At 43.3% G+C, this 144,179-nt stretch overlaps 2 protein-coding genes and 1 pseudogene across 14 annotated transcripts; 1 reads left to right on the forward strand and 2 right to left on the reverse strand.

The window, feature by feature from the left end:
* Positions 1–258: 258 nt before the first annotated feature.
* EZH2 (enhancer of zeste 2 polycomb repressive complex 2 subunit) lies at positions 259–74,971 on the reverse strand. Of its 13 annotated transcripts, none has more exons than XM_062191430.1 (21): positions 74,593–74,611; positions 46,838–46,917; positions 44,975–45,098; positions 44,334–44,435; positions 29,246–29,362; positions 23,602–23,722; positions 22,293–22,433; positions 20,514–20,616; positions 19,819–19,997; positions 15,490–15,581; positions 13,797–14,037; positions 11,048–11,217; positions 10,439–10,533; positions 8,753–8,793; positions 8,184–8,309; positions 7,208–7,386; positions 3,817–3,912; positions 3,169–3,250; positions 2,181–2,261; positions 1,922–2,006; positions 259–592 (listed from the first exon to the last, which is right to left on the reverse strand). In XM_062191430.1, the coding sequence occupies exons 3-21, from the start codon at positions 45,089–45,091 to the stop codon at positions 532–534; spliced, it is 2,229 nt and encodes a 742-aa protein (XP_062047414.1). In that variant the 5' UTR covers positions 45,092–45,098; positions 46,838–46,917; positions 74,593–74,611; the 3' UTR covers positions 259–531. The 13 variants fall into 13 exon arrangements, with proteins under 13 accessions (XP_062047414.1, XP_062047043.1, XP_062047230.1 ...); XM_062191059.1 differs by having other exon boundaries at positions 44,307–44,435; XM_062191522.1 differs by having other exon boundaries at positions 260–592; positions 19,834–19,997.
* Positions 74,972–87,692: 12,721 nt separating this feature from the next.
* LOC133764351 (large ribosomal subunit protein eL33-like) lies at positions 87,693–88,034 on the forward strand (annotated as a pseudogene).
* Positions 88,035–100,034: 12,000 nt separating this feature from the next.
* Positions 100,035–100,649, reverse strand: LOC133760171 (high mobility group protein B3-like). The gene has a single exon (XM_062192263.1). It carries the CDS (start codon positions 100,629–100,631, stop codon positions 100,035–100,037), a length of 597 nt encoding a protein of 198 aa, XP_062048247.1. The 5' UTR covers positions 100,632–100,649.
* Positions 100,650–144,179: the final 43,530 nt, after the last annotated feature.

Below are 144,179 nucleotides of genomic sequence, written 5' to 3' on the forward strand. Positions count from 1 at the left end.
CCAACCTTGTTGTATTTAGAGGACAGATTAGAATGTACCCGCCCTGGTCTCCTGTCTACAAGACCAAGCTCCTTTCTCAGCAACCCCAGAACGCACGCCAGTGTCATTCTCTTACGTACATGTGTCTTCTACATACTGACAGGCACTACAACCATTCATTGTATTATAATTTGGCAAATTCTATCAGTTTAACAGGAACACATTTTCTGTCCTTTTCTAAAATCAGTTAATGAAGCTTGATGATAGTTGACTCAACAAACAAGGAGAAGTTCAAGTATTCTTTATTCAAAGTTGAAAAATGTACCATACTGCATTATTGCAAAAATTCACTGGTACAAAACACTTTTGCAGCTGGTGAGAAGGCAATAAAAAGTTGATTTTAAAACTCATCACTATAAATTATTCTTACAGTACTCTGCAAATTCAGAATTTCAAACTGCATTTTCTTTTTCTAAATCGCCCACAGTACTCGAGGTTCCTGAAGCTAAGGCAGCTGTTTCCGAGAGGAAGGGGAGGAGGAGGTAGCAGATGTCAAGGGATTTCCATTTCTCTTTCGATGCCCACGTACTTCAGGGCATCAGCCTGGCTGTATCTGGAACAGCATGAAAAAACAATCATCACCTTTCCAACATGTGGTGAGACTGAACACAACCAACCCTGCTTCTTACAGTATCTTAAAAAGATAAGTACATACATCCACTTACACAGTTACAAGCATTAAGGTACATTCATGGAAGGCAACACATTTCTGTGTCACTGGTAATCTAGTTAAGAAGTTGCCAGGTTCTGAACTGGAGAAACCTGTTTCATTATAAGCATTCCCCTACGCCACTACAGCAGCCTGCCCCAGGAAAGCACATCTGCATCATGATGTACAGGCCTAACACTGGAAAAATAAAACAAAAAGATAATCGTGATTTGGAAACAGTGATTTTAGCCACCAGCAAAAAAGAGCCAAAGAGCAGCTCTACACGGGTGAAAAGGTGAGGGGACAGCACATGTCAAGAGAAAAGTGTGAGACCCTCACCACTGGGTGTAGCCTCCAGGCATCCTCAAACCCCAGGTGCACCTGCCTCTCAGTGTCTAGAGCACGCTGGACTGAAGCAGAGATGACCATTCCCCCAAAAGGACCCTCACTCAGATCCCGACAATCTGTCAGTTCTCTCCTTCAACTGTGTGGTGGTGGTCTATTAAGCCCTGGTTTGCAACAACTCTTAAAAAACAGCTTCTGCGTGGGATTTATATTCAGCAACAGGATTTCTTTATTAGACAATCACCTGAATGCATTTAACTGAACACTATATAAGCTCATTAAATTTAGTCCACAGAACTTGATAAGCTGTATAAACTGCCAGCCTAAAGCCTCCCACAGGAACTGTCGGTGGTCCCAGTGTCCCAATGGTTTTACTCCCAAGAAAGAGCCCAGAGGCAGGTAGTTCAACAGTGCTTGACTTTTTAAATAATAATGTGGTGTGTGGTATTTCTAGCAACTAAAAAGATGAAGTAGATGTAAGTGTACTAACTAAAGTTCTATGCAGTATACTGGCAAGTCAAAGCAGGTGGCAGGGTAATCTATGGAAATATGATGCGATCACACTGTCTTCAGAAATGTGCCACAAGCAGGCTTGATGTGTGCACCAGGACAGAAGGACTCGCACACAGCTCTCAGCAGGCTGAGAAGCGGGGCCTTCTGCCTAGGTTCTAACCTAATTGTGTAGGTGATGCTTATTAAAATGATGAGTGGAAAACGACATCACTGTGACGGCAGGCTACAATGCCACACCGACACCGATGGCAGACAATGCCCAGTCATGCCCAATGACAGCAGATCTCGCAAAGAACTGAAAAACAGCCCTTGTCTACAGTCCACATGTAGGCAGGCAGAGCCCCCAGATCACATTAGAAATGTACTTTTACCAACCTGTAATCAAAAAACAGCTCTTCACCAGTCTGGATGGCTCTTTTAGCAAAAATACCTATCCTGTGATCTCCATTAACCATCATAACTGGAAAGAAAGATACGATGGCGTCAGAGCAGGTAGCGTTAGGACAGGCCACAAGGTGGTTACCTGACTCGGGAACTTCATACAGCTGTCCCAGAATTACTCAAGCCCCCTGTCACTGTCTAAGAAAGGGAGTCCATGTTGTCAAGCTACAATTCTGACTTCTTAAGTACCCACCTTTTGCATAGCAGTTTGGATTCACTGAATGATTTGCAAAACGAATTTTGTTACCCTTGCGGGTTGCATCAACTACAAAATCTAAAAAAAAAAAAAAAAAACAAAAAACAAATACACTGAATAATTTGTTATCAATCAATAAACAGTTATTCTGGAAATACAACTGGGTATAGTTCTTCAGGGTTTGAATTCAAAAGCAAAAAGATCATGCAGCCAACTTCAGTTCTAAATGATACTTGGGAGAAAATGCTGTTCTAAGTTAAAATTAATCATTGGTAACTCAAGATGGTTGTCTGTCTCATGCTATTACTTATCAACTATGCACTGCTGAGCAAAATGTTTCTAAAAAAGGAATCTAAATTCCTAACACAAAAAAATCCATTTTCACATGTAAAGTTATATTAATGTTTTTTCACTATACTGTCTGTGTAACATTCATAGAAAGAAAAAAATCTTGTTCTGACTGCGTTTCTCTGAGAACACCGGCACGTGAGTCTCGAACAGCAGCTGTACAAGCAGCAGCTTCAAGTTCACAGTCCTTTGGTAACAAACACCCAGATCAAGTTTTGGACGATGCTTTCAAATACAGCACTCCATGTCCTTCCCAGGTCAGACAGACCGAAGAAGGGTGCCAAGCTTACACAGCACCCAGGTTCTTGGGAAACAAGAAGGTAACCACAGTGGAGGACAAAGACTATGTCCTCGTAGCTGGAGTCTGGGCCAGCCCCCTTTGCAGAGGGCTGGGCTTGGAGAGAGCATCTCTTCCTGCACACAGTCATCTGCTCCCAGAGGAATTCTCCTGCCCCAGTGTCTTTCAAGCAAGCAGCCCATCCCTCCATCTATGCCAGCTGCCAAAAAATATCAGTTGTTCTTTGGAGGTCCTCCTTTTAGTCACCTCATGGAATTCTAACTCCATCTCCAAACACTCAGCAGAAGGCTTCTAAGTGCAACTCAGAGGAACTAAACAGGTTCTAGCTCAGAAACATACCATTGTTCAAGTTGAACAAAAAGCTGCACATGTATTTATCATATACTTTTCCTCTTCTGTCTGCTTCATCTTGAGAAATTATCTAAAAGGAAAGACATAAGAATAAAGTGTTTTGGGGTAGGTGATATAGCCTGGTAGAGCACACAAAAAGCTCATCAAGAGGATTTTTAGTCTTCCTAAGACTACTAAGCAAAGGAACACTACAGCCTCTCTTTCCCATTTGGTCTGTTCACTGATCAAGAGCAGTGACGTTTTAAGGACTCCAGCTCAAAGATGTGTCAAGTAATTATGCTTGGAGAAAATGGCTAACAAAAGTGTTTCTGCCGAGTAGAAACCACAGTCCGCAGCTTCAATACAAACTGAAGCTAGGCCTGTGATTTCTTCTCTTAACTACACCTAACCCTCAGAGCATTTCTAGGTCCTTTCCCACTAGGCTGTGAATTTAAGCAGGACAGACATACAAGCTCCCATTGTCCTCTTTCCCCAAATCATAAAAGCTACATGTGGCTGAAACTGAAGCATTCCAGTTACTAAGCCAAACCAAAATCCACAAGCCCAAGTCAAGCTGGAAAGACATTTTCTATTCATCTAATCAAACCCAATGGACTTGCCCAATGAATATGAGAATATGCGATTAGTGTGCCTTACCTCTCCACAGTATTCAGAGATGAATTCATTTTTCTGTACAGGGTCTTTGATAAAAATTCCCCAGCCTGCCACATCAGATGGTGCCAGCAACAAATGCTAGAGAACAAAAAGCAACTATATAATCATAAAGGAAAGCAAAGATAGACCTGTTTCAATGTAATTCAATACACTGTAGATTGGGTCATATGAAAGCTGCTGAGGATAGCTGGCAAACTGAAAACACCGTTGTTTTTGTTTTTTAACCAAACATGGGGTGGACACTGTGGCACAGCAGGTTAAGCCACCACTCACTCGCATTCCCTATTAGAGTGCCTAGGATTGAGTCCAACTTCCACCACAGATCCAGCTCCCTGCTAATGCACCTGGAAGGCAGCAGATAATGGCCCCAAATACTTGGGTCCTTGCCACCTCCTGGAAAACTCCGATGAATCCTGACTCCTGGCTTCAGCCTGGCCCAGCCCCAGATGTTTATAGCCATTTGGATCTTTCATAAAACAGACAGGAGGCTGGCGCTGTGGCAGAGTGGGTAAAGCTGCCGCCTGCAGTGCCAGCATCCCATATGGGCACCGGTTCAAGCCCCAGCTGCTCCACTTCCAATCTAGCTCTCTGCTATGGCCTGGGAAAGCAGCAGAAAATGGCCCAAGTCTTTGGGCCCCTGCATCCACGGGGAAGACCCAGAAGAAGCTCCTGGCTCCTGGTCGGTGCAGCTCCAGCCATTGGGGCCATCTGTGGAGTGAACCAGCAGATGGAAGATCTCTCTATCTGCTTCTGCCTCTCCCCATCTCTCTAACTCTTTCAAATAAATAAATCTTTAAAAAATATATACAGGATAATTAACTCTTACAGAAAACACAATTTTTGGTGTTGCTAGTCCCCTCCAGTTATCATTTAGTGAGGTTTTCTAGGACTGTGCACTTTTACTTCCCTATCCCACTAGTCCTTGAATTCCTTGAGTAATTAATTTACTTTCAATTTGACTTTAATGAGGACACACCCAATCATTGCCCCTTCTCCACACCTTTTCCCTCCACTCCCAGCTACTCCATTTTCAGTTCAAGCCCTCCCCAGCCCTGCCCCAACATCCTCCTGGCACTTCCCCCCTGGCTTTCCGTCCTCTTGAAGTCCTGACACTTATCCCCTCAGTCTAGCATTCTGGTGGTAGCAGACGCCAAGATCACCACCAGTGTCAATTACAGTTAGGGATTCATCCCCAAACATACTCTTACTTTTCATCAGGGCTTATTATTATGCTTTCATTCAAAACCCATGACATGTCAAAAGACTCCCTGATCACCCAGGCTTCCAATCTTGCCCTATTCTAGTCCATCCTGCCTTCATCTGACAAGTGTCCCAAATCCCCTCCTCATCAGAAATAACATAAGCTAAATATTATGAAGAAATTAAATCCACATAGGGGCCAGCGCTGTGACGCAGCGGGTTAACAGCCTGGCCTGAAGCACCGGTTCCAGTCCCGGCTGCTCCACTTCCGATCCAGCTCTCTGCTATGGCCTGGGAAAGCAATGGAAGATGGCCCAAGTCCTTGGGCCCCTGCACCCATGTGGGAGACCCAGAAGAGGCTCCTGACTTCTGATGGGTGCAGCTCCGGCCGTTGCAGCCAATTGGGGAGTGGAAGACCTTTCTCTCTGTCTCTCTCCTCTCTATGTAACTCTGACTTCCAAAGACCTAAATGCATATATAGCCAGATAGAGTTAAACTATCCAAATGACTTACAGAAACAAAAACTAAAAACAACCACCCTGCATAGCTGACCCAGACTATCAAATCTGCCATACAGACTTTGGTTCAAAGAAACAAGGAGACAAAACACAAGAGTTCTGTGTGATGCCTGAACAGAATTCCTGGTACAAGGGCACTACTAACAATAGTGGGATCTCATATAACAGTTCAGCAACCTAAGATGTTTGCCTACCAAACACACATGAACAAAAGAACAGGTAGACAATACTGGAGTAAAACATCAGGGAGCTTAGGGCCAAAACGCCCAGATTCAATTTTCTGCTATTTAAAAATCTTGTAACTTGGGTTTCCTTATCTGTAAAGTGAAACTAATGACTATTCCTATCCCACTGAGTTATGAGGATTAATGAATACACAAAGCACTTAGAACAGTGCCTGCAATGTATTACATACTTTAAAAAAAGAAAAGCTATTATTACTATAAAAACAACTAAAGATGGTGAATTTCTCCAGCACTCTGTTGTTAAAATTTCTTTTGTTCAATATTTACTTGCTGACTGCTATGATTAAAATCACCTACATGCAATTCTTAGGCTTCCAAGTATTAAAAATACTATTTTTTAATAAAGATTATTTGAAAGAGCTACAATAAGAGAGGGATCTTCCACTCACTGGTTCACTCCTCAGATGGCTACAATGGCTACAGCTGAGCCAGGCTGGAGCCAGGAGCTTCTTCCAGGTTTCCCCCATGGGTGGCAGGGGCCCAAACACCTAGGCCATCTTCCACTGCTTCCCCCAGATGCATTAGCAGGGAGCTGGACTGGAAGTGGAGAAGCTAGGACCTGAAACAGCACCCATATGGGATGCCAGTGGTACTGGCGGGGGCTTAACCCTCTGCACCACAATGCCAGCCCCCAAAATACTATTTGATAAGAATGAGTCTCTATATTCTGAAAGGAATCATCAACCACTTATTTCCATTAAGGAGACTAAAGAATGAACTACTAGTTCTATTACCTAACATTAAAAAGGAACTCAAGTCATGTATTAAGCCATTAGTAAAATGCCTGAAACCACCAACGGTCATTTCTAAGAATTTACTGGCTTGGGGCCAGTGCTATGGCACAGCGGGTAAAGCCACTGCCTGTAATGTCAGCATCCCATATGGGCGCTGGTTCGAATCTTGACTGCTCCACTTCTGATTCATTCAAGTACTGGCTGCTCCACTTCTGATTCAGCTCTCTGCTATGGCCTGGGAAAGCAGAAGATGGCCCAAGTCCTTGGCCCCCGGCACCCACGTGGGAGACCCGAGAGGAGCTCCTGGCTCTCGGCTTCAGATCAGCGTAGTTCCAGCCGTTGCGGCCATCTGGGGAGTAAACCAGCAGATGGAAGACCTCTCTTTCTCTGCCTCTCCTCTCTCTTTCTCTCTCTGACTTTCAAATAAATAAATCTTCAAAAACAAATTTACTGGCTTATCATAACACTTAAGTAAGGTATTCTATGGAAAACTTAAGAAGGAGATTGCATTACTTGGAAAAATCCAAGTGTATTATTCAGAGAAAAAACATTTTTGGTTTCTCGTCAGCTGTGCCATTCAATGATCATGTTTACTTTTTTGCTCCCAGCTGAATGATCTAGGACTATCCTGACCTTACATAGTTACCAAAAAGACCTTCTTGAAGTTGACAGTTACCTTTTTGGAACCCCGCTGAATACTACAGTTTTTGCAGGACACATTTTTACTGTCCCAATGGTCAGCAGCTCCACAAGTAAGACAGAGGTCAGGGTCACACTCTCGGACAGCCAGATAGCACGGGCACTGCTTGGTATTGCACTGCGCTTTGCAACGGCATCCAGGAAAGCGGTTTTGACCTTAGAGAGATGTTCATCATCATCATCATAATCATCATCATCATCACATGCAAAAAAGGGCACAAAGGGAAGTATCACAGTTGGGTTGGGTACCCAACTGATACATGTAGCCCTCACAACCAACCACCTAATTATCCATCCCACTGTATAGATGAAGCAACTGAAGTAACAGCAAAGTATAAGCAGTCCGTACCAAAAAAGACCATCACTGAGTTCTTGTTTCTCCATTTTGTATTGGTAAATGGTATATAAGGTTCTATGATTATAAAACAGGTGTGAAAGAAGGGTTGAGACTACGAAATATCCATGGTCCACGACCATTCTAAAAGCTCATAGTTCTAATCACTTCCTTAATATCCCAGCTTTGTGTGCAGCTTCATTAAACAATTATAAAACTGTATTAGCCTTATGCTATATTTCTTTTCTGAAAACTGAAATCCTCCTAACAATCTCTGGTGCCTCAAAATTATTTGGTAACTACTAGATTCCCGTTTCATTCTGTGCCAACTTTATTATGATTTAATATAAATGATCAGAGACAAAAGAAAGATTAAGTTCCTTTAATGCAATTTGGTCTGTCCTGCACACACACATACACGTTACCCAGGAGAATGAATGGACACCAGCACAGTGCCAGGTATGACACTCAATAAATGACTGTAAGATAAGATTTCCTAAGTAAACAACAAGGGAGCCACTCCCGTGTCCTTTCGTTCTGATTTAAATCACTATTTTAAATTGCTGGCCAAAGGTCTCCTTAGTTCTCATGCAATTGCATCAAAGCAACAAATACTTACACTCTGAACTACACTGACAAAACTTTTCACAAAAATTTTGTGCTATCACACAAGGGCACGAACTGTCACAAGGCTGCCGTGGATGATCACATGGTTGATAGTTGTAAACATGGTTAGAGGAGCCATCTGAATAAAGATAACAGCAGGCAGGCCCATTAATCCAGGGAGAGGGAAAAGGATCACACACAATGAACAAGAGTACACTCTTCCCTACCACCTTTGGAGCTGTACTGTATTTACAATGTTACACATAGTCCTGTTTAAAAATGATGGCAAAAGTAACCTCCCACCCCTAAGTGCTCAGGAGCTTTGCCACTAAGTCTCAAAGTGCATCTTTTCCAAACTGATTCTCCTTTTACCAATTAAGTGACTCACTCCATCCAATCAGCTGTCTCTTTACAAAGAGCACTGCTTGGCCATTCCTCAAGAGACACCCTCCATTTATACAGGTTTGATGTACAAAAATCAATTCTATCACAGCAACCCAAACTCTAATGCAGGCACTATTCTAAGTCAAATGAGAACAGACATTGTACAGCTAATAATGAAGGTGAATGAAAGATGCTAACCCTTTTTCAGTTGTATCTTTCTGCAGTGTGCTGCCCACAACCTGCAAAAAAAAACAAAAACAAAAACAAAAACAACACACACACACAAAGAAAAAAAAATACAAACTTCACATAAAGCTAGGGTACAGGGTCACAGCTACAAATCCAACAGACAGCTGCTTTGATGGCTCAGTCTGTGCCATTAACACAGCAGTGCTTTAAAGCCAAGTTACCACCGAAGAGTCACACGCTATCCAGCTTCTATTTGCCATTAGTTAAGAGCAACTCCCAAACAGCCTGATCACTCAGGCTGCCTAAGGTGTGCTGAGAAGCCAGGCTGGTGGCATCACTTTCTATGCTCATCCACATCACCTGCTCAGGACTGATAAGCAGATACACTTGGTGTAGCAGCAAGTGTCTATACCTACAGATTTATCTGATGTGAATTATGCTGATACTATCTCTTGTTTCAAGCATCATTAATAATCTAGCTGAGCTACCAGGTCAGAAATTCAATCGAAACTTCAGAAAAATCTACTAAAACCTAAATACCTGTGAGAAAATCTTAACAATTTAAGTTCTCAATTAGGATGACTTTACCTTTATTAAAGAAACGTACTAAGAGCCTATCTAATTTTTAAGCATATGTATGTGTTTCCTTACCCACTCAACTATGCTTCTCTTTTAAAGGAGGCAAGCATTTGGCCTAGTGGTTAAGATGTTTTTGTACCGTATCTGTGAGCCGGGCTGATTCTAGTTTCCTGCCAACAGAGCAGCAGTGATGGCTCAAGTAGTTGGGTTTCTGCCAGTCATGTGGGAGACCAGGATTGAGTTCCCAGCTTCTTGCTTTGGCCTGGCATATTCCCTGCTGTTGTAAGTCATTTGGGGAATGAACCAGAAGATGGGAGCCATCTGTCTCTTTCTCTGCCTCTCAAATAAAATGAATTAAAAAAAAAAAAAAAAAAAAAAGATACACTCCCTATAACTAACCTGGAGCTCACAGTAGGAACACCTATCAAAACATTTCCTAAAAAATGCTAAAAAGGGCCAGCGCCGCGGCTCACTAGGCTAATCCTCCGCCTGCGGTGACGGCACCCCGGGTTCTAGTCCCAGTCGGGGCACCGGATTCTGTCCCAGCTGCTCCTCTTCCAGTCCAGCTCTCTGCTGTGGCCTGGGAGTGCAGTGGAGGATGGCCCAAGTGCTTGGGCCCTGCACCCCATGGGAGACCAGGAGAAGCACCTGGCTCCTGCCTTCGGATCAGCGCGGTGCGCGAGCCACAGCATGCCAGCCGCAGCGGCCATTGGAGGGTGAACCAATGGACAAAGAAGATCTTTCAGAGTCTCTGTCTCTCTCACTGTCCACTCTGCCTGTCCAAAAAAAAAATGCTAAAAAGGGACTATTTATGTAGCCTTTACTGGGGGAAAAAAAAAAAAAACTACTAAATCATTTATGTTTTTGATAACCAATATACATTATGGTAACCAGAACTTTTATGATCTATATCATTCCACATGTACTGATGGCTGTTGTATTCTTACAGAAAAACAGCAACTGCCAGTGGAAACACGATTTCACAAGTATGTTTTTGAAGACAGTCTGAAGCTGTTGTATAACAGCCCAAGTAGAAACTGACCACTGCGCCTTTACTAAGCGCCTTGCCTGCAGCACCTATTCTGACTTCTCTCAACAGCCTTCCAGCAGACTTACCGGTGTTTCCTCTTCTTCTTTCTTGGAGGGGTATCGACATCCTCAGCGGGAGCTGGAGCTATGATACTAGATTCTTTGACTCTAAACTCATACACCTGACAAGAGGCAGTCACAGTCATGAGTTTTTGAAGCAAATCATTTTTATACTCATTCAAACCAAAAAGACTTGTCTCTTCTTGACACTGCTAAATGCTGGGGATACAGGAGAAATAATTGTCCCTACCTTCAGGTAGCAGAGAGTAGCTGCAATTATTTTCTGGTCAAGTGTAGTGATGCTGGGGTGAACACTGTGGCGCAGCAATTTAAGCCACCACTTGGGATGTCCACATCCCATATCAGAGTGCCTGGTTTGAGACCCGGCTGTTCCACTTCCAATCCAGCTTCTGCTAATATGCCTGGGAAGGCAGGGGATAACAGCCCAAGAACTTGGGTCCTTGTCACCCACTCCTGCGTTCAGCCTGGCTCAACCCGTGTTGTCAACATTTGGGGAGTGAACCAGTGGACTGAAGAGCTCTCTGTTTCTCCCTCTCTGTCACTATGCCTTTCGGATTAGTATATACTTATATCTATATTTGGAGCTCTTATAATAATATGAACAGTTATTCTTACCTGTCTACATGTTTTGGTCCCAATTAACCTAGCAATGGCACAGAAATTATCATAGTAAGTGCCAATGAGGACTCTAAACATCGAGGCTTCAGCACCACTCCACTCCACATTCTCTGGAGGTTCAATATTTGGCTTCATCTTTATTGGTGTCTGACATCGAGAATTTGCTTCTACAAAATCAAATGTAAACAATGGTCAAAAAATAGTGATTCAAAGAGGTTTCACCTCACCCTGGGTAGAATGATCACATACAGAAATCAACTAACAACAGATGCTGGCGAGGATGTGGGGAAAAAGGGACACTAATCCACTGTTGGTGGTAATGCAAACTGGTAAAGCCACTATGGAAGTCAGTTTGGAGATTCCTCAGAAACCTGAATATAGCACTACCACATGACCCAATCATCCCACTCCTTGGAATTTACCCAAAGGAAATTAAATTGGCAAATAAAAGAGCTGTCTGCACCTCAATGTTTATTGCTGCTTAATTCATAATAGCGAAAGACATGGAATCAACCTAAATGCCCTCAACAGTAGACTGGATAAAGAAATTATGGGATATGTACTCTATATAATACTATACAGCAGTTAAAAAAAATGAAATCCGGCCATTCGCAACAAAATGGAGGAATCTGGAAAACATCATGCTGAGTGAAATAAAGACAGTCCCAAAGGGACAAATATCTTTTCTCCCTGATCGGTGACAACTAACTGAGCACCTAAAAGGAAACCTATAGAAGTGAACTAGACACTATGAGAAACAGTGACTTGATCAGCCCTTGTCCTGACTGTTGAGGAACAACTTACTATTTTATTCCTTTTAGTATTTTTTGTTCTACTTAATACCATTGGTTGAACTCTTTAATTAACACACAATTATTCTTAGGTGTTTAAATTTAACTGAAAAGTGATCCCTGTTAAATATAAGAGTGGAAATAAGAGAAGGAGATGTACAGTTCAGCACATGCTCACTCAGACTTACCCCTATTGGTAGAGCTAGAAATGTACCAGGGGATTCCAAATCAATCCCATCAAGGTGGCATGTACCAATGCCATCTCATTAGTCAAAGTGATCAGTTCAAGTTCATAATTGATCATAATGATAGGACTAAGTGTCAAAGGGATCACATAAATAAGACTAGTGTTTGCTAATAATAAATGATAGAATTAAAAAGGAGAAAATGATCCAACATGGGAAGTGGGATACACAGCAGACTCATAGAATGGCAGATGCCCTAAACAGCACTCTGGCCTTGGAATCAGCCCTTAAGGCATTCAGATCCAGCTAAAAAGTCCATGAGTGTTTCTCAGGCATGGAAAGCCAAGACATTGTGGCAAAAAAAAAAAAAAAAAAAAAATTAATTAAATGAAAGGTTTCTGTGAGTGAGATCCCAGTGGAAAGAACAGGCCATCAAAGAAGGAGGTACCTTTCTCTGAAGGGAGGAGAGAACTCCCACTTTGATTATGACCCTAAGGTCGGAGTTTGTGAACTTGAGAGGTTTCCATAGCCTTGGAAGCTCATGACAAGAGCCTCGGGTGATTACTGACGTCATAAATAAGAGTGTCAATTGTTAAATCAACAACAGGAGTCACTGTGCACCTACTCCCCATGTAGGATCTCTGTCCTTATTGTGTTGTACTATGCAAATCAACTACTACTAGTAGTTACTAGTTTACTACTAGTAGTAAAATTACTACTCAAACAGTACTTTATACTTTGTGTATCTGTGTGGGTGCAAACTGTTGAAATCTTAGTATATACCAAGTTGATCTTCTGTATATAAAGAGAATTGAAAATGAATCTTGATGAAAGAATGGGATGGGAGAGGGCGTGGAAGTTGGGATGGTTGCGGGTGGGAGGAAGGTTATGGGGGGAAAAAACCACTATAATCCAAAAGTTGTACTTTGGAAATTTATATTTATTAAATAAAAGTTGAAAAAAAATAGTAATTAGAAATAGTATCAAGTAAAACTCAGGATGCGCTCAAGAAAAAAAAAGCAGGAAATAGGGGCCAGCGTGTAGCACAGCGGGTAAAGCTACTACCTGCAGTGCTGGCATCCCTTATGGGCACTGGTTCATGTCCCAGCTGCTCTACTTCTGATCCAGCTCCCTGTTATGGCTTGGGAAAGCAGCAGCAGATGGCCCAATCCTTGGGTGCTGTGGAGACCCAGAAGAAGCTCCTGGCTTTGGATCAACCCAGCTCTGGCCATTGCAGCTATTTGGGGAATAAACCAGCAAATGGAAGACTTTCCCTCTCTCTCTGCCTGTTAACTCTCTGCCTTTCAAATAAATAAATCTTTAAAAAAAAAAAAAAAGCAGGAAATAATCATATTTTCAATGAACTAAGTCTAGAAATAATAGTATCAGTAACTAAAATCCAATCAGTAAAATACTAACTCATCAGTACTAATTTTCTCTCTAACCAAAACAAATCAAAGAACTTCAAGAACACTAAACCACATGCATGATCTAAATTTCATGATGCCCTGTCTGAGAAAGTACATAGCACAAAGAGACAGAATAAGCTGCATTATCAACCTTTCAACAACCCATAGGCCAGAGTAGGAGTTGGGGGCAGAAAACAGCAAGAACAGTTCAGCTTCACATCCCTGAATGATGTTCTGTGGTCTTGGACTTCTGGTTATATTGAAAACTAACCAACTAAGAAAAGTATCCAATACATCCTTAATCTTCCCAATATGAGGCTTTGAAAGCAATGGTAAAACCCAGTTATTAGATGTGCCTTACCAGAAGAACTAGAAGTTTCATCTTTTTTCTCCTCTTCTTCTTTATCATTGTTTTCTCCCCCAGTTTCAGTTCCCGCCTCCCTATCACTGTCCGTGTCCTTCGACTCCAGCACATTGATGGTGGGGGTGCTGGGTCTGCTACTGTTATTAGGGAGCCGTCCTCGTCTGCGACCCCCTGGGCGTTTTGGGGGGGTCTTTATCCGCTCAGCAGTGAGGGCAGCAGCAAACTCCTTTGCTCCCTCCTACAAAATGAAAAAGGTAGACATCAGGGTAAAGTTCAAAAATCATTTTGGTGGAAGAGCAAAAAATAAAGACTGCATAAGACAAATTAGTCAAGACATCCATCATAATATCCATTTGTCACAAATAAACATTTGTATATGCTTTGTTTTGATCTGCTTTTGATAATTTGAAAACTTTAGATAAATATGGGTTTAATATATTGTCAGGCAAGACAGTTATGTGTAGTGAATTTGTGAAATATAAACTGATTATAATTAAGTTAGACCATAAAATAAATTATGTATATACAAAGATAGTTATTTCTATATTTATATTTATACCTATTTAAAGGAACATCTTTACAAAAACAGTAACATGTCTAATGTACATTAAGTCAGATTCCTACTTCAGGAGTTAAGGTAATACATAGCCCTTTATGGTGGTGTTTACTTAAAGAATACAACACACGTACACAAGCTTGACTTTGTCACTTCCTGCCATACTCTAAAAACATCAGATTCCTTTTTTTTCCTGTGAGGGATAAGCTGCCACAGGAAGACATGAAAGGAACTTCAGGAACAAGTGTCTGAGGGTTACAGTTCGCAGTATGAGGTACAACAATCCAGTCTCAGAAAGTATAAAACAATGGTAAGAGAGCATGGTTTAGAGAGACCACAGAAACATTTTAGATGAGCCAAATACAATTCTGCCTTGTACAGAATATTACAAAATATGCTCAAGAATTCTGTTTTTTAGTGGAAATAGAAGGGAGAAGTTTGAGAGTAGCCAACAGTTTTATACTTCATTCTACACAAACCAAATTGCTTAAAAATAGGATACCTTCTGCAGGTGCCATTCAATGAATCTTCTGTCCAAAATCCAACAGGCAATTTATACCCATTTAGTTCCTAGGTAGGAGTGGCTTGGTTCAAAGAGGGGAAATGGTAAAAATAAGATAGTACCCGTAAAAAACAACTTTCCTACCTCATATTTTCCTAACCCCTTACCTTGTCTCCATCACTTAAAAAAATAACAACAACAAAAAAAAATTGGGATCTATAATACAGCTCAAACTACAGTGCTTCTAAAGAAACTCAAAGAAAGAATATGGCTATGAGAAAGACTTAGGAACTACAGCATAAGATTACTGCGTTTCTGGTTTCTAAGTGGGCTACCTGTACTCCACATTCTCACAAACTTTGTAGAAGGTATGAGTCCTTGAGCCTAACGACCTTGAAATGTTGCTGAAGAGATAACACAGATAAACAAAAGATAATAAAAAATTAATGAAGGACTAAAATGTGTGGTACGTGGGCTATGAAAGAAATAACATGGGTAAGAAAATCTACCTATTATATGGCCAATAAAAGTATGGGTACAGACAATGTTAACACTGACTTTATCACCTCCACCAAAGTTCAAAGTTAAGGCTTCTCAAATACCCTCTGGAATAATAAAGCACTAAGTCTTACCAAATGCTGGTAACACTGTGGTCCACAAGGTTTATTGTCTAGAGCTGTTTCTGTGTTCTTCCGCTTGTAAGTGTTGGGTGTTGCATGAAAAGCTGCAAAATAAATTAAACATCAATATCAAGTACCCATATACAACTGTGAAATACTTTGTCACTTTTTTTTAACTTCCCTGGGAAAACTAATGATAATAGACTGTAACCTTCCTAATATGTGGTTTACATTACTTTATACAACTTTCCTTCAAGTTCTCATTGAGCTATTACAATGTATTCTCTGCTGTTGCTCCTTCTCCTCCTCCAACCCTAAGCAGGAAGGCAACACAGTAAGTTCCAGAATGATTAGTAATTTCTTTTTTCCTTGCAAACAGAATTGATGCACGTAAACTATAAATTATAAACATATTTCAAGTAAGTCTTTACTACTCTCCATATGAGCAGCTGATATTCACAAAATAAAATCAGATTACTATTTTATCAACAAAATTCTGACACCTACAATTTCTTGATTTCAGCAATAAATTATCAAATGGAGAGTAAAACAATACCACTTATTAAAACTCATTTTTTTAAAGATTTATTTATTTATTTGAAAGGCAGAGTTACAGAGAGGCAGAAGCAGATAGAGAGGTATTCATCTACTGGTTCACTCCACAGATGGCCCCAACGGCCAGAGCTGCGCCGATCCGAAGGCAGGAGCCAGGAGCTTCTTCCAGGTCTCTCATGTGCATGCAGGGGCCCAAGCACTTGGGCCATCTTCTACTGCTTTCCCAGGCCATAGTGAAGAGTTGGATTGGAAGTAGAGCAGCCGGGTCTCGAATTGGCACACATATGGAATGCTGGCACTATAGGCAGTGGCTTCACCCGCTACGCCACAGCGCCAGCCCCAAAACTCATTTTTAAAGGTAAAGAGGACAGGTACTAGCACTGTGCTTTAGCAGGTAAAGCTGCCACTTGGGACACCAGCATCCCATATGGGTGCTGGCTCAAGTCCCAACTGTTCCACTTCCTATCCAGCTCTCTGCTATGGCCTGAAGTAGTAGATGATGACCCAGGTCCTTGGGCCCCTGTACCCACATGGGAGACCTGGAATAAGCTCCTGGCTCCTGGCTTTGGATCAGCTCAGCTTTGGCCATGGCAGCCATTTGGGAAGTGAACAGAGGATAGAAGACCTCTCTCTCTCTCTCTCTCTCTCTGGCTGTACCTCTTCATCTGTCTTTCAAATAAATAAATAATTCTTCGGGGAAAAAGAAAGAAAGAAAGAAATAACCTAGGGAGAGCCTGTGCCTTTAGAGGAAAATACAAAGGTCAGATAAAAGACTTTAAAAAGATTTAAGTGTGTGAAACTTAAAATTATCAGCCCTTATCTCTACTATTGACCAAATATTTTTTCTACTATTTGTTGAATTCTTTACTTAGCAGAGAGTTAAGCTTATGATTATAAATGATTATAAAATAAACTGAAAGTATGTCATAAAAATTAAGAGTAAGAAAGGAGGAAGGAGGGTAAGAGACAGGGTAGGGTGGGGAAGTATCACTATGCTCCTAAATCTGTATATATGAAACACATGAAATTTGTTCACCTTATAGATGGCCTAACAGAAGCCAGGTATTTCAACTATTTCGCACACATTAATTCAGAGATAAAAAAATACCTCTAGCACAAAATGCTATGTTTAACATTTATTTTAATAACTTATTTTATATAAAAAAATGCATGGTGTGCAAAGTTCATGTAAGGCAATGAAATACCTTAAGAATTTGTTTAGGTTCAATTATGAAGAAACTGGCTCTAGTACAAGAAAGGAAGGTGCGAGGGCCGGCCAATGCTGCGGCATAGGTTAAGCCTCTGCCTGCATTGCAGGCATTGGGACTGCTCTACTTCCGATCCAGCTCCCCTGAGAAAGCAGCAGAAGATGGCCCAAGTGCTTGGGTCCCTGCACCCACGTGGGAGACCTGGAAGAAGCTCCTGACTCCTGGCTTCAGCCCTGGCCATTGCAGCCATTTGAGGAGTGAACCAGCAGATGGAAGACCTCTCTCTCTCTCTCTCTCTCTGTCTCTCTCCTTCACTCTCTGTATCAAATAAATGAATAAATACATTTAAAAAAAATGAAGAAGATGAAGGGAAGCTGCGCCTGGTAACTGCTGCAGGTGGCAGTCTATTGTCCTACGAAGGCCACCTGTATTAAAGTGCAGTATTTCTCTTCTCTCCAGCTTAAACATGTTCAAGGTTCACCAAAATTACTCATCTCTGAAGAGCACAATGAAATAACTCTTATAATAAGGTGTAAAAATAGTACCTTATTTTGCTGGTTCATGTGTACAAAAGATACATTAAATGCTATAGCTATAAACAAATTGGAAAGAACTTTTCAATGACTCAAAAACAGAGCTCCCTCCAATTCTTTTCTTATGACATCTAAATGCAATTTACAATATTATTAACAAAATGGTGGTGTATAAAGAGGAATTAAAATGCAACTCAAGACAATCATTTCAAGGGCTGTGTGAAAATAACACAGTTTAAGACCAAACATTTGATAATCGTCCAATGCCTAAAGCAAAAAAATGGAAGACTTACTATAGATTATACTACCATATCATAAATTTAAACTAGATTAAGAGTACAGAGCATAAATGTTTTAAAAAAAGGGGGCGGGGGGGCTGGTGCTGTGGCGTATTGTGTAAAACCACCGCCTGCAGGGCCGGTGCTGTGGCTCACTTGGTTAATCCTCTGCCTGCGGCACCAGCATCCCATATGGGTGCCAGATTCTAGTCCCAGTTGCTCCTCTTCCAGTCCAGCTCTCTGCTGTGGCCCGGGAGGGCAGTGGAGGATGGCCCAGGTGCTTGGGCCCCTGAACCCGCATGGGAGACCAGGAAGAAGCACCTGGCTCCCGGCTTTGGTTCGGCGCAGAACTGGCCATAGCAGCCATCTGGGGAGTGAACCAATGGAAGGAAGACCTCTCTCTCTCTGTATAACACTACCTGCCAAACACACACACACACACACACACAAAACACCGCAAGTGGTGCCAGCATCCCATATGGATGCTGGTTCAAGTCCTGGCTGCTCCCTTTCCAATCCCAATCTCCGCTGTGGCCTGGGAAAGCAGTATAAGGTGGCCCAAGTCCTTGGGCCCCTGCACCCACGTGGGAGACCCGGAAGAAGCTCCTGGCTCCTGGCTTCAGATGAGCCCAGCTCTGGCCATTGGAGCCATTTGGGAAGTAAACCAGTGGATGGAAGACATCTCTCTCTCTCTCCCTGAATCTGCCTCTCTGTAACTCTGCCTTTCAAATAAATAAATAAATCTTCTTTAAAAAAAAAAAAAAAAAAAAGTAGGGACACAAAACCCAAAAGGCAAAGCAATGTGAGGCCATTTAGTGCAGGGTCAAAAGCATCTAGAAGTATTACTATGCCATAAACAGGCACCCTAAAATATAATACGGAAAAAGTTGAACTATATTATGTAAACTCTGAAAATTAGGAAGTATGAAATATATTTTCAAAATATATACCTCAAAAGTAGTTGATACTTTTAAAAATGTACTTAAAAATAAGGTCCAGTTAACTGGAAAATTACTAAGAAACTTCATTTCCTAAAAATGTCAGGGGAAAAAAGTATTATTGGATGTATCATAATTCATTAAGAACATTTCATGCTTTGCTAGTATACAAACACGGGTATTTAAAAAGCAACTTACTGGGCCGGCACTGTGGCGCAGCAGGTTAACGTTCTGGCCTGAAGCGCCGGCATCCTATATGGGCACCGGTTTGATACCTGACTACTCCACTTCTGATCCAGCTCTCTGCTATGGCCTGGGAAAGCAGTACAAGATGGCCCAAGTCCTTGGGCCCGTTTACCCACATGGGAGACCCGGAGGATGCTCCTGGCTCCAGAACGGCGCAGCTCTGGCTGTTGCGGCCAGTTGGGGAGTGAACCATTGGATGGAAGACCTCTCTCTCTGCCTCTCCTCTCCTCTCTCTGTGTAACTCTGACTTTGAAATAACTAAATATATCTTTAAAAAAAAAAAAAAAAAAGAAAAGAAAAGCAACTTACCCAGAGGATCAAAAAAAAAAAAAAAATTCAACACTAAGTAGACAAGAACTAATATAGCATCTTTTTAGCCAATTTCTTTAAAACAGAAGTCTGAATTAAATGTGTGTAAAAACAATCCTCAAGCAACAACATAAAAATAACAATACAGAGTTCATAATGTATTTTTCAATCTTAACTGTAAGATTCAATAGAAAATTCTAGTTGTAGTAAATAACATTATTTGAGTTGCTTTAAAACATAATTCCACAACAAGAGATGGAAAATGAAAACGTACAATAATTGCACTTACGATGTAGGAAGCAGTCATATTTAAAACATCGCCTACAGAAAAGCGTATGAAATGAATGTAAGCTTTGCTCCCTCTGAACAGATTTAGCATTTGGTCCATCTATATTGGGAGTACATTCAGGAGGAAGTGCACCTGGGAGCTGCTGCTCGGTGAGTTCTTTGTATCTGACAGTAACCAAGAAAAACGTAAGTAAATATAAAAGAAAAATCACTTTTTCAAAATAAAGTTTCCAAAAGGTTTCCATGTATTATTTTAATGTTTACCTTGCCTAAAACAAAAAGGAATATATCTAACACAAATCAATCTTTATATAGACAAAGAAGCAATTAGATATCAAGAATCAAATTCAATGAAATGATTCAGGTATATCATGAAAAAGGATATTAGTTTTAATTAATCATCAATGTTACTAAACATTCTGCTAGTATCCGGAGAAATTTTCCTCTAAATAGACTGCTATAAATTTTACACATGTATATAGTGTATGCACATAAATATAAAAGCATTTATTCAACTATAATGTTTTATAGTGTAGAATACCACAGATAAATATATTGCTTCAAACATCTTGCCCACACTATAAACAAGTAAGTGGCTATATTTGTTGCATTTGTAAATAAACGTAAAGGAGAGTTTCCACAGCACACAAAGTGAGACTATCTCGGAAAAGCAAATCTTACTTTTCCTTTAGTTCTTCTGCTGTGCCCTTATCTGGAAACATTGAGGAAATGGCTTCAAAAATTTTATCAGAAGGAAATTTCCGAGGTGGGTGGATTTCTTTATCTAAATAGGGAAATATGAAAGGGGGAAAACATGAAGAAAACAAGTTTTCAATCTTTCATTTTCTATACATAACTATCTCTATAACATAGTTGATTTTCTAAGAAATCATCAACTTTTTGTTTCACTAACATATTTTATGTGTATTTATGGAATGTGCATATGTCAAACACAAAATTCAAATACAAATATGAAAAGTTTTCAGAGTTCTAGAAGGGGCCAGAGCTATGGCGTAGCACGTAAAGCCGCCGCCTGCAGTGCCAGCACCCCATATGGGCGCAGTTACAGTCCCAGCTGCTCCACTTCCGATCCAGCTCTCTGCTATGGCCTGGGAAAGCAGTAGAAGACGGCCCTAGTCCTTGGGCCCCTGCACCCACGTGGGAGACCCGGAAGGAGCTCCTGGCTCCTGGCTCCAGATCGGCACAGCTCCAGCCGTTGCGGCCATCTGGGGAGTGAACCAGCGAATGGAAGACCTCTCTCTCTGCCTCTCCTCTCTCTGTGTAACTTTGATTTTCAAGCAAAATAAATAAATCTGAAAAAAGAAAAGGGTTCTGGAAGACAGGTTCTTTTTTTTTTTTTTTTTTTAAAGATTTATTTGTTTATTTGAAAGCCAGAGTTACAGAGAGAGAGAGAGAGAGAGGAGAGGTCTTCCATCCGATGGTTCACTCCCCAATTGACCACAATGGCCAGAGGTGCACCGATCCAAAGCCAGGAGCCAGGAGCCAGGAGCTTCCTCTGGGTCTCCCATGTGGGTAAAGGGGCCCAAGGACTTAGGCCATCTTCCATTGCTTTTCCAGGCCATAAGAGAGAGCTGGATTGGAAAAGGAGCAGCTGGGACTAGAATCAGTGCCCATATGGGATGCCGGCGCTTTAGGCCAGAGCATTAACCTGCTGAGCCACAGCACCAGCCCCTACGTTTTAATCCCAATCATGCTACTAATTTTGTCACTGGGCCTGACTGCTTACTTAACTACTTCAGTCTGTCTCCTCACCTGTAAAACAAAGAGTTTAAACTAGATCACCACTAAGGTATCACTTTATTATTTAAAAAAAAAAAACAAAAACAAAACAAAAAAAAAACTATGCATCTTTGAAATTGCAATTTTTCCCCAAAGAATTCTATGCTGCTTTAATATGATCTATGCCAAGCAGAAAATATCAAACACAGACTGTGTTGGGACAGACTACTTTTTGGAGAGTCATAACTGACTCAGGGGAAGAAAGGCATAAGTCTAAAGTCACTTATATTTTGGTTATCATCATGGAGTTCAAGGTTCCATTTCTCCCCAGTAGTGTGATCTTACGGATCTAATAATATCCACCTTATGGAGTCTTTATTAGGATTAAGATGATGCATATGAGGTGATTAGCATACAACTGATACGTATATAGTATATGCATACACACACAAAGCAATATAGACATACAGAATGTTATATTACAATGATGGTTAAGATAATTGCTCAGATGCTCACAGAAAAGATTAGTTTCCTTTGCTAACAACAACGAAAACACAAAGATGCTCAAATGCAGGATGAAATGTTGCAAATAATATTCAAATTTTGATACTACTATCAATGTGATAAAGAGAAGAAAAAGAAGAAACTAATTTCTACATTTATTTCACTATTTGAAAGAAGAGTGTAATGGCTACACAAAAACCTAATAATCAAGCGTACCATCTCGGTTGTCCTCTAGATCCTTCTGTTTCTCTTCTCTGTCATCAGGATCATCTCCATCATCGTCGTCATCATCATCATTGTATTGACCAAGAGCATTCACCAATTCCACAAAAATTTCATCATTTATGAACCCACATTCTGAAATTTGTTAAGGGATATCAGAAATAAACAGAGGAAAGTGGCAATGACAAAAGTTTATGTATTCCTTTTCTAGTTTGGAAAAGGCCATAGCCTATCAGTATTATAAAAATTAGTATTAAACTGGGAGGTTTGGGGAACAGATAAGATCATTTTCAAGACTGTTCTTAATCAAAGTTAGGAAAGAGAATTTATCTTTAATACTTGTCACTTTTTCTTGAAATCAAGGCCTAGCACTAACCCAATCCTCTACAATTAATTATAGCTTTAGCCCCCTCCCAAACAATGTATCTGTCCTTAAATTGATTATAGCAGGTATTGGTTTACACTAAGAATGAAAATGAATGAAAATGACATTGCAAATATCACCCTCCTTTCAGACACTTTAGCATAACCTCCTAAACACACACATACACACACATAGATTCTAACAACTGAATTTCAGGTGTTTCTATAGTCCATTGCAGAAGATAATTTTGAGCAGTAGGGCCATGTGCCACAGAAGCAGAGCCCCAACCCTAATTAATTTTACTAGTAAAAAGTCTTAAAATCTAGATACCCACGCAATTTCTATTTGATTTGCCTGTTACTGCATTATAATTTATGCTAACCAACTACAGATAAGTAAGTGGCAAACATGAGCCTCCAATTAAAAACAAGGAAGGGGCAGATACTGGGTCTAGTGGGTGGTTAAGATATCCACATACTGTATCAGAGCACCTAGTTACAGTCCTGACTCTGCTCCCAATTCCAGCTTCCTGCTGATGTAGATCCTGGAAGGTAGCAGGTGATATCAAATACTTGGATTGTTGCCACCCACATGGGAATCCTGGATTTAGTTCCTGGCACCTGGCTTCCACCTGGCCCAATCCCAGCTGTTATGGGCATTTGGGGAGTGAGCCAGCAGATAGACACACTCACTCTCACATATTCCCCACCCCACCCCCACCCCCCGCCTCAAATAAAGCTTTAAAACTTTGTTTTATAAAAACAGGAAAAAGATTGAAAATATTGGGTTTCTGAGCCTATGTCAGTCCTTTGAGTTTGGTGTAAATTTTAATTTTATTATTAAAAATGATTCTTCATACCCTATGTTAAAAAAAAAAAAAAAAACAAGGTTATCTCTCAATTCTTTAGCCATTTTTGCAAGAGAATAAACATGGCTCACCTCTATCTCCGTGTACTTTTCCATCATAATTTTTTATTAGTTCTTCAATGAAAGTGCCGTCCTGGTCTAGAACTTCATCCCCCATATAAGGAATGTTATGTAAAACAGTTTCATCTTCCACCTAAAAGTTAAAAAAAAATTAAAAACCAGACTTAATCTTAGTATTAAAACATTTTTAAAATGGCAATGTACTATAACTAAAACACAACTTTTTTTCTTAAGTAGATGTCTTTACCCATTGTACAGAATTAAAATATCAGTCATGAGCAGGTGTTTGGCACGGCAATTAAGATGCTACTTGGGGGGCCAGTGGTGTGATATAGTAGGCTAAGCCTCCACCTGCAGAGCCAGTATCCCATATGGGTGCCAGGTCAAATTTCCCAATCCAGCTCTCTGCTATGTCCTGGAAAAGCAGTGAAAGATGGATCAAGTGCTTGGGCTCCTGCACCCACACGAGAGATCCAGAAGAAGCTCATATTGGCCCAGCCAGGAGTTGGCTTCTGTTTGGGGAGTAAACAGGCAGATGGAAGATCTTTGCCTCCATCTCTCCTTAACTCTGTCACATAAGTAAAGATCTTTAAAAAAATAAATAAATAAACAGAGATGCTACTTGGGCAGTATCAGAGTACCTTCATTAAGGTACCAGTTCTGCATCCAAATCCAGCTTCCTGCTTATGTGCACTCTGAGATAATAGGTGTTGGCTCAAGTACTTGGGTCCCTGCCACCCATGTGGGAGATCCAAATGAAGTTTCCAGCTCTTGGCTTCAACCTAGCCCAGCATGACTGTTGCAGGCATTTGGAGAGTGAACCAGCAGATGGACAGCCCCTGTCTACCTCTGTCTCTCTGCCTTTCAAGTAAATAGAGTAAATAAACCTTTCCACTTTCTTAAAAAAAGATTTATTTATCAGGTTGGAAGGTAAAGTTATAGAGAGAAGGAGAGATAGAAATCTTCCAGCTGCTGGTTCACTCCCAAATGGCCACAATGGCCAAGGCTGAGCCAGGTCGAACTCAAGAGCTTCTTCCAGGTTTTCCAAGTGGGTGGCAAGAGGCCAAGCACTTGGATCATCTTCCACTGCTGTCCCAGGTACATTAGCAGGGAGCTGGATCAAAAGTGCAGCCGGAAGAACAGCCAGGACACAAATCAGCACCTACACAGGATGCCGGTGCAGCAGGAAGCAGCTTAACTGGCTATGCCACAAAGCTGGCCCCTAAATAAACCTTTTCAAATAAAATACGACTCAGACAGCAAACTCTGAAAAGCTATAAAGGAATAAAAGAGCTCTCACCAGTAACTGTACCTGAGAAAACAAAACTGTTGACAGAGAAAAAAATTAAGAAAAAATACTTCACATAGCCTAACATATCATCAATATTACTATCATATGCCTCTAAGAAGGAAAAAATGCTGCAGACTACAACAAGACATCATCAATTTTTAAAAATTCCTATTTCAGATACTGAAATGGGAGAGAGTATCTTAGAACTGATGAAATATAGTTTATCAGAATCAACTATGCATAGCTACCCAACCCAAAAAAAAAAAAAAAAACTACCATAAGTAAACATTTCTAAACTTCACTTAATGCTCTAGTTAAGACAGTCAATATAATAAAATTCTAGGGATGTAAAATAAAATATCAATAGTCTATTATAAAGTTTATTCCAAATGATTCACACTTATATGCAAAAGAACACTGTACAGTAACAAAGTATTTTAATACCGAGATGAATGCTGACTGTGCTACTAAGGTAACAATAGATTAGCTTATATCAAGTTTCAGAAGACCACAGTGAAGAAAAAGTTGCTAGCTTTGCAAGAAAGAGCCAATCAAAGAAAAGTTCAGGAAAAATGGAGTATTCAAGAATATAAGAGACTGAAAGTTGACATCCATGGAAGAGAATTTTCAATAAATAAAAAAGACAATAATTTTAAATGAAGACTGGACAGTTCTGAAGTGCATGTTTAAAGAAAACAGAGTAATTCAAAGTAAATTTAAATCTAAATCTTAAGAGGCCTCTGAACAGAGTACTGATAAAAAAAAGAATTTTAGAAAAATTATTCTGATACACAGAATAGACTGGCTAAGACTGTAGGAAGACAAGTCAGCTATTTAAAGTGAGATGGGGTGGCTGGCGCCATGGCACAGTGGGTTAATTTAATCCTGTGCCTGCAGCGCCAGCATCCCATATGGGCACCGGTTCTAGTCCCGGCTGCTCCTCTTCCAATCCAGCTCTCTGCTGTGGCCTGGTAAAGCAGTGGAGGATGGCCCAAGTGCTTGGGCCCCTGTGCCCACACGGGAGATCAGGAAGAAGCATCTGGCTTCTGGCTTCAGATCGGCACAGCTCCAGCCATTGCGGCCATTTGGGGAGTGAACCAACAGAAGGCAGACCTTTCTCTCTGTCTCTCCCTCTCATTGTCTGTAATTCTACCTTTCAAATAAATAAATAAAATCTTTAAAAAAATAAAAATAAAGTGAGATGGTGCAGGCTGGAATCAGAAATATGACCATGACTGATACAGAAGATGACACAGTTAAGACAAATGTTACATTCAGGAATCAGCAGACAGGAAATAGAAGGAAAAAGAAAACCTTCAAACAATCCTTAGATAAACTGAGGTCAACAGGAACATTCATAAAGATAACAGTTCTTGAGACAAATGAGGGAAATTGGCAGAAAGGGGAAATTTAAGGTATAAAATGAAAACCTAGAATTTTAATGTATTCATCAGCCAAAGGTGGCAACGTTTTTCTGCCGAGGGCCATTTGTATATTTATATCATTCAAAAAATTACCAACTCAAAAATCAGCCTGCTGTTGGAGCCAGCGTTGTGGCACAGCAGGTTAAGCTACTGCAGGCAATGCCTGCATCCCATGAGCACAGATTCCATTCCTGGCTGCTCCAATTACAATCAGGCTCCCTATTAACTCACCTGGAAAAGTAGCAGAAGATGGCCCAAGTGCTTGGACCCCTGCCACCCATATGGCAGACTGGGATGAAGCTCTTGGCTTGGACCAGTCCAGCCCAGCCCAGTCCAGTCCCTGGGTATTGGGGCCATTTTGGAAGTATACTAGCAGATGAAATCTCTGTGTTTGCGTGTGTGCATATATGTATGTGTGTGTGTGTGTGTCTGCCCCCTCTCTCTGTAACTCTGCTTTTCAAATAAATAAAATGATCCTTAAAAAAAATTATTAAGCCTTCTATACAGACTTATTGAATTTTGATTCCCATCTGCTGTAGCCTCAGCAGGGCCAGACCAGATGATTTCATAGACCTTATGTGACCTGCAGGCTGGACTTTCCCTCCCATCTATATAAAGATGCAAACTTACATACACACTATGGTCCTGTTTTCATCTCATCTCACTTTACTACTACCATTTAAACTAGCAGAATTCATTTCTTTGGATGTAAGAAAAAATTAAATGATATTTGGCTCTTTTATCTTCCTAACTGTACCCGTATAACCTTTGCCCCCCAAAACATATTCTAGCCATAATATAGCCTGTCTGAGTTGCTTTGCTCAGTGACCAGAACCCATCGACAATTCCTAATAATATTTACTGACAACTTTTAACACAATATTCTGGGGCCGGCACTGTGGCGTAACGGGTAAAGCCACCGCCTGCAATGCCGACATTCCATATGGATGCTGGTTCAAGTCCCGGCTGCTCTCTGCCATAGCCAAGGAAAACAGTAGAAGATGGCCCAAGTGTCCTGCACCCGCATGGGAGATCCAGAAGAAGCTCCTGGCTCCCAACTTCAGTTCGGTGCAGCTATGGCCACTGCAGCCATCTGGGGAGTGAACCAGTGGATGGAAGACCTCTCTCTCTCTCTGCCTTTCTTTCTCTATGTAACTCTTTCAAATAAAAATAAATCTTTAAAAAAATTCTTTCAGAATTTTAGTCGATTAATAATAAGAACCCCCTCTAAAGGTCTAGCAATATGATTCTCAAACTAAATGTTTTGAGTAGTAAAGCTTTAAACATACAATTTATGCAACTGCAGAAGAGTAGCTCAAGTCTACCTTTAATCTCCTGTTATATAAGTCACTAAGAATATCAATATCAAAACTATCATTTTTTAAACCAGTAAACAATTCTTCAAAGTAGGCTCACCAAGGATACAACATTTTAGTGGTCTTCCCACCTTATAAGTCAAGTACTATGAATTTATTATTTAACAACAGAAGTCAAAAATATACACTTTAATTGCTCTTTCATTCCACCCTCCTTCACTCTACTTCTATAAAGAATTAAACTCTTGGGGCCAGTGCCATGGTGTAGCGGGTAAAGTTGCCACCTGCAGTGCTAGTATCCCATATGGGAACCAGTTTGAGTCCTGGATGCTCCACTTCCAATGCAGCACTCTGCTATGGCCTGGGAAAGCAGCAGAAAATGGCCCAAGTCATTGGGTCCTTACACCCACATGGGAGACCCGGGAGAAGCGCCTGGCTCCTGGCTTCACCAGCCATTGTGGCCATCTGAGGAGTGAGCCAGCAGAAGACTTCTCTCTCTGTGCCTATGCCTCTAAGTAGCTCTGCCTTTCAAATAAATAAACACTAGCTTTTTATTACAAAAGCTACTGGAAACGTGTAACCTGTGGAAATTTGCTAATTTGTGTTTTAGAAGCCCCAATATTGCTTCCTAGTATACATTATCACTTAATAACATGCTGCCTAAAATTGTTTTAAGCTCTTAAATAAGAAAAATGCCAAATCAGACTGAGATTATAGGATACTGATAAGGGGTAAGAACTGTAAACTTCAGTCTTTATCTTATTTATTTTTTCCACTTAGACTAAAAATCAAGCTGCTTTTAATGTGTTTTAATGTGTTTAAACCTGGGTATGGTTTTTGCTTAACAATTTTCATTTGCAGAATATAGGGAAAAGGCAACACTACAAATTTTCTTTAAAGTGCATTGCTTGATCGATTATCTGAGAAGCAGAGAGAAGAGAGAGAGCTCCACCCACTGGTTCACTCCCCAAATGCACACAACGGCCAAGACAGCCAGGCAAGAGCTGGAGCCAGAATTCAAACCAGTTCTCCCAGCTGCATTACAAGGGCCCAATTCCTTGACCCATTACTGTTGTCTCCCTGAGTCTGTGTTAGCAGAAAGCTGGAATCAGAAACCAGAGTTGGGTACTGAACCCAGGTACTGGAATATGGGACATGGTTTTCTATTAGTGTCTTAATTGCTAAGCCTGAGACCTACCCCTACAGATGCATTTTTAAAAACTGTATTGAGGGTCCAGTATTGTGGCACAGCAAGTAAAGCCACCTAAAAAATGGTGCCTATAGGTTCATGGCCTGGGAAAAGCATCAGAAGATGGCCCTGCCATACACATGGGAGAGGTGGATGACGCTCCTGGCTCTTGGCTTTGGCCTGGCACAGCCCTGGCCATTGCAGCCATCTGGGGAATGAACAAGCAGATGAAGATCTCTCCTCTCTCTCTCTGCTTCTCTGAAACTCTGCCTATCAAATATACACTGTGTTAGTCAAATTTTTTCAATTTCTCTAACAGTCATCATTTTGATAGCATTATTTATACTATCTTGATTCACCTTGACAAGAAAATTATGGGTTTTTTAATTCAAAATAAGTTACTATCAAATAAGCAGAAGATATACTATTTACATACCATAAAATTCTGCTGTAGGGGAGACCAAGAATACATTATGGGTACTGAAGCAACTGCATTCAGAGTCTTTAACGGGATGACTTGTGTTGGAAAATCCAAGTCACTGGTCACTGAACACTAAAACAGAAAAAATAAAATTTGCTCTTGAGAACAAAAGGACAACCTTAAGTTGTAGCCATCATATTGTAAAGAGACACTGTCTACTTACAGAAAGAAAATTTCTTTACCTAGAACAGTAAAGTTCATAAAAATTCTCTCTAACTTTGGGTGAAAAAAATTCCTCAGACATTGCAAATTTTCAAAGCCCTCCAACCTTTTCCCATACTTACCAAGATCAAGAGGAATCAAAGATTATATTTACGTTAGTCTCAACAACCTGCTTAACTGGTCCGTATTCTCACTATACATTTCCTAGCTCCAACTTAATTTCTTATACCTCAATCACAAAGAATAGTAATATATTTAACAAATATGTCACCTAAATCTTTATTAGAATAAGGACACTTCTTAGATTCACCTTTATCTTCTTTCAAAAACCAGTGTCATTTGCTGATGTTATTGATGATACATAAATATTAAGGGTAACAAATTTGAGTTTCAATCACAACAAAGTGGATTCAAATCAATTCTGAAAATCTCTTAAATTAGTAGCCAATATTATTTTCCTGTGTACTAGACACTACTTTAAACACATTATATGTCTTACAGTTAGTCCTCATTATAACATTCTTAACATTATTCTTAGCTCCCATGTAAGAGTTGAGAAAACTACAATAAAGAAAGGGTAATTATTTTGGCCAAAGTTGCACATTAGGTAAGGCTAGAATCTAAACCCTGAAAGTCTAACTCTGGAGCCTCTGCTCATACTCACTACACATCCTGCCATGACACATTATTTCTATGTTTAATGGTATATAATCCCTTGAAATAACATACTTCATGCAATCTACAATGTTACCAATTTCAAGGCAAACCATTATCTTCCATATCACCAAAGGAAAATGTTGCCAATCAAACTATGACATAATACAATTCTAATTATGCATGTTTCATGTTAAAAATGTTGCACTTTTGATTCTATGAAATATGGTAAAAATTTGTACCTGAATAATCACAGCAATTTCCATTCTACCTAGGATCCCACCTTTTCTTAAAAGAGTAACACTATTCCTTTCTGTCTCTTTCTGCCTGTTTAAGAAAAAAAAAAAAAAAAAAGAGTACTACTATCTAATCATCAGGCCTCCAGAACCTTCTCAAAAAATATCCTGGATACCCTACTCATGATTTACAATCAGTGAAAACAGGGCAAAAAAACTGAGTAAGATGAAACATAGAATTATATGTATGTATGTATATATATATACATATATATACACATACACACACAAACATATTAAATGTTTAATTTCTATTTAGATGAAAAAAAATAGCAGGACTAAATCTAATGAAATTAGAGTAGAAATTTTTGGCATAGAGGTCATACCTGGCCCCCAAGCACTGCACCAGGCCAGTGACATAATCTCACAGTCATCAAGGTCACTGCAGCATAAAAATAATTCCTTCCTGGGCCGGCGCCATGGCTCACTTGGCTAATCCTCCGCCTGCAGCACCGGCACACAAGGTTCTAGTCCTGGTTGGGGCGCCGGTACTAGTCCCGGTTGCTCCTCTTCCAGTCTAGCTCTCTGCTGTGGCCTGGGAAGGCAGTGGAGGATGGCCCAAGTGCTTGGGCCCCTGCACCCCCATGGGAGACCGGGAGGAAGCAGCCGGTTCCTGGCTTCAGATCAGCGCAGCACCGGCCATGGTAGCCATTGTGAACCAATGGAAAAGGAAGACCTTTCTCTCTGTCTCTCTCTCACTGTCTATAACTCTGCCTGTCAAAAAATTTTAAAAAATAATAATAATTCCTTCCTTAGTGGAAGTAAAGGTTAAAGGACAGAGTACTTAGGAACTCCAACAAAGATTAATCTATTAATTTACTTTCCAAATACGCAAAGATAGAGATAACAATACTAGAAAGCTTATAGCTCATGTAAATAAGGTATGAGTGTTTACTTATAATCTACAACCTATAATCTTTCCCTTTTATGCTCTTTGGCCTCAGATAATATCTTTCATACATCTATCTAATAATCCAATAACAGCAGTTAACATTTGTTGAGCACATACTATGTTGTAGGCACTGTGCTAAGTCCTTATATACATTATCTTTATTTTTCATTACAACTTTATGACATTAAATAGTTTTAACATCACAACTTCAAATGAGGAGACTGAGGTACAGAAAAATTAAATAATTTGCCTAGTCACAAAGGTAGTAAACTACAAAATCAGAATTAAAACCTAAATCTGACTGCATCACCCAAGAGCTTATTACTGTGCTGTAGTTCTTGCCTTTGTGATGCTCATAAGGTAAAATAATGAAGATAACCATACAATATCTGCTGTATCAAAGAGACATGTTGGCAACAATACAGGAGTAACTCCTCCACCAACTTCCTCTTCTTATTCTTATTAATACCAAGGCTTCTTTCATTCTTTATTCTTAACTGGGTAAATTTGGGGGTGAGGGTTGGTTATAATTAGTGAATGAAGTGTTACATACTGTACAGTGATTTCAAACCACAACCATTTCATTCATTTTGGCTTTACAAGCAAAGCAGGAGAGGGGATAAATTAATTCTGTGGTTTTAATTCTGCAGAAGAGCTGCCTTTGAAATTTAGAGGGGGGCTGCCCCTCCAATTCTGATTTGCTTGTTTTAACATCCAAACCAAGGTCACACATAAGGTTCAACAGTTGTATAAAAGGACATAATAGTTTTTGCTTCATCTAATTCTGGTAATGCAGGAAAGGCTGAGTATATTGAATGAAGTCAGCTGGTTTCCCATGAACAGAAAGAACTTAAAGAAGCACAGAAATCAAGAAGGCATAGGCTAACGCAGTAAGTACTACTTCCAAGCTCATATCTGTATGCTGCTCCCAAACCCCATTATCTCAATTTTGAGTAGCCCAGGAATAGGAAATAAGCTCTCTGAGGGCAAAAGTAGCTGAGGCAAAGTAACAGTGTGAAACAATACTCAGCACAGTGTCTCGAAAAAAAAAAAAAAAAAAAGTAGGCACTCAAAAAATGTTTCTGGACTAACAGACTGCATTTGCTGATTTTCCCTAATAGAGACTTCAACTTCAATATCCGTTTAAAGGTAAGAGCACCTTTTCAGAAAACAGTCTACCCCACCTTCTATCTCTGCAGTATCTCTAGAAATGTATCCCATGCTTTAACTGTTAACCTTAACTAATAACCATATTCCTTTCATTCATGAAATCATATTCAAATGCAAAAGCATTTGTTGGTAAAACAAGTTTGGGAATTCTTATTTGACTTAAAGGAAAATTACTCAAAATTCCCAGTTACTTATCAGCAACTTCTTTTTCTTTGAAAATGTATCACCCTTGACAGTTTACATAATTTAGTCTCATATCACTCAGAGTAGTGAAAACAATTTTGACCTCATGGGTCTTCAGAACATTTTACCTGATCAGAGTCATGTGTCCTGGAATCAGGAACTATGAGACCTATATATCAACAAATTAACTTCTCTAATTCTAATTCCAACTTGAGGAGCACATAGGGAAATCATTAAAAATGATTTATCATCAACAGTAAAGAAAATGACTAGAATGGTTATCAAGGATGCCACATTTTCAGAGAAATGGAGCTTACTGGTAAGTAACCAGGTTCCTCTGAGGATGGATAGACTTACATCAACCAGCTGGTACAATAGGCGACTGTGTGGCTGGACCACTGGGAGCTGGAGAGGGAAGTCAAGCCAAAAATAGCAGTTGTAGGAGTACACAACCAAACTGAGATTCTTGGCAGGCTGGTTCCAAGTAAAAACTGTGTTATGGAAAATCGTAGAGGGAAGAGCAGGTGAATGGCCTGCAGGGAAGGGAAAGAAATTAACACACCCTACTATGTGCCAGCACCGTGCTAGAGATTTACCAGAGTTAACACACCCTACTACGTGCCAGCACTGTGCTAGAGATTTTACCAAAGTTAACTTCTTTAAAATTGACAACTACCCTACGAGGTAGGTATGACTCCCCATTTTCACAGCAGGCTATCCTAGAGGACAAAAGCTAGGGCCATCCTGCCCCTCAACAATCTTTACCATGAGGAGGGTTAAGCCCAACTTCCACGTAGTATGAGGAAATACACAATTATTCAAGTAAAAAATATTCTTGGATAATAGTTGGCTTGCTTATTAATTTATGTCAGAGACATAATTGTTCACATTGTCTATTATCTGTTAGCCTTTCCACCTAAGAACAATGAGGAAGGAACAGGAAAGCTGTCACTCCAGGAGAAAAAGGATGAGGAGAAAGCATCAGTTGACACCAGCTCTTGAGAAAAGCTAGAGATGACTTCTGAAACTATCTTAAATTCCTCAGGATTTGAGGAAAGAAAAGATAATACACACAAGTTTTTAAATTGGCTAGCCTGTCTGATGAAAATGACATCATATAATTTAAATTCAAAATTTGAATAAACTTAATAACAGAAGAAAGTTCATATATATGAAAAACATGAAACTTTTTTTAAAAGATTTATTTATTTGAAAGAGTTACACAAAGGAGAGATAGAGGTCTTCCATCCACTGGTTCACTCCCCAATTGGCCGCAACAGCCGGAACTGCGCTAATCAGAAGCCAGGAGCCAGGAGCCAGGAGCTTCTTCCAAGTCTCCCACGTGGGTGCAGAGGTCCAAGGACTTGGGCCATCTACTGCTTTCCCAGGCCATAGCAGAGAGCTGGATAGGAAGTGGAGTGCCAGGACTCGAATCAGCACCCACACGGGATGCTGGCATTGCAGGCAGTGGCTTTACCCCCCACGCCACAGCGCTGGCCCCAAAAACTTGTATAACATAAATAAAATTTTTAAAAAATGGAAGTGAGTTCATAACCATGTTTGGAAGACAAAAGAGGGGGCCTGCATTGTGGCATAGTTGGTTAAGCCACCACCTGTGACACCAACATCCCAGCTGCTCCACTTCTGATCCAGCTCCCTGCTAATGTGCCTGGGAAAGCAAAGACCGATCAAGTACTTGAGCCTCTGCATCCATGTGGGAGACTTGGATTAAACTCCTGGCTCCTGGCTTTGGCCTAGCCCAGCCTCAGCTGCTTTGGCCATTTGGGGAGTGTATCAGTGGTGAAAGATCTCACTCTCTTTCTCTGTAACTCTGCTTTTCAAATAAAATAAATAAATCTAAGGGGAAAAAAAGACAAAAGAGGAGGAAAAAAGTGATTGAAGGAGACAACTTCTCAAGTATGAGAGAGGCAGAAATAAAAATGCAGACAAAAACAGTTAATATCTTGACCCAGACGTATCTGATGAAAGCAACTAATGAAGTATATTGGAGGTGTTAAGGAACCAAAGAGTGACTGGTCTCAGGTTGTAAATTATTTCCATTTTTGTTGGTAAATATTTATGTTACAGAGCCATTCCAAAACGGGTGAAGAACCTCCACTTGACAACATAAGGCTACTAACTTCTGAACTCACTTTTATCCTATGCCAGTTGTTATAGTTCTTTCCAACGGCTTGGGAGATGGGAAGGTAGACATATATAACATTTAACATAAACGTACAATAATTTCAGTTAAGTTTAGAGACCCTTAAAGCTCTTCTCAGTATCCCAGCTTCAGGAGCCTGGCCCTGAATGAAAGAGATCATAAACAGAAAAGACCTAAATAATCCCAGGCTAAAATCCAATGCTATTTGGTCTGAAAGGGGGCTATTAGCATAACTCATTCCCTCATTAACTGTAACTTTGCTAAAAACTCCAGTTTTGCTAAAATCCAGTTTTGCTAAAATACTAGAGATCAGATACAGCACAGGACATGAAGCTAATAAATCTATAGAATTCTCAAAAAAGAACATGAAACAACTAACCAGTCATGTTGATCCATCACATTCAAACTCAAGTATCTAACTAAAAAACAGGCCTGTGAGTAAAAAATAAGGGAAGAAAGAAGGAAAGGGACAGAAAACAGGGAGGGAAGAAGCAGATAAAAGACAAAAACTAAGAAATGAGACACTGTATTACATAAGTCCATGGATTCCATAGTTAGAGCAACAGAATATTTAGAAGTCTTGCTTAAATAAGCAGATTTGAGTTTTAATACTATGTAGTAGTACAGGTGCCAGTGAAAAACAAACAGGCAAGACAATCGCAAGCATGGTCTTTAAGGGGCAATGCTCCAATTCTGGCTCAGATGGTAGATTTGGGCAGGAGATCACCAATCAGGCAGGCTGTTCTGTTATCTTCATAGATTCATAACTACTACTGAACTGGTCACTGACAACTCAATAGTGTTGAAAAAAAAAAAACATAAAGCTAAACAGAAAAAAATTCAAAACTAGCCCCTTCCTCACTCTTCATAAAAAAGGAAATCCCTGGCCGGCGCCGTGGCTCAACAGGCTAATCCTCCGCCTTGCGGCGCCGGCACACCGGGTTCTAGTCCCGGTCGGGGCACCGATCCTGTCCCGGTTGCCCCTCTTCCAGGCCAGCTCTCTGCTGTGGCCAGGGAGTGCAGTGGAGGATAGCCCAAGTGTTTGGGCTCTGCACCCCATGGGAGACCAGGATAAGTACCTGGTTCCTGCCATCGGAACAGCGCGGTGCGCCGGCCGCAGCGCGCTACCGCGGCGGCCATTGGAGGGTGAACCAACGGCAAAAGGAAGACCTTTCTCTCTGTCTCTCTCTCTCTGTCCACTCTGCCTGTCAAAAAGAAAAAAAAAAAAAAAAAAAAAAGGAAATCCCTGATGGGTTAAAGGACATTACAATATAAGACTAAACAGGGCTCGCACTGTGGTGTAATGAGTTAAGCCACTACCTGCAACGCTAGCATCCCATACAGGCTCTGGTTTGAGTCCCCAACTGCTTCACTTCTAATCCAGCTCCCTGCTAATGCACCTGGGAAAGCAGTGGAAGACGGCCAAAGTCCTTGGGCCCCTGACACCCACCTGGGAAACCCAGATGAAGCTCCTGGCTTTGGCCTGGCCAGTCCTAGCCTTTGCACCCATTTGAGGAGTGAATCAGAAGATGAAATTTTCTCTCTATATGTATTTTTCCCTCTCTCTTTGTAATGCTGCCTTTCAAATAAAATAAATCTTAAAAAAAAAAAAGAAAATAGAACAAAAAGGAAAATGGATGAATAAATCATAATAATGAACTAAGAATGACTTTCTGATACTTTAAAAAACAAATCAGAGTGGTTTTGTACCACAGTGCCTGGATTCAATACCCAGACTCCTGACTCCAGCTTTCTGCTACTGCAGACCCTGGGAGGCTGCAGTGATGACCCAAGAGATTGGGTTCCTGCCACCCAACTACTGGACTGTATGGGAGACCGGGACTGCAGTCTAGCCAGAAGCCAGGAGCTTCTTCCTGGTCTCCCATACGTGGGTGCAGGGGCCCAAGTCGCTGGGCCATCCTCTCCTGCCTTCCCAGCCACACTAGCAGGGAGGAAGCTGGATCTTAAGTGGAGCAGCCAGGCCTCGAACTGGCACCCACACAGCATGTGGATGCTGCAGGCAGCAATTTTACCCACTACACCATAGTGCTGGTCCCCATCCAATAATTTCTAAAAGCACATTATTATCCACTTCTAATGTATTCTACGGGGGGGGGGGGGGGGGGACTGGGGAAAAAAAAAAACAGAAGGGTTGTACTACAGGGAGCTTTGCCTTTTGTTTTACATGTTTCTGATTTATTTGACTGTTACAATGACCTGTTAATTGAAGTGAAAAGATAAAACTCTTGAACAAGCTTCACTAACCCAATATTCACATCAGCCATTACAAAACTTCCTCGGGGCTGGCACTGTGGCTTATGGCTTAGGCCAAGCCTCTGCACAGTGGCACCAGCATCCCATATGGGCGTCAGTTTGTGTCTTGGCTGCCTCGCTTCAGATCAAGCTCTCCGTTTATGGCCTGGAAAAGCAGTAGAAGATGACCCCAGAGCTTGGGTTCCTACACGCACACAGAAGACCCGAAGAAGCTCCTGGCTCCTGGCTTTGGAGCAGCCCAGCTCTAGCTGTTGTGGCCATTTGGAAAAGTGCACCAGCAGATGGAAGACCTATCCTCTCTGTCTCTCCTCTCTCTGTCTATAACCCTACCTCTCAAATAAATAAATAAAACCTTTTATTAAAGATTAATTTATTTATTTGAAAGTCAGAAGTTACACAGAGAGAAAGAGAGGCAGAGAGAGAGAGGGGTCTTCCATCGCTGGTTTACTCCCCAATTGGCTGCAATGGCTGGAGATGTGCTGATCCAAAGCCAGGAGCCAGGAGCCTCTTCTGGGTTTCCCACAAGGGTGCAGGGGCCCAAGGATTTGGGCCATATTCTACTGCCTTCCCAGGCCATAGCAGAGAGCTAGATTGGAAGTAGAGCAGCTGGGACAGAACCAGCGCCCATATGGGATGCCAGCACCTCAAGTGGCAGCCTCATCCGCTATGCCATAGCAACGGCCCCAAAATAAAATCTTAAAAACAAACAAACAAACAAAAAACTTCCTCAACAGTTGTCAAGGGTAGATAGTGCAATCTGCCAATCCTCCAAAAATGTTATTTAGACATTTTTGAAAAAATTTTTAGACTTAAGATACCTTAATCTTAAATTTACAATACTGATCCTAAATGTATGATTTACATTTAATACATAATATGTAAAAATCAAGCATCATAAATAATCTTTTCTTAATATGACCTTTCATAAAAGCATAAAACACTTCTATTAGTTTCCTGTCAAAAGAAAACTTTCTTTATGATCATGTTACACTGGGGCCGGCACTGTGGCACAGCTGTGGGTAAAGCCACTGCCTGCAGTGCCAACATCCCACATGGGTGTCAGTTCAAGTCCTGGCTGCTCCACTTCTGACCCAACTCCCTGCTAAGATGCCTGGGAAAGCAGTGGAAGATGGCCCAAGTCTTTGGGCCCCTGCACCCATGTGGGAGACCCACAAGAAGCTCCTGGCTCTTAGCTTCAGATCAGCCCAGCTATGGCTGCTGTAGCCATTTGGAGCATGAACCAGAGAATGGAAAATATCTCTCTCTCTCTCTCTCTCTCTCTCTCTGCCTTTCAAATAAATGAATAAATCTTAAAAAAAAAAAAAAAGATATTCATCTACTCAACCTAAACAAAGACAGAAAGAAAATAAAGGCTAAAGCAACCTAAAGATCATACATGTGGGAAGGACTAACAGAGTTAATATCAGACACAATTCTCCAAGTACATATCAACAAATGGTTAAGAAAGGCAAGGTGGGATTGGCATGTCGCATAGCAGTTAAGCCACTACTTGGAATTACTACATCCTTTCAGTGTTAGGTTCCAGTCCCAATTCTAGTTTCCTGTTAATGTGCATCCCAGGAGGAAGCAGGTAAGGATGACTCAAGTAGTTGGTCCCTGCCACGCATGTGGGAAGCCTGGATTGAGTTCCAGGTTCCTAGCATCAGCCTGGACTAGCCCTGGCTGACACAGGCATTTGGGGAATGAACCAGCACATGGAAGATGTCTCTCTCCGTGTGTATCAAATAAATAAATAAATGTTAAAAGGGGAAGGGGAAGAATCACAGAAAGCTAGGGACTAGATCCTTGAGGCACCAAGATATGATGGACCTATTCAGACCGAGATTAAAATCAACACTTGCAGAACCATCCATTTATTTTCAAAAACATGGAAACAATGACGTAGGTTCTATGCCATTTGTTCACAGGCTCATGAAAATCTAAACCTAGAGATCTTTTAATTCTTAAATTTACAAAGTAAAGAAAGTATGTGGCCGGCGCCATGGCTCACTAGGCTAATCCTCCGCCTGTGGCGCCGGCACACCAGGTTCTAGTCCCAGTCGGGGTGCCGGATTCTGTCCCGGTTGCCCCTCTTCCAGGCCAGCTCTCTGCTATGGCCAGGGAGTGCAGTGGAGGATGGCCCAAGTCCTTGGGCCCTGCACCCGCATGGGAGACCAGGAGAAGCACCTGGCTCCTGGCTTAGGATCAGCGCGATGCGCTGGCCACAGCGCGCTAGCCACAGCGGCCATTGGAGGGTGAACCAACGGCAAAAAGGAAGACCTTTCTGTCTCTCTCTCACTGTCCACTCTGCCTGTCAAAACAAAACAAAACAAAACAAAAGTAAGTATGTTACTTTATTGAAAATTAAGAATATATTTGAATAAAGACCACTAAATTTTCATTGGATACACTACAATATTTTCTTTATAACCAGTAACTAAATCTATAATTATAATTAGCTGAGGAAGGTGTGTTACCAGGTCAATAAATAATGCGATCAAGTGATTGCATGCAAACCAGCCACTTTTTCTTCTCCTTCAACAATATTAAGTTGCCAGCATACAAAAGAACTTAACATTTTGCTAAAACCCTCTCCAAATCATTTGCAAACACCAAATGATACACAATGAACTTAAGAATCATTTCAAACATTATTAGAAAGAGGAAGTCTAAGCACGCTTCTCTTTCACAGTCCTAATATGCATAAAGAGGAAAAATTCTGATACAATGAATGAATGGAAAAAGTATCTTACAGTTTTTAGCAAGAAATGGACAAATGCAAAAAGATTCCATCATTAAAACTGGAAAATGGCTACAAATTGAAGAATTACAGAAGGCAACATAATGACAGTCACCTAGGACAAAATTTTTGTTAAACAGCCACGCTTTATGGCAAAAAGGTTTACATCTCGTCTTATAATAACATATTTGTTTAATGGCAGTTTGAAGCTGGTGCTCTAACTTAAAATGATTAACTGGAAAGCAAAGGTAAAACATATAGTCATTGTCTTCAAGAAATTAGAAGTATTTTTTAAAAGAAAAACTAGGAACATATGCTATATTAAAATTTTGGTTAGGTTCTATAATCTCAATAACAAAAAAATAGTTACTAAGTATCTTAAAGACACACTAAGAAAACAATACACTAAAGATGCAGTTCAACTGTAGAGCTCTTTGATCTAAAGTATGCATCTACCAGTAGTCACCTCATTCGATTGGAAAGTAAATTTTTTTCAGTCCTTACCAAAATAATCTATAGAAAATCATTTTAAACTGAGTATATCAGGGTCAGTGCTGTGGTATAGTGGGTAAAGCTGCCACCTGCAGTGTTTGCATCATATATGGGTACCGGTTTGAGTCCCAGCTGCTTCACTTCCCATTCAGTTCCCTGCTAACGCACCTGGAAAAGCAGTGGAGTATGGCCCAACTGCTTGGGCCCCTGCACCCACATGGGAGACCCAGAAGCAGCTCCTGGCTTTGGCATGGCCCAGCCCTGGCAGTCGTGGCCATTTGGAGAGTGAACCATTTGATAATAGATCTCTCTCTGTAACTCAACCTTTCAAATAAAATAAATCTTAAATATATATATATATATATAATATATATATATACTGAGTATATCTACAACCACAGAAGGCAGTGAAGCATTAAGACTTGATTGAAGAATTGAGATTTGTCATTGATGCATCATGCTGCCAGAGAACTTAAGCTGAATGTCAGCACTTATATACAATTAGCTTATAAAAACAAATGGTTAATGAAAACAATGCTATAGCACTTCAATTAAAAATGCTACTGACTTTATGCGTTTCGATCAACACTACAGTCTAAAATTCTGCCAAAGCTACTACCAGGAAAGCCTCTGTAAATGATGGTCACTTCTATTTTCTCCACCTGCTTGACCTACTTCAGACTCCAACTTTTAAAACAAATAAAGGAAATTACAGATGGAAAAGTGCAAAGCAAGAAAAAATACGCAGAGACATATTCTCATCTGAAAAGTCAGGAGGTTAGACTATGAGAGCACTAAAGTTCCTTCCAGCCTTAAAACTTGGATTTATTGATATAATACCGAGAAGCTTATCATAAACTGTATAAACCTCAGTTTCTAAAAGTCGGTGATGATAGTTTCTAAAAAGGGAGAGGGAAAATAAAAGATGAATCATTCGAAGTAAAACCACCTATCAACAGTGGTGTAAAAAACTAATGACCTTTATCAGGTCAGAGCTCTATTTCAAAAAAATTAAATTCCTAAGGCTAGGGATTTTTCTTCCCTCCATCCCCACCCAGTATCTCGTGAAAATGTTTCTTCTAAATCTGTATGAGGTACTGGAAATACTAGGTTTAGAAAATAATTTTATTAAAATGTTGATTTGTTCTCAATTTCTCACATAAATTCAACAAAAATTAGGTATCTTTATGTTCAACAACTTATCTCTTGACAAAATTAAAAGTAAACTCAATGAGTAAATAGTTAAAAACTATAGTCTTAAATTTAATGAAAAATTGTATTATGGGGGACCGGTGCCATGGCACGGTCAGTTAATCCTCTGCCTGCGGCATCGGCATCCCATATGGGCGCCTGTTCTAGTCCCGGCTGCTCTACTTCCAGTCCAGCTCTCTGCTACAGCCTGGGAAAGTAGTAGAAGATGGCCCAAGTCCTTGGGCCCCTGCACCCACTTGGGAGACCAGGAAGAAGTACTTGGCTCCTGGCTTCGAATCGACACAGCTCCGGCCATTGCAGCCATTTGGGAAGTAAACCAATGGAAGGAAGACCTTTCTCTCTGTCTCTAGAGCTTTGTCACTATCCCTCTCACTGTCTATAACTCTAACTCTCAAATAAAATAAATAAAATCTGTAAAAAACAAAAAAAAGAAAAATTATGTTATGTGCAAGTCCCGTTGTTCACCAGTAACATGCTCTACTCTTCAGTTTGTCTTAGCAAAGTACTCTTCCTGGCCCACATCAGATCATTTGAGCAAGCAAACTGACTGACTTCTTCTAAGGCTCAGGTTCCTCACGTGGGGGAAAAGGTGTAATACAACTACCTTGAAGATTAAATGAGGTAATGTGTACAATACCTAGCACAGTGCCAGAAGCCATTATTGCTGTTAATTCTATTATAAATCTAAGTTGGGCTTTTTTTTTTTTTGTAGCATTTTGAGATTCCCAAAGGCAAAGTATTTCTCCAAATTGCTACAATTGAGTCCTCCAGAGAAAAAATTAAAAATGAAGTTGTCTTATTGTGTAAGCTTAAAGTTCCAAAAGGTCACCAGATAAAATGTTCAAAATAACTAGCTATAAGCTTTGTCACTATCCCTTTTAAGGGTGTTCTGATTGGCAGAAAAAAGAATTTCTTATACACAGTATATTAATAAAAAGTCGTTTGCCTCTAATATCTAGGCTCTGATCTGCAACAGACAAGGAGGAAGATTTAAGCATTTAATACACTGTAAGTCAGAGCCTTAACGAGTTGTCACCTGAAAAATGCATAAATGACTAAGAATCATTCAAAGTCATGTGTCACCATCAAGACGATTGAAATCATAGGAACATGCTGGAGCCACTAAGACATCAAAAAGTCTTTGAAGCCTACATGCTACACAATCTTGACAGATAGCACATTATTGTTTGATTATTATAGTAACACTTTATGAAAATGACTACTAATGAAAAAAATTTTAGAAAAAATTCCATTGTTTAGCTTATCCTGGTCTCCCATGGGGTACAGGGCCCAAACACTTGGGCCATCCTCCACTGCACTCCCTGGCCACAGCAGAGAGCTGGCCTGGAAGAGGGGCAACCAGGACAGAATCCGGAGCCCCGACCGGGACTAGAACCCGGTGTGCCAGCGCCACAAGGCAGAGGATTAGCCTATTGAGCCGCAGCGCCAGCCACAGCATAATCTTAATTCCAAACCACTTTTTCCCCTTTTTGCTTCAGCTCCTATTTAGAGATCCTACACCATATCTTTCTATGTAACACAGGCATTTAGACAGAAATGCCTAAACTAGAACCCTACTGATTACTTCTAAACTGCTCTGGTTTCTGCCATTTTTATCTCAGCTTGTTCCAAGTGTTTTAATTGGATATTCAATTATAGATTCTACTATATATGTATTGCCTTTCTTTGAGAATAGAAACTCCTGGAGTGTTTAAGATCTACCTCATCAAGATGCTATATGAAAGGAAATTCCGATCTCTCAAATTGGAATTTAAAAATTCTTACAGAGAGCCTTAGCCTTCGAACAAAATACATAATAAGAAGATTTCTTGGTCTATGAATATGTGGCACAGGAGGTTAGGCAGGCCTTTGCGACACCAGGATTCCATACTGGAGTGTCAATTCGAGCCCTGGCTGCTCTGCTTCTGATCCAGCCTCCTGTTAATGTGCCTGGGAAAACAGTCCCAGTACTTGGGCCCCTGCCATCCATGTGAGAGACCCAGATGGGAGTTCCTGGCTCTTGCCCAGACCTGTCTGTGGCCATTTGCAGAGTGAACCAGTGGATGGAAGATCTCTTTGCTCTCCCTCTCTGTTTGCCTGCCTTTCAAATTAATTAATTAAAAGTTCATAAAAAAGGTAATCAAAAGATGTTTATTAAAAAAAGAAAAGTCGGGGCCGGCGCTGTGGTGTAGTGGGTTAAAGCCCTGGCCTGAAGCACTGGCATCCCATATGGGCGCCGGTTCTAGTCTCGGCTGTTCCTCTTCCAATCCAGCTCTCTGCTATGGCCTGGGAAAGCAGTAGAGGATAGCCCAAGTCCTTGGGCCCCTGCACCCACGTAGGGGACCTGGAAGAAGCTCCTGGCTCCTGGCTTCGGGATCAGCGTAGCTCCAGCCGTTGTGGCCATCTGGGGAGTGAACCAGCAGATGGAAAACCTTTTCTCTGTCTCTACCTCTCTCTGTAACTCTGTCTTTCAAATAAATTACAAAAAAAAAGTCTTGCTTTAAGTAGTGATCTGATGAGAACATTAAAGATTATTATATTTAAAAGCTGTTCACTAAGATAACAGTCTTATAGAATCTAGGAATTCATCTAGGGATTCTAAACACAGTTAGAAAAATAGCTAGGAGTGTAATCTAAGGCAATCATTAACATTAAGAGGAAACAGCAATAACAACATGGTCATCCTACGGTCATTGATTTCCTCCCAATAACCAACCAACATTCCAACAGCAAAGATCATTATGTGCTGATAATTACAACATGTTATGTTAACCAACCTCCCTAGTCCCGCGCAATGAGCTCACAGAAGTCATGATGTGCACAGGCTGTATCCTTCGCTGTTTCCACTCTTGGTTTAAGATTTCCGTTCTTTCCAAAATTTTCTGACGATTGGAACTAAACATACTCTTTAAAAAAATGAACAAGAGGAAAACAGAATTGTTCATTATTAGAAAACTTATAACATCTCTAAAGCAGGTTAAAATCCAGTGATTTCTCAAAAATACCAAGAGCATCTCCACAAATGCAGATTTTACACTAGTTTCCCACATTCACATAACACAAAAACACCATATCTATTATTTTATTGTGAGTGGGAGGAAAATTATTTCCATTATTAATTTTGTATTTTAAAAAACTTTAGAAACATAAAATCAAACCATTCCTTTGCATTTACACCCTCTTTTATATATACGATATAAAGGTACCCTAAAGAGACTAATTTCCAAATAGGTTGATAGCCTAGATTAAAATCTTTCTACTATCATTAATGTGCATGCTACATGTTAATTAAGACAGATCAATTACCTTGGCTTCCAAGTCCTCATTGATCATATTATAATCTAACCTTGGGTGAAAATGTACTATTTCAAAATAAAATATATTTAACTTTACAGGAAAAAAAATCTTTAATTGTATATGCATTTGCACAAAAGACAAACTATACCTTTACTTCATCAGCTCGTCTGAACCTCTTGAGCTGCCTCAGTCGCATGTACTCTGATTTTACACGCTTCCGCCAACAAACTGGTCCCTTGTCAGATTTCTTCCCAGTCTGGCCCATGTTTATTCTAAAAGCAATGGATCCACATTAAAATCACTAATCTAATCAGTCCAGATATGATCGCCTATGTTTTAATCCCCAGCAAACTAACAATCAACAAAAAAATTGCACATTATACTGTTGGATATTTGCAAAAAGGTGTTCCATATGTGGTTAAATCCTCAAAGCATTTAGTTGAAAATATGTTTTTATATAACACAACCTTTGAAAGATTTTTATTTACAGAGGTCAGCACTGTGGTATAGTGGGTAAAGTCAGCACCTATGGTGTTAGCATCCCATAAGGGCACTAGTCTGTGTCCCAGCTGCTCCACTTCCCTGCTAATGCACCTGGGAAAGCAGCAGAAGATGGCCCAAACACTTGGGCCCGTGCACCCACAGGCAAGACTGGGAAGCTCCTGGCTCCTGCCTTCAGATCAGCTCAGCTCCAGCTACTGTGGCTATTTGCAGAGTGAACCAGATTTAAGATCTCTCTCTCTCTTTTACTCTGCCTTTCAAATAAACAGTTCTTTAAAAAAAAAATTATTTACAAAAACTCTATATTCCTAAATAACATCTATCTTACAGAAACGTGATCTCATTGCAGGTATTAAATTATTCCTCACCACTAGCTAGTTTTTACACCACGGGATAAACATTTGTAGGGAAACAAATGTAGAGGCATTCTGGTTTTGTTTTTTTTTTTTTTTTTTTTAAATATTTATTTGAAAGTCAGAATTACACAGAGAGGAGAGGCAGACAGAGAGAAAGAAAGGTCTTCCCTCCACTGGCTCACTCCCCAGTTGGCCAAAACAGCTAGAGCTGTGCCGATCCGGAGCCAGGAGCCAGGAGCTTCTTCCAGGTCTTCCATGCAGGAGCAGGGGCCCAAGGACTTGGGCCATCTTCTACTGCTTTCCCAGGCCATAGCAGAGAGCTGGATTGGAAATGGAACAGCCGGGACTCGAACCAGCACCCATATGGATGCTGGCACTGCAGGCGGTGGCTTTACCCATTACGACACAGCGCCAGCCCCTCTCTATTTTTCATCATTAAATTAGCTGTTATGAAACCAAGACGTATCTGACATACAGCATTGGTACTCCACATCTCCAGGTTGTGGCCCAATCACAGATCGAAAATATTCAGAAAAATCATCAAAAAAGCAAGACTAGAATTTGCTGCATGTCAAACACTTCAATAATTGCACTCAAATGAAGTAATGTATAGGCACAACTTGCTGTAGCCTCCTGCATTTACTGCCTTTCTCCAGCACCTACTGTTTGAGAATTGTTTGCCTTGCACCTACATCATGTACTATACAGTCTTATAACGGTTGCCTCTGTACTGAAGATGTAGACTTTTTTTTCTTGTCATATTCCCTAAACAACTATTTACATAGCATTTATATTATGTTAGGTATTATATGTAATCTAAAGATGATTTAAAGAATACAGGAGGATGTGTGTAGGTTATATGCAAATACACACCATTTGATATCAGGAACTAGAGCATCCATTTGAGGGGGAGAACATATAAAGGGACAACTATAATTTAAAAAGGTAAATCCATAAAAGTAAAATTTGCATTCAGTCCCAAATGAGACAACATAATAAATTTACAAATTACTCTCCCCCATATATGCTCCTCACTGAACGCTGTGACAAATGTATTTCTGCCTTTTGTGCCACCTTTCCTTATATTACAGGTATCTACTAGCAAAAAACAAATGCTGGGACCGGCATTGTGACATAGCTGGTAAAGCTTCTACCTGCAGCACTGGCATCCTCTTTGGGTGCCAGCTGAAGTCCTGGCTGCTCCACTTCCAATCCAGCTCCCTGCTAATGTACCCTGGAAAACAGAGGGAAAAGGCCCAAATTATTTAGGCCCCTGCACCCAAATGAGATCAGGAAGAAGCTCCTGGCTCACACTAACCCTTCTGGCCATTGCATCCAGTTGGGTAAGTGAGCCAGTGGATGGAAGATCTCTGTAAACTCTGCTTTTCAAATAAATAAATCTTTTTTAAAATGCCACAAATGCGAAGTAAATTCTTTTGCCTCATCTTTAGCTGTAGGCTCTAAGAACCAGTTATTTTTTAATGTGGGAACAGCTTACAGTTTACCAGGTATCTAGCTCATACTACTGATTCTCTACCTTAAGTCTATCTAAACAAGTTCTTTTCTAGAATACTTTCTTCTTAAATAATTTTTTTTAAGATTTATTTTATTTATTTGAAAGGCAGAGTTGCAGAGAGGCAGAGAGGCAGAGGCGGGGGTGGGGAGGAGAGAAAGAGAGGTCTGCCATCCACTGGTTCAGTCTCCACATAGCCACAGTGACTGGAGCTCCTTCAGGGTCTCCCACGTCGGTGCAGGGGCCCAAGGACTTGGGCCATCCTCTACTGCTTTCCCAGGCCATGACAGAGAGCTGGATTGGAAGTGGAGCAGCCAGGACTCAAACCGGCATCCACTAGGGAAGCCAGCACTGCAGGCAGCGGCTTTACCCACCATGCCACAGCAAGCCCCTCTTCTTAAAGAATACTTTAAAAAAAAAAAAAAAAGATTATTTTTATTTGAAAGAGCTATAAAGAGAGAAGGAGAAACATATATACACAGAGACAGACAGAGACAGAGCTCTTCCAGGGGCTGGTTTGCTCCCCAGATGGCCATCAACAGGGACAAAGCCAGGCCGAAGCTAGGAGCCAAGGGCTTCATATGGGTCTCCCACGGGAGTGGTAGGGGCCTAACACTTGGGACATCTTCCTCTGCTTTTCCCAGGCCATTAGCAGGGAGCTGGATCAAAAGTGGGACAGCCAGGACATGAACTGGCACCCACATGGGATGCCAGCGTCACAGACAGCAGCTTTACCCGCTATATCACAATGTTAGCCCCGAAAATACTCTTCAAAAGGCCACTTCTCTGTTAGGTCATGCAATGCTATATAGCCCACACTAAGGAATTTGCTTCCATTTCTTTAGGAGTAATGGTAAGCCACTAAGTGTTTCAAGTAAAGGAGACAGTCCACAATTTTAAAAAACCAAGCTCAGAGCAATAAACAACAAGAGCTGAGGTGGGGAGAGTAAAATAACAACTGTGCCACCAGGTTAGATGCCACAGCAATGTATTCGCTAAAGAGATGACTGCAGCTTTTTAAACTGCTCTGGTGAAGAAAAAGAAAATGAATTCAGGAGTTACTGAGGAAATCCTTTAACCAAATGATGCTCTAAATATGGCAAATGGAGATTGATGTTTGGTACAGCAGTTTACAGATCTCCTGGGACACCTGCATCCACGATGGGGTGCCTGGGTTCTAGTCCCAGCTCTGCTTCTGACTCAAGCTTCCTGCTAATGCATTCCGGAAGGAAGCCGGTGATGACAGTTCAAAAACTTGAGTCCATGTCAAACGGGAGACCTGGACTGAGTTGCAGGTTCATGGCTTCAGACTGGCCCAGCCCCAGCAGTTGTGGGCATCTAGGGAGTGAAGCAATGGATGAAAGATCTCTGTTTGACTCCGTCTCTACCTTTCAAATAAATACAAACTTTTTTTTTTTTTTTTTTGACAGGCAGAGTGGACAGTGAGAGAGAGATAGAAAGGTCTTCCTTCTGCCGTTGTTCACCCTCCAATGGCCGCCGCGGTTGGCGTGCTGCGGCCGGCGCACCGTGCTGATCTGATGGCAGGAGCCAGGTGCCTATCCTGGTCTCCCATGGGGTGCAGGGCCCAAGCACTTGAGCCATAAATACAAACTTTTAAAAAATATGTATAGGAAGTGGAAGGAGAAGGCAACTTTCTGGCTTGAATAACTAAATCTCTTAAGTAGCATTTACCTATTTACATAAAGCTCTCAGGCATAGAGAAAACTACCGAGGAAAAGATTCAGAGGAAGAATAAGAGTCCTGAAGTCAGTGGGTACCTTTCTACAGGACACTCAACTACCACGCACAGCACAGAAAACAGGTCCTGACTGATTCGGAGCTGAAAGAAAGGGGCAAAGCAATTCATTTTCTCAAGAACAATAAATATTATAGACCAGGCAGTGAGTGGACAAAGTTAAATAAAACGAACATACAAAGATGAGTAAAACTGCTCTGATGGAGCTTTATGTCCTACTAAAAAACGAAGAAAAAACAGATTAAAAGATACATACATGCATACAAAAAAGGACAGGTGACTGGAGAAAGAAAAAGACAGCAGGACTACAGAAAGAAGGCAGCAGAGATGACAAACAGCCTTAAAGGTTACACTGGTGGGGCTGGTGCTGTGGCATAGTGGGTAAAGCCACCACCTGCACTGCCAGCATCCCACATGGGCACCAGTTCGAGTCCCAGCTGTTCCACTTCCTATCCAGCTCTCTGCTATGGCCTGGGAAACCAGTACATGATGGCCTGAGTACTTGGGCCCCTGCACCCAAGTGGAAGACCTGGAAGAAGCTCCTGGCTCCTGGTTTCGGATCAGCACAGCCCCGGCCGTTGCAGCCAATTGGGGAGTGAACCACCAGATGGAAGACTCTCTCCTCTGCCTTTCCTCCTCTCTCTGTGTAACTCTTTCTAATAAATAAATAAATCTTAAAAAAAAAAAAAAAAGGTTAAGCTGGATTTCAAAAGGCAAAAGAGGCCGGTGCCGCGGCTCACTAGGCTAATCCTCTGCCTGCAGCGCCAGCATCCCGGGTTCTAGTCCTGGTCGGGGCGCCGGATTCTGTCCCGGTTGCTCCTCTTCTAGTCCAGCTCTCTGCTGTGGCCCGGGATGGCAGTGGAGGACGGCCCAAGTGCTTGGGCCCTGCACCCGCATGGGAAGCACCTGGCTCCTGGCTTCAGATAGGCGCAGCACCGGCCATGGCGGCCATTAGGGGAGTGAACCAAGACCTTTCTCTCTAACTCTGCCTGTCCAAAAGAAAAAAAAAAAAAAGGCAAAAAAGAAACAGAAGGGAATCTAGGGTCTGAACAAAAGAAAGTTGGGTAAGGGGACACTAAAGGCAGACAGGTCTGCCTGGCAGGCCTTGTTAACAAGTATGGGCTCCTACTCTAAGTCCTAAATTAAAAGGACAGAGCACATGTGAAGGTCAAGAGTAAGAATACCAGATTTTCAGAAGTGGAAGGCTGAATGAAATAGAACCAGTTCAAGCAGAAGTGTTCTCAGTGTGATCTTGTCCGTGGGCTGCTACAGGAGCAAAGCTGACAGTCACCAGAATTGTGAAAAGTAAATACAAGAGGACCCACCTCTGAGGTAAAGCAGAAAATGTATTAGGAAGACGGTGAAGTGAGGCCAAAGAACACCAAAGTTAGGAAGAAATTAGAGCATTAATTTTAAAAATAACTTTGTGGCAACTGTTTGCTTCCACATCTGTTAGTCAGCTAATTGATGAGCTCCAGTAATTCCATGCAAATTATTTTCAGATCACTTAACACTTCAAAGGCCTAGAAACTAGAAAAAAAAAAAAAAGATTATCTGTAGTCTCATTAGCTTTCAGGCTAATCACAACTAGTCCATCTGCCTTGACAAATTCTTAGTCCTTGGTGGTGCAACCCTATGCAATAAAGCCTGTGAAAGGAACATTTAATTTTTATTTATGTGCTGCATGGTTATATTACAACTCACTTTCTAAAACGCACATTTTATGTCTTGGTAAAGAGGTACTTCATTAATTAGCATTTCATGTCTTAGTTCTAGAACCCTCCTTGACTAGTATTCTGGAATGCCTTCTCTGCTAAGTATTAAAATATAACTCCAAATGTTCACACACTGTATTAGCAGAAGGAAACCTTTAATAAAATGACTTGCTACCAAATGGATAGGGACACTGTGAATACATCTGGTTTTTAAATTTCTCATTCAAAAGACTTTTAATTTCATAGGTGAAATTTCACTAGTATGATTTTTATTCAGGATATGAAGTTTCCATTATGTGGCTCTCATTAAGGTAAGATTCTATCTGGGGTTGGCACTGTGGTGCAGCGGGTTAAAGCCCTGGCCTGAAGCGCTGGCATTCCATATGGGCACCAGTTTGAGTCCAGCCTGCTCCTCTTCCAATCCAGCTCTCTGCTATGGCCTGGGAAAGTAGAAGATAGCCCAAGTTCTTGGGCCCCTGCACCCACATGGGAGACCCAGAAGAAGCTGCTGGCTTTAACTTTAACATCAGATATTATGAAGGTATTTCAAAAGTTTCATGGAAAACATGAATAAAAAGTTTATTCTGGTCCAAAAAATTGAAATCATATTTGTTCCTCTTGAGTAGATACTATGCTTCCCTCAGACCTCCCACTCCATCCTCAGGCATCCCTTCCCTGGGAACTTCACACCCACTCTTCTCTGAGAACTCCACCTACTCTGCAGAAAGCTGACTCAAGCTGCTTGTGACCCTTAGTACCAATGTACCACATATCTCCCTGGAGACGGTGACCAGCAGAGTTGGATATATGACCAGAATCAGTCATGTCACAGTGAAAATCTCAGGTTTCCTACAATAATAGGACAAGGCTCATTCTTCTCCATTTCAATTTCAACCTGGGGAAATGGTACCCAAGGACTTGTTGAAAGATATCCTGCAACTAACTGTGAAAAGAGTCTGCAAAGACTACCATCAACAGGAAAAAAGGAATAACCTTCAAAGCCAAGAAATGGATTCTAGTCACACCACTTGAATACTCAATCAGACCTCACCAAACTAATTCCAGAACTACTTAGTTATGTGAGTAAAAAATTACCCTCCCCACTTTTTTCTTAAGCTATTTAAAGTTTTCTAACATGTGAAATATAAGGGGCCGACGCTGTGGCATAGCGAGTAAAGCCACTGTCTGCAATGCCAGCATCCCATATGGGCACCGGTTTGAGACCCAGCTGCCCTACTTCCGAACCAGCTCTCTGCTATGGCCTGAGAAAGCAGTAGAAGGCAGCTCAAGCCCTCGGGCCCCTGCACCCACATGGGAAGACCCATAGGAAGCTCCTAGCTCCTGGCTGCTGGCTTCGGATAGGCACATCTCTGGCCGTTGTGGCCAATTGGGGAGTGAACCAGGGAATGGAAGACCTCCCTCTCTCTCTCTCTCTCTCTCTCTCTCTCTCTCTCTCTCTGCCTCTCCTTCTCTCTCTGTGTAACTCTTTCAAATAAATAAATAAATCTTTAAATATATATATATATATGGTACCAGGGATACATAATTAATAGAGATTATATATACAAGAATGTCTGTAAATTAATGGAAGATGGGTTCTCACAGCCTATTTCACTATCATCAATGGGGCTGGGGATAACTACAGTCATATTGTCTTCTGTATCAAGTAAGGATATTTCTCCACTTCTAAGTTTTGCAGCGGCACCAATGAAGTAGCTATGATGCCCTTTCTAGCTGTAAGGTGACTAGCTCACAAAAGCTCAAGAAATCAGCCCTCTCCTCTGTCAGATGCAATCCTACTCCACTTGTCAGGAGTCTTTACCTAAAAAAAGACGTTCCATTCCTGAGCTGGACCTCTTAACAGTTAAGTCACTGGGTGAGATGCTTGCATCCCGAATAATAACCTGGAGGGTTTCAATCCCAGCTCCAGCTCCTGATTCCAGCTTCTTGCCAGTTCTGACATGGGAGATAGCAAGTTGGATTCCTGCTACCCACTATGGGAGACTTCGACTGAGGCTTCCAGCTTCAGCCTGGCCCAGCCCAGGAGTGACCCAGCAGATGGGAGTTCTCTGCTCTCTCCACCTCTCAATTTAGAATAAAACAAAACAAACTACATTCCTTCCCCTCCTCACTTAGCTGCTAATAACTGAAGGGGAGCGAGGGGAGTGCCATAGGCTCCATTAGTACTCTTGATACTTTTTGAAAGGTTCATTGTCCTAAAATTTGTTAAATCAAGACAGTAACCATCTATTTAGTCTTTCCAAATAGATATTTGTTTCTACTTGTCTGAAGAAAAATGAAATAATAAACTACATGTAGTATTTATCCTTCTTAACTTTAAAACAGCATCAACAGCATCAAGTGGGGTGGTGTTGTAGCACAGCAGATTAAGCCACTATCCATACATAGTGCCAGCATCCCATATGGGTGTCGGTTCAAGTCCTGGCTGCTCCACTTCCAATCCAGCTCCCTCCTAATGCGCCTGGGAAAGCAGTGGAAGATGGCCTAAATCCTTGGACCCCTGCACGTGTGTGGGAGATCCTGATGAAGCTCCTGGCTCCTGCTGTGGCCATCTGGGAAGTGAACCAGCAGATGGAAGCTCTCTCCCTTTCTAATTCTGACTATTTGAAAGTCAGAAAGTAAAATAAATCTTTAATAGGAAAATACATATAGCATTAACTTTGAGTCTTCACTGATTACCAAGCTAAATAAGATCAAATTCAAACCCAACATAATTTAACTAATATGATTTGTAAAATGCCCTATGTTCTTCACTAAGAAAATTTTACTTCACAGCAAGTCTGACATAAAATTGCATATTTTGAAAAAGCACTAGTCTTCAACAGTGCTCTTATGTTCAAATGCCTTGATGGCAGCTGTTAGTCTCACTTAACAATTTCACTTTTCTTAAAATTTTCATTTATTTGAGAAGCAGAGAGAGGAGGAGAGGGCGAAGGAGAGAAGAGCAGGAAACAGGAAGGAAGGAAGGGAGGGAGGGAGGGAAAGGTGAAAGAAGGAAGGGAGGGGCCGGCACTGTGGGCTAATGCCCTGGCCTGAAGTGCCAGCATCCCATATGGTCGCCGGTTTGAGACCAGGCTGCTCCACTTCCAATCCAGCTCTCTGCTATGGCCTGGGAAAGCAGAAGATGGCCCAAGTCCTTGGGCCTCTGCACCCATGTGGGAGACCTGTAAGAAGCTCCTGGTTCCTGTCTTCGGATCAGCACAGCTCCGGCCATTGCAGCCATCTGGGGAGTGAATCATCAGATGGAAGACCTCTCTCTCTACCTCTCCTCTCTCTGTGTAACTCTGACTTTCAAATAAAGAAATCTTTAAGGCCGGCGCCGCGGCTCAATAGGCTAATCCTCCGCCTGTGTCACCGGCACCCCGGGTTCTAGTCCCGGTTGCCACTCTTCCAGGCCAGCTCTCTGCCCGGGAGTGCAGTGGAGGATGGCCCAAGTGCTTGGGCCCTGCACCTGCATGGGAGACCAGGAGAGGCACCTGGCTCCTGATCAGCGCGATGCGCCGGCCGCAGCGCACCAGCCGCGGCAGCCATTGGAGGGTGAACCAACGGCAAAAAGGAAGACCTTTCTCTCTGTCTCTCTCACTATCCACTCTGCCTGTCCAAAAAAAAAAAAAAAAACTTTAAAAAAATAATAAACTATATGAAAATAAAACAAAAGATGTCAGAGGATCTAAGGATAGAACCCAAACTACAATGAATCTAACTTAGCATTATAATTTTATAAGGTAACCTCACTGGAAGTGCAGAGCACAGGGATAGGAGCTAACTTACTTAACTTTGAAATATCTGTTTCAACTGTATATGCAGAGGTGGAGAACCTTCTTCCTGCCAAGGGCCATTTGGATATTTATAACATCATTGGCAGGCCATACAAAATTGTCAACCTAATTAGCCTGCTACAGACTGAAAGAATTTTGAGTTCCAAATGTGGTTTGCCTTGGCAGGGGACAGACCAAATAATGTCACAGACCTTATACAGATGTTCCCCACCCCTTGGTATATAGGAAGGCTAAAGACAAAAAGAATGACACATAAACAGTATACTCTAGTTGGTAAATTTGTTTCTCACACAGTTACCAGTTGGTAACTCTGAAAGTACTCTATATTTACTAGGGGTTTACCAGGGGTAAACAAAATAAATTGTAGTTAATATGAGCCAGGTTCCTTAATGTCAGAGAAAAAAGAAGTTATAAATAAGCAAAAAGTGGTGCTAGATTAATCAGAAATATCAGTATGGACTCATTTTTTTAATTGACAGGTAGAGTTATAGACAGTGAGAGAGAGAGAAAGGTCTTCCTTCCATTGGTTCACTCCCCAAATGGCCACCACGGCTGGCGCTGCACCGATCCAAAGCCAGGAGCCAGGTGCCTCTGCCTGGTCTCCCATGCAGATGCAGGCAGGGCCCAAGCACTTGGGCCATCCTCCACTGCCCTCTTGGGCCACAGCAGAGAGCTGGACTGGAAGACGAACAGCAGGGACTAGAACCCTGTGCCCATATAGGATACCGGCGCTGCAGGCAGAGGATTAACCAAGTGAGCCATGGCGCCAGCCCTCATATTTATTTTTAAAACATATGTAGAAAGAGAAACAGATAGGAATATACATATGGATTAGCTGACACACCTGTATTTCCAAGTTCTATCCACAGGGTTCCTGGAAGTAGCAACATTCCATTATCAAAGAGCATACCCAGAACCCACAACTTCTGTCTAATTCTCCAATACAAGGGAAAATGGCAATACAGAAATGATTATTCCTGGGGCTAGAACTGGAGAAATACAAGGTAAGCCTATAGCAGCAGGAAAAGCAATGCTCAAAAGATGAATGGAAAAATCTTTAAAAAAAAGATGAGAGGATAAGAGACAGAAGCCAAATTGAAGAACTTTCCAATGACCACAGCAGGAATCATTTCAGCAGCCAAATAGATATGTATACATATATATGTGTGTGTGTGTGTGTGTGTACATATATATATATAATAACCAAATTAACAGGCATCCATAAGCCAATGACTAAATAAATAAATGGAAAAGAGATAAATCTTCCTTACAAGGAATTCCAAATAATCTGTGCGCATACTTCCCCTTTGTGGGAGGCAGAACTGTTTCCTTCCCTTGAGCGTAAACTATATTCAGTGACTCATTTCCAAGAATAAAGTCTGGAAAGGGAAACGAGAGTTTCAATGGAAAAACCAAGAACATACCAACATAACTAGATGATCAAAATTTAGATCCCTAGTGATTAAGTCATCTTGCTAACAAGTATCTCTTCATGTGATATAATGAGACATGAACTTCCCTTCAGTGACATTCTTCTCTAAAACTTCCTAACCAATAATCTCACTACAATTATAAGAATATCTGTTAAACTCAAACTGAAAGACATTCTTAGAAAATGCCTAACCAATACTCTAAAACTCTCGAGGTCGAGGCCGGCACTGTGGCATAGCCAGTAAAGCCACCGCACCTGTGGTGTCAGCATCCCATATGGGCGCTGGTTCGAAATCCGGCTGCTCCACTTCTGATCCAGCTCTGTGCTATGGCCTGGGAAAGCAGTGGAAGATGGCCCAATCCTTTGGGCCCCTGCACCCACGAGGGAGACCCGGAGGTCTCAGATCGGTGCAGCTCTGGCTATGACAGCCAACTAGAGTGAACCGGAGGATGGAAGACCTCTCTCTTTCTCTTTGCCTCTCCTTCTCTGTGTAACTCTACCTTTCAAATAAATGAATCTTTATTTAAAAAAAAGAAAGAGAGAGAAAGAGAAAGAGAGAAAGAAAGAGAGAGAGAGAGAGAGAGAGAGAGAAAGAAAGAAAGAAAGAAAGAAAGAAAGAAAGAAAGAAAGAAAGAGAGAGAGAGAAATAGAGGGGCAGCAGTGATTGTAGTATAGTGGGTTAAGACTCTGCTTAGGACCCACACCCAGTCAGTGCTACATACAAGTCCTCCTATTCTACTTACAATCCAGCTTTCTGCTAAGGCTACTGGAAGGCAGAAGGTGATGGTTCAAGATGACTCAGGTACTTGTGGCTCAAATGGGAAACCTGGCTCCTGGCTTCATTCTGGCCCAACAACCCTGGCTGTTGCTGCCATTTGAGGAGTGAACTAGAAGATGGAAGATGGATCTCTCTTGTCTGTCACTCTAGCTTTCAAATAGGTAAATAAAAACAAAAGAAAAGAAACAGTAATTGAGACAGTTTGGTTTTTTTTTTGTTTTTGTTTTTGTTTTTGTTTTTTTAAGACTTATTTACCGAGGGGCACTGTGGCATAGTAGGCTAACCCTCCACCTGCTGTGCCTATGGTCGCCAGTTCATGTCCTGCCTGCTCCTCTTAAAATCCAGCTCTCGGGGTCCAGCGCTGTGGCACAGCGGGTTAAAGCCACCGCCTGCAGTGCCGGCATCCCATATGGGCGCTGGTTCTAGTCCTGGCTGCTCCTCTTCTGATCCAGCTCTCTGCTGTGGGCTGGGAACGCAGTAGATGACCCAAATCCTTGGGTCCTGTACCGGTGTGGGAGACCCGGAAGAAGCTCCTGACTCCTAGCTTCAGATCAGCACAGCTCTAGCCTTTGCAGCCAACTGGGGAGTGAACTAGCAGATGGAAGACCTCTCTCTTTCTGCCTTTCCTTATCTGTGTAACTCTTTCAAATAAATAAACAAATCTTCTAAAAAAAAAATCCAGCTCTTTGCTTATGGCCTGGGAAAGCAGTGTAAGATGGCCCAAGTGCTTGGGCCCTGGCCCCAACGTGAGAGACCTAGAAGAAGATCCTGGCTCCTGGCTTCAGATCAGCCCAGCTCACTGGCCATTGTGGCTAATTGGAAAGTCTATATTTAACTTGTAAATCTGCTTTTTTTTTTTTTTTTTTTTGGACAGGCAGAGTTAGACAGTGAGAGAGAGAGAGAGAGAGAGAGAGAGAAAGGTCTTCCTTCCGTTGGTTCACCCTCCAAATGGCCGACACGGCCGGTGCACTGCGCCAATCCGAAGCCAGGAGTCCTCCTGGTCTCCCATGCGGGTGCAGGGCCCAAGCACTTGGGCCATCCTCCACTGCCTTCCCAGGCCACAGCAGAGAGCTGGACTGGAAAAGGAGCAGCCGGGACTGAATCCAGTGCCCCAACCGGGACTAGAACCCGGAGTGCCAGTGCCACAGGCAGAAGATTAGCCTAGTGTTCTGCGGTGCAGGCTGCTTTGGTTTTAAACATAAGGAGTTTGTATCTGTACATTTTTATTTTTATCAATAAAAATAAAGTCAAGTCAATGCTGAGACTCCATGCAAAATCCCTATTTGAAAATCATATTATAAAGAAACTAAAGTGTTGAATGAATTCGGAAAAAAAAAAAAAAAAAAAACAGTAAGAGCCCCAAACTGGGTTGACAACTGTGGGAATGGGACCAAAAAAATCAATGACAAGAGACATCCTAAAATTAAAATCCAAATGCCATATAAAAGAAAAATAAATAAAAAATAAGAAAGAGGAGATGGCATTTAGCCTAGTGGTTGAGACACCTGAATCCCACATTGGAGTACCTGGGTTTGATTCCCAGCTCCAGCACCTCACTCCAGCTTCCTACCAATGCAGATCCTGGGAGGCAGAGATGATGAATCAAGTATTTGGTTTCCTACTACTCACCAGGGAGATCTAAACTGAGTTCCCAGCTCCCAATTTTAGCTTTGGCTCTTGTGAGCATTCGGGGAATGAACCAGGAGTGTACGTTTTACTTTAAAATATTTTAAATAAAATGCTTTAAAATAACATACTTTACTTTTTAAAAAAAGCATTTTCTTTTTCAAAATTAGTGAATGGCAACATTCTCCAATTTCTTCAATATCTTTATAATAGAAGAAGGCTGCATTCTCAAACCTGCTGCTTCACTCAGCCTGTTCCAATGGTTGTTTTGGCTAAAGTGTATTAAGAAAATTCCAACTCAGATATTTAGCTAGACAAAGAAAGAATACCTGAAGAGCTTTTGAGGTAACTCTTCCACGAAAAAAATGGCTAGTTCAACTAGTTCAGTGGCTCGTTCAACTTTAGTGGCTTTTCCTCAAAACAACCACTACAATTCAACAAGCAGTAGTACTTTCTTATACTATTACTTAAAAAGGTAGAATCTGAAATGGTATCAATGAACTTTTCCTACTCTCCTATATTAACATTCATAGGACTATTCACTCTAAATGTATCTTTAACTTACACGACACTATCTCACCATCCTTCGTTTTGAAAACTACTGATCCAAAGGCCAGCGCTGTGGTGTAGCAGGTAAAGCCACTGCCTGCAATGCCGGCATCCCATATGGGCGCTGGTTCGAGTCCCAGCTGCTCCACTTCCAATCCCGCTCTCTGCTATGGCCCCGGAAAGCAGTGGAAGTTGGCCTAAGTTCTTGGGCCCCTGAACCTACGTGGGAAGACCCAGAGGAAGCTCCTGGCTTCGGATCAGCACAGCTGATCTTGCAGCCAGTTGGAGAGTGAACTAGCAGACGGAAGACACCCCCCCCACCGCCGCTTCCTCCCTCCCTCCCTCCCTCTCCTCTCTCTCTCTGTATAACTCTGAGTTTCAAATAAATAAATCTTTAAAAAAAAAAAGGGGGGGGGGGCGGGGAGAAAACTACTGATCCAATTAGGTATGCACTTTCCAGAGTTGATTTTTAGAAAAAAGGAAAAAAAAAAAAAAAGATAGTTGTTAAATCCATTAATCCCCAGGTCTCCAAAATGAGTATAGGGGCCCAAGCACTTGGGCGATCCTCTGCTGCTTTTTCAGGTGCCATCAGCAGGGAACTGGATCAGATGTGGAGTCACCAGGACTTGAACCAGCGCTCATGAGATGCAGGAGAGGACTTTGTCTTCACAAGAGTGCTGGCCCCTAATCCATTAATCTCATCAGAAAGTATTTAAGTACCGAGAAGCTTTCAAGTTCACAGGATATGTTATCCAAAAATTCTAACTTTTGCTTGAAAGCTCACCATTCTCTTTGCCATAAAAATAGGATCAGCTATTTTCCTTAGTAGTAGGCTCACTTTGTTGATGAGAAAATCTCTGCCAAAAACCCAACTCTGAATAATCATAGTTTATCAACCCCTCTGTTAAGTCAAAAAAGTAGCTAGTGCAGCTTGCAACTCAATCACATAAGTGCCTTTCCTCAAAATCATACTTTGATATGCATCAAAAGCACTTTTACATTCTCATCTTGCCCCTACAGAATGTTAAAAATGCTTGTATTCAAGGATCAAGATTTAATAAAACTAATCCTTACTACTTCATCAAGGACATTCTCAAACAAAACCTGTTTTCACTTCAAGTGTTAATATGCCAATTGTTTTTACTCACAGTTGTTTTCACACCATTGCTACAAATATCAACATGGTAAATTTTTTAAAAAGGGAAATCACATCTTAGTATTATTGTAAAAATAACTTTGATCTCACAGATCCCTTAGGGTCTATGCTTTGAGAACAGCTGACATAAAAGTATCCAGAAATCATATGAATCAGCAATCAAAACGCCCTGCTCTCAAATTTGACTAGCAAAAAACCTAGAACAAGATATTTAAATTATGTACTTCTAAGAAATTTTTTATTTTATTTATTTGAGAGGCAGAAAGACATAGAAAGATCGTCCAAATGCCCGCCAAAAGACAGAGCTGGGCCAGGCTGAAACTGGTAGACCAGAACTCAATGTGGGACTTCCATGTGAGTGGCAGGGAAAATCCTACCCCTCATGGCCCCTCCACTTGCCCTTCCACTTTCCACCATGTAAGAGCACAGTGAGAGGCCCCAATCAAACACTAGTGCCTTGAACTTCTACTTCACAGTCTCCAGAACTATGAGAAACAAGTTCCTATACTTTATAAGTTACTCAACCTCAGCTATTGAAATAGCAGCACAAAATGAAATACAACAATATTTGGTGTTGAATGACTTTATTACTATAACATCACTTTTCAAAAATAATTAAGCCCAGAGAAAATATTTTTGAGTCCCCAAATACCTACAGAAACTATAGTTATAAGGGACTGACCACCCACAAGGAAACTCGTTATATAACTCCTGCAGTTTTCTCCCTGCAATATCCAGACTAACAGTAAGTTTTCAGGGGAGGAACAAGATTTCAATCCCAGCACTTCCATATGGAGAAAAAAGAAAATGAGGACAAGGATGAGAGTACAAGACAAATGTTGGGGCTGGTGCTGAGGAGTAGCAGGTAAAGCTGCAGCCTGCAGTGCCAGCATCCCATATGGGCGCCGGTTAGAGACCTGGCTGCTCCACTTCCCATCCAGCTCTCTGCTATGGCCTGGGAAAGTGGTAGAAGATGGCCCAAGTCCTTGGGCCCCTGCACCCACATGGGAGACCCAGAAGAAGCTCCTAGCTTCAGATCAGCGCAGCTCCAGCCACTACAGCCATCTGGGGAGTGAACCAGCAGATGGAAGACCTCTCTCTCTCTCCCTCTCTCTGCCTCTCCTCTCTCTGTGTAACTGTGACTTTCAAGTAAAATAAATCTTTAAAAAAAAAAAAAAAAAGACAAATGTCACCAGATAATTGGCTAAAAAATTAGTTTACTTTTTTTTTTTTTTTAAAGATTTTACTTATTTGAGAGTTAGAGACAGAGAGAGGAAGAGACAGAGAAAAGTCTTCCCTCCGCTGGTTCACTCCCCAAATGGCCACAATGGCCGGAGCTGCTCCTATCCGAAGCCAGGAGCCAGGTGCTTCTTCCTGGTCTCCCACATGGGTGCAGGGGCCCAAACACTTGGGCCATCTTCTACTGCCCTCCCAGGCCAGAGCAGAGAGCTGGACTGGAAGAGGGGCAGCCAGGACTAGAACCGGCGCCCATATGGGATGCCGGCGCTGCAGGCAGAGGATTAACCCACTGCACCACGGCACCGGCCCCCCAAAATTAACTTACTTCTTTAACTACAAAGCTAAATTTTACTAAGAATTGAGAATATGAACTTGCCAATTCAGATTTCATTGTTCTTTACAAAGCTAGTTTAGTCAGATTCAGCATAGCCCATTATGGCAAAACCTTTCAGTTGCTATTATACCCAAAATGCAGGGACATAATAGAGAAAATAGGTTTATAATCAATAGATGTTTTAAGAATTGATAATTTGATAAAGAATTTGGGAGCAATGGCTACATTATATACTCAATTAAATGCAAGCTAAGGAGAATCACAATCACATGTGACAGTAATGTGAATTTAAGACCACTGTTTCACCAGTTTTCCAGAAAAATAATTCTAAGTGTGCAAACAAAAACCAAATATCTATAATCACAATTTTTGAGCTAAAAAGCATCCTTTAGGCTGGCGCTGTGGCTCAATAGGCTAATCCTCCGCCTTGCGGCACCGGCACACCAGGTTCTAGTCCCGGTCGGGGCACTGGATTCTGTCCCAGTAGCCCCTCTTCCAGGCCAGCTCTCTGCTGTGACCTGGGAGGGCAGTGGAGGATGGCCCAAGTGCTTGGGCCCTGCACCCTACAGGAGACCAGGAGAAGCACCTGGCTCCTGGCTTCGGATCAGCGCAGTGCGCGGGCCACAGCGCGCCGGCCGTGGCAGCCATTGGAGGGTGAACCAATGGCAAAGGAAGACCTTTCTCTCTGTCTCTCTCTCACTGTCCACTCTGCCTGTCAAAAAAAAAAAAAATCCTTAAAAAAAAAAAACCCTAGAGGCAGCAAAAGCCTATTCTTTAAGAGACTTTGGTCTTAGCAGCTTTGAGAACCTGAGCAAGTTACTTTCACCAAGCCTCAATTCTTCATCTGCAAAATGACCTCGTTGGAATATGGTGGATATGAGAAAAAAACAAGCTGTCCAAAAGTTGCTCTATTCACAAAAGGTACTTGCCTTGGCACAGTCTCACCTAGAACCTATCACTCTTTGCATAACATCAAGCTACTGGTGGGAAGTAGCACTTCAAAAATATCTTTTACAACCTTAGCTCTCAAAGGCAGACAAATATTCTCCAAAGAGGCAAAATGATTTAAGGGGAGAAATGAGACAACTCAATAATTCCTCCCTCTATGCCTGTCATCTACAAGTCTAAATTGATTAATTTTTTAAAAATTTATGTACCTGGAAGGCAGAGTTACAGATAGAGGAAGGGAGGAAGATCTTCCATCCACTGATTGACTCCCCAAATAGCTACAACAGCCAGAGTGGGGCAAGGTTGAAGCAAGGAGCGTCATCCTGATTTCGCACATGGGTGTAGGGGCCCAAGTACCTGCCCCACCTTCCGCTGCTTTCCCGGGTGCATTAGCAGGGAGCTGGATCAGAAGTGGAGCAGCTAGGACTTGAACCAGCGCCCCACACAGGATGCCATGCTGCAGATAGCGACTTTACCTGCTACAGCACCAGCCCTAACAAAGTTCATCTTAATAGAAGCTTTTTTAAAAAAAATTTATTTGACAGAGTTAGACAGTGAGAGAGAGAGAGACAGCGAGAAAGGTCTTCTTTCTGTTGGTTCACCCCCCAAATGGCCGCTACGGCCGGAGCTGCACCAATCTGAAGCCAGGAGCCAGGTGCTTCCTCCTGGTCTCCCATAGGGTGCAGGGCCCAAGCACTTGGGCCATCCTCCACTGCCCTCCCGGGTCACAGCAGAGAGCTGGACTGGAAGAGGAGCAGCCGGGACTAGAACCTGGCGCCCATATGGGATGCCGGCACAACAGGTGGAGGATTAACCAAGTAAGCCACAGTGCTGGCCCCCAAAAGAAGCTTTTATAATATTCATAAGGATAGAGTCTAGTTTTCTCCTAACAAATGATGCATGGTATTTACTTTCAAATAATTAAAATGCAAGATTTTTTAACAAACTCAAGAGTAAAATGTTTGCAGCCTATATATATATACACACACACACACACACATATATATATATATATGAAAAGATATTCAACATCACTAATGCCAATCAAAACCACAATGAGATGGCATTTCATACCCACTACGATGGCCACTATCAAAAGAACAGAAAATAGGGACCAGCAAAGACATGGAAAAACTGGATTTTTTTTTTTTTTTAAAGATTCATTTGTTTGTTTGAAATGCAGAGTTACAGAGAGAGAGAGAGAGAGAGAGAGAGAGCAAGACATCCACTAGTTCACTCCCCAAATGGCCACAATGGCCAGGACTGAAACAGGCAGAAACCAGGAGCTTCCTCCAGGTCTCCCACATGTGTGCAGGGGCCCAAGCACTTGGGCCATCCTTCACTGCACTCCCAAGCACATCAGCAGAGAGCTGGATAGGAAGTGGAATGACCACGACTTGAACCAGCGCTCATATGGAATGCCAGCATCGCAGGTGGCAGCTTAACCCATTATACTACAACACTGGCCCCTGGAAATTTTCTGAAGTGTTGGTACAAATATAAAATAGGGCAGTCATTATGGAAAACACTATGCAGGTTCCTCAAAATATTAAAAATAGGACTATATCATGATACCCAAATTTCACTTCTGGGCATATGTTCAAAACAACTGGGGCCACAGTTACGGTACAGTGAATTAAGCCACCGTCTGTGATGCCCAGTGCTCCACTTCTGATGCAGCTCCCTCCTGGGAAAGCATAAGAGGATGACCAAGAACACACTGAAGTCCCTGATAGAGTTCAGGCTCCTGATTTTGGTCTGGTCTAGCCCTGGCTGTTGCAGTTATTTGGAGAGTAAACTGGCAAGCAGAAGATCTCCTTCTCTCTATCTCTTCCTCTCTCTGTCATTTTGCCTCTCAAATAAATTGTCAGAAAAAAAAAAAATCACAAAACACTTCAAAGCAGGAATCTCAGATATTTGTACAGCAACATTCACTGCAGTCTGTTCAAAATAACCATGAGGAAGAAGCAACCCAAATGCCTATCACCAGATGGATTTTTAAAATGTGGTATATACATACAATGGAATAGTAAACAGCCTTAAAAAAAAAAAAAAAGAAATTCTGTCACATGCCGCAACACAGATGAATTTCAAGGACATTATGTTAAGCAAAATAAGCCAATCACAAAAGGGCAAACACCATATGATTCCACTCACATTAAGCATCTCTAAGTAGTCAAAATCTTAGAAACAGAAAAAAGAAAGGTACTTGCCAAGGTCTGTGGGAGGGGAAAGTGAAAATTAGTGATTAGTGAATATAAAATTTCACTTTTGCAAGATAAAAAGAGATCTATCACACAATAATGTGAATATACTTAACACTACTGAACCACACATTTAAAAAACAGTGATGACAATAAATTTAATGTTACAGGTTTTTAACACAATAAAAAAGAAAATATTTGACTTAGGGACTGCACATACATTAGGTACATGGCAAGATTCCATTATTTATTAATATTCATACACCTACAAATAAAATATAATGGAATTTTACAATAGGTTATGACATCAGAAAACATGAAAGTTGCTTTAGTGACTACAACTCTTCCACTGTTAAAAGAAATCCAACTGCATAATTTTCTTAAGATTTTTGGGCTGCTTACAAGTGGTCTTTAAATATCAAAAACCAAGGCACTGGGGTGAGCATTTAGCTTAGCAGTTAAAAGGTCAGTTACTTTGCCTGTGTCCCATATCGAGAGAACCTGGGATTAATAACTGGCTCCAGGGGCCAGCGCTGTGGCACAGGTTAAGCCTCTGCCTTGCAGTGTCAACAGCCCAAAGTGGTGCTGATTGCTCCATGAGTCCCAGCTGCTCCACTTCCAATCCAGCTCCCATGCTAATGTGCATGAGGAAGCAGTGGAAGATGGCCCAAGTACTTGGGCCCCTGAACCCACGTGGAAGAACTGGAAGAAGGCCCTGGGCTCCTGGCTTCAGCCTGGTCCAGACCCTGCCATTGCAGCCATTTGGGAAGTGAACCAGTGGGTGGAAGACCTCTCTTTCTCTCTCCTTCCTTCCCCCTCCTGTAACTTCACCTTTCAAATAAATAGAATAAATCTTTAAAAATAAAATAACTGGCTCCAGCTCCTGACTCTAGCTTCTAGCTAACACAGACACTGGGAGGCAGCAGAAATGACCCAAGTAATAGGGTCCCTGACAACTTGGATTGAGTTCCCAGCCCCAACTCTCAACTCAGCCCAATTCCAACATACTAGGCATGTGGCAGTAAGCCAGTGGATGGGAGTTCACTATCACATAAATAAACAAGCAATAAAATGAATAAAATAATCCTACTGCTATATCTTTTTGACATTTTTTCTATTTACTAGAGACATCTTGATATACTTTGAATAAAATTAGCTCCTATGAATGTACCTAAGGGATGAAAGTATGGTGGTATAAATTTGTGAATTATTTCATGCTCCTCATTCGATTTTTTAAATCATCAGTTTCTCCAGCTTCTGACTTTAGTCAAGTCTACTAAGGATATAAATTAAATTTTTACAATAATCAGTATCATGACAGCAGTTAGCAAAGTGCACTGGATGGTAGGGTACAGCCACACAAAACTCACTTGACAGTTTGGGGTAGGGTAAGTAGAGATACTTAAATATTTATTGAGTTGCTGCTAGATAAAAGGTCTTCCAGGTTTTCAGGGTTCTGACCCAAAACAATGTTACAAATATTTTATTAGTACCTACAATATTCAAAACCCTTTTCTAAGGTGTACTGTACAGATGGTAACAAAAGAACTTAAATGAAGGTGAGGGGCCAGCATTGTGGCACAGCAGATTAAGCCACAGCCTGAAATACTGGTACGCTATATGGGCACAGGTTTGAATCCCAGCTGCTCTTCTAATCCAGTTCCTTGCTAATGGCCTAGGAAAGCAGAAGATGGCCCTTGGATTCCTGTATCCACAAGAAGAGACCTGGCAGAAGCACCTGTCTCCTGACTTCTCCCAGTACAACCCCTGTTGCAGTTATTCGGGGAGTGAACCAGTGGATGGAAGATCTCTCTCTCCCCCTCTCTAATTCTGCCTTTCAAATAAATAAGTCCTTTAAAAAATAAAGACAAGAGGAAGAAAGGAAAACAACTACTATATGTATTTACAGTACTACTTTCTAAGCAGGAGAGAAGCTGTCTAGTATGGATAGTACAGGGGGAGTGTTTTGAGCCACAAGCTAAACAGTATGAGAAGCTAAAATGGTAGGAAAAATATTCCAGAAAGAGGACAAAGCACAGACACAAGAAACATCCTGTGTTCTGGTAAGACCAAATGAGATCAGCAGGGAAAAGGGAAACGTACAAAGACTAAAGACACCTCCTGCTGTTCTATGGACTACCTAGAATGCATTTGAGGGGCTTCTTTCTTGAATCCACAGCCATGGGACAACAGAGCTGAGCAATGACATGATCAACTAAAGTGGTATATGACACCCAAGAGAAGCCCAAAGACTTGCTTTCATTTTTCCTTATTAAAGCAGGAGAATGAAAGTTTATATAATTTGTATAATGAAGAAAAACTAAAAATTAGTATGGGTGCAAACAAAGCATTTAGCAAAAGAACTGGTACTTTGCAGAAATAAAATACATAAAATTAAGTATATATACTTGACTATAATGAAAAGCCATCTGTGTCTATAATAAAATTTACTTGTCAGAATATAGACCAAGCTTGGCAATCTTATCTACATACCACATTATAAGATCAAGTTTATCTTTAATTTAACTTTAGAAATTAACATTAATATTCTCACCTATCCTTTGAAGAAAAAAACTTAAGGTTTAGCTCACTAAAAAATGAAAGGGTCTGAAATATTCAAAAAGTTAAAGAACATAGGCGTATGCGTTTAGGCTAGCAGCTATGACAGCTCATCCCTTATCAGAGTACCTGGGTTCAATTTCCAGCTCTGGCACCTGATTCCAGCTTCTTGCTGATGCACACTCTACAAGGCAGCAGTGATAGCCCAAGTAATTAGGCTCCTGCAACCCACACAAGAGACCCAGATTGAGTTCCTGGCTCCTAGCCGCTGCCCCCCAACAAGGCATTGCAGGCATTCGTGTAGTGAACCAGTAGATAGTTCTCTCTCTCTCTATCTCTCATACTCTAAAAAAAGAATTACTACATATCACTTTAAAAAACTAGTTACCATAGGAGCCAGCATTGGGGCACAGCAGGTTAAGCCAGCACTTGCAATGCTGGTATCACATATCGCAGTGCCAGTTCAAGTCCTGGCTGCTCCACTTCTGATTCAGCTCCCTGATACTATGCTTGGGAAAGCAGCAAAAAGGCCCAAGCACTTGGGTCCCTGCCACCAGTGTGGTAGACCTAGATGGAATTCCAGTCTCCTGACTTCAGTCTGGACCACCCCAACCATTGCAATCATTTGGGGAGTGACCAGTGGATGGAAGATCTGTCTCTCCCTGTCCCTGTTGCTCTTTCAAATAAATAAGTACATCTTTTAAAAAAAAAAAAAAACTCAGTCACAAAAGAATATATATTTTATTATTCCATTTACATGAAATTCTTGAACAGGAAAAATCTGATCAGCAGTAGAGAGGAAATGCTTATAATGGAGCATGAAAGAACTAAGATGATGGCAATGTCATCTATCTTGATAGAGGTGGTGTTACAGGTGTATACAAATGTCAAAACTCTTCAAACTGTATCTTTCAAACATGTGCATTTTACTGTGCATAAATTATACTTCAATAAAGTTGTTTTTAACTAAAAAACACTTTTTAGAAAGCAATTTGACAATGCCTATTAAATCTGAAATGTGCATAATCTTGAAATGGCAACTCTCATTTTAGAATGTTGTCACATAAATGTTCAAAGACTCATAAAGATGTTCACTACTTTTGAGAAAACAGTGTCTTATCAGAGAATTGATATGCTGTATTATGATACATTCATAAACTGCAATATTACACATTCCATTTAAAGTAGGGGAACAAGCTTGTGGCAAAGCAGGTGAGTTGACATGTGCATTCCACACAGGAGTGCAGTTCTGAATCCTGGCTACTCTGCTTCTAGATCCAGCTTCTTGCTAATGTGCCAGAGAAGGCAGAATGGAGCAGGCTTTGTTGCTCAATGGGTTAAGTTGCTCCTTGCAACACCAGCATCCCATTTTCAAGTACTAGTTCAAGTCTTGGCTGCTCCATTTCAGATCTAGCTCCCTGCTAATGTGCCTAGGAAGGCAGTGGAAAACAACCCCAAGTACTTGGTGCCTGGCACCCATGTCAGACAACAAGATAGTTTCGGGCTCCTGGTTTCAGTGAGGGTTAGCCATCTGGAGAATGAACCAGTGGATGGAAGATCTCTTTCTCTCCCTTCCTCTGTCGCTCTGCCTTTCAAATAAATCAATGAGGGGGCACAGGAGCCCAAGCACTTGGGCCATCCTCCACTGCCTTCCCGAGCTACAGCAGAGAGCTGGACTGGAAGAGGAGCAACCGGGACCAGAACCCAGCGCCCATATGGGATGCTGGCGCTGCAAGGCGGAGGACCAACCAAGTGAGCCATGGCACCAGCCCCAATACTTTTAAATGAAACAGATCTTAGACTGATCTTTTAAAAAGGTGTGTTGGAACTCAATAACTTGGTCTTACTGTAATAAGATAAATCTGAAAATAAACTTTCATCTATGAATACAATGGGAAAAGTTAACAAACTATTAAGGTAAGGAATGAGACTACAGGAATCAAGAAAGCCTTCATTTTACAAATGTCTAAATTATTTAGTATTTTAACTGAACACATATTATTTTTATTTTTATTTAATCAACAGACATTTCCAAATAGAAATAGATAAAACATATGTAGCACCACTTTCATTACTTGCAAGTCTTAAGCACATATCTAAACTTGAGAAGTGTTTGGTTCCAATAATGAGAAAGTATACCCTTACCAATACTGGCACAATAAGTAACTAAAAATCATTTATCAAACACTTTGTGCCAAGTATAAATCTAAGGGCTATAACCATCTTATCAGATGTTACCATTATCATCACCAACTTACAAATAGGCAAACCCCTAGATCTGAGGCACAAACTGACAGCTTAAGAATTAGACCTCAATAATGTACCTCCCAAGACCATACACCCTTAAAACTCTATACAATACTTTCCCTCAAATGTATACTATTACAGCTCTAGCTGTGAAAGAAATCTTCAAACACATCTTTTAGTCTGGGGTAGAATATCAGATTGTACCACCCATAAAACTATAATTATCTACTGTTAAATATAATTCTCTGATTGACTTACTCATTCTTCTTGAAGGAAGTCAGTAGATAATATGGAATCAAACAGAATTTAAATGTCGATCATGACAGCAAATCCCCAACTGAATAATCCTGTGCAAATTGTTAACCCCTCTAGACGACAATTTCTTTATCCATAAAGGTTTGCAGAATGTTGCTATGTTCTATATTCTGATAAGATACGCATAAAATTTACCAGTTTCACTTTTTAAGTGTATAATTCAGCAACATTACGTATACTTAAAATATTGCTCAAACACTAGCACCATCCCTCTCTTGAACTTTTTCATCATTCCAGACACTGTGCTCATTGAACAATTAACTCCCCACTCCCCTTCTCCTCAGCCCCTAGTAATCCTTATTCTATTGTCTATAAAACTGCCTATTATATCTATTGCATGTAAATGAAATCACTCAGTTTTTATGACTTCTGTACAAAAGACTTATTTCACTTTGCATGTCTTCAAAGTCCATACATGTTACACAGCATGAATCGGAATTCCATTCCTTTTATGTCTGAATAATATTTCATTATATGTATATACCATATTTTCATTCATTCATCTGTTGATAGAGGTAGAGTGACTTTCATGAAAACTAAAGCAAAAAACAAAAAAAGGAAAACACATCTGGCAAATAGCAGGCACTTTAATTCTTTTTCATTTCATTCTTATCATGCTTTTGTACCAAGTAGTGGTTCAGTGTTGAGATACTACTAGACTTACATATCTATGTTTTCTTTAAAAAAGATTTACTTATTTTACATGAAAGGCAGAGTTAGAGGGAGACAGATCTTCCATCTGCTGGTTCATCCCCCAAATGGCCACAACATCCAGAGCTGGGCTGATCTGAAGCCAGGAGCTTCTTCCACGTCTCCCATGTTGATGCAAGGGCCCAAGAGCTTAGGCCATCTTCCGCTGCTTTCCCAGGTGCATTAGCAGGGAACTGAATCAATGGAGCAGCCAAGACTTGAAATGGCAGCCACATGGGATGCTGGCATCACAGGCAGAGGCTTAACTTGCTACACCACAATGCCGGCCCCATGATATCTGTATCATTTTAAAAGAATGAATAGTGTCCCAATAATGATTCACAATTAGTGTCACTATTTCCTTCAGTTTTAGCTCCAAAATCTACCTCAGGGGTAGGCATTACGCACAGCAGTTAGGACGTCCCTTGGTCTGGCCATCTTTCATATCAGAGTACCTGGGTTTGACTCCCAGCCCTCCTCCTGCTTCTTCCTAATGTACATCCTAGGAGGCACAGAAGATGGCTCAAGTACTTGAGTCCCTACCACTCACACTGAAGACCCAGATTAAGTTCTGGACTCTTGGCTCTGGCCTGGCCCACCCCCAGCTATTTGCAAGCATTTGGGGAGCTCTCCGTCTCTGCCTCTCTGCCTTTCAAATTCTTTTAAACTGGTAATTTTTTAAAAACTTACCTCAAATTATTTCAATAAAGAACTCATTAATTCTAACCAGACATCTTTGAATTAAAAGATGTGCTACCCTCTCTTACCCTCTCCCTTCCTTATATTTTTGTCCAAGGATCATCAACATCAACATAAATCAAATTAAACAGCTACTATATGCTAAACATCCAGATGATTTATCAAGCTTCTCTCTAGTTCCCTGAAACACCAAACATGAATACTAATAATTGTACCTAAAGGACTTCTAATTTTCAATATCATAAATTATAACTAGGAAGAACCTTAAGACTAATTTATCTTGACAATTATTTTTCTTTGTAATCACATTGCTTCTCAGAAATGGAGAAAAAATATTTTCCAAAGTTCTCTATAACACAAATATATCCTGATTGCTTTGCAAGTTCCTCTGTCAAATGATTTCCCTATATTTTCTATATTCTCTTAATTCATTCAATTATTAAAGTCCGTGTTTTCTAGCAACTGCCAACATAAGTGCTAGGTATATATTAAGAAAAATAAGAGAGCCTCTGCCTCCAGGCAGTTAGAGTGCAGTGAAGGAGCCCAATGCATAAACAAGTGATTACAATACAATTTGATACATACTGTAATAACAGTATGAACAAAGACTTCTGAGAACACAAGAGTGCCTGGAAATTGAGGGAGGGGCTCTGGAAGGTAAAGTACATCATCTGAACAGGAACCATTCTCTGAATTTAACAAATTGCTTGTCTCCACTTATGCTCTCATTCAAACTAATGGTTTCACCAATCCATATAGAATTCGTCATCATTTACAAAAACTGTATTCATCAACAATACACGCATAAAGACTTCAAGGATAACTCATATATCATTTCTCAGTGACCCCCAAATTCATTGTATGATCAACCAAGTTGTCAGTTTTTTAAAAGAAGCAGGCCAACTTTCTTACTCATGGCTCATTTAAAGGTTAATAATAAATTAAATTCACATCCCTTGAGAATGCCACCTCAAAGGATAAAAGATATCCTGGAAAAGCTCCAGTGTGACCTAGAGAAATCTGCCTAAAATTTTTAAATGGCCAAAATAGACCATCACTTATATGTACACGTGCAAGCAAAGCCAATATTAAAGTATTTTTGTTTTATCTAACTACACCAAATCAACAAGTACTTTTTATACTGCTACTTAAACTAAGTAATTCTAAATTAAAAGATTCATAACGCTTTCAAAAATAATTTAAAACAAGGTTTAAACCAATTTCTCAGAGAGACTTTTTTAAAAAATATCTATGACAAGTACAGATAGTGATTATCAAATACAGAATACACAAGGGCAAAATTAGAATTTCTTATCCTAAAATACCAAAATTTCTGCCAAAAATCTGCACAACTAGCTCATAACAAAATACCCAAGGTTACTACTATTTTAAATACATAATTGTCAGCAAATAACATGGACGTAAATGTGACTTCATAATGTCAACCCTTAGAGTAGCACCTGGAATGTGTTGCTCAGTGGTGTCCAAAACGCTGCAAAATAGATGTAACACAAAATTTTACACTGCATTTGTCTCCGTGTCTCTAAAACCACAAGTTAGTAGATGCTTATTTGACCTTCAGAAGATAGCCTATGTTTTTCTAACTTCCTTTCTTGGAACATACTCACTTTCTACAAAAGTCAGAATTTAAAAGAGCAATTTTCCCTAAATATTACACTCCCCAACACACCTCCAAAAATGGAGAATAGAATTCTTTATATCTAGAATAGAACAGACTAGAATCCAGTATGCCTAATTTTAAGGGGATTATGTACAGGAAATTAAAATATACCCTAAATGTTTTTTATTTTCTTGCAAATAAAATTAAATAAACCAGTTAAGATTATATACTTGTTCTGCATTCTTCTAAGTGCTTAATAACAAAGAGTAATAGAAAATAAACTCCAAAACCCACGTATTGACAACATTCCACTATTCCAGAATTAGTCATTTTTAAAGATTTAAGTGCTGTGTTATGTGACATTAAAACATCATAAAATTAAACCTAACTTCTTGAAACCTAGAAAGTAAACCTCATAGTAAAACACTTTAAATAAAGATTCTTATTTCCAAATGAATCTAAATTTCACAGATCCTGGGTGAAAAACAAAGGAATTTCAGGTTAACTGTGGGCAGCACACATTCAATTTTTTAAGCAACGAACACTTCTGCATCCAGTCTTTTCAGACTCACCAAAGCTATTGTTCAGGGAAAGCAAGACCAACTAGTAAGAAACTGCTAACCCCAGAGCCTAAACATATATTCGGAATGGGCATTTTATCTGGATCACCTATTTCTACCATCAAATCTTCATTCAACCCCTCGGGATTGGGAAATAACCGCTGACTAAATGACAGTTGACTTCGTTAGCACCTGTCGCCAGTCCCAGATGTACCACACAAGTTAGTCAAAACAGCTTGTAATTTCTTTAAAAAAAAAAAAAAAAAAACGAGTATGATTCTTTAAAAACTGGGAACTCCCTATGCGTTCACCAAGTTTTCCGAAATCTCGCGCTTCGTGCGTCCTCCCAATTCCAAAAAGTAACCCCGCGGCAGAGCTGTGCTGCTGAGTGGAGGGGGTCGCACAAAGAAGCGGGAACTCCACAGGACGCCCTCGGAACGAACAAAACCCGGGGGGCGGACGCCAGCTCCGCGCTGCCCTCAAACTTCACACGCAGCCCGGCCGGGAGGCGCCCCCCGCCCGAGTCTGCGGCGGACGCGGGGTCTCCGCGAGACGTCAGATGCCCAGCGCCTCCGGAGTTCCCACGTCGCGGCCGCTGCCCGGAGCCGGCGCGGGGCGGGACCGAGCCCTGCCCACCCGCGCCCGGGGACCCCCGTGTCATGCCCTGCCCTCACGCCGAGCTCTCCAGAGACACAGTCCGTCCTTTGTCTGAGTGCGGACTCGCGGCTCGGTCCCACCAACTTGTGTCTGTCCCGTCCCACCCGGGCGCTCCCGCGGCCCCGCCACACAAAGGAGACCTGAAGCTCGGGGCGACCACCCGCACCGGGCACCGGAACGCCCCCGGCCCCGGCGCCCCGGCGCGGGCAGCCACGGCGACGGGAACCCCCCCCGCCCCGCGCACGCCGCGGCTCTCCCCTCGCATCTCCGGGGAGGGTCCGCGCTGCCCCACTCGCGGGGTCGCGCGGGCCGGCCCGCCCCTCACACGGCGCCCTCAGAGGGGGTCTCCCCTCACCCCTCCCCCGCGCCCGCGAGAGCGACGGCCGGGGAAGCCCCCGCTCGGACGATACCCGGCACCGGCAAGGAAGCGGCGGGCAGGTCCCCGCGTCGCCGCCGCCCTGGGTCGCACTCCCGGAACCCCGCCGGCCGAGCCGCCGACAGCGCGCGTTACCTTCGTCCCGCGCGCCAACCCGCACCGCTCCCGCGCGCCGCCCCCGCGCGCCGCCGCCGCCGCCGCCGCCGCCGGGGCTCCACTGCCTTCTGTGTCCCACTGGGTGTCGGACGCGACCGGACCGAGCGCCAAACGCGACAGCCCAATCGCCATCGCTTTTATTTGGCCCCCCCAGTCCAATCAAGCGCCGCCCCGATTGGCGGGATGCGAGGCGGGCGCTCGTCCAATCACAGGGCCTGCCGGGCTCGGAGGCGCCGAGCGAGCCCCACGCAGAGCGCGCTCGGGACTCGCGGGCCGGCGGGCGCGCGGGCGGCGCGTGCGCGCGAGCGGCGGGGCCCGGCCTGAGGGACGCGGCTCACTGTGTGGAAGCGCGGCCGCCGCCGCCGCCGTCTCTTTGTTCTTTGGCTGAACGCTCGGCGCCTCTCGCAAAGCGGTGGGCACGGAAGGCGGGGACGGGACAGCTCGAGGGGGGGCCCGGAGGCCGCCGCCGGCAGAAGGCGGGAAGGGTGGGGTGGCGGGAACCGGCTGGAGGGCGGGGCTACGCGCTCGCGGCTCTTGGCGGGAACCGGCGCCGCGGAGTTCCCGGCGGGGGCGGGGCGGGCGGCGAGAGCCAAGTTTGAACCAATTCAAAACTCGGGGGCGGTAACGGTTTTAACTGCCGCGCCGATTTCCCCGCGCGCGGCGCGCGGCGCGGAGCGGGGTCGCGGCGCCGAGTTTACGGGCGGACCCGCCGCGCGGCCTCGGTGCTCGGCTGCCCCGCACGCCCGCCCCCGGGAGAGCCGTCACTTTTACTTCGGTCTGAGGCGGCCGCTTTCCCGCCCGCGCTCGGCTGCGCTGAAGCCGGCACAGCCTGCGGTGCCCACCCATGGAAGCCTGCGACCGAGAGGCCGGACGGCTAGGTCCCCTTTGTCGTGGAGAGCGCCCCTCTCGGACCCTTCCAGGTGATTGTCGTTCCAAGCACGTGCCAGCGTGAAAATGTGTTTATCCAGGCTGCCTGCGGTTCACGTGCCTCACGCTGCGTCTCTGCAGAGTGTTAAAATGAGGGCAGCGTTTTGGGGTGGTTAGAAAGTGATGGGGGGGGGGGTCAACCTGCCTCAGAGGCGTCAGGGATAAACTGCTTAGGGTGCAATCCCTCCTGTGCCTTATCTGGCGACGAAGTTAAAAGTATTCCAAAGTAGGGCAAAATACCCTTGTAAACTGGGATCCCACGTTGGGAGATCAGGCTGGGAATTTTTAAAAGGTCAACTATGAACTGTTGGGTAAAAAGTCTAAAAAAAAAGTTTCATGAATTAATTTTGTGAGTTAGCCCATGATTTTCCCATCTTTCCTAAATCAACATCTAATTTCTCATATATTCTGAACCAATTAAGTGCTGGAAAATATATGACAGGAAGCCAAAAGAGAAAAAAAGCAATCATGTGCCCCCAGTAAAAGCCAAATTACCTTACAAATAAATGTTGGAAAGAGTCCAAAAGTAGATGTTATGCCACTTAAATGTGACTATAAAGTAGTGAACTCTGTTAATGTCACCAGTACATTTCATTTTCCATGTTAAAATGTTCCCATCTAGACTTAACTATTTAAATCTCAAAAATTAACTACTTTTACCTAGATTGCTTATCAAATCACTGATTTTATCTCTCCTTTAATATGTATTAAAACAATGAGAACCTTATTTAAATATTCATTCATTAAATATTTAAATATTTATTTGAAAGCCAGAGTGACAGAGATCTTCCATCTGCTGGTTCACTCCCCAAATGGCTGCAACAGCCAGGTCTGGGCCAGATAGAAGCCAAGAGCCAGGATCTCCATCCTGGTCTTTCATGGGGTAACAGGGGCCTAACACTCAGCCATCCTCTGCTACATTCCCAGTCACATCAGCAGGAAGCTAGATCTGAAAAGGAACAGCCAGGACTCAAATCGGCACTCCAGCATTGGATGCGGTTGTCACAGGCTGTGGTTTCACCAGCCATACCATGACACCAGCCCCACATGGGAGCTTTTTTTTTTTTTTCAGAGGAAAAAAAAAGGGATTATCAGAAAGCAAATCGAAGGAATATATAAATGAATGCAACAAAGAGTAAAATGTCATATGAGTTGTTAAGGCATTTAGAATCAAGGAATGATGTTGAATCAGGATGTTCCCAAAAAAATCTCTAAAGAGGAAATTTTAACTAGCTCCTGCAAAAGCACAAGATCTAGCATGGTGGGACAGTGAGGACTCTTGAGGTGCACAAGAACATAGACTCTGAAAGTACAGAGCTGACAGTACACCTTGGGAAAAAGAACAGAGGGAGCTAAATGGCACTGAATATTTTGAAAATGAGTTGATGATGTATATGTAGGTATAAATATAGGGGTGCTCCAAAAAACTTATAGGAGGGCTGGCACTGTAGCACAACAGGTTAAGCCACTGGATTGCAGTGCAGGCATCCCATATGAGTGCCAGTTGCTCCACTTCTAATTGAGCTTCCTGCTAATGTGCCTGGGAAAGCAACAAAAGATAGCCTCACTTCTTGGGCCCCTGCACCCACGTGGGAGACCATGAGGAAGCTTCTGACTCCTGGCTTCGGCCTGGCTCAACCCCGGCTGTTGTGGCCATTTGGGAGTGAAACAGTGGATGGAAGCTCGATCTCTCTGTCTCTCTGTCTCTTTCTAACTCTGCCATTCAAATAAGTAAATAAATCTTTAAATTAAAAAAAAAAGAAAGAAAGAAAATTAAAGGGGCCTGCACTGTGTTGCAGTGGGTTAAACCCTCGTCCTGCAGCACCGGCATCCTGTAGGGATATCAGTTCAATTCCCAGGGGCTCCACTTCCAACCCAGCTCCCTGCTAATGTGCCTGGGAAAGCAGCCCAAGTCCTTGGCCCCCCACACCCACATGGGAGACCCAGAAGAAGCTTCTGGTTCCTGATTTTGGATCAGCTCAGCTCCAGCCATTGCAGCCATTTGGGGAGTGAATCAGCGGATGGAAGATCTTGCTCTGTAAACTGCCTTTCAAATAAATAAATCTTTTTTAAAAATGGATGGAAATGCCCGGCGCCGCGGCTCAATAGGTTAATCCTCCGCCTTGTGGCGCCAGCACACCAGGTTCTAGTCCCAGTCAGGGCGCCGGATTCTGTCCCGGTTGCCCCTCTTCCAGGCCAGCTCTCTGCTGTAGCCCGGGAGTACAGTGGAGGATGGCCCAAGTCCTTGGGCCCTGCACCCACATGGGAGACCAGGAGAAGCACCTGACTCCCGGCTTCAGATCAGCGCTGTGCGCCAGCCGCAGCGCACCAGCCACAGCAGCCATTGGAGGGTGAACCAACGGTAAAGGAAGACCTTTCTCTCTGTCTCTCTCTCTCTCTCTCTCTCACTGTCCACTCTGCCTGTAAAAAAAAAATAAAAAATAAAAGGGATGGAAAATAGAATTAAGTATTTTTGGTTAAGAAATCTTGAAATACATGGACAGTTTTTTTTCATAATACACATTCCATGACATTTTTGAAGGCTTCTGCCATGTAATACAAAGGCTAAGTTGGAACATCAAGGAGATAGACCAGTGAATCATGATACTAAGTTCAGCGATGACATTGCCCAGTTAAGCAACATAATGTAGGTCACAGTGGGGACAGGAGAAAGATAATTTAAAACATTGCAAAAGGACTTCATTGTATCTTGGAGAGCATATTTTGCGGCTATTTTAATATGTTGACAAATAGAGGAAAGTTAGATGTGAGAAGAAATACTTTGTTTTTCTTATAAAGATTTATCTGAAGATTTCCATCCTAGGAGATCAAGAAAATATACAGGCCTTTTGTATGAATCTTTGTGATCATTTCAATAGGATTATGTGTTTAATGAATACTGACCATGTGTGAGTGTGTGTGTGTCTGAATGCTGGTTACCAAAGGGACCTAGATGAAGCAGAAAGCCATGCTACACACAAAGATTGATGTGAGATGTGAAAGTCACAAAGTATTTTTGTTTAAAAATACTCAGAATACAGTTAAGACACTATTGGTAAGTCATTCTGTTCTCTGTTAAAGAGTCGCTACTAAATTATGGGATGAAACCAGAAGTGGAAAGTTAAAACTCTGAAGTCAGGAAGTAATTCTTCTTCATTATTCACTGCTGCACCCCTAGGGCTTGGCACTGCTGGTGCCCATTATACCTTCGAGGTTTTCCTGGGATCCAGCACTTTCATCTTGCTGAAGATAACTTTTGGGGAGAAGCAGGATAAGGTTAAATGCAAAGTTCAGGCTGTTAGCATCACTGAATTTCCTTTTACATCCCTTCACTATAAAGTTCTATAAAGAACTTTTCAATCCCATGAATGGGGTTTACTTCCCACACTTTTCATTTATTCACTCAGTATTCAACAATGATCCAGGTGCTAGGAATACAATGGGAGCAAAACAGAAACCTCTGCCTCATGGACCTCGTTCTGTTACAGAAGAATTTCCATGTGAACAAGGCAATGAGCAAAGCAAGATTTATTTAAGTCAGAAACCTGCCAGGAGGGAGACTCCAAGAAAGGAAGACAGGAGAAACTGGTGGAAATGGAGTCTTTCACATAATTTCAGGGGAGAATCACAATCAAAGGGCAGGGAACAAAACCCATCAGAGGAGCCAGAACTGTAATCCTGTCTAGCCTGCTCATGATAAAACTAGAAACTTGGAAGGGTTGCATTGACAGTCTTGTCTTGGTAAAGGCAGCTTTTCAAGGGAGGCATGCAGTGGGATCCCGCACTTTCATCTTGCTGAAGATAACTTTTGGGGAGAAGAAAGCATTTGGCACACTCGTGAAGGGACTCCCCTTTCCTCATTCCAACCCAGGACTAACTCAACTGCCTATTAGCCCATCTGACTGTCACAATTCTAGTACAGAGAAGCAAATAAAATATGCAGCACATGATATAGTGATAGAGAAAAACATGGAAGGAGGGAAGTATTAGGTGAAAATTCTGTAATTTAAAAATAGGAAATTTCTCATTGCAAAGGTGGTATTTGAAGGAAAAGCTGAAAGAGGTGAGGGTGCACTTCCAGAAAGAAGAGATATTCTATGTCTCCAGAGTGGAGAGTGCCTGGGCCTGAAGTGGGAGGTTGGCTGGTGTGCTATATGACAGAATCGGAGGCAAACAAGGAAAGGATGTCAAAGAGTTGAGGGGGCACAAATAGATCTTTTAGGGCCTCGTGGGCCATGGTTAGGACTTCATTGAGAGGATTTTGAGCAGAAAGGTGATTTGTTCACTTAAGATCATTCTAGCTACTGTACTGAGAGAAACCTGAAGCAGAACAGGGACCAAATCAAGAGAGCAGGGTGCTGAGCCTATTGTAGAAACTCAAGCAATAAATGATTGTGGCCAAGACCAAAGTGGGAACTATAAGCTGGTAGGAAGTAGACTTTCAAAGTCTGGGCAATAGGATTTGCTGACAGAACTAGATATGTGGTGCAATACGGTGAGATTGATGTAAGTGCAAACTGCAGAAGCAAAAGATGGGATGGAGGTTTGGAGGTGAATATAGTTTGAGACAAAGTTTGAGATGCATAGTTTCAACCAAGTAGAAATGTCAAATATGTGGTCATTATTGAAAGTAAACTTTCCCCTATTAGTTTAGGTTCCAGTGGTTGAAAACCTGTAAATTTATGACAGAGTAACCAAAAAAAAAAAAAGTTTATTATGTTTGTGGTTGCACTCTTGTGACAACACCTCCCAAAAAGGAGAAAAGGTTTCTGTAGCAGCTTAATAAAAGAGGTGCTTTAAGTCCCCAAGGAAACTGGTTTATATAATCTGGGGGGAGAGGGTAAATGTCTTTGTGCTCAAGGTCAGCTAAGACTTCTCTGGGGTTGAGGGGGGCACTTGTGGGAACTCGCTATCCTAAAGATGTAATTTAGTCACACAAAGGAAGTTCAGATAAGATTTCTACATGTTTTTACTTTTAAGTAATCTTTGGCCTTATGCAAGTCCAGAGTTGTGGAGAGTTGTGACTAGAAACATCACTTTGGGATCATCAGCATATAAATGCTGTCTAAAACCAAGGGAGTAAATTTAAATAGATAAGAGTTCAGGGTTCTCCAACAGGAAAAGGTTGTGGAGATGAGGAGAAACCAGTGAAGACAGAAAGGAAGCATCAGTGAAATGAGAGGCAGGTAACAAAATACCGTCTCCTGGAAGCTGAGAAAAGAAAGTAATTCAAAGCAGAGACAGTAACCAGTTTCATAGCATGCCACTAACAGGTGGAGTAGGATGTCTGAGACTTGACTCTTGCGTGGATTTAGCAATATGGAGGCCATTGATGACCTTGATAAGACTGGTCTCAGTGCACTGACAGGGATAAAAACCAGGTTAGACTGGATTCCAAAGTTAATTTGAGAGGAAAATCGGAGGCAGCAATTGTAGACAATTTTCTCAAGACTTTTGCTGAGAATGAAAGGAAAGAAAATACAGCTGCAGGAATAAATGGGATCCAGAGAAAGAAGATCTTTTTAAAATCATAACCATGTTAGTATATGATGAAGATCAAAGGAAATAGGAAAATTGGTGATTCAGGAAAAGAATATTCCTTGAGCAACATCCTTAAGTATGTCAGAAGAGGTGGACTCCAAATCTTGGACAGGAAGCCAAGGAGATGGGTCCCAATGAATGAGTAAAGGATTTGGCCTTTGCTGGAAAAGAAGAGAAGATAGAATATATGGGCACAAATGCAGAAACATGTATGGCTTTGGTCGAAGATCATATCTGATTGCAACAGATACACATTGGTAACCATCTAAGTGTAGGTAGTGTTGGAACGAATATGCAGAGTTAAGGTGAAAAGCTGTTTAGACCATTATGTTGTGTCATTACATTTATGACAGACCTCCTCCCACTTTGGCCTTAAAATAATTGTTCAGTCCCAACAGAAATAGAAAATGGATGAATTGGGGCTGGCGCTGTGGCACAGTGGGTTAAATCCCTGGCCTGAAGCGCCGGCATCCCATGTGGGCACCAGTTTGAGACCTGGCTTCTCCACTTCCAATCCAGCTCTCTGCTATGGCCTGGGAAAGCAGTGGAGGATGGCCCAAGTCCTTGGGACTCTGCACCTGCGTGGGAGACCCAGAAGAAACTCCTGGCTCCTGGCTTTGGATCGGCACAGCTCTGGCCATTGTGGCCATTTGGGGAGTGAACCAGCAGAAGGAAGACCTCTCTCTGCCTCTCCTCTCTCTGTGTAATTGACTTTCAAATAAATAAATAAATAAATCTTTTAAAAATGGATGAATTTAGTTTTAGGCATATTGGATACAACACAAAAGTAGAAATTCTAGAGCTATTTGGAGAACAAATGGAGAGTCATATGATACAGTGTGGTTAAAAGATTTGAGATCACCAGAGTAGTATCAATTAAAGGTCTGAGAAGGAATGATCCCTTATAACACATAAGAGTGGTGTTATATCACAGACTGGAAAACACATTAGGCTGGTCCAGGAAAATATGTGGCATGCAAAGAAAATTTAATAAAAGAATATTTAAAAATAATTTGATTGTGACTTCTGATTTTTATAAATTCATTTTATCCATTTGAAAGACACAGAGAGCTCTCCCATCCACTGGTTCATCTCCAAACGCCCTCAATATCCAGGGGTTGGCCATGCCAAAGCCAGGAACCAGGGACTCATCCAGGTCTCCCAGGTGGATGGCAGGGACCACTTGGGCCATCACCTTCTGCCTTCGAGGTTACATTAGCAGGAAGGTGGAACTGGACGCAGAACCAAGGACTCAAACCTAGGCACTCTGATATGAGGTATGGGTATCCCAAGCAGAGTCTTAAGTGCAGAACCAAACACTCATCACAGGCTGATCCTTTTCAGAATCATATTGAGATAGTCATCTCCAGAAAGCCAAAGGAACATGTGTTAAACATCCTCTAAAATGCTCCCAAATATAATCACCTCCTTGGTTTTTTAGATTTATTTTATTCATTTGAAAGGCATAGTTACAGAGAGAGGGAGAGAGATAAAGAGAGTCTTAAATCCACTGGCTCACTCCCCAAAAGGACCAGGCTGAAGCCAGGAGCCAGGAGCTTCTCCCAGATCTCCCACATGGGTGCAGGGGCCCAAGCACTTGGGCCATCCTCCTCACCCCACTCCTTTCCCAGGAGCATTAGCAGGGAGCTGGATCAGAAGTGAAGCAGCAAGGACTCACCAGCACCCATGTGGGTTGCTAGTGTTGCAGGCACCAGCTTAACCAACTATACCACACTGGCCCCCAATATTGCCACCTCTTGGTACTCATACCATTGTGTAATTCTCTCCCTTGAGTGTGGGCTAGACTTTTCACAATCCTCTAATATGGCCACAAAATAAATAGGATATCATTTTGGGAAATTATGTTACAAAAAGGCTGTAACCAGGGCCAGGGCTGTGGCTTATAGGCTATGCCTCCACATGCAGTGCCAGCATCCTATAAGGGTACCAGTTCATGTCCTGGCTATTCCTCTTCTGGTCCAGCTCTGTGCTAATACCCTAGGAAAGTAGTGGAAGGAGGCCCAAGTGTTTGATGCCTTCAACCCATGTGGGAGACATGGAAGAAGCTTTTGGCTCCTGGCTTTAGTTGCAGCCATTTGGGGAGTGAACCAGTAGATGGAAGACCTTTGTCTCTTCCTCTCTGTCTGTATTCCTCTCTCTCAAATAAATAAAATCTTTAAAAAAATAAAAAATAAAAAGAGTAACCTTCCCCTACCCCTCTCCCCCTATCTCATTCCTTACTATGGAATAAAAATTCAGCTTTGTCTTAAACTTCACCACCCCATTTTACTGTTCACTTTCCCACTAAGCTGAACAAGATGTTACCATCTTTTAAGAGTGTTAAGAGCCGCTATTTAATGCTATAATTAGTAATCCAATGGTAGTTTTTTCACTTGATGTTGCTATATGGGCAAAATGTTGAAATCTTTACCTAGTATATACTAAATTGATCTTCTGTATACAAAGAGAATTGAAAATGAATCTTTACATGAATGGAAGGGGAAAGGGAGCGGGAGGGGGGAGGGTTGCGGGCGGGAGGGAAGTTATGGGAGGGGGGAAGCCATTGTAACCCATAAGCTATACTTTGGAAATTTATATTCATTAAATAAATAAAAGTTTAATAAAAAAAAAAAAAAAAAAAGAGCCGGCGCCGTGGCTTAACAGGCTAATCCTCCGCCTTGCAGCGCCGGCACACTGGGGTCTAGTCCCGGTCGGGGCGCTGGATTCTATCCCGGTTACCCCTTTTCCAGGCCAGCTCTCTGCTATGGCCCAGGAAGGCAGTGGAGGATGGCCCAAGTCCTTGGACCCTGCACCCCATGGGAGACCAGGAGAAGCACCTGGCTCCTGGCTTCGGATCAGTACAAAGCGCCTGCCGCAGCGGCCATTGGAGGGTGAACCAACGGCAAAAAGGAAGACCTTTCTCGCTGTCTCTCTCTCACTATCCACTCTGCCTGTCAAAAAAAAAAAGTGTTAAGAAAGAAATTAGGGGCCGGCACCGTGGCTCACTTGGTTGATCCTCCGCTTGTGGCACCGGCATCCCATATGGGCGCCGGTTCTAGTCCCAGTTGCTCCTCTTCCAGTCCAGCTCTCTGCTGTGGCCCAGGAGGGCAGTGGAGGATGGCCCAAGTGCTTGGCCCCCTGCACCCACATGGGAGACCAGGAAGAAGCACCTGGCGCCTGGCTTCGGATCGGTGTAGTGCCGGCTGTGGCGGCCATTTGGGGAGTGAACCAACAGAAGGAAGACTTTTCTCTACATATGTCTCTCTCTCACTGTCTATAACTCTACCTGTCAAATAAATTAAAAAAAAAAAAGAAATTTGATCAAAACAAGCGAAGACTGAAATATATTTAAACATTTAGACAATCTAGAAACTACCTGACAGTTTTAAAGGAATTCAATATGAAACTGAGGGGTACTTAGCCAGAATATGGTTATAAACCCCTGGGCAGAATGACATTTTCCAAATTCAACCCCTGTTTTATCAAGGACCGCTGAGGATTTGGGGAAGTGGAGAACTGAAGAACCTTACCATTATTCTGGCATATAACAATAAAGAGTATCAACAAATAAAAAATTGTATAAAAACATGGTTTTAGCAAGGGACATGAGTTGTAAGCAAAACTGGCCACAATTGTGTACATATAGTCTAAAAATAATCTTCAGTCAATACATTAGAATTAATGACTAAAGTTAGCAAAATCACTAGATTCAAAGCTTATTTACAAGATCAATTTCTATATACCAGTAATGAAGAGAAAAGCAGTCACCTGCAGTGCCGGATCCCATATGGGCACCGGTTGCTCCACTTCCAGTCCAGCTCTCCACTATGGCCTGGGAAAGCAGCAGAAGATGGCCTAAGTCCTTGGGCCCCTGCAGCCTCGTGGGAGATCCAGAGGAAGCTCCTGGCTCCTGGCTTCATATCAGTGCAGCTCTAGCCATTACAGCCATTTGGGGAGTGAACCAGTGGATGGAAGACCTCTCTCTCTCTACCTTTGCCTCTCTGTGACTCTGCCTTTCAAATAAATAAATAAATATTTTTTTTAAAAGTGATAAAACATCCCAGCAGGGTGAATATGTGGTGGGGAGGGTGGGAGCAGGGAATTGACAAGATAACATAATTTTGATTCTAAAATATGTGTGAAGTGCAAAAGGCCTAAAAGAACCAAGATAACTGAAGAGTGAAGGTGGGCAACCTGTGACTACCAAATATCAAAACCTAGTTTTTTCAAGTCACAATAATTAAAACAGTGATGATGGCACAAAGGTGGACAGATAGACCAATGGGAAACAAAATAAGAGTCCAGAAACAGGCCCATACCTAAATGGTTATCTGATTCATGATGAAGGCGACCTTGCAGTGCAATAGGGAAAGGGTCATCTTCTGAATAATTGGTTGTAGGTCAATTGGCTATTCCTATAGAGAAGAAGATCTTGATCTCCACTTCACACCAGATGAGCTGATGATCTAAATGTGAAAGAAAACAAACATTATCAAGATCTTGGAGTACACAAAAAGTTCTTAAGCAGGATTTTTTTAAAGGACTAATAAAAAATAGGCTATATTGGCCGGCACCGCGGCTCAATAGGCTAATCCTCCGCCTTGCGGCGCCAGCACACCGGGTTCTAGTCCCGGTTGGGGCACCGATTCTGTCCCGGTTGCCCCTCTTCCAGGCCAGCTCTCTGCTGTGGCCAGGGAGTGCAGTGGAGGATGGCCCAAGTCCTTGGGCCCTGCACCCCATGGGAGACCAGGAGAAGCACCTGGCTCCTGCCATCGGATCAGCGCAGTGCGCCGGTCGCAGTGCACCAGCCGCGGCGGCCATTGGAGGGTGAACCAACGGCAAAAAGGAAGACCTTTCTCTCTGTCTCTCTCTCTCACTGTCCACTCTGCCTGTAAAAAAAAAAAAAAAAAAAAAAAAAAAAAAAGCTATATTAAAGTTAAGACCTTCTATCTATTAATCAAAAGACACTACTAAAATACTGAAAAGCAGAACCAGCAGGTTAAGCCTTCGCCTGTGATGCCAACATCCCATATGGATGTGGGTCTCAAACCAGCTGCTCCACTTCTGATCCAGCTCCCTATTAATGCACCTGAGAAAGCACTTGCCCTCACGTGGAAGACCTTGAAGAAGCTCCTGGCTCCTAGCTCTTGGCTTTGGCCTGGCCTATCCTCAGTTGTTGTGGCCATTAGGGGAGTGAACCAGTGGATGAAAGACATCTATCTATCTATCTATCTATCTCTTCCTCTGTAACTCTGCCTTTCAAATAAATTTTTTAAAAAACTTTTTAAAATCCTGAAAAGCAGGTGAAAAAATAGAAGAAAACCACAATACACTTACCTGACAAAAGATGTCTGTACATTGTGTAAAAAAAAATCCTACAAAACAGTTTGAAAAAGAGGACAAAACATTAGGAAAGGGAAAAGAAATTAGAAACTGGCACCCAAAAAGATGGATATACATATGTCCAATAAGCATATAAAAGGTACTCAATTTCACTAGTTACCAGAAAGTGCAAATAAAGTCATAATGTAATATCACTATACCCCAAATGGCTAAAATGAAAAAAAAAAAAAAAAAAAACCAAGTGTTGACAAAGATGCAAAGTAACCAAAGTTCTTTTTTTTTTTTTTTAAGATTTATTTATTTGAAAGTCATAGTTACATAGAGAGAGGAGAGGCAGAGAGAGAGAGAGGTCTTCCGTCTGATGGTTCACTCCCCAGATGGCCACAACGGCCAGAGCTATGCTGATCTGAAGCCAGGAGCCAGGAACTTCTTCCGGGTCTCCCACATGGGTGCAGGGGCCCAAGCACCCAGGCCATAGCAGAGAGCTGGATTGGAAGTGGAGCAGCTAGGACTCGAACCGGCGCCCATATGGGATGCCGGTGCTTCAGGCCAGGGTGTTAACCCGCTGCGCCACAGCGCTAGCCCAGGTAACCAAAATTCTTACACACAGCTGATTAGGGGTGTAAATTGGTATCAGCACTTTGGAAAATTGCAAAGATAATATTTACTTAAACAAGTATAGAATATGCTGTAAATTAAAAATTCTATATAAAAATATAAATATAGCAGGTGACTGTGTATGTGTACATATGTATTTACCAAAAGAATATTCATAAGAGCACTTTTCCTAATAGCCTCAAACTGGAACCTATCCGTTGCCCATCAACAATAGAGTGAATAAATTAAGATACATTTACATAATGGAATATCCTACCACAATGCCCATGATTAACCTACAGTTACATACAATAATATGAAAGAATTGAAAAAACAGAATGTTAAATGGAGAAAGGCAAAAATAAATGTATCACATGACTATTTAAAGTTCCTTGACAAGCAGAACTGGTCCATGATGAAACAATAGTGGGTAGAATCAGAATTGAGGAGGGTAGTGATGAGAGTGGTGCTAATGTTACATTCCTCACTGATATGAGTGCTGGATAAACAAATATATTTCAATCATGAAAACTTAATCAAGCTGTACACTTAGAATGCATGCCATTTCTATTTGTGCATTATATTTCAATAATAAGTTTAAAAAAAATCACAGAGGCTGTGTCAGCCATCATGGAGCCTGTGGAGGCCTGCTGGGAACAGGACTTCTAGAAGGCAACTATGTCTGGGAGACTGTGGTGCAAGGCCATTTTTGCTGGCTATAAGCAAGGTCTCCGGAACCAAAGGAAGCACACGGTGCTTCTTAAAATTGAAGGTGCTTATGCTCGGGCTGAAACTGAATTCTCCTTGGGCAAGAAGTGTGCTTATATGTTCAAAGCAAAGAACAGCAGTGACTCCTGGGGGCAAACCTAATCTGAGTAAGGTTAGATAATCTGGGAAAGGCAACCTGTGCTCACGGAAACAGTGGCAGGGTTTAGGCCAGATTCCGAAGCAACCTTCCTGCGAAGGCCACTGGACACAGCATCCATGTGGTGCTGTACCCCTCAAGGATTTAACCTATTGAAAAGTAAGTAAATAAAAATGGATTTGTTCTCTTGTAAAAAAAAAATCAGGGCGAGAACAAGGAGTAAGAGTAACAAAGACGGGTAAACAATGAGGAAGGAGGAAAACTGAAGTGTAATCTCCTAGAATTCACAAGGAAATAGAAATGTTAATAAGAAGGAGGGGGGACAGCACCGTGGCATAGTGGGTAAAGCCACTGCCTGCAATGCTGGCATCCCATATGGGTGTCAGTTTGAGTCCCAGTTGCTCCCACTTCCAATCCAGCTCTTTGCTATGGCCTGGGAAAGCAGTAGAAGATGGCCCAAGTGCTTGGGCCCCAGCATCTGTGTGGGAGACCTGGAAGAAGCTCCTGGCTCCGGATCAGCACAGCTCCTGCCCTTGCAGCTATTTGGGGAATGAACCATCAGATGGAAGATTCTCCCCCCCCCCCCCTTTGCCTCTCTCTCTCTCCCTCTGCCTCTCTGTAACTCTGCCTTTCAAATAAATAAATCTTTAAAAGAAAGAAAAAGAAAGGTATGGGGTAGGCATCTGACATAGCAATTAAGTTACTGTGTGGGATGCCAAGATCACAAATTGTAGTGCCTGAGTTGAAATCCTGGCTCCACTTCCAATCTAGCTTCCTGTGAAAACACACCCTGGGAAGCTGCAGATGATTTCTCAGGTCTTGGATCCTTGCCACCATGTGGGAGACCCAGATCGAGTTCCAGGATACTGGTGTCAGCCTGGCTCAGCCCCAGTTGCTATGAGCATTTGGGGAGTGAACCAGTGGGTGGAAGATTTCTGTTCTGCCTTCTCTGTGTTTCTCTGCCTTTCAAATAAATAAGTAAATAATAAGAAAAATATCTTCAGAATATATAAAGAACTCTTAGAACTCAACAATACAAAGACAAGTAGGGGTGAACACTTGGCCTAGTGGTTAGATGATTGCATCCCACATTGATGTACGTGGGATCTATATCCAGCTCTGGCTCCTGACTCCAGCTTCATGTTAATTCAAACCCTGGGAAGCAGCAGTAATGTCTCAACTGGGTTCCTGCCCATCAACATGGGAGACTTGGATTTAGTTCCCATCTCCCAGCTGCAACCCAGCCCAGCCCTGGCCAGTGCAGGCATTTTGGTATTGAACCAGCAGATAGGAGCTCTGTCTACCTGTCTGTGTCTCTCTCTGCCTGTTAAACAATTTATAAAAAAGAATTACTTCATTTGGTAAGTAACAAACTTGTAGAGCCCATTACCAAAAATACAGTATAATTAAGCAAACAGAAAATGTTTAAGATATTTATTTTACATAAATGTTAAAAATCCAAGCCATACCTGACCCTTTATTAATTCATTTAAAAGAAACTTGCAGAGCAACTGTCTGGCACAGTGGTTAAAATGTCATTTGGGAAGCCATATTGGAGTACCTGGGTTCAAGTTTTGGCTCTGCTCCCAGTTCCAGCTTCCTGCTCATTCACACACTGGGAGGCAACAATGATGGTCCAGGCAGTTGGGTTCCTGCCACCCATATAGGAGATTTGGATTGAGTTCCCAGTTTCTACTTTTGGGCTGGCCCAGCCCCAGCTGCTGCAGACATTTGGAGGGTGAACCAGTAGGTAGGATATTTCTCTCTCTTTTTCTCTCTCTCCTCTCTGTCTCTCTGCCTTTCAAATAAATAAAAATTAACTCCTGGAACATTTAAGACCTTTATTTTTTAAATTAACACTTGTTTTGACCCTGCCTGTGCCAGATCAGAACTATGGGAGAGTGGGGAGTGAGGGTAAGGGATGTAGAGAAGGATTCCTCAAGAAAGAGTAAATGGAGGGAAAGAGAAAGGGATGTGGGGTTGGAGAAGGGACTAGTTAGCAATGCCAAGATCAGACGGTGGCCAGGTCGGAGATGAGGCAGAGCAGCCCATCCCCAAGCCTGGGGCGGAGGGAGTGGTGATTCCCTTACCTCTAGAGTCATCATTGTATAGGATCTCAGAAGCAGCAGGTGTGGTGGGACTTGCAATCGGGACCAGGCTCTGGGAGATTTCTGACAGAGGAATTCCTGAGTTATGGGATGGGGTGGGTGGGCATCAAGATCTTTCCACCACGAATATCCTGAACTTGATCTCCTCACTGTTCTAAGTACAGGCAATGCTCCCTCCTCAAATTATTTTCTAACTTGTATTTATTTATTACTTATTTAATGTGAAGGGTAGAGAGGAAGAGAGATCTTCTATCTGCTGGTTCACTTCTCAAATGCCCTCAACAGCCATGGTTAGGCCAGGCCAAAGCCAGAATCCTAGAACTCAGGTCTCCAAGATGAGCAGCAAGGACCCAAGTACTTGTGCCATCACCTGCTACCTCCCAAAGTGAGCCTTAGCTGGAATAGGTAGTCGAGCTAGACTTGAACCCAGACACTCCAATATGGGATGAGTGTGTCCCAGTGTCTTTAATGCTGCATCAAATGCCACCACTCACCTCAAATTCTTCAATGTACTCATTGAGTTTGCACTGTGAGGTTTTCTGTCAGCTGTGTCCTCCTTGCCCTATGGGCCCCTGGCAGAGTGCCATTGCACACACTCAGCACTGACATGTGTGTCCCATTGGCACAGGACACTGAGCTGGACAGACGAGTAAGGTGACTCCAGCTTTGTGAAAGTTCCATGACAATCTACTGACATGCTGCTTCGAAACTCCCCGTATTCTAATGATTCCCGACTACTGGCTTTTCCTATCAGTAGAAGAGCCTGTTCTGATTCAGTATTTCAAATGTAAGAAATGTTTCCAATTGCAGAAATTCATTCCTAACTTGAAGAGAAAATATTTTCCTCCTGATAAGATGTATCAAAGTGGTGTATAATCTTTGGGGGAAAGAAACAGCAGCAGTGATAAAACTTCAGCTGGGGACCATATGTTTTCAAAAGCAGTCATTTTAAACTAAAGGCAGTGTATCAAGTGATAGAACTTATTCATTTGCAATGTTGTCATGCATGCATAGCTCACCTGTGAAATCTTTGAATAAAAGAAATCACTGAACTTAGCACACTTGAAAGTGACCTCATAAGCTCACTTTTGAATATCCTCATATAAAGACTCTCCTGGGAGACTTTCAAAAGCACCATCAGTTGCTCAATAGTTTATATCTTCTGACTGCAAAAGAAACTAGAGTGTAATAATGAATGAACAATGGCAAAACCTTCTCAGTATATGAACTTATTCATTTTTTTAAAATAAGATTTATATATTTATTTGAAAGGCAGAGTGACAGGGAGAGAGAGAGAGAAATATCGATCTTCCATCCACAGGTTCACTCCCTAGGGATGGGCCAGGCCAAAGCCAGGATCCAGAAACTCCATCCGGGTTACCCATGTGGGTTGCAAGCACCCAGGCCATCCTTTGCTACTTTTCCAAGCACATGAGCAGAGAGCTGGATGGGAAGCAGAGAAGCAGTTGCATATAGGATTCTGTCATCTCTAAGTGGCAGCTTAACCCGACAGCCCCAGACTTACTCATTTTTTGCCCCTAATTTTTTTTTATAACACAACTTCTATTATTTTACAAGCCAACGTCCTTCTGACGTGAGATGAATTCCAGCATAAAATGAGATTATTAACTTTTTCCTAAGAGATCAAATCATTTCTATTTTCAGATTGCATTAATTATACATATTGTAATGGCATTTTCAAACACACTAATGTCTATTCTGAAAAAGTGTTTTTAGGTTCTGCAAACCAGAGTCAGCATTGCTTTACAGTAGTAAACAAACCAGCTCAGTGACTGAGTGGAGAAGGGCTTAAGGTGTCTTTCCCCTTCGCTCTCCCTCTTTTTCTATAACCACTGTTTTTTCCATAACATTTATGTTTGAATGTTGACATTCCTGTTTTTAATTAAGTTTTTTTTCAGATTGTAAAGGAAATGTAAATTGACTATGTCCCATCTCCCACAGAGATACACTTTTATCATTTTGGCCCTTTCGCTTTCCTTCTTAAAAAGTGACATTTCAATGTAATTTTAAAACATTTTTCTCATTATAAAAGGAAGACGTGCATTCAAGAAATCTGTCAAAAACCTTCAACAGATTTGTTGTGTTTTTCAAGCTACAATGTCAGCAGAATGCTAGGAGTGGAGGAAGCAGGGCTCAGCCACGTGGGGAAGGTTGGGCGATGTGGTCTTTGAGAAAGGTGTTTCGGCAGCATCTGCCATTCTGAATATGTGTACCCCCCTGCAACCACTGCTAGACATTTCTCATAGGAAAGTTCTGGTACATGCACATAAAAACAGGGATGGTCACTGAAATGTGGCTTATCATAGAAAAAAACAGGGAATGGCTGCAGGTCCTCACTCGGGATATAGTTAAATGATAGATTAGATGTATATAATAATATATTATATTGTATTATAATGTAATAGTATAGCTGTATTGCAGAAATTATATGTGTTGCATATATTTAACAAATGCTATGTAGCTATTAAAATGGATGAGATTAAATAAGTAATGTTAAGTTTATTTTTAAATTATTTTTCTTTTATTATTTTTATTATTTATTTTATTATTTTATTATGTTTTGGTGAATTTATTTCTGAGCCATAGCTTTTTGTTTCTTCTAGGATATCTTTTTCTCTTTTCTTTCTTTTTTTTTTTTTTTAAGATTTATTTATTTGAAAGAGCAACAGAGAAGGAGAGACACAGAAAGATCTTCCATCTGCTGGTTCACTCCCTAAATAGCTTCAACAGCCAGGGCTAGGCGAAGCCAAAGCCAGGAACCAGGAGCTTCTTCCGGGTATCCCACATGATTGGTAGGGGTCCAAGCACTTGAACCATCTTTGCTGTTTTCCCAGGCACATTAGCAGGAGACTGGATCAGAAGCAGAGCAGCCAGGACTGAAACAGGAGCTCCGATATGGGTTGCTGGTTTCACAGGCAGCAGCTTAACCCACTGTGCCCCAGCCCCAGCCCCAGCGACATCTTTCCCTTCTGTGCTGCCCCCTCCTTTGGTTTAGGAAGAATTTCTTCCTCTTCAGTGAGGATCATGATGGTGGGGCAGGGGAAGCTTGTGCCTGGGTTACTTGGGCAGTGAGCTCTATAGGAAGGGCAGCACATCTCAGGTGCATTGTTCATCTGTATATGTTAATAACTGGAGAATCTACATCCAAACCCTGAAGTTCAGCACTACCTTCTGCCTTTATAAGTATGCACAACAGAAATTCAACACTCTTCTGGGGCCACCGACCCTGTGCCCAGACCCACTGTTTGTTTCTGGCACACCAATGAATTCCACCATGGTAATGGAATGGCACACTCTTTAACGCGACATCTTTCAGATACTCGGTGGCTTTTTGGATATACACACATTGACAGCCTGGGCAGTTTCTCGGCTGTTCTTAAAGAGAACAAGGAAGATCTCAACCTGCTGGCTTACATGGTTTTGTGGGAATTTCTGGGTCAAGTGAATAGCGAACCATTTTCAGGGACCACCTGAGGCCGCTTACAGGATGAGCTGCTTGTTGTTGAATAAAAAGTTGAATAAAAACATGTACTGATATTAAGACATCTCCAACGTATGCTATGAAATGGAAAAAGGAGCTATAAAACCGTGTTGTGGTGCCATCACAGTTAGGTAAGTGTAGGAGAGGTAAAGGTGCATATATACACAGAGCACGCAAAAGGGCTGGAAAGTACTTACAAAGGGAGAAGGGCGGCGGGAGAACAGTGAGAGGGCAGCTCCCACCATCTCTGCCTGGTAACCGCTGGCCCTGACGCCCTGACGCCCTGACAAGGAGGGTCTATTCCTGTACTACTACTTTCATTCTAAAAAGTGAAACTACGATGTACTTCTTCATTAATTGTTACATACCATAATGTTTTAAGGCACCACTTTTTATATTACAGTAGACACATTTATTCTAAAAAATTTAATTACTACAGAAAAGTATAATTAAAAAAGAAACATCACCAGAGACCCTCTCTCTCCCTCTCCCTGGTAGAGTAATTCTATTACAGCCACAAACCCCAGAGCCAACCTCACACTTCCCAGGTCCTCTTTACTGGGCTCTATTCTGAGAGAGTACTTCTAATATGAAAATCCACTATTTTTTTAAAAAAGATTTATTTAGTTATTTGAGAGGCAGAGTCACAGAGAGAGGGGGAGAGACACAGGGAGGTTTTCCATCTGCTGGTTCACTCCCCAGGTGGCCACAGTGGCTGAAGCTGGGCTGATCCCAAGCCAGGAGCCAGGAGCCAGGAGCTTCCTCCGGGTCTCCCACAGGGTGCAGGGGCCCAAACACTTGGGCCATCCTCCACTGCTTTCCCAGACCACGTCAGAGAGCTGGATCAAAAGAGGAGCAGCTGGGACTAGTACCGACGCTCATGTGGGATGCCGGAACAAAATGGATGCAACTAGAACCCATTATACTTAGTGAAATAAGCCAGTCCCCAAAAGGCAGATACCATATGTTTTCTCTGATCTGTGGTAACTAACAGAGTACCTAAAATGTAATGTATTGGAATGAAATGGACATTTTGAGCTTCAATGATTGTTACAGCCCTTTTCTTTTCAGGAACAGTGTTTTGTTCTTCATACTATTCGTTGAACTTTTTACTTAGTGTAGGGTCAATCTTATGAGTATAAAGGAAACTGAAAACAGATCTTTGTAAATATTGAGTGGGAATAGGAGAGGAAGGAGGAAGAACGGTGGGAGTGTGGGCAAGAGCAAGGGTAGGGTGGGAAGTATCACTATGTTCCTAAATCTGTATATATGAAATTTGTATACCTTAAATAAAAATTTTAAAAACTATTAGGGGCATGGGGAATGAAAGCAGCATGGGGCTGTGGCTGAGCTCCTACAGTTCTGCTGGGGATACTTGTCGCGGTCCCTATGGGCTCCATCCATCTTGCAGACTACATCTGATAGCAGACAGCACAGGTTGTTCCCTTGCCACTGGCTGTCAAACCGAGATATCTGGGTGCTCCTTCCAAACCCAACGGGGCCTCCTTTACAGTGTGACACTTCTCTACCTAGGCTCTGACCTAACAATTACCTCCTTTTCTCTCTGGGCTTAAGGTTCTCCTGCTAAGTCAGACATCTGTCACCTGATGACATTTCATTAAAACGATAGTCACTTTATGGAAGACACCACTAAGTACACCAATTACCAGGAAATATGACAAAGTAACAATGTGCTTCCTTGAATAAATATACCAGAATTTATATGTTCTCTTCACACTCTAAGGGGTCAAAATCTCTCTGAAAACCTCCTTCTGAAATTGCTCTCAGGGGCCAGCTCTGTAAAGCCACCACCTGCAGTGCCGGCATCCCATATGGGCACTGGTTCAAGTCCCAGCTGCTCCACTTCCAATCCAGCTCTCTGCTATGACCTGGGAAAGCAGTAGAAGATGGCCCAAGTCCTTGGGCCCCTGCACCCATGTGGGAGACCCAGAAGAAGCCTCCTTGCTCCTGGTTTCAGATCGGCACAGTTCCAACCATTGCAGCCAATTAGGGAGTGAACCAACAGATGGAAGACCTCTACCTCTGCCTCTACCTCTACCTCTCTACCTCTCTACCTCTCTACCTCTCTACCTCTACCTCCACCTCTCCATCTCTCTCTGTGTAACTCTGACTTTCAAATAAATAAATAAATCTTAAAAAAAAAAAAAGTAATTGCACTCAGCTACGGAATTTCCTAAATGTTCACTCTTTTTTTTTTTCCCCTTTCAGTAGATTTTATTTATGAAAGTACCCAACAGGTATTTGAAGTCAGAGCTGTAGTGGTGGAGCTGGGTACCAATGCTGGCACCAAAGGGAGCTTGTTCCCTCTGATGTTGGGGTGCCACGAACATGGCCATACAGGCTGTTTATGACCAATGTCCATTCTAAGTGGCTGTGTTCATTTTTATTGACCAGTGCTTGTGCCATATCAATTATAAAAATAAGCTTAATTCCACCTCTCTTAGGGGCTTGACCACCCCACTTCCATTAGCTGTTCCCAAAGCTCCCTCCCCCCAAATTAGGCCACTCTTGTTAAACAGCCAAAACACACTTGCAAGTTGAACAAGTAACTGTCGACTTGTGATTCACATGAAATCTCGCTCTCTCTCCTTTAAGATATATTTACTTATTTGAAAGGCAGAGTTACAGAAAGGGAGAGACAGAGATTTTCCATCCACTGATTCACTCCCCAGATGGCCACAACTGCCCAACCGCCAGGGCTGGACCAGGTGGAAGCCAGCAGCCAGAAGCCAGGAGTTTCATCTGGGTCTCCCATGTGGGTGGCAGGAGCCCAAGGACTTGGGTCATCTTCCATTGCTTTCTCTGATGATTTAGCAGGGAGCTGGATCAGCAGTGAAGCAGCTGAACTTGAACCAGAGCTCCTATGGGATGCAGGCGCTGCAGGCAACTGCTCTAACTGCTATGCCACAATGCTGGCTCCACTCTCCTAAGGTTTAAAGGATGTGCTCCACTGTTTCCAGTTCATACCCAAAAATCCATTTTTCAGAAGAATACTCTTTTGAAAGGAATGGATTTTAAAAACTGAAAATGAATGAAGAAGACAGTGATAAATGATTGTTGAAAACATTTTAAAGTCCAGAGAATACTTCTGTTCAGATTAATGAGGGAAAGGTGACTGAAGGCTGAAGGGCTAAATTCAGGTCTAGAAAGAGGCTCCTCCTGGGGTTCAATTCTGGGAAGTTTCTTAAAAAAAATTACTTCATGGGGCCAGCGCTGTGGCACAGCAGGTTAATGCCCAGGCCTGAAGCACTGGCATCCCATATGGCCGCCGGTTTGAGACCCAGCTGCTCCACTTCCAATCCAGCTCTCTGCCATGGCCTGGAATAGCAGTAGAAGATGGCCCAAGTCCGTAGGCCCCTGCACCTGCGTAGGAGATCCAGAAGAATCTCCAGGCTCCTTGCTTTGGATCAGCGCAACTCTGGCCATTGTAGCCAATTGGGGAATGAACCAGCAGATGGATGACCTCTCTCTCTCTTTGCCTCTCCTCTCCCTGTGTAACTCTGACTTTCAAGTACATAAATAAATCTTTAAATATATATATTAAATTATATTTAAATATATATTATACATATATAATATTATATACTATGTAGTATATAATATATTATAATATATTTTATATTATAGATTTTGTGTGTATTATTATTATTGTTATTATTATTTTTGACAGGCAGAGTGGATGGTGAGAGAGAGAAAGAGAGACAGAGAGAAAGGTCTTCCTTTGCCATTGGTTCACCCTCCAATGGCCGCCGCGGCTGGCGCGCTGCAGCTGGCGCACCGTGGCTGGCGCATCGCGCTGATCCAAAGGCAGGAGCCATGTACTTATCCTGGTCTCCCATGGGGTGCAGGGCCCAAGGACTTGGGCCATCCTCCACTGCCTTCCCGGGCCATAGCAGAGAGCTGGCCTGGAAGAGGGGCAACCGGGACAGAATCTGGTGCCCCGACCGGGACTAGAACCTGGTGTGCCGGCGCCGCAAGGTGGAGGATTAGCCTGTTGAGCCACGGCGCCCGCCTTATGTGTATTATTATATATATTTTATTTATATATATATTATATATATGTGTGTGTGTGTGCAGAGTTAGCACTAGACTTGAGAAAAGTGTGCAGAACATGGTGGGGAATCAAGGAGGAAGAAAACAGGCTTTCAGGGGCAGTGGGGACATGAGAGCTGCCCACCGGCTCCTGAATCATCATCCAGAACACAGAGGGAAGGAGCCTGGGAGCTTGGATCTGCCAAAACAGAGAGAGAGGAGGCCACTCAGGACAAGATTTGTGGCTGTCAGTCCACCGTGGGCACACGTCACACAGGGCCAGGCTGGTTTATGAGGCCTGTGAGGCCCAGGATATTGATGGCCCCTATAAACATGAGAGCCCAGAGTATTAGAAAATTGGCGTGTGCTTTATAAATGCATTCTTCTACTAACAGTCAACCCCAAGCCCAGGGTACAGTGCTCAAAAGCAATCTAGATAGGCTGTTTTCTATATCACCACACTGCAAAAAAAAAATATTATAAAGAAGCATCATTTATTTTCTCTTACATGTATTTCATGGTACCAGTTTGGCTACAATGGTTTCATGTACCCCGTTGGGCCAGAGCAACAACACCATGTCATTGTTGACACATAGTAGATGCAAGAAGCATTTGTCTACTATAAGCATATGAGTTCTCAGTGTGATTAACCATATTCAAATCCTAGCTCTATTAGCAGAAACCTACTGAACCTCGATCTTCTCATCTGTAAAATAGGAATAATAAATAATTCCTGCTTTGTGGAGTTGTTGTGAGGTTAACATGATACATGTGAAAAACATGGCTTTTGTAAAGGTATTATTGTTAAAGATATTGGTCACTAACATATCATGGATTTGGAAATGCAATCTTTGGACAACCATTCTGGTATCACATAGGCAAAACAGAGACTCAACAAACTGTCTTCCTTCCATACAAGGCTCTCTCTAGAAAGGTACACAAACAACAGCAGTGAGTAGTGACCTTTTTAAAAACATTGTCAAGATAATTCTAAGCATTGCCTAAACATGTTCAGGAATTTCATCATTTGTGGTAGGAGGATCAGGCGTCTCTCTTTCCTAAGATAATTTCTTTAATTTTTAGTTCTGAGAATGAATCTGAAAGATGTCAGACGCTGGGCCTGTTACTACACTGTATCATTGTTCTCACTTCTCTCCTCCCTTTTGGCTGGGTGACCTTGCAGTCCGGCCCAGCCCCTTGTGCAGTGTATTTCCTCACCCTGTGGATGCAGGCAGGGCTTGGCCATATGACTCAGTCTGACCAGTGGCATGTCGGTGGCTGTGATACAAGCAAAGGCTTGAATGTGTCTGCAATTGGCCGGTCCCCCTGCCGCTCTTGCACTGCTGCCATTGCCATGAGGAAGACACATCCTCAGGGAGTAAGGCAACCTGGAGCCGACCCGCAGTGTGGAGCCACGTCCAGGTAGGTCCAGGTGAGACCGAGGAGCCGTCAGACATGGAGGGATGGCACCTTTGCTATTGATACCCCAGAATTTGGGAGGGATCTGTTACACAGCAAAGGCTAATTGATAAACTTCCAACCCTGTCACTGGTGTACTATAGATAAAGCTGTTCTTAAATAATAATAATAATAATAATTTTTTAAAATGTAATACTGTTTATTTAACTTCAAAAACATTTGAGCATTCTAAACATACAAAAAATAACAGAACATTCAAAGTCTTTTAAGTACAGAAGGTTCTTGAACTTCCATCGATGGTGGTGGCTCTTCGCTTTGCTGACACTGAAGAGTTCTACAGTTTGTTTAAAAGAAACAAACAGTTGTAAAACTACTGCACTTAACTAAAAAAACAAAAACAAGACAAAAAAACAAAACCCAACCTTTCTCATGCCAACTGACCCCCCTTTTTTTCCACAGCTACGAATGGCAGCAGAATGCTATGTCACTATATACAAAAACAAGACAACCTGAAGCGAAATGGATGCCCACTGCAGTGTCAACGGGTCCAGCCTTGCAGTGCACGCCCTGAGCTTCGGCCCCACACACGCACCTGCCCCACAGCCGCAGTGCCACGCAAGGAGCATTGGGAGTTTGTCTCAGTTGTTTTGCTCTTTTTACAAACTATAGATATGTACAGTTGGTAACTCAGGAGCTCTAGGCCACAACCAGAGAGTTAACACCACCTTACAAAGTAAATGAAAATGCCGGAAACATCTTGAAATGCCTTGTCACACCAACAGCAAAGTGCACAGAGTGAGGAGAACATAGGAGTGCCTTTTCCTTTTAAAAATGTTTGGAAATATGTACAACTTTGATACAGTTTCAGGGTGCTCCAGACACCCATGGCCACGTCATGTAAACCACTGACAATTTCTAGAGCACTTCGAGAAACTACAATATGATCAGATCAAATTCTCATTAATTAAACCTAATGAGAGCAATAGACACGTTTCCAATGAGAGGCGTGCCAGTCCCGGTGCTCCCCTACTCGAAGGGATTCACAAGGAGACAGAACAACAGTTTTTTATTCATCTTCCTCCTCCTCCCCCTCTTCCTCCTCGTCCTCTTCGTCCTCCTCTTCCACCTTTTTCCGGGCAACTTTCACAGGACTCTTTGCACCATCGAACTTTCCTTTAGATTTATAGTCAGCAACATCCTTTTCATACTTCTTCTTGAGCTTTGCAGCCTTGGTGATGTACGGCTGCTTTTCACTATTGCTCAGGTTATTCCACATCTCCCCCAGCTTTTTGGCCACATCGTCAATAGAAATTCCAGGGTTTGTGGATTTGATCTTGGGGCGGAATTCTGAACAGAAGAGGAAGAATCCAGACGGTGGTCTTTTAGGGGCATTGGGGTCCTTTTTCTTCTTGCTGCCCTTAGCTGGTCCATAATCCTTCATTTCCCGATCATAACATACTTTATCTGCCTTCGCCATTTCATCAAATTCAGACTTTTCTTTCCCAGACATTGTCTTCCACCCCTCGGAGCACTTCTTGGAAAATTCTGCAAAGTTGACAGGGACCTCAGGGTTTTTCTTCTTGTGTTCCTCTCTACAAGTCTGCACAAAGAAGGCGTAAGCAGACATCTTGCCCTTGGGCTTCTTGGGGTCACCTTTAGCCATCCTGACTGTATTGTTCGCCAGTCTTAATAATAATAATAATGCAAAACATATACTGAAGTATAGGTGAAGTGATATATACATTATATAATTATCAAATATATAAAATAATAGATATATTATATTATTATGACCCATATATAAATTATATAATACAGAAATTACATAATAGCATAGAAATACACTAACAATTCAGTGACCTTTTCTTTCCTCAAAACTTTTAAGTGATCTTTATGTCAAAATGGACTTTTTTAGTGTACAAAAATGTGAAGCAAAAAAAAAGAAATCTGAACCTTGATTAATGATGTGTTTCTTTTTGTCAGTATGGACGCAATATGATGAAACTGGCTAAAAATAATATCAAAATAGAAATGTTCAGAGGTGCTGATGTTGTGGTGTAGCTGGTTAAGCTGTCGCCTGTGACACCAGCATCCTGTATGGACATCGGTTTAAGGCCCGGCTGCTCCAATTCTGCGCCTGGAAAAGCAGTGGAAGATGGCCGAGTTCTTGGCCCTTGCTGTCCACTTGAGAGACCTGGATGGAATTCCAGGCTCCTGGCTTTGGCCTGGCCCAGCCCCACCTAGCCATTGAGGCCATTTGGGGAGTGAACAAGCCAATGAAAAATATCTTTCCCTCACTGTAACTCTGCTTTGCAAATTAATTAATTAAAAAATGATTCTTTAAAAAATAAATGTTCAGAGCAGAAAGGCAGGAAAACTTTACAGATGGTATCCACTGGGGCCAGTGCTGTGGCATAGCAGGTAAAGCCACCGCCTGCAGTGCCAACATCCCATATGGGCAATGGTTCTAGTGCCGATTGCGCCTCTTCCAATCCAGCTCTCTGCTGTGGCCTGGGAAAGCAGTGGAAGATGGCCCAAGTCCTTGGGCCCCTGCCAGACCAGAAAGAAGCTCCTGGCTCTTGGCTTCAGATTGGCACTGGTCTGGGCGTTGCGGCCAATTAGGGAGTGAACCAGCAGATGGAAGACCTCTCTCTCTCTCTCTCTCTCTCTCTCTCTCTGCTTCTCCTTCTCTCTTGATGTAGCTCTACCTTTCAAATAAAATAAATAAATGGGCCATCAAAGAAGGAGGTACCTTTCTCTGAAGGGAGGAGAGAACTTCCACTTTGACTATGACCTTGTCTAAATAAGATCAGAGTTGGCGAACTCAGGATGCTTCCGTAGCCTTGGCAGCTCATGACAAGAGCCTCAGGTGATTACTGACACCATAAATAAGTGTGTCAATTATTAAATCAACAACAGGAGTCACTGTGCACTTGCTCCCCATGCAGGATCTCTGTCCTTAATGTGTTGTACTATGTGAATTAATGGTATAACTAGTACTCAAACAGTACTTTAAATCTTTTTTTTTTTTTTTTTTTGACAGGCAGAGTGGATAGTGAGAGAGAGAGACAGAGAGAAAGGTCTTCCTTTTTGCCGTTGGTTCACCCTCCAATGGCCGCTGCGGCCGGCACATCGTGCTGATCCGAAGCCAGGAGCCAGATGCTTCTGGTCTCCCATGCGGGTGCAGGGCCCAAGGACTTGGGCCATCCTCCACTGCCTTCCTGGGCCATAGCAGAGAGCTGGCCTGGAAGAGGGGCAACCGGGATAGAATCCGGTGCCCCGACCGGGATTAGAACCCGGTGTTCCGGCACCGCAAGGCGGAGGATTAGCTTGTTAAGCCATGGCGCCGGCCCTCAAACAGTACTTTATACTTTGTGTTATCTGTGTGGGTGCAAACTGTTGAAATCTTTACTTAGTATATGCTAAATTGATCTTCTGTATATAAAGATAATTGAAAATGAATCTTGATATGAATGGAATGGGAGAGAGAGTGGGAGATGGGATAGTTGCAGGTGGGAGGGAGGTTATGGGGGGGTAAAGTCACTGTAATCCAAAAGTTGTACTTTCAAAATTTATATTTATTAAATAAAAGTTTAAAAAAAATAAATAAAATAAAATAAATCTTTAAAAAAAAGATAGTATCCACTTCAGCTGGAAGTGAGAGGTGGTCTGCTGGCCTATATAATTATTTATATTCTTCAGATTAATTATTATTCACCAGATGTAAGGTAAAACCTACTATCTCTTCTATGAGGAAGAATAATGTTTAAATGCAAATAATCAGCCTTTTCACACTGGATGTTTTCCATACCTGTCCCACAGGCAAATTCCAAAGGCTGACGAAATAACAGGGTTAGCACCATCTAGCAAAAGCACCATCAAGGGGCCGATGCTGTGTTGTAGTGGGCTAGGCCTCCGCCTAGCATCTCATATGGACGGCGGTTCAAGTCCTGGCTGCTCCACTTCTGATTCAGCTCTCTGCTCTAGCCTGGGAAAGCAGTGGAGGATGACCCAAGTGCTTGGGCCCCTGCACCCACATGGGAGACCTAGAAGAAGCTCCTGGATCCTGGCTTCAGATCAGCTCAGCTCAGGCCGTTGCAGCCATTTGGGGAGTGAACTAGCAGATGGATGACCTTTCTCTGTCTCTCTCTCTGTGTCTCTTTCTTTTTCTCTCTGTCTCTCTCTCTCTCTCTCTCTCTCAAATAAATAATAAAAATCTTAAAAAAAAAAAAGAAAAAGAAAAAAGCACCATCTAGCCACTAGTGTTCTATTTTGAACTAACAATCAAGTGCTTATGTTTTAAGCTCTAAAAGGTTATTCACTGTATCCATGCAGGTAACTGAGGCCATCCAGTGGGGCTGGGAGTCTGTGGGCCCCTGCTGGAAAGCCTGTCTCCAGACCAACTGGCATCTCCCCCACTAAGAGCTTCTTGCGCTGCATGTGTGACCTTGTGGCTTTAAATTACAGCTTCAGGGTGGGGGCAATCTTTCACTCAGAGCTGGCATGAGAAGGGACTGGGTCCCTGGGGAGAGTCAGACTGGTTCCAGGAGATCCAGGCTATCTCCTGTGACCTTAAGGCTTTAAACCACACCTCCAGGGTGGCTGCAATCTCTCACCCAGAGCTAGCAGAGAAGAGGGGCTGAGCCCCTAAGGAGATGGACAGTCTCCAGGAGACCCCCACTATCTTCATGAGCCCCAAGCCAATCAACATACCGTATGTGAAATCCCCATCCAATGGGCACCCCCACAGAATGACTCAATGAAAAAAACAGTAATGCCTTAAAACCCGGGACACTTCCTCAAAGCCAGTGTTCCCTGCAGGCACGCCGCCTATCTCCTCTCAGACCAGACGCTTTCTCTGTCGCTTGCCAAATAAAAGTTTCTTTTCTGTCTAAAAAAATGTTTCTGTCTCTTTGCGAATTGTTTCTCAGCTTTTTATTTCTATACTAAGCTGAGGAAAAGAAGCCACAAACTCCTTGCTCCAGCAACTGCCGTCCCCTCCGCAACTGGTAGCAGGAACTTCAGCTGCAAAGAGCAGAACCCCTCTACTAACTGGACCTCAAGCTGTATGGATATTTACTGTTTACTTTCCAAAAAACTCTAGGACAACCCAGGTCAGGATTGATCTGCCTACTTCGTAATGTCATTAAGGACTCGGACGTTCTGTTGTTTCACTTTGCACAAGGGCTTATCATCCCCATGCGTGTCACTCCATGGCTACCGGATGGGTGCTGTAGTTCCAAGTATCACATGAAGATCCGAGGCAGAAAGAAGGGGCAAGGGCCCAAGGCAGCCGCCGCTTTCTCACATTAAAAGCAAACGCTGTCCACAAGGCTCCCTGCAGACTTCATCTGGCATCTCACAGCAAGAAATGCCCCGCACGCCCACAAATACCCCTCGCTGAAGGAGGGGCTGAGAACGCGCTTACCCACGGAAAGAGGATGACTAGGGTAAAATATGAATCATCTCCTCAGGCTGGGCACATTATCACCCCGAGCAAAACCCAGCTTCTTGTAGCAGAAATGAGAGGAAATGAGTCTGGGGTAGCCAAATATCATCTTCGTGTTGCCTAAGCTGCCCTTAAATACCTGTTTAGTTATCCTAATGGGAACAGGAAAACAGAAAACATGGAATTGTGATGTTACCATTTTGGGGGCGGGGCAGGAGCAGGGTTAGGACATTTTTTTGAACAGCTAAGCAAGCAGCAGATACAACCCTTCCCCCAGGATCTCCACACAGGGAATTTGGGAGCATGCCCCGAGCCCCTGAAAGTCATCCCTGGATGACTGCATTGAGAGTGGTCCACCTACGTGCAAGCACTTGGCACGGGATTCAAGCCACTGCTGGAGACACCCACATCCCATACCAGACAGCTTGAGTTTATGTCCCAGCTCCATTCTCCTCCCAGCTTCCTGCTAATCCACACCCTGGGAGCCACCAGGTGACAGCTCAGGAACTGGTGTCCTACCACCCCTGTGGGAGACTCAGATTAGGATCTTGGCTCCTAGCTTCAGTGTGGTCCAATTCAGGAAGTTCCAGGCATTTGAGGAGTGAACTAGTGGAGGGATGCTCACTTTCTCACTCTCATTTTCTTTCTGCCTTTCAAATAAATTAAGAAATTTTATAAGATGAAGTCCTACCTAAAGTCAACTCAGTTTTTCAACCTGATCCTCTAACATGTATAGCTTCTGGGCTCTGTTTTGCTTTTTCAAGTTGGGTATGTTGTGGGTCTGTTGGTTGTTGAGTCTGCCTAGAAATATCTTTCCTGCCCTCTGTAACTGAGTTTGCAATCAAGGAACCTTGACAAAACTTAACAAGTGGAATTTTCACTGTTTCCTTGTGTCATCATGTTGAAAACAAAAAGGCCAACAGTTAAAAACTGAGTTTCTATTTCAAAGTATTATCAATGTCAAATATCGAATTGCAAAATATTATACAGAGGAAACTGCGCAGGACTAGCTCCTGCTGACTAAGAATTTACAACCTAGGATAATCTGGCAATAATCTCATTTTGAGTCATCAAATGGGAGTGGGGGAATCAGATAATGTCACCAAATGAATATACAAAATCAGTTAAGTCCAAGCTCCATAATATAGCAAGTAAATCAGAGATTGCTAATAATGTCTCAAGTCACATCTGCTGAACGGAATATTGCGTATGCTTTGATTGTGAAATAACAACATTGATTTTTCATTCATGAGATGCGGAAATCAGGATCTTTACTTTGTAACCACACCCAGTAATTATGTGAAACAAATTTCCGGTAATAGAATGATGACTGAAAATTCATTCTTGGGAACTTGCATTGTGACATAGAGGGTTAAAGTGCCACTTGTGATGGCAGCATCCCATATTTGTTTGAGTCCCTGTTCTACTTCCAATCTAGTTGCCTGCTAATGTGCTTGGGAAGGAGGTGGATAATGGCCCAAATACTTGGGCCTCTGCTCCCCACATGGGAGACCTGGATGAGCTCCTGGCTTCTGGATTCAGCCTGGACCAGCTCTGACTGTTGTGGCCATCTGGAGAGTGAACTAGCAGATGAAAGACCTCTCTCTCTCTCTCTCTCTCTCTGTCTCTCTCCCTTTCTCTCCATCACTCTTCCCTTCAAATCAATCAATCAATAAATCTTTTTAAAATTCAATTCATTAGTAGGTAGAGAAAAAGCAAATAAAGAACATAGAATAAGAATTGTGAAGAAAGTGTAAAGATAATTTTTTTCTTTCTTTTCCCTGGATTGGGAGAATTTGTTTTTCAATTTTATTTCCTTCTTTATCAGTCTAGTAAATCAGTATTGTGTGTAACTTTATGCTATTTTTTTCTATTTCTTAAAATATTTATTTTATTTATGTGGAAGGCAGAATTACAAAGAGAGATGAAGAGACAGAGGGAGAGAGAAAGACAGAGATAGACAGAGACAGAGACAGAGAGAGATCTTCCATCCACTGGTTCACTCTCTAAATGGCCACAACTACTGGGGCTGAGCCAGGCTGACACCCAGAGCCAAGAACTCCACCCAGAACTTCCATGTGGGTGGCAGAGGCCCAAGCACTTGGGCCATCTTCAGCTGGATCAGAAGTGGAACAGACTTGAACCGGCGTTCATATGGGATGCCAGGCTTGCAGGTAGCAGATTAACATCTTGCACCACAAAGACTGGCCCCAGCTTTATGCAGAGTGGACAGTGAGAGAGAGAGAGACAGGATCGGTGCCCCGACCGGGACAAATCTAAGCTTCTGGTTCAACACATCATATTTCTTCTCTAACAACAAACATTGCCCGTGTGACTCCTTCTCTTGGCTTCTGCAGGATTCTGTACTTGGCATGAGTTTTTGTCTTAGTGAAGACCTGAGTCATTCTGTGAGCAGTTATGAAATATGCTCCATCAGGCTGTGGTCTGGGCCAGACGCAGGAATTAACTCACAAGAGCAATGGGCGGCCGGCGCTGTGGCTCAACAGGCTAATCCTCCGCCTTGCAGCGCCGGTACACCGGGTTCTAGTCCCGGTCAGGGCGCCAGATTCTATCACGGTTGCTCCTCTTCCAGGCCAGCTCACTGCTATGGCCCGGGAAGGCAGTGGAGGATGGCCCAAGTCCTTGGGCCCTGCACCCCAGGGGAGACCAGGAGAAGCACCTGGCTCCTGCCTTCGGATCAGCGCCATGCGGCTGGCGCACTGTGGCCATTGGAAGGTGAACCAACGGCAAAGGAAGACCTTTCTCTCTGTCTCTCTCTCACTGTCCACTCTGCCTGTCAAAAATAAAAAAAAATAAAAATAAAAATAAAAAAAAGAGCAATGGGCATCCTCAGCAGTCTTTCCCCAGGCCACAAGCCTTGGAGCTGACACACAACTAAGCTTCCGCCCTTGCTCCACAGAGCAGCTGGGCCTATCAACAAGCAGAGCCCGAGTTCCACTGCAGGAGGGTCTGGGCTAAGCTGCCAGCCCAGTAGCTGCAAGACCCTCTTTTCTCCTTGGCTGAGTCCAGTTATCTGAAGTGTGTGCTTGTTGGAGGCTGCCTGCAACGGCAACCCTTACTACACGGCCTTATCATTTCCCTCTGGGTCGGTCTGCACCTCGCCTCCAGCTGTCCCAAGATTCCTGAGCACCAGCAGAATTGAGATAAATAAACTTAAACATCACAGGTGGGAGTCAGGAGAAGAGAGGGTGAAAATTTCTCCCTGAACATATTCGAAAGTAATTGAAGAAATGACTTCATTTCTTTGTTGTTGTTCCATCTGTGCTCCTTTTTTCCCCCTTTTCCTCATAAATTTATTGCAGCAACCCAACATTCTAGTTATCTAAAAGCTATTTTACTCTAGTATTAAAGATGGCCTATATAAGAGAACTTGTGGTTCCTTTCATGAAAATTTATTTCCATATATATGAACTAACAATTTCAAAGACTCCAATGCATATAAAATGAATAGACCCCAACCCTGCTTGATAGCACAACCACGATGAGGTCTACAAACTGCAATCACTGTTACTGCCCAAATATATTCACATCTGAAAACCTGATGGCGGCCATCCCCAAATCAATGCTTGCCCTAGAGTGAGCTGTATTGGTGCAAGGGTGTGGTACACCTGAAGAACAGGTTAGCATGCTCTTAGGACATCTCTGGTTCAGACAACAGCACAGGTCAAGAGCTGACTCCATGGAGCCACTCTGAAAAGACAGAGCAAAGTGGTGAGGAGTCAGAGCAGCCAAAGATTGGTTCAGGCAGGAGAGGCCTCTGCAGAAAAAGAGGGGAGAGCCTAACATATGCTAAGCGCTAACCACTTGCCTTAGGTATGAAGGGGACTTAAAATGTTCATGGAGAATGTGTATTATGAAAAAGTTATGCACTGGTTTCAAAAATTTTTTGCACCAAAATAAGCATTTAATTCCATCTTCCACAAACCTTTTTAGTGTATGAGAGCGGTAGGTTTCCCTGTTAATAGATGGAGAAACTGAGTGCTACGGAGAACCCTTGGTCAGATGTCTCTGACTTGTACGTTGCTTGGTGGAATCGATCCTATTTCTTTTAGTCTCCATTCTGTTTTCATCATTTTGCATTGGGCCTCTTACAAAGGGCACTCAATAAACATTTGTTGCAGCGACAGCCTTCCATTGCCTAGCTGTCTTGCTGGTGAGGCCCAGGCGCTGGAGCAGATGGTGCCGGACGTTACTGAGCCGTGGACTAATTAAGAGTACCCTGTGCTTCCTTTGAGGCAGGGGATCATCCCCAAGCTTCCAGTTCGCTGATACAGATCAGGACCACATGCTCTGGCCACGTCTGTCTCAATCCTTGTATTCATAGCAAGAAGAGGCCCCCAGGGTCAGGTTCCCAGCTTGGCAGTGCAAGCCCTACAGCTGGTATCTCGGTCTCTCTCCATCAGCTTTCTCCAAGCAAGGCAAGCACATGACATCCAGTATCTTTCCTCCATCTGCCTTACTGCCCTCCCCTCTCCAGGACCTTAACAATAATATTGTGTCCTGTGTCCCCATGAACATTTGATAAGAGCATTCAGAACAAATGCAGATCCCCAAGGGATTACAGTCCTATTAATTCTGATTTTTACATCTACGTTAGTGAAATTAATTCCTCCAGGGCCAAGATTTATGCATATTTCTCAATCAGTATAAAAGAAAATAGAGATTCTTTCATTTTTCTGTATTAATTTATTCAATCATATCTCTGTGACTAAAAAGGCAAAAAGATTGTTTCTGAAAACATTTGAGAAGTTGAGACAACTGTACACAATTAGGTTGCATGGCCATCAGTTTCCTTGGAGCTGATGCTACTGAGTGTTTTTGCACACTCCTCTCTTCTAACAATTCCTCTGCACGTGCCCAGACACACACACACACACACACATACTACCACAACCACCACCCCTCCTTAGCACTTTAAATGTTAGATAGCATATATCAAACTCATTTTTTTTTTTTGCTTTTCAATTTTGAAAATAGTTTTAGGTTGAGAAAAATGTTCACAAAACAATATGAAGAATTCCCATAAATACTCCCCCCAGATTCCGCAAGCAAAGATACATTGAGGGGGTCGGTGTTGTGGCATAGTAGGTTAAGTCTCTGCCTGCAGCACCAACATCCCATATGGATGCCAGTTCGAGTCCTGGCTGCTCCATTTCCAATCCAGCTCCCTGCCAATGGCCTAGGAAAGCAGTGGAGGATGGCCCAAGTGCTTGGGCCTCCGCACTGGCATGGGAGACCTGGAAGAAGCTCCTGGCTCCTGGCTTTGGATTCACTCAGCTCCAGCTGTTGTAGCCATTTGGGGAGTGAACCAGAGGATGGAAGACCTTTCTGTCTCTCTCTCTCTCTCTCTCTCTCTCTCTCTGTAACTCTGCCTCTCAGATAAATAAGTCTTTTTTTCCAACTTTTATTTAATAAATATAAATTTCCAAAGTATAACTTTTGGATTATAGTGTGGCCTTTCCCCTCATAACTTCCCTCCCACCCGCAACCAGCCCATCTCCTGCTCCCTCTCCCATCCCATTCTTTATCAAGATTCATTTTCAATTATCTTTATATACAGAAGATCAACTTAGTATATACTAAGTAAAGATTTCAACAGTTGTACCCACACAGATACACAAATATAAAGTACTGTTTGAGTACTGGTTATACCATTAATTCACATAGTACAACACATTAAGGACAGAGATCCTACATGGGGAGTAAGTGCACAGTGACTCCTGTTGTTGATTTAACAATTGACACTCTTGTTTATGGTGTCAGTGATCACCCGAGGCTCTTGTCATGAGCTGCCAAGGCTGTGGAAGCCTCTTGAGTCCACAAACTCTGATCTTATTTAGACAAGGCCGTAGCCTTTCTCCTCCCTTTGGAGAAAGGTACCTCCTTCTTTGACGGCCCGTTCTTTCTGCTGGGATCTCACTCACAGAGATCTTTCATTTAGGTGTTTGTTTGTTTGTTTGTTTTTGTTTTTGTTTTTGTTTTTTTTTGCCACAGTGCCTTGGCTTTCCATGCCTGAGAAACTCAGGGGCTTTTTAGCCAGATCCGAATGCCTTAAGGGATGAAAAGAAAAAGAAAAAAAGACACATTGCCGGGCACTGAGAGTTAGGGCTTCAGCTTATTGTTCTGGAGGATTCAGTTCCATTCCTAAGGAGAGGGAATAATAAGCTGTTGTCTCTTCGTTTGGAGAAGTTTGCTGTGAAGCAGTAGAAACCAGGACACTGGTTGACTTTCCTTCAGTGTGTACCTGGTTATGCCAGGGACATAAACTGATGTCTATGATTCAACAAATAATTTAAATGTGCTCCTTAGAAGTTTGATTTGGTTTTAGTATAGAGATAAGGTTTTTTTCCCCCTCTTAGGGTGTTTTGTTTCTTAATCTCTATGTATTTTTTTAAGACTTACTTATTTATTTGAAAGGTAAAGTTGCAGAGAGAAAGGAGAAACAGAGGAAGAGATCTTCCATCTACTGGTTCACTCCCCAGATGGCTGCAGCGGCTAGAGTTGTGCCAGGCCAAAGCCAGGGGCCAGGAGCTTCTGGATCGCTCACATGGGTGCAGTTTTCCAGGCACATTAGCAGGGAGCTGAATCAGAAGTGGAACAGCAGGTATTTGAACCAGCACCCTTATGGGATGCCAGCACTGCAGGCCATGGCTTAACCCACTATACCATAGCCCTGGCCCCTCTATGTATTTATTTATTTTTAATTCAGGGTCTGTATTCTAAGCCTATTCCAAAGGAAGCAATGGCAGAGAATCAAAGAACTTGTGTCTGTTCCTAATCGTGTGGCCTTAGGCAAATCAAACAGTCTGTTTGGGCAATGGCTTCACTCATTTATTAGAATCCTAGAATTTTTTTTTAAGGTGGAGTCTGCAGAGTCCCGCCCCTCACTTCACAGACCAGAATGTTTGGCCCTGGGGAGTCAGGGGCTTTCCCAGCTTAAGTAGGTGGTATTCTGGGGGTATTCAGCCATAAAATGATGCATTCGGAACAAGTTTTCTTGAAGGTTCTTTCTGCTGAACTAATTCTGATTCTAAAGCCATGAATCTATACGTTACCCATTTTAAACTAAAAGAAAAACAGTACCTTTGATTCAGCTGAATGCATTTCTGAGTCTCAGAAATTATGACTTCAAAATCATGTCGCCACAATTTCCTTCACTTTGATACTCATGGATTAGGAAGCCGGTGAGTAGGTTTCTTCAAACCATCAAAAGCTAGAATGAGTTTTGGTACTCTCAGTTTGCATGACTTTCAAGATCTTGTTTTGACTAATCTCAATAATGTCTCCATATTTTTAAAAGCCCCTAAAATACCTGGCCATGGCAAAGTTGAGTCACGGGGATCATTTGCAAAGACCTCAGCCCTGAAAAGCATACTCACTGGATGCCTGATGTAATAGAAAAAAATAATATAAGATTAACATGCTTTTCTTAAAAAAAAGGTGAATGTAATTTATTATTTTCTTTGAAAATAAGAAATCTCAACTGTTGTGTAGATATGCGTTGGGATTGTTGGAAACATACACCTGATTCCTTCTCCAATTATGTACTAGAGCAGAGTGTAAGGTGTTAACACTCTGTAGGAACCTTTATGTGAATGAATTGCTTTTACAAATGAAAGGCACATTGTATAAGATGTGTCAGGCGGTGACACAAAGCTTGTGCTGGTTAGAAATGTTTTTTCGTGTACATCATGGGCAGGCTTGGGTAACTGGGATTAACACACAAAGTTTGAGACTGTATGTTCTGCAGTGGTAGTGAAACCGCAGGACACGAATTAAAATGAACAGGTCACAGAACGAGGATGTGCTGCACAATCGGCACAGCATCAGTCACTGCTGCCTCTGAGAGTCGCGTCTGTGTCGGGAGCACACAGGGAGACGTAAAGGACCATCCCTTTTTTCCTATGCAGTGGCACCAGCTTCTTCCTCTGTTTCCTAATCCTTGCTAAAAGCCTTTTCATAGCACTTGACTGCACGCATGTGGGGATGATTGTGTGTGTGTCGTTTTTCACCCCATCCAGCCTGGGAACGTCTGTGGCAGAGAAGTTGGTTTAATTCTCATCATTTACCCAGGCTCTGCTGTGCTTCGTGTTCAGGAGGTGAGCAATGAACAGTCTTTCTCCAATCCCCGGGCTGGCAGCAGAGTGATGCAGACAGACACGAACAGGTCGCTGACATCAGACGGGTTTTGGGACACACAGATTTCTCCCCCGAGACAGCTCCTGGGAGTTAACAAGCATGTTATTTATCCACACCTTTCACTGCCCATGCCTGTGTGGCGCTTCCTTCCAGCCTCCGTCCTGCCCAGTGAGGCTCTGGTCGCAAACGCTGCCCTAGCCCTCAGCCTCAGCCGCTGCTGTCTCCACAGGCACAGCAGGCAGCCATCGACAGCTCCCTGAGAACTGGCCAGATCACTGCAACCCGTTCCAGAGCAGGGCTTGCACACGCCAAGCAGGAAAGACCGTACAGCACAGCGTTCTCCAGAAAGGGAGCTGGAGAAGCAGAGAGCCTCCCGGGCATCGGGGTGCCCCTCTGGTGCCCCCTGACCTGGGTCTTTTTCCCTGGCAGAGGGATCTGTGCAGCCACACCTCCTCCTGGAGCTGCAGTGTCCCAGCTGCCAATTGGAGATTTGCCAGCCTTGCCCACAGCAGCCTGTGGCCCTCTCCCAGTCTCCAGAACAGGAACATGAGACGGCCTGTTCCGCAGTTCCCTGAAGCAAGTTCAGCCGTACCAAGTCCAGTTGCATGGGCCCCGCTGATCCAGGTTGGGACAGCTGGACAGGTGTGGTTCAAAGCAGAGCTGGAGTTTGTGGAGTGACCTCCTTTCCAAGAGTTCCTGCCAAAGCCTGAGCTGGTCGCACAGCAGCTGACTACATTGTACTAGACGCTTCTTTGCAAGCTGTTTTCCCGCTTCCTCCCCGATCACGTACCAGTGAACAAATGGGAGCCTGCTTCTGCCTTTCAAACAGCGCTGGGTCTCGCAGAACACACAGCTTGCTAGCAGGCAGCAGCTCCTGCGGTGTTGCAGGGGCCTCTTTTTTTTTTTTTTTTTTTTTTTTTTTTATCTTCTAGTTTCTCTTCCCACTTCTTTATATCAAGGGCATGTAGCAGGGGCCCGATACCTCTTGGCTGAACCAGTGAGTGATTCTCAGCATCTGCAGTTTCCTCTTTGTACTTTACAAAGTAGTTTGTTGAAACTTCTCAGAAGAGCCAGGACTCACTCGTTGCTCTTTCCCACATCTGGCAGCTGGAGATGCCTGGTTAGCCCCACTCTTCCGAGAAGGCAGGAAAAATGTGAGGAGTGCTGCCTTCAGAGAGCAGCGGAGCCAGGCCCAGAGTTCTAGTCAGCCACCTGGGATGGAGAAGTTCAAAGAGGGCAAACTCAGCTAACTACGCACGTGGGTACTCTACAAAATTTATGGAAAATATAATTTAAAAGGTGAATTATTTTTGGTGCAATTTTTTAAAGTCCATGCATTGTTTTTTCCTAATATGCATTTTTATGAATTGTTTGAAGATCGCTCATATGCACGGACTTCCAAAAAAAATTGGCACTTTTTGAAGACCCCTTGTATACACAGATTTTTTTAAAAAACACTTTTTTTTTTTTGCATCAAAACAAACCTGATTTTTAAATTCCACTGTCCGTGAACTTTTTGAAGCCCTCACATGTATGTGCTTCTTGGAGCTAGGCACTTCCCCACCCATTATGCAGCCTTGATCATCACAACAGCCTGGTGTAGTATGTACTAGCCCCATTCCACAGATGGGAAAGGGGTGGCCAGAGACATTAAATAATTTTCCTAAACTCACACAGCTACAAACTGACCAAGCTAGGCTTCGAGCCCTGGCTTCTCTCTGCAGAGAACACTGTAATTTGTTTACGTTCCATTTGATTGTATCACGAAGCTCCAGTCCCCTGTGCTCCTAGTTTGCTGTTTATGCAGAAGACTGACAAACTGCAGAGCAGGAGAACCTACTTCTGTTTTGTCTGGCAACTTGAGTGGGTCAGAGTTTAAGTGCGCAGGTTAAGGCAGTTTCTTAATGTGTGGTCTGTGTTACCAACCTGCCAAGAACTAAGTACAAAAACCGAGATTAACGGTTCAGGCAGGATTTCCCCACCTCAGCACCACTGACGTTCGGAGCCCGTGAAGTCTTCGTGGTGGGAGACCGCCCTGTTCGTCACAGGACAGGTTAGCCACATGCTTCGTCTCCACCCACTGGTGCTGCTGCGTCCCTGGCCCCAGCTGGGACAGCCAAAAAGGTCTCCAGATTATGTCCAAGGTCCCCCAGGGGAAGGCAGCAAAATAGGGGTCCTCCTTGACCCCTGCCAGTTGAGGGCCACTGTGTAAAAGCAATTTCACAGAAGAATTTTATATCTGTTCCACCCAATAATAATAATAAAAAAAAAAACCTGATTTTTGTATGTCTTTGTTGGTTTTTAATTTCATTTTTCCAGTAATTCATTTTTATTGATTTTATTAAAGTATCAGTCTGTAAGGCATTGGGGAAATAAAAAGCAAAACAAAACTGATCTTTCACCGTGGATGGTCTCAGAAGCTCTACTCGGGGGAGCACAGAACAAACACCCAAGTGCGAGAAGGCGGCTTCCAGGATACAGAACATATTCCAGCAGATTCGGTTCCTGGCTTGACCAGCAGTCATGATTGTGCCTAAACAGAACCTTTGAACATTTCAAATTCCTTTTTCACATGTGGTCCAGGCACATGGTACAAAATCTGAAAAGGCACAGCCCCAGCCACGTGGCCCCCTCAGGCTTCCCAGCTTCTCATTGTGCATCCTCGGCAAGACTTTCCCCAGCTGTGCAGATGGACACGCCTCCCTACGCCCTTCTCCCCCACCCCGCGCATGATGGACTTTTGAAGGGGAGCAGATCTTTCGGCATCGCCAGCAGCGCTGCAGCCTATACCCTCGCCCGTGCGAGCAGCACTGACTTCTAAGAGAAGGCTCTGCAGCTAGCTTACTTTCAATATCTTTGCAGCCCTATTTTTATTGTCAATGTCATCAGCTTCTGCCCTGTTTATTAACAATTTTTTTTCTGATTACAAAAGCAATATAGGCTTATCTTAAAAATCCACGTGTCACAGAAATATGTAACTCTAAAAGTAAACATGCTCTATAATCTCATTCTGACTCTCCTATCCAAACCACCGTGAAATCTGACGCTTCGTTTTCCAGAATTCTCCCCGTGTGTGTGTGTGTGTGTGTATTTTTATCAAAGAGACAAATGGGCTCAGATGTATATTCTATCCTATAGCTACAGCTACCATCTTTAGATATTAAAGGTTATGTACAAAATATCAAAGATTTGATAGTAAAGCAAGGATAAGTCAAAAGAATTTATTTGTACAGCAAAGAATTACTGTGAAAACATCTTCGCAGATTTTAGAAATGTGAAAATCTACCCATGTGTAGCCATATGGTAGCATGTTTATTTCCTTGAGGTTCAACCAAAAGGATTGTTCTCATACAGTATTTATTAAAATGTATGTTTTCTGTCAAACATTATTGAAGAAAACAAATATTTCCCCAGTCCAGCCTAACCATCTTATTAACTGTAAATTGCATTATCTGAAATGAAATCAATATTCTTCTGGTATACAATGCTCCTAACATATCATTCCAAACCACATTAACAGACAGAGAAGCCTGCATAAGATTTAACAGGCTTTGTCTTGTCTAGCTATTGTTCAGATTTCTTCATCCAAACCCTGCAGTCTGAACTGAACATTAATTATCACCGAGGGCAGGGGAAAAAATGTCACTTAAAAAAAGCAAGCCTTCCTGTAGATAAAGAAGTGACACTGGGCGCTCTGGATACCCAAATCAAACGCTCCTTTCGAGGGGATTTTGAGCGTGTTTTATATTCACAGCTCAGAGCTGGGTCCTGTGGGTGATACAAAGACAATTAAAATATATGGTCTCTGCCTTGCAAAGATTTCTTAGGAGGTAGTTTCTCCCTTTCTGAAAAAAAATGTACTTTAAACACTCTAATATTTGGTGATTTAAGTTCATGTACTGGATAGCAAGCCAAATTATTTGCTTGCTTTCAATTAATTGCTTTCAAGCAAGCAATTTTTGCTTCTCAAGTGCATATTAATATACTAATAGCTGTAGACATCTCTCACATAACAGAATTTTTTTTAGTTTCCTTAAAGTTGAATAAATGAATAAAATGCTAAATGAATTCTTCCATTATAAAATCAGATAGGTTTTAAAAGAAAAAGATCTTTGTCTTTGAATGTAAGAAAACTGTAATCTAAAAAGGCACGTGTCTACAAATTGCAAGTACTGAAGGCACACATTTAACAGCGTACAGTTAGCAAGTAGTCGAGACATTTTCATTGTGGAATTAGCATATTAATGACAATATTGGCCATACTGGCCTTCATCTTTCTTCCACTTACTAAACAGGACTCGGAAAATGCCCACATGACCACCACTGCACAAGGAAACAGATGTAAATTTCTCCTGAGGAGCAGGCATTTCGCCTAGCAGTTAAGACACCCATGCCCATGTGGGAGTGCCAGCTCCAGCTCCTGACATCAGCTTCCCTCCGATGCTGACCTTGGAGGGTAGCGGTGATGGCTCAAGTAGCTGGGTCCCTGCCACCTACATGGGAGACCTGGATTGCTTTCCTAGCTCTAGCACCTACCATTGCAGGCCTCTGGGGAGTGAACCAATGGATTAGAGCTCTTTTTCTGCCTGTCAGTCTCTTTCTCTGTCATTTGCCTCTCATATAAAAAATAAATTTTAAAATTTACCCTGAGATCCCAATAGTATGATTGTGTGTCTTGCTGTTTCACATCACAGTCCCAGTTCAGATAATCAGGCGGCTCATTTCCTCATCTCCTTCAGTTCCTTATCCATTTACTTGTTTGAAATATTTGTTTATTTAGTTGAAAGCAGAGTTACAGAGAGAGAGGGAGAGACAGAAAGAGAGGTCTTCTATCTACTGGTTCACACCCCAGATGGCTGTGATGGTCAGGCTCACACCAAGAGCCAAGAGCTTCATTCAGTTCTCCAACTTGGGTGGCAGGAGCCCAGAAACTTGGGCCATCTTCTAATGCTTTTCCCAGGTCATTAGCATGGAGCTGGATCAGAAGTGGAGCAGCCCATAGGGGATGCAGGTGTCACAGTTGGAGGCTTTACATGCTTCGCAATGATGCTAGTCCCTCCTTACTTATTTAATATATTTAATATGTTTATTTATTTTAAAATATAAAAGCAGACAAAGAGATCGATCGACAGCAATGTCCCAGTAGCTGGTTCACCACCACCCTCCCACTCCCCTCCACCCAATGCCTGCACGGGCAGGGCCAGGCTGAAGCTAGGAGTCCAGAACTCCAAGTTCTTCCCCCATGGTTGAGAGGTTCCCATGTACTCGAGCCATCACCTGCTGCCTCCCAGGATGCACATTAGTAGGAAGCTGGAATTGGAAGCAGGGCCAGGACTTGAACCTGGGCACCCGGATACGACAGGCATCCCAAGCAGCATCTTAACTGCTGAGCCAGTGCCCACCCCTAATTCCTTGTTTTAAAATCCCTGATAACCTGTTTGACAATGAACCATGCTATTACACTTCTTCCCTGCCTCCTTACTGAGTTTTCCCCACAACACTTATTACCATCTCACATAACTATGTCTTGTGCTCCTTTTGCTTTGTCGTCTGTCTCCCCTTGAGAGAATGGTATATTCTCTGTCATTCAGGAGAACTACCTACATCACTTTAACTCCTTAATCTCAACCCTGGCAATTCACCAGCATTGTGGTGTAGTAAGTTAAGCCGCTGCCTGCAGCACCAGCATCCCATATGGGCACCAGTTCGAGACCCAGTTGCTCCACTTTTGATCCAGCTCCCTGTTAATATGCCTGGGAAAGCAGCAGAAGATGACTCAAGTCCTTGGGCCCATGTGAGAGACCTGCAAGAAGACCTGGGGGGAGCTGCTGGTTCCTGGCTTCAACCTGGGCCAGCTCCGGCTGTTGTGGGCATCTGGGGAGTGAACCAGCAGATGGAAGACCTCTCTTTGTCTCCCAAATAAATAAAATAAATTTTTTTAAAAAGATGATTTACTGACCCCTCATTTCCAGTCACCTCAAATCATTCCTTTCATCATTTTGGACACCATTGCCACTGCCTCTTTCCCAGAGACCCACTGCTTTACTTTCTTATTTTTCAGAAAGATTTATTTATTTGAAAGGCAGAGTGATAGAAAGAGGGAGAAAAATCTTCCAAACTCTGGTGCACCCCCCAAGTGGCTACAACCCCTGGCCAAAGCTAGGAGCCTGATACTCCATCCAGGTCTCACACATAAGTGGCAGGGGACCAAGCACTTGCATCATCTTCTGCTGCCTCCCCAGGTACATCAGCAGGGAGCTGGCTTGGAGCAGCCAGGACTTGAACCAGCGCTCCAGTATGGGATGCTGGTGTCGCAGGTGAACCCACTGGTCCACAACGCCAGCCTGCTTTACCTTCTTAAATAGTGTTCCTGGCTCAGCTTTTCTTCAGTACATCCTAAATTGTCATTACCACGTTACTGCTCCTAAGAACACCAGTTTACTATCTCTCCCTAGCCAAAAAGAAAGAGAAAAGCCCACCTGGCTGTGAGAGAGGATCAGACAAGAGATGTATAGCTTCTTTATACTGTCTTATCTTTTAATTGTTCTGTTTTAAAGTTGCACTCATTATCCTAAAAAGTTACAGAGAAGAACACTCCAGAAGGATTCTCTCTTGCCTACCAGCCACCTGCCCAGATGCCCAGGTGCCCAGGTGAAGGGCTTTCCCCACCAGGGCCTCCACTGCTTCTCTTTTCCTGCTTGAATGAGCCGCACCCAGTTACCTGTGGACACAAGTGAACTCTGACCCGCACTTCAGGGAGAAAGTCGCGCCGGGATCCCATGAAAGCAAAGCAGCGGCCCAGGCTGCTCCAGACGTCAGGTGGAAGACATATGTTAAAGTTACAAAGCTGACCCAGTACAAATCCCCACGGGCAAGCACTTGAAGTCTCAGTTACATGACTCACCCAACATTCTGAGATTCTTTCTGCTCGGGCTATTACACTTCATTGGAGTTTGGAATGTTAAACTGATTTTTCTCATTGCTTACTTTTTTAATGCTAGCATGATCGTGGTGCTTTACTCTTCAATAAACCATAAGAAATCTAAAAGGCAAGCCCGCCTCAGATGAGAAATGAAATTGATTTTTTAGAGCCATTTGGATTCACCAGCAACAACTGCCTTTTAACACTTGTCTGAACTCTTACCTAATTATTTTTAGGGCTTTGGGCTAGAAAGCAAATTGCATTATGTTCTTCTAAAAGTCTCAACTTACAGAACCATCTGTAATCCCTTCAAAGCGATTTTTGCAAGTCACTACTAGAATATATAATGTTATCAATTCTATTAGATCATAGAGGTGCAGGGCTGGAAGGGGTCTCAGGAACCAGCAGACTCCAGGCCTCCCCACTGTCTTCAAAATCACATCTGAACAGGCCAGAAAACCAAGGGCCAAGCCTGTCAGTTCCCAAAGCCTTTCCTGCTTCCACTGCCTAACCCTTCAAAATAGTTTCATATAGACTGACACCAAATCCCATAGACGGTTAAGTGTGAAAAAGGGAACTGGGGTAGAATTTCCAAGTGTCAGTTGATCCCCGGCCTTCTCCCACTTTTTTTTTTTTTTTTAATTTATGTGATGGGTAGAGAGTTACTGTGAGAGAGAGAGACAGAGAGAAAGGTCTTCCTTCCGTTGGTTCACTCCCCAAATGGCCGCCATGGCCGGCGCTGCACCGATCCGAAGCCAGGAGCCAGGTGCCTCTTCCTGGTCTCCCATGCGGGCGCAGGAGCCCAAGCACCCAGGTCATCCTCCACTGCATTCCCAGGCCACAGCAGACAGCTGGACTGGAAGAGGAGCCGTTAGGACTAGAACCCGGTGCCCATATGGGATGCTAGCACCGCAGGCAGAGGATTAGCCAAGTGAGCCACGGTACTGGTCCCTTTCCCCACTCCTACTCCCTGCCCCGCTTCAAGTTTCCATGGCAGGAGTTAGTACAAAGAAGAGACAGACTTTGTGAAATTCCTATAAAAATAATTGCTTCTTACCACTAAAGCCAGACTCATTCCAATTTGGGTAAATGCTAAGAAGCATTTTTTAACAGGGTAAAAGCAAGGCAAGCCCTATCTCCAAACAGAAGTCCCAGGCCCCCCTTTGTTGCCAGCCTCTGCCTCCTCCTTCCTCATTCAGATCTTGTAGAACCTCCCACCCCCTGCAGCCAGCCAGATGGAGACATTCATCAGCCGGTTCATTCATTCAGCACATGAATGGGTCCCACCCACATGCCACTGCGCCAAGCACTTCCACAGGCATTCTCCCTCACTCCTCACAATGCGACTCTGCCGTGGGTGCTGCAATTGAACACTCTCAGCAGCACAGAGAGGTTAAGCAATCTGCCCAGAGCCACACAGCTGGTGAGCAGTAGAGGAGCAGAGATTTGATCCCAGGCCTTCTAACTTCAGCGGCCCTCCTGTTTCCAGCCTCAGCACTGGCAGGGGGTTATCTCAAGGAGCCTTCTAGCTGCTGGTGGCGGTGGTACTAAGCTGGGAGGAAGTCCTAGTGCTATGAGCACAGGGAGGAGAGGGCCTGACCTCTACGTGAGCATCTCTGGGCAGGACATTTCACCGAGGGCCAGGCAGATAGAAGAGTCACCAGAGAAAGAGGCACAGGAGGAAGGTTTCAGTCCAGGAAATGAACTCATTCATTCACTGAATCATTCATTCTTGGTTCAGCCCTGAACTGCCAGTGAACACTGCTGTCTCAGCGACATCGGCGTCCGCGGCCTGTTCCCACAGGACATGGAGGTTCTAATGGTCAGGGCTTCATTCCTCCCGTCAGTATTTATTGGCCCTTAGGCTGTGCCATTAAGAACCTTCGAGCACCTGGGGTTGTCTGGCCAGTGGGTGGAGACCCTTCCCATTCTTCCCGAGAGCCTCACACAAAGTCCTCTCGGTAGCTGAAGCTACTCTGGAAGAAGCGCCTTTGCTGGATTGTTAATACCTTCTCTGAGGACAGAGGCCAGAGCACCCGACCCCAGCTGGAAGGGGCTCAGAGCTGGGCGCAGAGGGTGAGCATCCGAGCTGCACTTCACCATGACGTTCTTAGCTCATCCTGGAGGGCAGGAGGAAAGCGATGGTTCAGCCACGTGACCCCTTCAGCTCCCAGTGGTCACCTGGTGTTTGATTTTCCAGACTTAAAACTCCAGTGTTCCGGGAGGCTTCTGATAATGTATTCTGTGCTGGTCTAGGTCATGGTTACACGGTGTGTTCACCATGATTTGTGCATCTTTTGTATCTCTCTCACACTTCCACTAACACGCTGAAATGAAAACATGGGGCAATGAGTTCACTTTCTGGTGATCGGTAGGATGGGGGAAGAGATGTGAGCTGAAAGGCACCTCTGAAAACAGCTAGACCAGCATTGACCACGACGTGCTCCACAGAACCCTGGCCCCAAGAGACGTTCTGTAATAAAGCACGGCTATGGGTCACATAAACTTGACAAACGCTGCATAGTCTTTAGGTCAGAGATGCACAACTGCTCCAAAGCGAGGCCCATCTGTCTCCACACATCCCGCCACACCTTCATACGTATTCTCCATGTCGTCATATGTCCTTTGTGCCAGGAAAGAAGACCAGTATCTACCTAATCGTTCAAGTCTAGGAGTTGTTTCTTTTTTTTAAAAAGTATTTATATATATCTTATTAATTGAGAGACAGAGAGAAAGAAAGAAGAATGACAGAGAAAGACAGGGGAGCCGGGAACACAATCCAGGTTTCCTAATAGGCAAAGACCCAACTACTCGAGCCATAATCTGCTGCCTCCCAGGGCATCAGCGGGAATTGAAATGGAAGTGAAGCAGGACTCGAACCCTGGCACTCTGAATGGGATGCAGGCATCCTTAGAGGCATCTTCACCACTGCACCAAATGCCCCAGGAGGTGTTTCTAGTCCAGACTTTCCCTTACTGCTTGCAATTGCACCTCCAAAATTTTCCACTTCTGCTCCATTTCCACTGCCATACCTTGCACCCCCAGCATCACCAGCGTCTCTCCCCAAAGACATCACAGGCGTCCTCAGAGTTCTGCCTCCTTCAGCCTCCCCTCTAAAGCAGCAGGAAGGCTCTCTGCCATTGCCAACATCACTTCCTTTATCAGACTCCCCAGTAGCTTTTCTTCCGCTTAGCACAAAGTCGTAAGTCCCTAAGAAGGCCGTACCAGGCTGGCCTCTGCCTGGACTTTCCCGTTTCTCCAACACTCCATGCTCCACCATGTGGGAGCATTTGATCTTTCCTCTGTAACTCAGCCTTAACCTGGGTAACCCCCAACCTTCTGGCTCAGCACCTCTCCGAGTGTTCCCCCTGCCATACATCCCCCACTACCCCTCTCATCACACCCTTAGAATTGGCCTGGCTCAGCCTCTACCTCTGCGACACCTGGTTTAGGAGGCATTCATTCAATGCTTTGAATGAACAATAACAATAAATGTAAAATAAGGTAAAAAAAAAAAAAAACCTCTAGTAATGTAAGAATTTCTGAATTTCAAAATTATTTGTTTGAGAGACAGAGAGAGCGAGCTCCCACCTGCTGATTTACTCCCCCAGAGGCCAAAACAACCAGAGCTGGGTCCAGAACCAGGAGCCAGGAACTCAGTCTAGATTTCCCACATGGGTGGCAGGAGCCCAATTAGTTGAGCCATCACTGCTGCCTCCTAGGGTCTGCATTCATAGGAGTGAGAGCCAGGAATTAAACCCAGGCTTTCCAATGTGGGATGCTTGCATCTTAGCCCATAGGCTAAATACTCACTGTCTCCCATGAACTTTTTGACAATCCCCTCATGTACTTGGATTGAACATTTTTGCACCAAAATAAATTTAACTTCTAATTCCATTTCCATGAACTTTTTGGTATATTCTCATATTAGTAAAGCTCTTAGACAATGGTTGGCATGGAGGTAAACGTCAATAAAATCTTAAAAAGAACTGACTTAATTTGGATACTGCAGATCTGGATCAAAAATCATTTCCATAAAGATCTAGGGCTATCTAAAGATTAATATTTTTAGGCCGGCGCCACGGCTCAATAGGCTAATCCTCCGCCTGTGGCACCGGCACCCCTGGTTCTAGTCTCGGTTGGGACGCCGGATTCTGTCCCGGTTGCTTCTCTTCCAGTCCAGCGCCAGTCCAGTTCTCTGCTGTGGCCCAAACCAGGGAGTGCAGTGGAGAATGGCCCAAACCAGGAGAAGCACCTGGCTTCTGGCTTCGGATCAGCGCAGTGCACCGGCCTCAGCGGCCATTGAGGGGTGAACCAATGGAAAAAGGAAGACCTTTCTCTCTGTCTCTCTCTCACTGTCCACTCTGCCTGTCAAAAAAAAAAAAAGATTAATATTTTTAAAGAATCATTTAGGGGCCAGCATTGTGGTGCAGCAGATTAAGCCACCAACATCTGCAGTGCTGACATCCCATGTGGGTGCTGGTTTGAGCTGTGGCTGCTCTACTTCTGATCCAGCTCCCTACTAATGCACCTGGAAAAGCAGCAGAAGATGTGCTTGGGCCCCTGTACCCACATGGAAGACCCTGAAGAAGCTCTGAGTTCCTGGCTTTAGGCTGGCCCACCCCCAGCCATTGCAGCCATTTGTGGAGCAAATAAGCAGATGGAAGCGTTCTCTCTCTCTCTCTCTCTCTCTCTCTCTCTGTAACTCTGCCTTTCAAATAAATAAAATACATCTTATAGAAAAAAAAGACCTAAAACATTACCAGTTGCATCCATCTTTGAACACCCTCTTCACCCTACAGTAACCGCCATCCTTAATTTTTTACTTACCATTTCCTTGTTTGTTTTTTCCACCTTTGGGTCATCTTATGAATCTCTTAAAAACATAAGGGTACTTCAAAAAGTTTTTGGAGAAACAGAAATTAAAACTATGAGTTTAGGGGCAGGTGCTTGGCCTAGCAGTTAAGATGCCTGCGTCCCACATCTGAGCGCCTGGGTTTGAGTCCCTGTCCTGGTTCCCAGTTCCAGCTTCTTGCTGGTGCAGACCCTTGGAGCCAGCAATTACCATTCAAGTAGTTAGGCCTCTGCCACCTACATTGAAGACCCGGATTGAGAGCCCAACCCAGTCCTGGCTGCTGCAGGCATTTGGAGAGTAAACCAGCATGTAGGAGCTCTGTCTGGCTACCTCTCAAACTAAAAAGTATGAGTTTTTTTGGCATAAAAACAAAATCCGTCCACAGCTTTTTCATAATTTATATTTTTACATATTATGAAAAAATTGCACCAAAATAAACTTTTTTTTCTCCATGAACTTTTTAAGAGTTGACAATTTTATTTTCACATTTCACAACACAAATAAAAATCCCTCCAAAGCTACTTCTTCCTGACACAAATAAAAATCCCTCCAAAGCTACTTCTTCCTGACACAGTGGGGGCAAGTCTTCCTTGCCATGCTATTAGAAAATACCCAGTCACAGCACCGTGATCTCGGGGTGAAGCAGAGCCCGTGATGCAGCCTCCCCTCTGTCCTTGTCTGATGGGCCAGCTCATTTCTGGACGAGTGGGCACCATCATGGGATGGGCGCAAGATCTCATCACTGGGGACCCCAGCATTATTAGCATGCGGTCTCTCATGGGGGGCCTCATTCCAGGAGTAGGTTCCCACAGCATCATCCCAGGAGGAGGAGGTGCGCCTATCAGTGGCAGCACGGGAGGGCCTCCCATGTGGGGTACTGGCATCACACCAGGGCGAGTTCGACCCTGGGCACTGGAGGGAGTGCGGGGGTGGGGGGAGGAGCAGAGACTGGAGCAGGGTAACATTCCTTGTTGAAATGCAGCAGGTGTTTCGTTAATCAGGCTCTGAGCCTGCTCTATCATCCACTGCTGATAGCAGTTTTTCACATTCTCTGCGTTTCCTACCATTGCGTGGGCCTCTCTCGCAGATGGAGAGTCATGGGTGAGTCACCTATCTCAGTAGCCACAATGAAACTTGGACATGTTGCTCTGCAGGCTACTGGCCACTCCATCACCCCAGCAGTCTCTCTCCCAGATGGAGAGTCATGGGTGAGTCACGTATCTCAGTAGCCACAATGAAACTTGGACATGTTGCTCTGCAGGCTGCTGGCCACTCCATCCCCCTCCACGAACTCTACGAACTCTTTGAAGTACCCTTGCATATGGGTTAATTTTGCTTAGGTTTGAGCTTTACAAAGTGGTATAATAATACTTTTTTTTTTTTTTGACAGGCAGAGTGGACAGTGAGAGAGAGAGACAGAGAGAAAGGTCTTCCTTTTGCCGTTGGTTCACCCTCCAATGGCCGCCGCGGTAGGCGCGCTGCGGCCGGTGCATCTCCTGGTCTCCCATGGGGTGGGCGCGCTGCGGCCGGTGCATCTCCTGGTCTCCCATGGGGTGGGCGCGCTGCGGCCGGTGCATCTCCTGGTCTCCCATGGGGTGGGCGCGCTGCGGCCGGTGCATCTCCTGGTCTCCCATGGGGTGCAGGGCCCAAGGACTTGGGCCATCCTCCACTGCACTCCCTAGCCACAGCAGAGAGCTGGCCTGGAAGAGGGGCAACCGGGACAGGATCGGTGCCCCGACCGGGACTAGAACCCGGTGTGCCGGCGCCGCAAGGCGGAGGATTAGCCTAGTGAGCCGCGGCGCCGGCCGGTATAATAATACTTTTTTAAAAGATCTAGGGCTAAACTCCCCTCCCCTACATGAACCATTGACATTGTGGTCATATTTTTTTTTCAATATTTCGGGTTATTTCCCCTAGAGCAGTAGGAGAGGGAGAAATTTTTCCTCCACCTTGTTATGACCAGCAACTAGGATTGCAAATTAAATTAAGAAAAAGGTTTATTTCTGCATGCAGTGCATATGTAATGCCTATACACACAGGAGTGTTAAAGGATGAGTGACCCAAAGAAGTGACCACAGTCTGGGACTTACATACCCACCATAGTAGGGGAAAGGAGGGGAGAGAAAGGCTGCCATGGAAAAACAAATGGGTTTCTTCAGTAAAGACAAGTGGGTTTTCAGAACAAACAGGAGATAAGAAGGTCTGTGTTAAGGTTTACCTGCACAGGTGCAAGGTCTGTCTGTCTCCTTCAGGGCCATGAAGTTTCTCTGGAGAAGGCATTTCTGGGTAGATCTGCCCTAGGAGGGCATTGATGGTAGGCTCATATCCCAGAAGCTGCTGCTGCTTGTCAGATCAAGGAAACTCTGTGCAGGTTTCTTTCTGCATGTTTCGATTCTCCACTGCCTTCAGCTCACCAGACCCTCTGTGCCAAAGTGGCAGACTCTGGGGGCGGGGGACTGTCCTCACTCCCTTTAGATTCAGTGAGTATTGCAGAGATGGAGGGATGTGTTCTACCAGTTTCTAAAGATAAAGATGCTAGGGGGCCGGTGCTGTGGCGTAGCTGCCGGCATCCCATATGGGTGCTGGATCCTGTCCCTGGCATAGTGTGTAAAGATGCCGCCTGCAGTGCCAGCATCCTATATGGGCACCAATTCAAGCTCTGGCTGCTCTACTTAAGATCCAGCTCTCTGCTATGGCTTAGGAAAGCAGTGCATCCACGTGGGAGACCTGGAAGAAGCTCCTGGCTCCTGGCTTTCAATTGGCCCAGTTGCTGCCATTTGGGGAGTGAACCAGCGGATAGAAGACCTCTCTTCCTCTCTCTGTCTGTGGCTCTACCTCTCAAATAAATAAAATCTTTTTTTAAAAAAGATACTAGCAATATAAATAATAGAGAAAAGTATGTTATCATACAAACTACAATAATTACTATTATATAAATTCCCACCTTAGATGACAGCAATCCTAAGGATGTCACTAGACCAAGTATCCATATTTAAAATACAGAATTTAACAACATACCTAATATCTTTCTTAATACTTTCCCTAGATAACATGAATCTTCAAAAGTCATGAGTCATCTAGCTTTGTCTTCAGAAGTCTCTAAGCTTTTTGAACCACCCTTTTCTCTTGGATTATTTTCTAAACATCTTTATAACTGGAATTTGAGGGTTTTTTTTTTCCCTTTTCCAAAATTCTCAATCCAATCCCAATATCCCCAGTTTCCAAGTTTTTTCCTTATTCATCACAATAGCTAATTAGGAAGTCAACTTGAGCTTTTTCTGAAAAACTTCCTGGTTTTTCCACTTCAGGAAGAAAGAATAGCAAGTTACTAGGAAAACCCTAAGAAATATTTTCTAATAAAGTGCTTTATTTGGAGTCAGTGCAGGAAATCTGTTTTCTTAAAATGAATTTTTTTTAATGAACAGAAAAGGCAAAAACACCCTTAGAAAAAATCAGATGATGCTGATATTCCCAAGGGCTTGTTTATTAACTGAATATTTTTTTATTTATTGAATATTTTCCTAATTTAGTTTCGGGTTATAATGCACATTCTGACATATAAAACCCACAGGTTTTATATGATGCCGCGTTCTTTCTTAAGGAATATCACATTTTAAAAGTGCGGAACACTGAAGTCTGGGTGATCTCCCAGTTTGTCCTCTCATTACTCACACACAAAGCTTCCAGCAGTCACTAAAGGCCGCCACTTTCCCAACCAGCTCTTGAAAAGCAATGTCCCCAGCGATGAGTAGGTTGGGGGTGACTTGAGGCCGCGCAGGAACCCCCACGCAGGGACCCCACGCACACGGGGACCGAGCTTCCGCGCACACGTGGAAAAGAACGGGATGCTACCGGGTCACTGGTGGACTAAGGAGCCTCCGGTCCACAGTGCCCCGGTGCAGGCGAGCAGAATTGGAGGGGGGGTCCCCGCGGTGACGCGAAGCCGGCAGGTGGCACCTGCAAGCCCCCGGGGAGGGCCGGGCAGCGCCCCGACCGCGGCGACAGCGGCGAGGGCCGGGGGCGGGGTCGGGGGCCGCGGTCGGGGGCCGGGGGCGAGCGCCCGGGCCGGGGTCCGCGTCGGGCCGAGGGGCGCCCCAGCGCGCGGGGCCGGGCCACCCTCGGGGCCACCCGCCCGGTTTACTTCCATAGTTAGCGAGGCACTACCCACAATGCATTTGTAAAAACGAAATGCAAAGCAGCTTGGTGATTCCCGTCGTTCTTGCACACGGGGCTTGGGCTAGAGTAATTTTGTTTTGTTTTCGCTGTATCCCATCGGGAAGTCTTACGCGTCTTGGTTTTCATGGCTGTGACCTGGGCCATGAAAAGTCTCCTTACTTAGAAAAGAATCCAGACGGGAACTATAAATGGCCAGAGACCCGCCCTAGCACCCAGTTGGTCCGAGAGCTGTGGGTTATTGTTAAGCTGTTTAACATTGTCTCCCCCCACAACCACCTTGACTAGCTTAGCGTTTTGCACTGTTATCGCTGATTGGCAATGCGTACGGAACTTACTCCAAACGCCCATCGAGGTAATTTCTAGTTGCTAGGGTCGGAGAGTTTTCCCACAAGCCTACCTGTCTATAAACTGATTTTTAGTGAAACTAATTTGCAGAGGCATTTATGTTATTAACCTTCAAACTGGAGATGGGGGAAACTATACAAAAGAAGGAATTGTTTTAATGAGCTTTCGACTGATTAAAGATCATATTCAGTTTTTTAAAAATCTTAGAATCAAGCTTGTTGAATTGCAGTTAAACAGTGACACATTATGTCCCGTGAATCAGGAGCAAGGAAGCAAAAATGGATTGAAGAAGCTTCCTTCCAGAGGTAGGTGTAGCACGCGCTGATATGCCTGTGTGTAATATAAAGAGAAGTGTGTGTATTTGCATCTGGATAGAAAAAGCCTGGAAGGTAATACGCCAAATTATTAAGTGTTATGTAACTGGGAAGTGGCGTTTTAGAAAAGACAAAGGCATTGAAATAAACTTTTAGAATGAAAAATATATTAAATCTTTGTTGCAATAAATTCAACAATTGTATAGGAGTCTGAATGGATAGATAATATACATTTTTTTTGCATTATCTTGTTTCTTTGACGCATAAAATAAGTAGATTCACAGACCAGAATCAACGTCCAGTGTATAACCAGGTAGGAAGGGAGGTGTCCCTCAGTTCCCACTCTGTGGCAAGGCTTCTGGCTTCTTTTCATCTTGCCTTTCTGTCCCCACTAGCACATCTTCCATAGCCACAGCTTACATTCAGATCCAATGACCAGACTGATACCCTGGATTTCCTCATTAGCAAATAAATTTGGCTGCATTGTGAGAAATACGCACTCTCTATTGTAATTTGCTTCCCCCCACACACACACACACAAAATCTCTGGAAAATATTGGAAGGAGCCCCCCCCCCCCACTAAATCTCAAGAGATGAAAAGAGCATTATTTGTAAATTAAAACAATTTCCAGCAAGGAGCATTCACAAACTTCTGAGAGCTCCCTGCAAACAAATGCTTTGTGTCAGCCTTGTTGAACAATTAATAAAGTTAAATCCTACATTTAAAGACATTGAGATACAACAAAGTCACCTAGTTCTAGGATGGCTGGTAGTCTAGAAATGTCAGAATACCAGAATCATGTTCAATGTTATAAAATGATAGGCACTTCAATATCTGTTTCAAATGAAAGAAAGAGAAAGAAAACCACACACACAAATGGTAAAGGAAATGGGCTAGAAAGAAGTGTTTACATGTCATTTCAACCCATGACTCAAACCCAAGAGTAACAATGATTAAGATCATGTTTTGTAATTTTTTTCACAAATATATCTATATCATAGAAAAAATATAACATCCTGGCCGGCACTGTGGCAGCTCTCTGCTGTGGCCCGGAAGGGCAGTGGAGGATGGCCCAGGTGCTTGGGCCCTGCACCCACATGGGAGACCAGGAGGGGGCACCTGCTCCTGGCTTTGGATTGGCACAGCGCCAGCCGTAGCGGCCATTTGGGGGGTGAACCAACGGAAGGAAAACCTTTCTCTCTCTCTCTCTCTCTCTCTCTCTCTCTGTCTAACTCTGCCTGTCAAAAAAAAAAAAAAAAAACCCTATTTTACACTCTGTACAAAAAGCAGCTCACAATGGATCAAGGATAGAAATCTAAGACCTGAAACCAGCAAATTACCAGAGGAAAACACAGGGGAAATACTTCAAGACATTGGCATAGGCAAAGACTTCTTGGGTAAGACCCCAGAAACACAGGTAATAAAGGCAAAAATAGACAAATGGAATTCAATCAAGATAAGCTTCTGCACAGCAAAAGAAACACTCAAAAAAGTGGAGAAGCAACCGACAGAATGGGAGAAAATATTTGTAAACTAAAAATCTGATAAAGGATTAACATCCAGGACATATAAGGAGCTCAAGAAACTCAATAACAACAAAACAAGCAATCTGGTTAACAAATGGCCTTAGGACATGAACAGGCATTTTTCAAAGGATGAAATACAAATAACCAACAGACACATGGAAAGATGCTCAGGATTACTAGCCTTCAGGGAAATGCAAATAAAAACCACAAGGAGGTTTTACCCCATCCCAGTTATAGTGGCTCTCATCCAAAAGCCAAAAAATAACAAATTTTGGTGAGGATATGGGTACCCTAATACACTTTTGGTGGGAATGCAAACAAGTACAACCATTCTGGAAGGCAGTATGGAAATTCCTCAAAAATCTGAAAATAGATCTACAAAATGACCCAGTCATTCCACTCCTGGGAATTTACCCAAAGGAAATAATATCAGCATATGAAAGTTACAATAGCTAAGATATTGAATCAACCCAAATGTCCATCAACTGATGAATATATAAAGAAATCATGGTATACATACATGATGGAATACTACTCAGCCATAAAAAGAATGAGATCCTGTCTTTCAAAACAAAATGGATACAACTGTAGCCCATTATGCTTACTTAAATAAACCAGTCCCCATGAGACAAATATCATGTTTTCCCTGATTTGTGGTAACTAATATACAGAGTACAAAAAAATAATAATGTATGAGTGAAATTGACATTTTGAGATTTGATTATTGTTTACAGCCCTTGTCTATACTTTTGAGGAACAATGGTTTTCCTACTTACCACTTGTTGAATCTTAATTTAGTGGAGGGTTAAGCTTATGATTATAAAGAAAGTTGAAAATATGTCATTGTAAAAATTAAAATAAAAATTAGGAGGAGAAAAGAGAGTAGGAGTGAGGAAGAGAGGGTACAGTGGGAAGTATCATTATACTCTTAAAACTATATATATATAATACATGAAATTTGTTCCCTTTATATAAATTTTTAAAAGGAGAAAAATTGAAGCAATTAGTATATATGTACTGAAAAGAAAGAAACATGTGCTAGATCAAGACCTTGCTGAATGAATGCAGTCATCAACCTTGTCACTTTAGGGTATCAGGCCATGATCCTGCCTCCTGATAATCATTATTGATGTCCTTGTGTAATCTCCTCTCCTTGAATGTGGCCTTAATGTATTGACTCATTTCTGAGGAATAGAATAAGGCAAAAGTTTCTTCCTCCTTTGCTCTGGGGGAAGCCAGCTGCCACACAGTGAATAGCTCTCTGGAGAAGCTAGGAACTGTGTGTACAGCCAGCGGTCGGTGTGAGGGAGCCTGCCAACAGCGTGTGAAGAAGCCTGACAGCCCATCTCTCTCCACTGGGGCCTTGAGAGGACCACAGACACAGCCAACACCTTCCTTTCAGCCTTGGAAAAGACCCTGAGCCTGAGCACCCAGCTAGCCATGTCCAGATGCTGACCCACAGCTGTTGTGAGAAAAGAAATGGTGGTTGTCTTGAGTTGCTGAATGTTGGCTTAGTACATTATGCAACAACCAATAACCCATGCATGCACTTTACCAAAAAGTGCTGTGTGGCTTCCATTTGGAATCTCTGTTTTGACAGTGTCCTTTAGTGTCAACATGTGGTCCACACAAGAAAATGGGCCACATTCCTTTAATCACCTCAGTTTTTGCCAAGAATATGCTTCCCAGCATACTCTCATCATATTCAACATGCTGGAACTTGACTGACTTTGGACTGTTTTAAAAAGCAAATCTTGGGGCAAGCGCTGCGGTATAGTAGGCTAAGCCTCCGTCCACCTGCGGTGACGGTATCTCCTCTTCCCATCCAGCTTTCTGCAATTGGCCTGGGAAAGCAGTGAAAGATGGCTCACGTGCTTGGACCCCTGAACCCACGTGGGAGACTCAGATGAAGCTCCTGACTTTGGCCTGGACCAGCTGCAGCTGTTGCAGTCATCTGGGAAGTGGACCAGCAGATGGAAAAACCTCTCTGTCTCTCCTTCCCTCTCTGTAACTCTACCTTTCAAATAAATGAATTTTTTTAAAAAAGCACATCTAGCTTTAAAACAAGAAGATTCATTGCCACAGGGAATACTTTATGTATGTATGTGTTCCATGGTTTCCTGAAGGCAATCATATGTGGTTTTGAATATATTTTTAATGAGTGGCTACATCATTGGAATCATTCTTCCAAGGTGATTGTTTTGAAAGAGGTGATACTCATTTTGATATCTGACATGCCTATTACTCAATGAATGAGTTGTGCTGTGTATATTTCGTATCCACCAAACATATGACACTTCCTGCTGGTGACGACTCTATGTGGTAGGTCCTAATATCCCTGGTTTACAGATCAGGAAACTGAGGCAGAGAGATATGCCTAAGTCACTTAGAGTGACTGAGCAGGATTCTAATTCAGGAAGCCCGGCTGTGGTACTTTGTGCTTCATCAAAAAAACTCTCTTGCTTCTATGTGATGCCCCAACACATATGGGAGAATGGCATTGATTTATGGCTCCCGCTCCCTATTCCAGCTTCCTGCCAGTGTGTACCCTGGGAGGAAGGTACTTAGCTCAAGTACTTGGGTCCTGGCCACCGACATGGGAGACCTCGATTGGGTTCCTGGTTCCCGACTTTTTGGTCTGGCCCAGCCCCAGCCACTGAGGGCCTTTGGAGAATGAAGCAGTGGATGAGAGCTTTCTCTGTCTATATGTCTCTGTCTCTTGGCAGAGTGGATAGTGAGAGAGAGAGAGACAGAAAGAAACGTCTTCCTTTTTGCCGTTGGTTCACCCTCCAATGGCCGCTGCGGCCAGTGCATCTCGCTGATCCAAAGCCAGGAGCCAGGTGCTTCTCCTGGTCTCCCATGCGGGTGCAGGGCCCAAGGACTTGGGCCATCCTCCACTGCACTCCCTGCGCCATAGCAGAGAGCTGGCCTGGAAGAGGGGCAACCAGGATAGAATCCGGCACCCTGACTGGGACTAGAACCCGGTGTGCCGGCACCGCAAGGCAGAGGATTAGCTTGTTAAGCCACGGCACCGGCCAAAAAAAAAAAAGATAAATTTCTTTTGACAAAAAAATTTGAAATCTATACTTTTTTTCTTAATTTGTACTTTCTATGAACTTTTTGAAGACCATACACTATCAAGTCAAGATAATAAGAAGAGTTAGTTCTTTATGTTGTTTCTTAAGATTTATTTTTTATTTATTTGAAAGGCAGAGTTAGCTGGTGCTGTGGTGTAGTGGGCTAAGCCTCTACCTGTGATACTGGCATACAATATGGGCATCAGTTCTAGTCCCAGCTCCTCCTCTTCTGATCCAGCTCTCTGCTACAGCCTGGGAAAGCAGTAGAAGATGGCCCAAGTGCTTGGGCCCCTGCACCCACGTGGGAGACCTGGCTGCAATAGCCAGGACTGGGCCAAGCCGAAGCCAGGAGCTGGGAGCTTCTTCCAGGTCTCCCATGTGGGTGCAGGAGCCCAAGCACTTAGGCCATACTCCGCTGCTTTCCCAGGCACATTAACAGGGAGCTGGATTGGAAGTGGAGCAGCCGAACCAGCAGCCACGTGGGAATCTGCTACCCTACAGTGCCAACCCCCAAGAGTTAGGTATTTAGTATTCGTTATAACAACATTGCAGCTGTACTCAGATAATATTTCAAATTGAAGGTTTAGACAGAACATGTGCGAACATATCAGATTGATGTTGCTCACGCATTCGCTCTCCTGTATGAGAAGGGAAAGTTAATCAGAGCAGCTATCTTTGAGTAAGTCCAGAAAGGCACAAGCTCAAAGGACTAAATGAAGACTTTGGTCTTCATGTGTGGCTGAACGATTGTTTAAAGACTAGCAACATACCAGACTTTGACTAGAACTTTCCACTCTGGGCTGACCTGCTGCTGATGTGCCCCACAGCAATGCTGTTAAAGCGATTGAAGCTTCTGGCAGATCTGAAGTGTGGCTCCTGGGAAGAGGCCTTTATGGCAACCACCAACATTGGTGCCTGTCAGAGATGTCAAAAATCTGGAGTCACTTCAGAGCCGTTCCTTTACTGATAACGCTCCCCCTTTGATTTTCTTCTTTTTGTCCGTGAGGGTCTCCAGCTGCGTGTATCCCCTCTGGCTCTAACCAGCAGACAGGACTTTGGTGACTCACGGTTTCGTGAGACCAGATATTCTCCCGTCAGGCTGCTCCTTGTCCAGGGAACCACAAAGGACCCCTGTCCGTGTGTGTGCGTGTTGCCACTAAATATATCCTTTGTCGTTGTCTGATAATTTGCAAATGTCACATATGTCTCCAAGTTCATATAACTGCTCTGGTGGAGAGGGGTGGGTACACAATTGCATTTGTTTCGTTAGCCTCACAGTGTCTTGTATAAAGGAGTTGTTTTTAAAAATGCTGATGAAGGAATGGTTTCCAGGTACAAGGACCCATGTTATCAGGACCTGGGTTGGCTGCAGAAGTTACGAGCACTGGAAGATGCTCAATCTCGCCTCTTCAAGCTGCTACAGCCAACCTCTTAAAGATTCTAAACTGCTAGATTAATTGACAACACTCAGCAGCAGGGCTGATGATTGCTAGTGAACTTGACCGCTTTGATGCATTCTCAAACTACTAGCTATTGGACACTGTGATTTAAAGGTGGCTGCTTGAGGGGCCAGCATTTGTTGCTGGGGTTAAGATGCCACTTGCCAGGGATGGGACGGGGAGTTAAGCACCATGGCATAGCAGGTAAAGCTGCCTCCTGCAGCACCAGCATCCTAAAGGGCCACTAATTTGAGTCCCAGCTACTCCACTTCTGATCCAGTTCCCACTAATGCACCTGAGAAAGCAGCAGAAGATGGCCCAAGTCCTTGGGCCCCTGTACCCATGAAGGAGACTCAGAAGAAATTCCTGGTTCCTAGCTTCGGACCAGCCCAGCCCTGGCTATTGCAGTCATTTGGGGAATGAACCAAAGATCTCCCTCTCTGTTACTGTTCCTTTCAAATAATAGATAAATCTTTTTTTTAAAAAATGGATATTGTTCACAAGTGTCTACTGGCCAGTGCTATGGACAAGCACTGTGGCAAAAATACACTAGAGAAGTCATCGCTGGCCTCAAGTAGCCCAGTATGTTTCCTTCTAAAGGACCATAAGGTAACACCAAGGAATGGTCTAAAATCCTGTTGAAAAAATGTTTCCTTCAAAACAATGTACAGAAGGTAGGATAAAATTATGAAATGATAAACTGACTTAAGAAATTAAATATATCCTTTTAATGTGACTTTTGTGATAAATAATACTACATATATTATCTATTTTAATGTTCCCCTAACCTATGAGTAGGTTGCTGTAGCACGGTTGACAAACGAGGAACTCCAGACTGGAGAGGCTGGGCTCCTTACTGAAGATGCCATGGACCGCAGCTGAAAGGGATCCAGCCAGCACATGGCTTGGTTTTCTGATGCCAGGCCCTCTGCCTCTGTTCTAACATTTTGGTGAAGGTATAGAAATATACATTTATCCTGGGGAATTCCAAGGGAAGGAGAGAAAATAATTGTGGCCTAGAAAAAGAGCTTTTTATTGTACTGCAAAGAAAATTAGGAAACTCAGATTGAGTTCTGGACTCCTAGCTGAGACTTGGCCTAGCTCTGGCTGGTTCAGGCATTTGGGAAGTGGATGAAAGAGTTTCCTTCTTCCTTCCTTCCTTCCTTCCTTCTTTCCTTCTTTCCATCCTTCTTTCCTCCCTCTCTTTCTCTCTCTCTCCCCCCCCATTGTGTGTATATGTGTCTGTCTGCCTTTCAAATAAAAATAAACAAATATTTAACAAAAATATTTTTTAAATTATCAGCACAATCTAATTTATCATTATATTTATTCTGTTTGCAAAAGTAACTAAAGAAAGAATTCAAAAAATATAGCAGTATATATTTAGTAATGAAAGTTAGTGTTAAAAGAATCTATTTCTAAGAAAAGAACATGCAGTCAGTGTTGTGGCATCCTGGCTGCTCCACTTCCAATCCAGCTCCCTGCTAATGTGCCTGAGAAAGTAGCAGCAGATAGCTCAAGTCCTAGGGCCCCTGCACCCACATGGGAAAAACCCAGATGAAGTACTTGGTTTCGGTCTGGCCCAGCCTTGGCCATAGTGGCCATTTGGGGAGTGAACCAGTGAATGGAAGATCTCCCTCTCTCTTTCTCTCTCCTCTCCCTATTTATTTATTTAAATAAATCTTTAAAAACAAAAACAGGAACACATGTAATTTCTGGCTGTGTGGCGAAAAGGAAATCCGTGCCACTGGCCCATGCTGGTGTCAGGCTCAGCAGAGTGTGGTCACAGCTGGGAGGCTGGGTAAGGGGGTGGACAGGAGGAGGCAGAGAGAGCAGAGGAACCCATAAAGCATGGAACAAAGGTCTCTGTAAGGCCACGCATAGTCACTTCCCCACCCAGCAGAGATGACTAATCTGGCAACAGTCCTTGCTTTACTATAGCTTTCCTTGGAATATGTGTCATTCCCATTTCCCCCTCTAGAACAGGACAAGATAGGCAGGAGTGAGGTCACACGCCCACAGTTTCCTGAGCACAGTAGGTAATCAAGGGGTATTCTCAACCAGATGAAAAATACTTTCTGTGGCATGGGTGCATCAGGGTGCAACGTCTTAACTGCTGATGTCTGCGTCTGAATGCCACTTATGTAGATGTAGGAGAAAAGTCCTGAGCACGTAGGAAGGGTGACATGTTAAAACCTGCCCCCACCTTGCTGTAAATGGCATGTTTGTGTCCCTCCCGAAAGCAGGTGTTGAAACCCTCATGCCCAGCGTGCTGGGATTTGGAGGTGGGGCCTTTGGCAGGTGGTCAGGTCATGAGACTGTGGCTTTCATGGATGCAATGGGTGCCCTCATATGTTGAAACACCTGAGCGAGGTTCTCTCTTTGCCACGTGAGCATATGATGATAATGTGGCTGTCTGCACATCAGAAAGAGAACTCTCACAGGAAACAAGTTGTTCAGCACCTTGAGATAGGAACTATGAGAAGAATGCATACTGTATAAACCACTCAGTCAATGGTTGTTAAATAGCATCCAGAACTAAGACATTCCTTGTCTGATTGCATTCCTGCAACTTACAAACAGTGTAACCTTGCCCAAGTTATTCTTCTGAGATGGTTTTCTTGGTATTAAATGAGGATAGTCATAGTAATACCTCATGGGATGGTTAGGAGACTAAACATCTGTGCTTAGCAGAGTCTCCCGATCAGCAATATCTCTGATCAGCAATAATAATAGCAAATTAATGTTATTCAAAATTACAATAATTATTGTTCTTTGCTCTTTAAACCATAGACATATTTTCTATATTGTATTGCTACAGTTATTTTGGTATAAATAAAATGGTTTTTTAAATTTTAAATGTTTATCTTTTTAAAGATGTATTTATTTATTTATTTGAGCAACAGAGGCAGAGTGACAGAGAGAGGGGGAGATGGTCCATCTGTTGGTTCACACTCCAAATGCCCACAACAGCCAGAACTGAGCCAGACTAATGCCTGGATCCAGCAGCTCCATCCATGTGAGTGGCAAGAATCCAAACACTTGGGCCAGGACCTGCATCTCCCAGGTGCAATAGCAGGACACTGGATCACAATCAGAGTAGTCAGGCCTGTAACCAGCGCTCTGCAGAAATCCATGCGGCAGCTTAATCTGCTGCACCACATTGCCCACCTGTATTCTAAATGTTTACCAAGTATTTCCTGTTGTGCCAGACACCGCCACAGGAGCTAGGGATCCAACAATAAATAAAGCAGGCAAGGTACTTGCCTTCCTACAACATTCTAGTGAGGAAGAAAAATGATAAACAGAACACAAACTAATTACAGTATCACTCTCGAAAGTGGAAAATTTGGAGAATAAAAACCACTAATATAAGTGAAACCTAGAGGCTGGTGCATTGGCATAGTGGATAAAGCCGCTGCCTGCAGTGTCAGCATATGGTGCCGGTTTGAGTCTAGGCCGCTCCACTTCCAATCCAGCTCTCTGCTATGGCCTGGGAAAGCAGTGGAAGATGGCCTAAGTCCTTGGGCCCCTGCGCCCCCGTGAGAGACCTGGAAGAAGCTCCTGGCTCCTGGCTTCGGATCGGCACAGCTCTGGCCATTGCAGCCAACTGGGGAGTGAACCAGTGGATGGAAGACTCTCTCTCTCTGCCTCTCCTCTCTCTGTGTAACTCTGACTTTCAAATAAATAAATAAATCTTAAAAAAAAATAAGTGAAGCCCAAAAGAAGATAACTTCATGAAAACACCAGTTCAACTCCAGACAAATAGTGCTTATGTGGAGTCAGGGAGAAAGTGATAACACCAGAGCATATATTTAAGTTAACTGCATAAGATCCCAGTAGTCCCCCCTCGCCCATGTGGGATACATGCCAAGACCTGCAATGAGTGCCTGAAACCACCAATAGTACAAACTCAACTCTATACACAGGCTGCGCGTCCCTGATCCAAAAATCTGAAATACAAAATGCTCTAAGATCCAAAACTTGTTAAGTACAGACATGACATAACAAGGGGAAAATTCTACACTTGACCTTATGTGACAGGTTGCAGTCAAAACACAGGCACACTAAGGATATTATATAAAATTACTTTCAGGCTACAGATATGATATTTATGAAACAGGAATTAATGAAATGCATTTAAGCACGATTTTTTCATTCTGCTTGTGATAATGTTGGAGACAGAAAAGGAACCTGCACCCAGAGAGCCCACGACACCAGACAGGGCAGCCTTGGACTTCTGCCTGCTCCTGCATTCCCAAGTCTATTCTTCCCATTCCTCAGTGCTGGCCCATCTTGGTAACTTAGCCCACCAACTTCATGGACTCTGAAGACCCCACATCTCCATCTCTCTTGCCTGGGAACCTCATAGTTCCACCGTCCAATCCTGAGACCTTGCTCTGAACCTCCCTGGTGACTGTCTTGAGTGAGGAGTGAGGGATTGTTCTTGGAACTGAGTTTCCATGTAGATGCAAAAAAAACAAAACAACAAAAAAAAAAAAATAAAAAACACCAAAGGCAATAAAAGTTCAAGTGAAGACTTAGTAACACGGTGCTCGCCGACAGCCTTTGGACAAGGCAACTTTCAAGCTGGCTTTGAAGCATAACAGAGAAAGATGAATATGAATGACGTCCAAGGCAGGAGCTGGGGCGGCCGGCACAGCCATGGTGGTCACAACCCACCTGCTCTGCTGCCAGGCCACCCTTGTTGGCTGAATTCGACTCACTTGGGCCCATGGGACTTTGGCTCCTGTTGTAGAAAGGACGACACAGAGAGGCCAACTGGTTTGCTCCCAGGGACCAATGGCAAAGTCGGGACCAAACCAGACCCTAGAAGCCAGGCCGGGTCCTCTGCGGCCCCACACTGCAGCTGCCTGGGAGCTGGGCACATTACCAGACAGCTGGTGTGTTGGAGGACTGAGGCAACAGGTTTGGGCAGGAAGAAAGAACCAAGCAGAAAGGAGAAAGAAATAAGATTTTCAAAAGGAAAGAAGTCCCTGGCGGGCCAACCTGCCAAAACCAAAATGCACAAAGCGCTCTTGTTTGAGCCCCAGGCCGTATTGCTGCCTTACGTAACACAGAGGCCTGTGGGCAGCGGCCTCCGCGGAGCCGATCCCCTCCTTCAGGACCCATGAGCCGGAAGCCTGAACAGAAAGGAGACTGTTCCCATGCGGTGCATGGTCCAGTGCTCCTCGCCTCCTGGCCTCCTTCTCTGGGCCCTGCCTGAGCCCTCTTGGGAGAGAACCCTTAGCTCTGATCTTCCCAGGGAAGAGAGAGCGTGGGCACCACAGACTCCGCTGCCGGACCCGTCCCCAGCACTGCAGAGCTGTGCCCTTCCCCATGCTGGTCCCCGGGGTCCCACAGGCTTCCAGGGGCATGCCTGTGACTGACAAGCACCGTCCTCCAAAGCAGAGCTGCCCCAGGAGGAGGGTGCACTCTCCCGGAAGGGTCACGGGGAGCACATTTCAGTTTTTTTCCTTTTCCAAGTTGGAAAGCAATGTTAAGAACCCCACAGCTGAGCTTTGCAAAGGTAACACATGGGAACCCGCAACAGCCTGGTAGCTTCGACAAAGTCCCATTCCAGGTTCATGTTGGCTTTGGGAATCCCATTCAAAGCAGGTCTAGGCGTTTCTATGGTGTTATGTACACAATGGGGGAAACTGTTTGCTGCTTCGATTCTCCCTCGCTGAGTTGGCTGCATGGCAGGTCAGGATTTCTTACTACACAAACAGCGCTACAACCTCATCTCATATTAGAATATAAACAAAGGTTCATCACACCGTACCTATGCATAGATTTCAAATAATTTTTGCACCAAAATAAACTTACCTTCCTTTGAATTCCACTTTTCCATGACCTTTTTTGAAGTATATATATATATATATATATATATGGCAAGAAAAGCCACTCTCCCAATCCATCACACTTGCTTTTAATTGGCACATAATGATTATACATATTTTGGGGTACAGTGGGGCATTCTGACACATGCATATCATATGTGATGTTCAACCAGGGCAATAAGCATACCTGTCACCTCAAATATCTATCATTTCTTGGTTGTAAGAACATTCAAAATCCTCTCTCCTAGCTGTTTTGAAATATACAATAAAGTGTTGCTAATTATAGTTACCCTATTGTGCTGCAGATATTAGAATTTATTTCTCCCATCCAGCTGTAACTTTCTACCTGACAACTAATCTCTCCCTATCCCTCATCGGCTGGTTCACTCCCCAGACACTCGCAACAGTCAAAACAGGGACAGACTGAAACCAGAAACCAGGAACTCAAACTGGGTCTCCCAGACCGGTATCAAGGACCCAGCTTCTTGAGCCATCATGTGCTGTTTGCCTCCTTAATCTCTGGTAACCACTACATCAAACTTTTGATGCTTCAATTGTCTGTGTCCTTATTCCCATATGATTTCCGCACAGATGTGAGCATAGTATGGTTCTGTTTAGTTTTGTTTGCCACTGACTTTTTTTTTTTTTTTTTTTTTTTTTTTTGGACAGGCAGAGTGGATAGTGAGAGAGAGAGACAGAGAGAAAGGTCTTCCTTTTTGCCGTTGGTTCACCCTCCAATGGCCGCTGCGGCTGGCGCATCGCACTGATCTGAAGCCAGGAGCCAGGTGCTTCTCCTGGTTTCCCATGGGGTGCAGGGCCCAAGGACTTGGGCCATCCTCCACTGTACTCCCGGGCCATAGCAGAGAGCTGGCCTGGAAGAGGGGCAACCGGGACAGAACCGGCGCCCCGCCTGGGACTAGAACCCGGTGTGCCGGCGCCACAAGGCGGAGCTTAGCCTAGTGAGCAGCGGCGCCGGCCTCAATACTTCTTATACCATCTTGAAACTACTGGTTTTGAGAAAAAAACAGGAAAGGGCAAGTCTCCATAGTTACTAAGCTTCTGCCTTCCCAGAGGCCGTATCTGATAGGCAGCATTTGGAACCACACTCTGGCGTGTGCCATGGCAGCCACTTCTCAGCAGAAAGGAAATGTCAGGCACCATGAGGGAGCTTGTAGGATACGGTTGGATAAGGTTGTCTGGAGCGTAGGCTTCAGAAATGTGAGTGAGGAAATAAAGAGGAAAGGCAGAATAGGACCAAGTGGTTTTAAGATCCTGTGTTGTGGGGCCAGTGCTGTGGCTGTAACACTGGCATCCCTCATGGACACCAGTTCAAGACCAAGCTGCTCCACTTCCAACACAGCTCTCTGCTATGGCCTGGGAAAGCAGCAGAAGATGGCCCAAGTGCTTGGGTCTCTGCACCCATGTGGGAGACCCAGAGGAAACTCTGGGCTCCTGGCTTTGGCTTGGCCCAGTCCTGGCTGTTGCAGCCATTTGAGGAGTGAATCAGTGTGTGGAATCTCTCTTTCTCCCTCTCTCTTTGTGACTATGCCTTTCAAAAAAAAAAAAAAATTCCTGCATTGGTTCACCTGTGGCTTGGCCACTTCTTGGGGGACTCATGTGGCCAAATACAAGATGACTCTTTCCCCTGTGTCCTGGGTTCAGTCAAAGCTGCGCAAGCCTCAGAGGAGCCTACCTATGTTTGCCAACTCTGGTCTGGTTTCTGGTCCTTGAAATGAGCCTACCTGCGTTCCCGAGCCTCAGCGAAGCTCGTCTCCCCAGCAGGGCTGTGCAGTGTGGCAGCCTCTCTTTCCTCCCAAGGCTGGCCTGGAACTGGGTTTTCTCCTTTCTTGCTGATGCAGAATTAACAGCAACTCACCTGAAAGCATATAGTAAATAAGTTACTATTACTACTACTACTACTACTACTACTACTACTACAATTAAACATTTGAGGCAAGCTACACATAAAAGAAAAGAAGTTTATTCTGATTCATGACCCTGGCGCAAAACCAAAATGTTACATTTGATGATGGCTTTGCTGGCAGAGCCCCAGGCAGTGCAGGGCATCACATGGCAAGAGACAGGGAGGGTGTGTGTATGTGTGTGTGAGAATATCCTCTGGTGGTTTTCTTTTTCTTTCTAAATATTTATTTATTTATTTAAGGCCCCTGCGCTGTGGCACAGTGGGTTAATGCCCTGACCTGAAGCACTGACATCCCATATGGGCACTGATTCTAGTCCCAGCTGCTCCTCTTCCAATCCAGCTCTCTGCTATAGCCTGGGAAAGCAGTAAGAAGATGGCCCAACTCCTTGGGCCCCTTCACCCACCTGGGAGACCCAGAAGAAGTCCTGGATCCTGACTTTGGATCGGCGCAGCTCCAGCTGTTGCGACCAATTTGGTAGTGAACCACTGGATGGAAGACCTCTCTCTCTCTTTCTCTCTCTGCCTCTCCTCTCTCTGCACAACTCTGACTTTTAAATAAATAAATATATTTTTTTAAAATGTATTTATTTATTTGAAAGGCATAGTTAGAGAGAGCTTTTCCGTCCACTGGTTCACTCCCCAAATGGCTGCAGTGGCCCGTGCTGGGCCACGTCTAAGCCAGGAGTCTAAAACTCCATCCCCTCTCCTACGTGGGTGGCAGGGACCAAAGCACTGGGGTCATCTTCTGCTGCTTTGCCAGGCGCATGAGCAGGAAGTCAGATTGGAAGCAGAGCGGCATCCCGGCCCTCCAATATGGGAGGCCAGCATGGCAGGTGGTGACAACCTAACGCAGCATGATGCCAGCCCACTCTCTTCTTATGAAGTAAACAAGATCCAATCATGGAGAATCAAACCTGATGACTTTGCCTAGTCCTAATCACCTCCCAAAGGTCACACCTCTCAACAGGATAGATGGATTAAGTTTCCACCTCTTCATCTGTGCTCACAAAAAAGATTAAATTTCAACGTGTGAACCCACAGGGAACACACTCACACTGTATCCAAATCATAGCAGTAAGCAGAATATAGGATCAAAGAGATGACACTTGAGCCAGTCTGGCCCTGTGCACAGCGGAACCCCCCGGGGTCCATGACAGGCATTCGTTCACAGCCCTTGCAG

The sequence above is a fragment of the Lepus europaeus genome, chromosome 1 (assembly GCF_033115175.1).
Source record: "Lepus europaeus isolate LE1 chromosome 1, mLepTim1.pri, whole genome shotgun sequence".
NCBI lineage: Eukaryota > Metazoa > Chordata > Mammalia > Lagomorpha > Leporidae > Lepus > Lepus europaeus.

Bases quoted from the DNA above. Each gene is read 5' to 3' on its own strand.
- EZH2 (XM_062191246.1), bottom strand. From the start codon at position 45,091: ATGGGCCAGACTGGGAAGAAATCTGACAAGGGACCAGTTTGTTGGCGG. The intron at 8,310-8,752 runs GTTAGCATCTTT...ATCTTTATTCAG, and splicing joins AAAGATACAACTGAAAAAGG to ATGGCTCCTCTAACCATGTT. The intron at 2,007-2,180 runs GTGGGTACTTAA...CTTTCTTTCCAG, and splicing joins TCCAAACTGCTATGCAAAAG to TTATGATGGTTAATGGAGAT.
- LOC133760171 (XM_062192263.1), bottom strand. From the start codon at position 100,631: ATGGCTAAAGGTGACCCCAAGAAGCCCAAGGGCAAGATGTCTGCTTAC.